Source organism: Ostrea edulis, chromosome 3, assembly GCF_947568905.1.
Source record: "Ostrea edulis chromosome 3, xbOstEdul1.1, whole genome shotgun sequence".
Lineage (NCBI taxonomy): Eukaryota > Metazoa > Mollusca > Bivalvia > Ostreida > Ostreidae > Ostrea > Ostrea edulis.
This window is the reverse complement of record NC_079166.1, coordinates 79265463-79384371: the sequence shown is the minus strand read 5'-3', so window position 1 is coordinate 79384371 and position 118909 is coordinate 79265463. Positions and strand designations below refer to the sequence as shown.

Genomic DNA, 118909 nt, shown 5'->3' with positions numbered 1-118909 from the left:
GGAGACAATGTCTTTCAGTCATTTCACCCAAGGAGGCATGCATATACGGATTGATAGGCTTTGACAACAAACAACCAAAATGGCGGCCGGTGAATTAGAAAGTGTATGAGTGCATGTAGGATATCTGAACGGAGAATAGGAGTACTGCATCCCATCTGATCCTGCAGGTAAGTGTTTATTTGTTTACAATGACAGTCGGGATGGAATGTCAATGAGTTCAACTGTCGAGTAAAGTTGCATCATCATTATAAAAAACAAAACAACTTAGTCTTTATGTTGATGCAGGCAGACAATTGAATCTGGCCTATGTCTTTTCATGAATGTAAATGGAATTCATGTTTGATTGACAAGACAGTCAAGAAATGGAAGAAGTGGGTGTAGGTCAGATGTGTAGGTGTAGGTCAGATTAGCTAGAATCCTGTAATTGTTGCATGGCATGAGACCGGTCAAAATAGTGTATTGAAACAGCTGATCACAATCAGATCACTTGAAGGGTGGGGGATTTCTTCCTTGGGGACGACAGGCGTGATGGGTGGGTTGGCCTTACTCGTGGAGACTGGCCCCTGGATGCGTGACCTTGACCTTTGACCTAGACCCACTTTCAAGGTCAAACCTCAAAAATCCTGTTGTTGGGCATGAAACCGGTCAAAATAGTGTATTATAAACAGCTGATGACAGACAGATCACTTGAAGGGTGGGGGGTTTCTTCCTTGGGGACGACAGGCGTGATGGGTGGGTTGGCCTTACTCGTGGAGACTGGCCCCTGGATGCGTGACCTTGACCTTTGACCTTGACCCACGTTCAAGGTCAAACTTCAAAAACCCATGGGGGAGAAAGTGTGACCTTGACCTTTGACCTTGACCTGATTTTGAAGGTCAGAGAGGTCACGGGGCTTCGTTTAAGTGGTCCCGCGTCTCTATCTACATCCGTGAAGAAGTTGTGGGCTCGAACGACGACGTCGGAGACTTTCGGGGGCGAGAACCGTGCTTCGGGGTTCTCGGTTTCCCTCGGTCAACTTCTCTGTGCGAGAGTGTTTCATCTGGAATTCGGCGGCGAAGGTCTCGCCTCTCCACGACTTGCGGTCTAGTGGGAGTAGCGAGAACGGGGTTTTCGACGTTAAGTCGCCGCCTTTCGCAGAGCGGTCAAAGTTCAGAGTTGTAATTCAGGATTCCGAGACCGGTCCAGAATTCCATGCTGACCCATGTGATATTTCGATGCTATCTGAAGCGGGAAAGAGCGTATAAAAAGTGCCATTTTCTGGCCATTCTGGATGACCTTGACCTTTGACCTTGACCTACTTTTTCAAGGTCAAGGTCACCCAACCCGTCCCAGTAGGTTCCGTCTCTCTACGACGAAGACTTTAGGAGTCGTCAATTTGTAGGGGACAAATCGCAAAACATGAGGGGGCATTAACTCCCTTTAGGGGACACTGAATCCCTTCATTTGAAATTCTTCGCTTCTACTAATTGACCTCTATGCTTCAGCAAAGGTTTCATCCTCCTATCCTTTACGGTTAAAAAGGAGTAGTGATAACAATGATTTCTGCTAACAGGTCCGATAACTCTGTAAGGGGTCAACGTTCCATGACGCAGGGTGAAATGTAGTCGTTTCTCAAGAAGTGCTCTAGGATGGACTCTAAAGTTTTTCGATAAGTCTTAAGACGAAAATTTTTTTTGACGGCAGGAAAATAATAATAATAATAATAATAATAAACAGAACAATAACAATAGGACTTTCCACAGAAAGGTGGAAAGCCCTAATAATAATAATAATAATAATAATAATAAACAGAACAATAACAATAGGACTTTCCACTGAAAGGTGGAAAGCCCTAATAATAAGAAAAGTGAAAAATCAACAATAGAATAATAGAAGGGTCTTCCGCTGAAGACGGAAGACCCTAACTAGATGCGATCTCGTTGCGAGCAACGAGTGGGTCTTCCGCCCAATTTTAGATGTGATGAGATAAGAATTTGACTGACATTTTCGTTCATAAATAATGATACAAATATATTATCTAGACGTACAATTTAGCTTCCGTAATGTTTTACAAATATTGATCATTTAAATGTTATAAATTAAAGACTCTCTGCCCCTCTCGGCCACTAATTAAAGGGGTCAGCCTTTTTTCGAGAAAAAAGTCAATAATGTTATTTGCTGCGATACAAATTCGACTGATCAGGCGAGTCATGTCGCCCGGAGGCCTATTTTTTGATATCATTCTAAATATATCTCGCAAAACTGAACAAATTTTGATCTACATGTCTTATCAAAATTTTCTTGAGAAAAAAATTATTGATTGCGACATTTATCAGACTGTAAAGGCGAGTCATAAGGCCCGTGGGCCTTTTTCTTGATATCGTTTGAAAGATCTTGCAAAACTGAACAACTTTTGTTTTACATGTCTTATCAAAAGTTTTTCGAGAAAAAAGCTATTGATTGTGACACTAATCAAACTCTTCAGGCGAGCCATGAGGCCCTTTCGCCTTTTGCATGATGTTTTTCGAAAGATCTTGCAAAACTGAACAACTTTTGTTCTAGATGTCTTATTAAAAGTTTCTTGACAAAAATGTTATAGATTACAACAATAACCCAACTGTTCAGGTGAGCCATGAGATCCGCAGGCTTATTTCTTAACATCGTTAGTTAACACTTGCGAAACTGAACAACTTTTGTTCTACATGTCTTATCAAAAGTTTCTCCAGAAAAAAGTTATTGATTGTGAAACTAATCAAACTCTCCAGGCGAGCCATGAAGCCCGTTCGGCATTTTCATGATGTTGTTCGAAAAATCTTGCAAAACTGAACAACTTTTGTTCTAGATGTCTTATTAAATGTTTTTTGACAAAAATGTTATAGACTGCAACAATAACCCAACTGTTCAGGTGAGCCACGAGACCCGCAGGCCTATTTCTTCAGATCGTTAGTTAACGCTTGCGAAACTGAACAACTTTTGTTCTACATGTCTTGTCAAAAGTTTCTCGCGAAAAAAGTTATTAATGTTATTAATTGTGATACAAATTTGACTGTTCAGGCGAGCCATGATGCCTGGGGGCCTATTTTTTGATATCCTTAGATAGATCTTGCAAAATTGAACAACTTTTATTCTACATGTTTTATCAAAAGTTTCGTGAGAAAAAAGTTAATCATTGTAACAGAAATTCAATGGTTCAGGCGAGCCATGAGGCCCATGGGCCCATTTCTTGATATGGCACGAAAGATCTCAATAAACTGTACAACTTTTGTTATATATGTCTAAACAAAATATTTACGAGTAAAAAGTTATGATTTAAAACGTGGAAAAAAATTGGTCACTTTTCTAAACTCCATTTTCGACCCCTACCGAGCTTCCATACTAGGCACTTCCTGAAATTTTTAAAACCCAGGTGCACAACTACAACATGTCCTCTAACATCACTGAAAATTTCAGCACTCTAGCTTTTATCGTTTTTGAGTTTTTGTCTGGACAAAATGGTCATCTGAAAATCGATAAAAGGGGGATAACTTCCAACCGGAAGTGATTTTTCAAAAATTGAAACGGCGGTACAAACTTCAAATGGCAACGCATCAATCCTGAAAATTTGAAGGAAATCGATCCAGCCATCTCCGAGAAATCTTCTGCACAAAAATCGGTAAGGAGAAAAAAAAAAGAATAATAATAATAACTAGACACGATCTCGTTGCGAGCAACGAGTAGGTCTTCCGTCCGATTTGTTGATGCACTCGGAGTTAAAAAAAGAAAAAGAAAAAAGACAAATGAGTCCCAATTTAGTTTCCGACTTTAAGACACTTTAGATATAATCAATTTTTCATATCATAAGCTTCTGAAGCAAAGTTGCGGTGAAATTCGTTTGAAATTCGACTCTCCAGGCGAGCCATAAGGCCCTCGGGCCTATTTCTTGATGTCATTTGTTAGCCCTCTATAGACTCAACAACTTTAGTTCTATATGTCTTTACAAAATATTTACCTGTAAAAAGTTATTGAGATCGACCGATATCGACAAAAAATCGACTCTACAGGCGAGCCATTAGGACCATAGGCCTATTTCTGGATATCAATCGATAGATCTCGATAAACTGAACAACTTTTGTTCAATATGTCCTTACAAAATATTTACCAGTTACAAGTTTTTGAAATCGACTGATATCGACAAAAATCGACTCTACAGGCGAGCCATGAGGCCCACAGACCCATTTTTTGATATTGATCGATAGGTTATGACACATTGAACAACTTTTGTTCAATAATGCTTTTCCAAAAATATGTCGTTTTAAAGATATGAGGCGTCAAATATTTACGATTTTGGCCCTTAAAATCTCTAATTACGTAACATATGACCTACTTTTTGATTTGATAAGATCAAGCTCGTTGAGATGAACATTTCCGCTTCTACAACTTATTATAAAATATTAATAGTTTCTGAGATATTCTCAAAAACATTTGGACCCTTCTGAACCCCTAATTTAAAGGGCCAGCCCCTTTTGCTTGATATCGTAAGAAAGGCCTTGTCATTTGAAACATTTTTTGCTCAACAAGTATTTAGAAATTCTTTACCGTTCTCGAGTTATCTCTACAAGAAATATTTAGGGGCCAAACTGTAGCTCCCTAACGGGGCCACATAGGGAAAAAACGAAATGTACATATTGTTTAGATTATCATTCTGAACAACTTTTGTTCAATAATGCTTTTCAAAATATTTGTCGTTTTAAAGATATGAGGCGTCAATTATTTATGATTTTGGCCCTTAAAATCCCTTATTACGTAACATATGACCTACTTTTTGATTTGATAAGAACAAGCTTGTTTAGATGAACATTTCCGCTTCAATGACTTATTACAAAATATTAATAGTTTCTGAGATATTCTCATAAATCTTTGGACCCTTCTGGGCCCCTAATTTAAAAGGTCAGCCCCTTTTGCTTGATATCGTAAGAAAGGTCATGACATTTCAAACATTTGTTGTTCAACAAGTATTTAGAAATTCTTTACCGTTCTCGAGTTATTTCTAGAAGTAATTTTTAGGGGCCAAACTGTAGCTCCCTAACGGGGCCACATAGGGTAAAAACGAAATATGCATATTGTTCAGATCATCATTCTGAACAACTTTTGTTCTTTATTGCTTTTCAAAATATTTGTCGTTTTCGAGATACAAGGGGTAAAAAATTTATGGTTTTGGCCCTTAAAATCCCTTATTACGTAACATATGACCTAAATTTTTATATGAATAGATTTGGATTGTTGACATGAACATTTTTTGTTCTTTGACTTATACCAAAATATTAACGATTTTTGAGATATTTGATCTAGACTTTGAGCCCTTCTAGATCCCTAATTTAAGGGGATAGCCCCTAAATCATGATATTTTCGAAAAGATCTCGTAAATGTGCACAACTTTTGTTCTACATATCTTAACAAAATATTTGCAAGAAAAAAGATATTGGAGATCAAAGGTCAAAAATCGCCGAAATCGGCGAAAAATTTTGGCATCCATTTTTTCAGGTCCAGGCGAGCGTTTAGGCAAATCGCCTCCGGTAAAATCGAATCCCCCACAAATCTTCTAAAATGTTTACTCTATCTTGTGTAGAAATTTCAAGACTCTAGCTTCAAAACTAACGGAGGAGATGTGTGGACAACAAGACCCTTCAAAAAGTCACTAAAAGAGAGATAACTCCTGACCGGAAGTGACGTCAAGCACGAAATTTTGCAAGCAAAGTCTCGTCACCAAAAGATATCTTTCCTGAAAATTTCGTGAAAATCGATCGAGAAATGGCTGAGAAAAACGCGTGTACTACCAAGGAAAATAATAATAATAATAATAATAATAATAATGAAGAAGAAGAACGCGAACAATAATAGTAAGGTCTTCCGCAGGAGACGGAAGACCTTAATAACTAGATGCGATCTCGTTGCGAGCAACGAGTGGGTCTTCCGTCCAATTTTAGATGTGATGAGATAAGAATTTGACTGAGATTTTCATTCATAAATAATGATACAAATATATTGTCTAGACGTACAATTTAGCTTCGGTAATGTTTTACAAATATTGATCATTTAAGTGCTATAAATTAAAGAATCTCTGCCGCTCTCGGCCACTAATTAAAGGGATCAGCCTTTTTTTCGACAAAAAAGTTAATAATGTTATTTACTGCGATACAAATTCGAGACTGATCAGGTGAGTCATGTCGCTCGGAGGCCTATTTTTTTTTTTATCATTCTAGATATATCTCGCAAAACTGAACAAATTTTGTTCTACATGTCCTATTAAAATTTTCTTGAGAAAAAAGTTATTGATTGCGACATTTATCAGACTGTTAAGGCGAGTCATAAGGCCCGTGGGCCTTTTTCTTGATATCGTTTGAAAAATCTTGCAAAACTGAACAACTTTTGTTCTACATGTCTTATCAAAAGTTTTTCGAGAAAAAAGTTATTGATTGTGACACTAATCAAACTGTTCAGGCGAGCCATGAGGCCCGTTCGCCTTTTTCATGATGTTGTTTGAAACATCTTGCAAAACTGAACAACTTTTGCTCTAGATGTCTCATTTAAAGTTTCTTGACTAAAATGTTATAGATTGCAACAATAACCCAACTGTTCAGGTGAGCCATGAGACCCACAGGCCTTATTCTTCACATCGTTAGTTAACGCTTGCGAATCTGAACAACTTTTGTTCTACATGTCTTATAAAAGTTTCTCGAGAAAAAAGTTATTAATGTTATTAACTGTGATACAAATTCGACTGTTCAGGCGAGCCATGACGCCCGTAGGCCTATTTTTTGATATCATTAGATATATCTTGCAAAACTGAACAACTTTTACTCTACGTGTTTCATCAAAGTTTGGTGAGGAAAAAGTTAATCATTGTAACCGAAACTCAATGGTACAGGCGAGCCATGAGGCCCATTGGCCAATTTCTTGATACGGCACGAAAGATCTCAATAAACTGTACAACTTTTGTTATATATATCTAAACAAAATATTTACGAGTATAAAGTTATGCGACATTTATACCTGTTAAGGTGAGTCTTAAGGCCCGTGGGCCTTTTTCTTGATATCGTTTGAAAGATCTTGCAAAACTGAACAACTTTTGTTCTACATGTCTTATCAAAAGATTCTCGAGAAAAAAGTTAGTAACTGTGACACTGATCAAACTGTTCAGGCGAGCCATGAGGCCCGTTCGCCTTTTTCATGATGTTGTTCGAAAGATCTTGCAAAACTGAACAACTTTTGTTCTAGATGTCTTATTAAAAGTTTCTTGACAAAAATGTTATATATTGCAACAATAATCCAACTGTTCAGGCGAGCCATGAGACCAGCAGGCCTATTTCTTAACATCGTTAGTTAACGCTTGCGAAACTGAACAACTTTTGTTCTACATGTCTTATCAAAAGTTTCTCGAGAAAAACGTTATCAATGTTATTAATTGCGATACAAATTCGACTGTTCAGGCGAGCCATGACGCCCGGAAGCCTTTTTAAAGATATCTTTAAATAGATCTTGCAAAACTGAACAACTTTTATTCTACATGTCTTACCAAAAGTTTCGTGAGAAAAAAGTAAATCATTGTTACAGAAATTCAATGGTTCAGGCGAGCCATGAGGCCCATGGGCCTATTTCTTGATATGACACGAAAGATCTCAATAAACTGTACAACTTTTGTTATATATATCTAAACAAAATATTTACGAGTAAAAAGTTCTGATTTAAAACGTGGAAAAAAATTGGACACTTTTTTAAACTCCATTTTCTACCCCTAACGAGCTTCCATACTAGGCGCTTCCGGAAATTTTGAAAACCCAGGTGCACAACTACAACATGTCGTCTAACATCACTGAAAATTTCAGCACTCTAGCTTTTATCGTTTTTGAGTTTTTGTCTGGACAAAATGGTCATCTGAAAATCGATAAAAGGGGGATAACTTCCAACCGGACGTGATTTTTCAAAAATTGAAACGGCGGTACAAACTTCAAATGGCAACGCATCAATCCTGAAAATTTGAAGCAAATCGATCCAGCCATCTCCGAGAAATCTTCTGCACAAAAATCGGTAAGGAGGAAAAAAAAGAATAATAATAATAATAATAAGAAAAGTGAAAAATCAACAATAGAATAATAGAAGGGTCTTCCGCTGAAGACGGAAGACCCTAATAAGAAAAGTGAAAAATCAACAATAGAATAATAGAAGGGTCTTCCGCTGAAGACGGAAGACCCTAATAATAATAATAACTAGACACGATCCCGTTGCGAGCAACGAGTAGGTCTTCCGTCCGATTTGCTGATGCACTCGGAGTTAAAAAAAAAAAAAAGAAGACAAATGAGTCCCAATTTAGTTTCCGACTTTAAGACACTTTAGATATAATCAATTTTTCATATCATAAGCTTCTGAAGCAAAGTTGCGGTGAAATTCGTTTGAAATTCGACTCTCCAGGCGAGCCATAAGGCCCTCGGGCCTATTTCTTGATGTCATTTGTTAGCCCTCTATAGACTCAACAACTTTAGTTCTATATGTCTTTACAAAATATTTACCTGTAAAAAGTTATTGAGATCGACCGATATCGACAAAAAATCGACTCTACAGGCGAGCCATTAGGACCATAGGCCTATTTCTGGATATCAATCGATAGATCTCGATAAACTGAACAACTTTTGTTCAATATGTCCTTACAAAATATTTACCAGTTACAAGTTTTTGAAATCGACTGATATCGACAAAAATCGACTCTACAGGCGAGCCATGAGGCCCACAGACCCATTTTTTGATATTGATCGATAGGTTATGACACATTGAACAACTTTTGTTCAATAATGCTTTTCCAAAAATATGTCGTTTTAAAGATATGAGGCGTCAAATATTTACGATTTTGGCCCTTAAAATCTCTAATTACGTAACATATGACCTACTTTTTGATTTGATAAGATCAAGCTCGTTGAGATGAACATTTCCGCTTCTACAACTTATTATAAAATATCAATAGTTTCTGAGATATTCTCAAAAACATTTGGACCCTTCTGAACCCCTAATTTAAAGGGCCAGCCCCTTTTGCTTGATATCGTAAGAAAGGCCTTGTCATTTGAAACATTTTTTGCTCAACAAGTATTTAGAAATTCTTTATAGTTCTCGAGTTATCTCTACAAGAAATATTTAGGGGCCAAACTGTAGCTCCCTAACGGGGCCACATAGGGAAAAAACGAAATGTACATATTGTTTAGATTATCATTCTGAACAACTTTTGTTCAATAATGCTTTTCAAAATATTTGTCGTTTTCAAGATATGAGGCGTCAATTATTTATGATTTTGGCCCTTAAAATCCCTTATTATGTAACATATGACCTACTTTTTGATTTGATAAGAACAAGCTCGTTTAGATGAACATTTCCGCTTCAATGACTTATTACAAAATATTAACAGTTTCTGAGATATTCTCATAAACCTTTGGACCCTTCTGGGCCCCTAATTTAAAGGGTCAGCCCCTTTTGCTTGATATCGTAAGAAAGGTCATGACATTTCAAACATTTTTTGTTCAACAAGTATTTAGAAATTCTTTACCGTTCTCGAGTTATTTCTAGAAGTAATTTTTAGGGGCCAAACTGTAGCTCCCTAACGGGGCCACATAGGGTAAAAACGAAATATGCATATTGTTCAGATCATCATTCTGAACAACTTTTGTTCTTTATTGCTTTTCAAAATATTTGTCGTTTTCGAGATACAAGGGGTAAAAAATTTATGGTTTTGGCCCTTAAAATCCCTTATTACGTAACATATGACCTAAATTTTTATATGAATAGATTTGGATTGTTGACATGAACATTTTTTGTTCTTTGACTTATACCAAAATATTAACGATTTTTGAGATATTTGATCTAGACTTTGAGCCCTTCTAGATCCCTAATTTAAGGGGATAGCCCCTAAATCATGATATTTTCGAAAAGATCTCGTAAATGTGCACAACTTTTGTTCTACATATCTTAACAAAATATTTGCAAGAAAAAAGATATTGGAGATCAAAGGTCAAAAATCGCCGAAATCGGCGAAAAATTTTGGCATCCATTTTTTCAGGTCCAGGCGAGCGTTTAGGCAAATCGCCTCCGGTAAAATCGAATCCCCCACAAATCTTCTAAAATGTTTACTCTATCTTGTGTAGAAATTTCAAGACTCTAGCTTCAAAACTAACGGAGGAGATGTGTGGACAACAAGACCCTTCAAAAAGTCACTAAAAGAGAGATAACTCCTGACCGGAAGTGACGTCAAGCACGAAATTTTGCAAGCAAAGTCTCGTCACCAAAAGATATCTTTCCTGAAAATTTCGTGAAAATCGATCGAGAAATGGCTGAGAAAAACGCGTGTACTACCAAGGAAAATAATAATAATAATAAATAATAATAATGAAGAAGAAGAACGCGAACAATAATAGTAAGGTCTTCCGCAGGAGACGGAAGACCTTAATAACTAGATGCGATCTCGTTGCGAGCAACGAGTGGGTCTTCCGTCCAATTTTAGATGTGATGAGATAAGAATTTGACTGAGATTTTCATTCATAAATAATGATACAAATATATTGTCTAGACGTACAATTTAGCTTCGGTAATGTTTTACAAATATTGATCATTTAAGTGCTATAAATTAAAGAATCTCTGCCGCTCTCGGCCACTAATTAAAGGGATCAGCCTTTTTTTCGACAAAAAAGTTAATAATGTTATTTACTGCGATACAAATTCGAGACTGATCAGGTGAGTCATGTCGCTCGGAGGCCTATTTTTTTTTTTATCATTCTAGATATATCTCGCAAAACTGAAAAAATTTTGTTCTACATGTCCTATTAAAATTTTCTTGAGAAAAAAGTTATTGATTGCGACATTTATCAGACTGTTAAGGCGAGTCATAAGGCCCGTGGGCCTTTTTCTTGATATCGTTTGAAAAATCTTGCAAAACTGAACAACTTTTGTTCTACATGTCTTATCAAAAGTTTCTCGAGAAAAACGTTATCAATGTTATTAATTGCGATACAAATTCGACTGTTCAGGCGAGCCATGACGCCCGGAAGCCTTTTTAAAGATATCTTTAAATAGATCTTGCAAAACTGAACAACTTTTATTCTACATGTCTTACCAAAAGTTTCGTGAGAAAAAAGTAAATCATTGTTACAGAAATTCAATGGTTCAGGCGAGCCATGAGGCCCATGGGCCTATTTCTTGATATGACACGAAAGATCTCAATAAACTGTACAACTTTTGTTATATATATCTAAACAAAATATTTACGAGTAAAAAGTTCTGATTTAAAACGTGGAAAAAAATTGGACACTTTTTTAAACTCCATTTTCTACCCCTAACGAGCTTCCATACTAGGCGCTTCCGGAAATTTTGAAAACCCAGGTGCACAACTACAACATGTCGTCTAACATCACTGAAAATTTCAGCACTCTAGCTTTTATCGTTTTTGAGTTTTTGTCTGGACAAAATGGTCATCTGAAAATCGATAAAAGGGGGATAACTTCCAACCGGACGTGATTTTTCAAAAATTGAAACGGCGGTACAAACTTCAAATGGCAACGCATCAATCCTGAAAATTTGAAGCAAATCGATCCAGCCATCTCCGAGAAATCTTCTGCACAAAAATCGGTAAGGAGGAAAAAAAAGAATAATAATAATAATAATAAGAAAAGTGAAAAATCAACAATAGAATAATAGAAGGGTCTTCCGCTGAAGACGGAAGACCCTAATAAGAAAAGTGAAAAATCAACAATAGAATAATAGAAGGGTCTTCCGCTGAAGACGGAAGACCCTAATAATAATAATAACTAGACACGATCCCGTTGCGAGCAACGAGTAGGTCTTCCGTCCGATTTGCTGATGCACTCGGAGTTAAAAAAAAAAAAAAGAAGACAAATGAGTCCCAATTTAGTTTCCGACTTTAAGACACTTTAGATATAATCAATTTTTCATATCATAAGCTTCTGAAGCAAAGTTGCGGTGAAATTCGTTTGAAATTCGACTCTCCAGGCGAGCCATAAGGCCCTCGGGCCTATTTCTTGATGTCATTTGTTAGCCCTCTATAGACTCAACAACTTTAGTTCTATATGTCTTTACAAAATATTTACCTGTAAAAAGTTATTGAGATCGACCGATATCGACAAAAAATCGACTCTACAGGCGAGCCATTAGGACCATAGGCCTATTTCTGGATATCAATCGATAGATCTCGATAAACTGAACAACTTTTGTTCAATATGTCCTTACAAAATATTTACCAGTTACAAGTTTTTGAAATCGACTGATATCGACAAAAATCGACTCTACAGGCGAGCCATGAGGCCCACAGACCCATTTTTTGATATTGATCGATAGGTTATGACACATTGAACAACTTTTGTTCAATAATGCTTTTCCAAAAATATGTCGTTTTAAAGATATGAGGCGTCAAATATTTACGATTTTGGCCCTTAAAATCTCTAATTACGTAACATATGACCTACTTTTTGATTTGATAAGATCAAGCTCGTTGAGATGAACATTTCCGCTTCTACAACTTATTATAAAATATCAATAGTTTCTGAGATATTCTCAAAAACATTTGGACCCTTCTGAACCCCTAATTTAAAGGGCCAGCCCCTTTTGCTTGATATCGTAAGAAAGGCCTTGTCATTTGAAACATTTTTTGCTCAACAAGTATTTAGAAATTCTTTATAGTTCTCGAGTTATCTCTACAAGAAATATTTAGGGGCCAAACTGTAGCTCCCTAACGGGGCCACATAGGGAAAAAACGAAATGTACATATTGTTTAGATTATCATTCTGAACAACTTTTGTTCAATAATGCTTTTCAAAATATTTGTCGTTTTCAAGATATGAGGCGTCAATTATTTATGATTTTGGCCCTTAAAATCCCTTATTATGTAACATATGACCTACTTTTTGATTTGATAAGAACAAGCTCGTTTAGATGAACATTTCCGCTTCAATGACTTATTACAAAATATTAACAGTTTCTGAGATATTCTCATAAACCTTTGGACCCTTCTGGGCCCCTAATTTAAAGGGTCAGCCCCTTTTGCTTGATATCGTAAGAAAGGTCATGACATTTCAAACATTTTTGTTCAACAAGTATTTAGAAATTCTTTACCGTTCTCGAGTTATTTCTAGAAGTAATTTTTAGGGGCCAAACTGTAGCTCCCTAACGGGGCCACATAGGGTAAAAACGAAATATGCATATTGTTCAGATCATCATTCTGAACAACTTTTGTTCTTTATTGCTTTTCAAAATATTTGTCGTTTTCGAGATACAAGGGGTAAAAAATTTATGGTTTTGGCCCTTAAAATCCCTTATTACGTAACATATGACCTAAATTTTTATATGAATAGATTTGGATTGTTGACATGAACATTTTTTGTTCTTTGACTTATACCAAAATATTAACGATTTTTGAGATATTTGATCTAGACTTTGAGCCCTTCTAGATCCCTAATTTAAGGGGATAGCCCCTAAATCATGATATTTTCGAAAAGATCTCGTAAATGTGCACAACTTTTGTTCTACATATCTTAACAAAATATTTGCAAGAAAAAAGATATTGGAGATCAAAGGTCAAAAATCGCCGAAATCGGCGAAAAATTTTGGCATCCATTTTTTCAGGTCCAGGCGAGCGTTTAGGCAAATCGCCTCCGGTAAAATCGAATCCCCCACAAATCTTCTAAAATGTTTACTCTATCTTGTGTAGAAATTTCAAGACTCTAGCTTCAAAACTAACGGAGGAGATGTGTGGACAACAAGACCCTTCAAAAAGTCACTAAAAGAGAGATAACTCCTGACCGGAAGTGACGTCAAGCACGAAATTTTGCAAGCAAAGTCTCGTCACCAAAAGATATCTTTCCTGAAAATTTCGTGAAAATCGATCGAGAAATGGCTGAGAAAAACGCGTGTACTACCAAGGAAAATAATAATAATAATAAATAATAATAATGAAGAAGAAGAACGCGAACAATAATAGTAAGGTCTTCCGCAGGAGACGGAAGACCTTAATAACTAGATGCGATCTCGTTGCGAGCAACGAGTGGGTCTTCCGTCCAATTTTAGATGTGATGAGATAAGAATTTGACTGAGATTTTCATTCATAAATAATGATACAAATATATTGTCTAGACGTACAATTTAGCTTCGGTAATGTTTTACAAATATTGATCATTTAAGTGCTATAAATTAAAGAATCTCTGCCGCTCTCGGCCACTAATTAAAGGGATCAGCCTTTTTTTCGACAAAAAAGTTAATAATGTTATTTACTGCGATACAAATTCGAGACTGATCAGGTGAGTCATGTCGCTCGGAGGCCTATTTTTTTTTTTATCATTCTAGATATATCTCGCAAAACTGAAAAAATTTTGTTCTACATGTCCTATTAAAATTTTCTTGAGAAAAAAGTTATTGATTGCGACATTTATCAGACTGTTAAGGCGAGTCATAAGGCCCGTGGGCCTTTTTCTTGATATCGTTTGAAAAATCTTGCAAAACTGAACAACTTTTGTTCTACATGTCTTATCAAAAGTTTTTCGAGAAAAAAGTTATTGATTGTGACACTAATCAAACTGTTCAGGCGAGCCATGAGGCCCGTTCGCCTTTTTCATGATGTTGTTTGAAACATCTTGCAAAACTGAACAACTTTTGCTCTAGATGTCTCATTTAAAGTTTCTTGACTAAAATGTTATAGATTGCAACAATAACCCAACTGTTCAGGTGAGCCATGAGACCCACAGGCCTTATTCTTCACATCGTTAGTTAACGCTTGCGAATCTGAACAACTTTTGTTCTACATGTCTTATAAAAGTTTCTCGAGAAAAAAGTTATTAATGTTATTAACTGTGATACAAATTCGACTGTTCAGGCGAGCCATGACGCCCGTAGGCCTATTTTTTGATATCATTAGATATATCTTGCAAAACTGAACAACTTTTACTCTACGTGTTTCATCAAAGTTTGGTGAGGAAAAAGTTAATCATTGTAACCGAAACTCAATGGTACAGGCGAGCCATGAGGCCCATTGGCCAATTTCTTGATACGGCACGAAAGATCTCAATAAACTGTACAACTTTTGTTATATATATCTAAACAAAATATTTACGAGTATAAAGTTATGCGACATTTATACCTGTTAAGGTGAGTCTTAAGGCCCGTGGGCCTTTTTCTTGATATCGTTTGAAAGATCTTGCAAAACTGAACAACTTTTGTTCTACATGTCTTATCAAAAGATTCTCGAGAAAAAAGTTAGTAACTGTGACACTGATCAAACTGTTCAGGCGAGCCATGAGGCCCGTTCGCCTTTTTCATGATGTTGTTCGAAAGATCTTGCAAAACTGAACAACTTTTGTTCTAGATGTCTTATTAAAAGTTTCTTGACAAAAATGTTATATATTGCAACAATAATCCAACTGTTCAGGCGAGCCATGAGACCAGCAGGCCTATTTCTTAACATCGTTAGTTAACGCTTGCGAAACTGAACAACTTTTGTTCTACATGTCTTATCAAAAGTTTCTCGAGAAAAACGTTATCAATGTTATTAATTGCGATACAAATTCGACTGTTCAGGCGAGCCATGACGCCCGGAAGCCTTTTTAAAGATATCTTTAAATAGATCTTGCAAAACTGAACAACTTTTATTCTACATGTCTTACCAAAAGTTTCGTGAGAAAAAAGTAAATCATTGTTACAGAAATTCAATGGTTCAGGCGAGCCATGAGGCCCATGGGCCTATTTCTTGATATGACACGAAAGATCTCAATAAACTGTACAACTTTTGTTATATATATCTAAACAAAATATTTACGAGTAAAAAGTTCTGATTTAAAACGTGGAAAAAAATTGGACACTTTTTTAAACTCCATTTTCTACCCCTAACGAGCTTCCATACTAGGCGCTTCCGGAAATTTTGAAAACCCAGGTGCACAACTACAACATGTCGTCTAACATCACTGAAAATTTCAGCACTCTAGCTTTTATCGTTTTTGAGTTTTTGTCTGGACAAAATGGTCATCTGAAAATCGATAAAAGGGGGATAACTTCCAACCGGACGTGATTTTTCAAAAATTGAAACGGCGGTACAAACTTCAAATGGCAACGCATCAATCCTGAAAATTTGAAGCAAATCGATCCAGCCATCTCCGAGAAATCTTCTGCACAAAAATCGGTAAGGAGGAAAAAAAAGAATAATAATAATAATAATAAGAAAAGTGAAAAATCAACAATAGAATAATAGAAGGGTCTTCCGCTGAAGACGGAAGACCCTAATAAGAAAAGTGAAAAATCAACAATAGAATAATAGAAGGGTCTTCCGCTGAAGACGGAAGACCCTAATAATAATAATAACTAGACACGATCCCGTTGCGAGCAACGAGTAGGTCTTCCGTCCGATTTGCTGATGCACTCGGAGTTAAAAAAAAAAAAAAGAAGACAAATGAGTCCCAATTTAGTTTCCGACTTTAAGACACTTTAGATATAATCAATTTTTCATATCATAAGCTTCTGAAGCAAAGTTGCGGTGAAATTCGTTTGAAATTCGACTCTCCAGGCGAGCCATAAGGCCCTCGGGCCTATTTCTTGATGTCATTTGTTAGCCCTCTATAGACTCAACAACTTTAGTTCTATATGTCTTTACAAAATATTTACCTGTAAAAAGTTATTGAGATCGACCGATATCGACAAAAAATCGACTCTACAGGCGAGCCATTAGGACCATAGGCCTATTTCTGGATATCAATCGATAGATCTCGATAAACTGAACAACTTTTGTTCAATATGTCCTTACAAAATATTTACCAGTTACAAGTTTTTGAAATCGACTGATATCGACAAAAATCGACTCTACAGGCGAGCCATGAGGCCCACAGACCCATTTTTTGATATTGATCGATAGGTTATGACACATTGAACAACTTTTGTTCAATAATGCTTTTCCAAAAATATGTCGTTTTAAAGATATGAGGCGTCAAATATTTACGATTTTGGCCCTTAAAATCTCTAATTACGTAACATATGACCTACTTTTTGATTTGATAAGATCAAGCTCGTTGAGATGAACATTTCCGCTTCTACAACTTATTATAAAATATCAATAGTTTCTGAGATATTCTCAAAAACATTTGGACCCTTCTGAACCCCTAATTTAAAGGGCCAGCCCCTTTTGCTTGATATCGTAAGAAAGGCCTTGTCATTTGAAACATTTTTTGCTCAACAAGTATTTAGAAATTCTTTATAGTTCTCGAGTTATCTCTACAAGAAATATTTAGGGGCCAAACTGTAGCTCCCTAACGGGGCCACATAGGGAAAAAACGAAATGTACATATTGTTTAGATTATCATTCTGAACAACTTTTGTTCAATAATGCTTTTCAAAATATTTGTCGTTTTCAAGATATGAGGCGTCAATTATTTATGATTTTGGCCCTTAAAATCCCTTATTATGTAACATATGACCTACTTTTTGATTTGATAAGAACAAGCTCGTTTAGATGAACATTTCCGCTTCAATGACTTATTACAAAATATTAACAGTTTCTGAGATATTCTCATAAACCTTTGGACCCTTCTGGGCCCCTAATTTAAAGGGTCAGCCCCTTTTGCTTGATATCGTAAGAAAGGTCATGACATTTCAAACATTTTTTGTTCAACAAGTATTTAGAAATTCTTTACCGTTCTCGAGTTATTTCTAGAAGTAATTTTTAGGGGCCAAACTGTAGCTCCCTAACGGGGCCACATAGGGTAAAAACGAAATATGCATATTGTTCAGATCATCATTCTGAACAACTTTTGTTCTTTATTGCTTTTCAAAATATTTGTCGTTTTCGAGATACAAGGGGTAAAAAATTTATGGTTTTGGCCCTTAAAATCCCTTATTACGTAACATATGACCTAAATTTTTATATGAATAGATTTGGATTGTTGACATGAACATTTTTTGTTCTTTGACTTATACCAAAATATTAACGATTTTTGAGATATTTGATCTAGACTTTGAGCCCTTCTAGATCCCTAATTTAAGGGGATAGCCCCTAAATCATGATATTTTCGAAAAGATCTCGTAAATGTGCACAACTTTTGTTCTACATATCTTAACAAAATATTTGCAAGAAAAAAGATATTGGAGATCAAAGGTCAAAAATCGCCGAAATCGGCGAAAAATTTTGGCATCCATTTTTTCAGGTCCAGGCGAGCGTTTAGGCAAATCGCCTCCGGTAAAATCGAATCCCCCACAAATCTTCTAAAATGTTTACTCTATCTTGTGTAGAAATTTCAAGACTCTAGCTTCAAAACTAACGGAGGAGATGTGTGGACAACAAGACCCTTCAAAAAGTCACTAAAAGAGAGATAACTCCTGACCGGAAGTGACGTCAAGCACGAAATTTTGCAAGCAAAGTCTCGTCACCAAAAGATATCTTTCCTGAAAATTTCGTGAAAATCGATCGAGAAATGGCTGAGAAAAACGCGTGTACTACCAAGGAAAATAATAATAATAATAATAATAATGAAGAAGAAGAACGCGAACAATAATAGTAAGGTCTTCCGCAGGAGACGGAAGACCTTAACTAGAAGGTCTTCCGTTGGAAACGGAAGACCTTAACTAGAGCAAAGCTCGTTGCAAAGCAACGAGAGGTCTTCCGTCGGAGCTGTGTGACATAAAAACCTTGAACTTGACCATATGTCCTTGGGTCAGGTCCTAATGCAGCCTCAAATAACATGAAAATCTGTTGTAAGTATGAAATCTAAATGTTTCTTCATTACAGCATATGGTCAGGACAGGGTTTGTATTTTCAAAAAAGTGAACTTGACAATATGAGCATGGGTCAAGGCCAGGACACTTTTTTTGATCATATGGAAACTTTTCTTTCAGTATTAATTAAAATTTGCCATTAGTTAGATCTATTAAGACTCTAATCAATTTTTAACTTTTAGACCTTTAGAAATGGTGCAAATGACCTTACATCAAGATTATTTATGTTATTGTCATTAATAATCTTTATGTGAAGATTGAGCTTACGGTGTATTTTTAAAAGTTGCGGTCTGGGCACATTTGCACGGATAGGCGGACTTGGTGATATCTTAAACTTTGTTTGCTGGAACTATAATTAGTGTTCGGTAATATTGCTATCTGTTCTTCCGGCTCGAAGAGACAGTCTCATTTGTTAGAAACCTTATTTAAAATGAATATTAGTATCTATTGTAGTCAGGTATGTTATTTTTAGCAAGTTTATTTCAGTTATACGCATGAAGAGTTCTCGCTCACTTGCCAAATGAAAATGGCTACTTGTTTACGGGTATAGCTTTTTACTCTAATATAACACAAGATTCGAACAAAATAACAATTTCATGAGATAAATAAGATGTTAAAGAACAACTTTTCCATCGGAATCCATATCGAATTCTTTGCCGTTTTTGAGCTATAAAGCGAAAACTTTTAGGGGCCGTAGATCCCTAATTTAAGGGGACAGCCCCCTTTTACTGGTGTCAAATAAAAGCTCTTGAAATCTACACAACTTTTATTTTACATGTCTTAACAAAATATTTTTAGTTTAAAAGATACAAAGGAAATTATGTGCAAATTTTCGCTCTTTCAGGCGTCCTGATTTTTGACCCCTCTCTATCGCCATTTTAAATGGCGAAATCAAAAAACAAAATATGATGTGCACAACTACAATGCTTCTACTTTACCAATTCAGTGTTTTCTCTGCTCCAATTATTATAGTCTCGGAGCCTTTATCTGGAAACCAAAGCCCCTAAAATTTCACTAAAAGGGAAATAACTCGCAAGCGGAAGAGAATATCCAAAATGTTTAAAAGTATTTTGAAAGTCTTTAGTAAAATGTATTAAAGCTGAAAATTTCAGCAAAATCGGTTGAGGAATGAGCCAATGAACATTTCCTAGTAAAATAACAGTAATATTTATGTTTGAAAAAAAAAGCAGAGGGGACAGGCCTCCCCTCTGACACCCCCACTCCCAACACTACGTGCCCGCATCCTTCAAGAACACATATTTTCGACATCATCGACAATGCAAAAAAAAAATTAATTAAAAGGCTTCCCAGAGTATAGTGTATGTGTGATTGTATGTGTGTGTGTGTGTGTGTGTGGAGGGGGGGGGGGTCATTAAATAAGGAAAATGTCCGTCATTCAAATCGTAATTATAAAAGCGTAGGGGACAAGCTTCTCCTCTCACACCCCACCCCCTTCCCCCGATACTACGTGCGCACATCCTTCTAGAACACATATTTTCATTTCATTAGTATCAGAAAAGTGTCTGTCATTCAAATCGTAAGTAACACGTTTTTTATTTTGATATACAGTGCTTATGACCTATAGGCCTAAAGAATGTAATTTACAATATAATAGCACCTTTTTTCACTGACCCTATAGTTGTCACACTTTTAAAAAAATATCTAAAGGAAATTATCTTTCCCGCCAGATGACCGAAAATTGAAACTCTAATTATTGTTTTGAACATATTGACACAATCAATAGATCTATCAACTTACGAGTTCCACACTTTAATTGTGAGTGTGTTTTGGAGGTCCTCCCCCCCCCCCTCGAACTTTGATAAGCAACAATTGCTTTTTTTCTCATTGAGTTCATCCCAGTGATTATATGATCTATTGTATATGTTTTACGTCCTATACAGGTCTTTGAAAATGTCGACATCTTTGTTGTTGAACTGCTCTGGCCTTGAATCTCGAAGCCCAGGAAGCAGGTTTTTTGAATTACTATAAATTAAAGTAATACATGTATGCAATTCAGAATCTGTGTTCAAATTTTCATGATTCAACAGGAAAATATGATTAATCAATTCTTTAATAAGTAAATCTTAATAAGGTTTTTTCATATATAAAATGATGTATCAATTTAAAGTCCTATCTCAATTTTTATTTCTAAAAAATCTAAATCCAAACCTTCCATTGACCGGCAAGTGTATTCATTTTCAACACCGAAATGAACGCGCAAAGACATTTTCATCAGCGTACTATCATTATAAGAGTCACGAGTCAAGTCCGTAGAAAGCAATATAGTTAGAGGCAGGCAACCAAACAGAAAATCCTCAATAGGTAAAAACAAAAGAGGTAGACATAAGGCAGATTGAAAGGAGGCACGTAACATCGTTTTTGAAAGTGGGGGGGGGGAGGGGGCAGCCAGAAAAAAAAATTCCACTTACCAAAAAATCTTTGACAAGCAAAAAAAAAAAAAAAAAAAAAAGAAAGAAAACGGACAATTTCCCAAAGTCAAAAATCCTATTTCGGGGTGGGGGTGGGGGTGGGGTGGGGTAGGTTCCAACTTTTCTGTACACCAAAAAATTTGTTCTTTACATAACATTAGCGCATTTCACTACAAAAGTGGGGGGGGGGGAGGGGCAACAGGCCTTCCAATGACCATTTTCATAGTAAATTAACAGTAAAACGTTAGGTTTCCTGCCCCCCCCCCCCCGCCGGGTTTTACGTGCCTGGAAAGGGCATGACCGTAAATTAACGATCTGTATTGTATACTGTCAAGCATATGTTGGCAAAAATATTGGAGGGTGGGAACTGGAACTTCCTGTCCTTCCACCAATCATTTGAAAAATCCGATTTTATTAAAAACATAATTTTCTGTAAATCGTTGTGTTTGCAAATTACATTAAAACGGTAATGTTTTTGTGTGTACATGTATTGCCGCTGATCGCTGGTACACATGCGATGGCTCCGAACTCGGACAATCGAGCCATGGGTTACGTAATTGTAAACAAGAACAAACCCCGGTGTCTATGTAAAATGCTTGCAGTTAATGACTGAATGAAATGAGACTGATTCGATGTGGATTTCTGATGATTTTCTATACATGTTTAGAGTTGGTATAATCATGATAAGAACCCGTGATTTAAAAAATAAAGTTTATAAATTATTTGTTATGTTTACAAAAAGGATCCATTTTTTTCACTTTGTAGAGAATGCAGAAAGCTTGTGTATCAACTGGCTAAAGTAGAGTTAAATCACAGATTGCTTGTCCACATGTGATGAATCTCCAAAATTAAACACAATAAGACGCTTGAGATGTATATATATATTTGGGGCGCTCTTGCCTTTTTCATTTCACTCATAAAAACCGCATCTACTTGCACGCATGATTGTATTTAGATGAAATGAAATGAACCGACAAATAAATCCTTCTGTATGCAGACAATTATAAGTTAATAAAACTTAAAACTACTTCATTTTATTTAGTACGATTTTTTCTGACAATTAGAAACGTCACATACCCTTACCGTAAACTTATTGTGAGGAAAATGACAACCCGATAAATAATCAGGAAAATTGTGTAGGGTTTTTTAAATGTATGTATAACTTGACACAAATATTATGAGGTCCATTGATCACTAATTCGAAATGTTTGCGGTAGCATCTTTACAATTACTTTATAATTGAAATAAAACATAATATAATTGTTAATTAAGTATGATATAATGTAAAAGGATTCAAAATGATTTCAAACATAATTTTCCAGTAATTGATGTGTTTATTTATGCGATGGACGAAAGCCGAGTTAGCTTCGATGTTTTTGTTTTGATTATGCAAGCTTGTCACTCTGGACACCTGCGAGCGAGGCGAGAGTTGGGTTACATAACTGTATAAACAACACTGACCGTGAAGAATGTAAACAGCTTGCAGTTATTGACCATGATTTATTCTACGTTTGAACGTTTTATTTTTATGTATATTACTTATTTTAATTCTAATATGAAACAAATAAAAGATAATTTACCTCTCTCCTTTTGTTGTTGTTGAAGGTTTGTTTATGTTAAAACGAAAGAAAAAGAGAAATGTATCACTAAATAATTAGTATTTGAACCACAGAGCATGTTAAAAACCTTATTTAAAATGAATATTAGTATCTATTGTAGTCAGGTATGTTATTTTTAGCAAGTTTATTTCAGTTATACGCATGAAGAGTTCTCGCTCACTTGCCAAATGAAAATGGCTACTTGTTTACGGGTATAGCTTTTTACTCTAATATAACACAAGATTCGAACAAAATAACAATTTCATGAGATAAATAAGATGTTAAAGAACAACTTTTCCATCGGAAGCCATATCGAATTCTTTGCCGTTTTTGAGCTATAAAGCGAAAACTTTTAGGGGCCGTAGATCCCTAATTTAAGGGGACAGCCCCTTTTTACTGGTGTCAAATAAAAGCTCTTGAAATCTACACAACTTTTATTTTACATGTCTTAACAAAATATTTTTAGTTTAAAAGATACAAAGGAAATTATGTGCAAATTTTCGCTCTTTCAGGCGTCCTGATTTTTGACCCCTCTCTATCGCCATTTTAAATGGCGAAATCAAAAAACAAAATATGATGTGCACAACTACAATGCTTCTTCTTTACCAATTCAGTGTTTTCTCTGCTCCAATTATTATAGTCTCGGAGCCTTTATCTGGAAACCAAAGCCCCTAAAATTTCACTAAAAGGGAAATAACTCGCAAGCGGAAGAGAATATCCAAAATGTTTAAAAGTATTTTGAAAGTCTTTAGTAAAATGTATTAAAGCTGAAAATTTCAGCAAAATCGGTTGAGGAATGAGCGAGATATGAAGCTTCAAAGTTAGCGTCTAGGAAGAAAAAAAAAAGAATAATAAGAATAATCTTAACCAGCACAATAAGTAGGTCTTCCGTTGCTACGGAAGACCTTAATAATAATAAGAAAAGTGAAAAATCAACAATAGAATAATAGAAGGGTCTTCCGCTGAAGACGGAAGACCCTAATAATAATAATAAGAAGAAGAAGAAACAGAGTAAAAACAATATGTTCCCAAACTTTGTTTGGGGAACATAATTATAGAATACAAATGGAAAATATAGAATACAAATGGAAAAATATACAATACAAATGGAAATTATACAATGCAAATGAAAAATTATACAATGCAAATGGAAAATATAGAATACAAATGGAAAATTATACAATACAAATGGAAAAGATCAAATATTGCAACGTTTGACATGCCATAGGCAATGCTGTAAAATTTTCGAACATTTTTTTTAAGCCTATATACCTCATTAGTGATGTTAACAAAAGACGGTTAATATGCTAAATAGAATAAGGAATGTCGCTTATTGTATAGGGGAATAATTTCACGGGTTGTAATTTTCGCCCCCCCCCATTTTTTGCCTATTCGCGGGTTCATAAATTCGTGGATTCGAATCACTATAAGCCCCCTTTTTAAAATCACAATCTGTATCAAAGATTATTAAATATAAAAATATCCCCGTTTTCTTAAATTCGCGGATTTGTCTAAACCGCGAATATAGCGAAAATGTCCACCGCAATTTATTTTCCCCTCTAAAGTATATAATCCAGTGACGGTAATAAAATTATTTGTGGATCTCATTATTGACATCTGTTGTGTTAGAGGAGTAAGACATCCTGTAAATAAGCACTTTTAATTATTGTGGGTACCTCATTTATATACTTATAAATAGATAAAGAAGGTGGGCAAGCTTGGCGAACGATAATCCTATTTTAAACCGGGCACAGACTGCGAATCAGTAATTCATTTACAATACATACACCTACAGTACCGTACTAAAACGGTGCCATAAATATTTCATATAACTTTAGAAAAAGAAGTATATAGAGCGCACATCAAAACAAAATATGCATTCAAAATTATTGTCATATCTTGTTTGATAGGCTGCAGCATCATGTACATCATACATTTAGCGAACACGCACACTACGGAACTTTCTGAATGTGCCGGAACGACCGATTATATTTGACGTTTATACACCACGACCACGTGGTAATAACCAATTGTAGGGCAAAGTTGATATTGATACAAATGATGTTTCACCAGCAGACAGTCCGTAAAGGACTGTGCGCTGTTTTACGATGACGATCCAGGTTACATGTACTATTGACCAATATTGACCAGTAATTAGTACCTGAGTGTAAAATAGATGGAAGAGAAAAGGCAGATTTAGACGCTTATCATTGGATGCACGGCGTGATGTTATACCGATATCCTAAAGATATTCCCTAGATTTATTTGCTTCGCCAACTCCAATAATTTAAACAAATGCATTTTCCTGTAAAATAGTTGTAGTGATTCCTTTCTTTCAAAGATAACATTTAAATGCAGGAATTTGATAGCAAATAAAATATTCCATGCTTGATTACATGTACTTAGTTGATATTGTAATCCGGAAGTGACATACCCTACAAATTACGTAAATAAAAGTCAAGAGTCGGTCCATACCTCGAAAGTCCCGTCTTACACTAATGTCTTGAGTACCCAAGGTCACAATTACACTGATGTCTGGAGTATCCAAGGTCACAATTACACTGATGTCTGGAGTATCCAAGGTCACAATTGCACTAATGTCTGGAGTATCCAAGGTCACACTTGCACTAATGTCTGGAGTATCCAAGGTCACAATTACACTAATGTCTGGAGTACCCAAGGTCACAATTACACTGATGTATGGAGTATCCAAGGTCACAATTACACTAATGTCTGGAGTACCCAAGGTCACAATTACACTGATGTCTGGAGTATCCAAGGTCACAATTGCACTAATGTCTGGAGTACCCAAGGTCACAATTACACGGATTTCTGGAGTACCCAAGGCCACATTTACACTGATGTCTGGAGTACCCAAGGTCACAATTACACTAATGTTCGGAGTACCCAAGGTCACAATTACACGGATGTCTGGAGTACCCGAGGTCAAAATTACACCAACCCCTTGAGTACCCAAGGTCACAATTACATAGCTGCAGAACTGTAGCTCTCTGAAAAAATATTTTGACATAACAGAGAGCTACAGAGCCACCCCTTATAAAAACCTTCGACTTACGGCGCACAGAAAGCTGCGCACGGTTGAGGGCTTATATCGTTGTATTCTTGAGTTGCTGTCTCATAAATTTAATATCAAAAAATTCTTAACATATTTTCCTACTATACCTGTTTCTAAATATACCTTCAAATGTTCATGAAAGCCCCATACGACCTGAAAACTCCCAGCTTCAAATGATTTCGTTTGTTGACGTAGCCATGTTTGGTAGCCGGTCAATTCGAATCCTGGTTAATTTCCATACTTGAACAATAACGTCTAGATGTGAACTAATATCACCACAAATATTTTAGCTAAATATTTTAAATAATATATCATCCCAGTGCCTTTAAATAATAATTATTCAAATAGCTAAACTCACGGTAATGCGTCTTTCATTAGTCTGGTTCGGTCTCCACCCATGCCACACGAGTGTTAAGGACTTTAGTAGCATTTTCATGAATCAAGAGCTTATTTTACCTTTAGAAAAACTTTATTTTTTTATTTCTATAAATTATTCGTATTGATAATAAATGAAGAGCGAATACATAACATATAACGAATTTTATGAATAGATACCAACAACGACAGGGTACGAATTGACCGGCTACCTAACATGGCTAGGTCAACAAACGAAATCGTTTGAAGCTGGGAGTTTTCAGGTCGTATGGGGCTTTAATGAATATTTGAAGGTATGTTTAGACACAAGTATAGTAGGAAAATATGTTAAGAATTTTTTGATATTAAATTTATGAGACAGCAACTCAAGAATACAACGATATAAGCCCTCAACCGTGCGCAGCTTTCTGTGCGCCGTAAGTCGAAGGTTTTTATAAGGGGTGGCTCTGTAGCTCTCTGTTATGTCAAAATATTTTTTCAGAGAGCTACAGTTCTGCAGCTAACAATTACACTGATATCTGGAGTACCTATCACAGTTACACTGATGTCTGGAGTACCCATCAAAATTACACTGATGTCTGGAGTATCCAAGGTCACAATTACACTGATGTCTGGAGTACCCAGGGTAACAATTACACTAATCTCTGGAGTACCCAAGGTCACAATTACACTGATATATGGAATACCCAAGGTCACAATTACACGGATGTCTGGAGTACCCAAGGTCACAATTACACTGATATCTGGAGTACCCATCAAAATTACACTGATGTCTGGAGTATGCACACAATTACACTGATTTCTGGAGTACGCAAGGTCACAATTACACTGATATCTGGAGTACCCAAGGTCACAATTACACGGATGTCTGGAGTACGCAAGATCACAATTACACGGATGTCTGGAGTACCCAAGGTCACAATTACACGGATGTCCGGAGTACCCAAGGTCACAATTACACTGATGTTTGGAGTACCCTAGGTTACAATTACACTGATGCCTGGAGTACTGAAGGTCACAATTACACTGATATCTGGAGTACCCATCAAAATTACACTGATGTTTGAGGTACCCAAAGTCTCAACGTCTGGAGTACGCAAGGTCACAATTACACTGATGTCTTGAGGACCCAAGGTCACAATTACAGTGATTTCGTGAGTACGCAAGGTCACAAATACACCGATGTTTGGAGTACCCAAGGTCACAATTACACGGATGTCTGGAGTACCGAAGGTCACAATCACACTGATGTCTGGAGTACCCATCAAAATTACACTGATGTCTGGAGTACCCAAGGTCACAATTACACTGATGTCTGGAGTATCCATCACAATTACACTCTTGTATGGAGTATCCAAGGATCAATATACGTATAGCATCTAACAGCAAACGTTCCGCGCCTACATTTACAAAACCAACCAAAAATAGTTGTAGGTGAATGTCTTATGCACAAATTGTAATGAATTTTACTTGTGTATCGAGATTGAAGTTTTGCATGAATTAAATCAGATTCCATCTTGGACACGTCAATATGGTACTGTTCAATTCTGAAGATGCTCTGAAGCGTATTTATTTAATTGATTTGATAAACACCAGATGCTATTAAAAGACTGCATGATATGAGTGAATATGCAAATGAAAAATGTTGTCTTTTATCATTAGTGATGAATAAATTCTATAGTAAGTTCCTTACATCAGTTAACCAATTGGGATGTAAGTCAATATCTTCTTACATATGATTATACAATGATTTCAAAATACAATTGTCTATGTGTCTAAAAGTTTAATCCAATATTTCAAGATCCGTTATTTTCTGACAATACTTAAAGGTAATCTCCCCAATACGCCGGTTTCGAGATACACCCGAGTTATTTCCCTTTGGAGAATTCCGTAGATGGTCAGGCGCGAAACATTTTGTTTACACGCGGGAGTGGGACTAATAGTCATCACTGCGTAAGTGAATGTACTCATTAAGTTTCTCATACAATGTTAGATCACCCGAATTCGACTGATACACAAACTAAGTAAGTTATAAGTGTTTACCTAGGGGGTAATTAAATACATAGAATTCTTATCATATCACGTTATTTCGTTGGTCATAAGTACCATATCTAAGACATTAATACTTGCAAATATGACATTGTTTTTATGTTTCCACTTTAGTAAAAACATTTCTTTCGATAGTATTTTGTATTTCCCACATTTACATGTTAAAAGAGAAGCCGCTTTTAACACATTTCATCATCTTCCTCGCCGACTGTAGGTTCACTCTGTCCCACTTAGTCATTCAAATGCACCTCCTACACAGAAGAGTTCGTATCTCGAAACTGGGGTATTCTGATAATACAATAAACTTTGATATACTTTTTTAACATGCAAAATTATCTCACAAAATTCCAAATGTAATTTTTCTATGTCATTGGCGGTACACAGGGCCTCCGTTGTCAAGTGGTGAGAGCATCGCGCTCAAAATTATACGGATTCTCACCTCTGGTCTGCGCGGGTTCGAATCCTGCTCGTGCCGGTAAGTGAGAAAGTTTTCCGGTTTACTTTCGAAAGGTCAGTACCGTTGGTCTCTTCCCAGGTACATTGTATCTGGGTTATCTCTCCCACCAATAAAAACTGGGCGCCACCAGATAAGTGAAAAATTGTTGTGTGTGGAGAAAAACATTAATCAATCAATCAATTGGCAGTACTACCCCCCCCCCCCCCCAGGCTTCACAGCAGTAATTCAAAACGCTACTTGCATAAATACAAATACATCTAATTTAGTTTCGATATTCAGTGTGTTTTCATTACATATTTCACTCACATGAACCATGGTTTTCCTTCCCTGTGATGCTACAATGTTTTGAGTTCTAGTAAAATTTCCATTATAATAAAAAGATTAACTCCCAAATAACTAAAACTATCCACTACATGAATTTGAATGCCATTATAAGACCATCCATCCTGTGTGCTTAATTTAAAATTGTTTCTAAACACTAGAATATTTGTCTTCTCTATGTTAACATGTATGTTCAATTCGTTGCTATATTCATATAATATTTTTATCAAATGACCATATAATCAAATTTTTCTGATATGGTAAATATTATATAAAGTCCAGTTTTAAAAAGCACCTACTAGAAACTACTGTACAATAATTTTTCTAGTATGACCTTAAGTAGACATGATTCTTGTACTAAAAATAGAAAGCTTTTCTTTTCCATTTAAAAAAGAAACAAAAACAAAGAAAAGCAGATGTCCAGCGTGTTTAATTTTTCACGCAGCAAGGAACAAAAACTCCTAAATAGCTGAAAATTGCCCATATTTTAACTAGAATAATTTTAAGGTTTGCGTAAAAAAAAGAGACCATTTCTGTTATTTGTCGAATTGTAGAAACGTGTTTGGTAGTTGTAATGAATAAGATTAGAACGTCAGTTTCATTATATTTTTCTACCAATCCCAAGGAAGAGGAAGTGCATTATCCGAAGACTGTACAATACTTCAACTATTTGATACCGTCTTCCAAGGAAGACGATTAAACTTAACCCTTTAACGCCCAGTGACGCCTTTTGACGCCTTTTATGTGCCGACGGGATTAAATTGGGGGCGTTTTGTTAATAATTGGAAAACAATGAAGCAAATCATATTTTCTAAAAGTAGAGTAAAAACTAAACAATTTTTCTACTCAAAGTTTTTCTGTGCGATGTTGGGAACTAGTCGAAAACATGCACTCAAAATCGCACATCGTTACCGGAAAGTAGGAAAATTAAGCCGAAATGACAAAAATTGTGTTATATTCTGTTAGTAAAATCTTTTCTAAAAAGCAAAATATTTAAAAACGTATCATATTCGGAAAGGTTGAAACATTTGCTTCATTTTTTCTTACGGTCATATTTAGGCACGGGCAAGTGCCATAGACCTATTTCTTCATGAAAGTAATGCATTTTATAAGTTAAACGCTATAAAAATGCACTTTGACGTCATTTGACATTAGCGTGCGTGTGTATTGCGCAAATAGATTATATAACGATACATAACTATATTTACGTGGAAAAACTAAAAAAATTTATAACGGTAAATCTGTGATTGGGTTTTTGTTTTGGTTTTATGAATTAGAACTACTGTTTACAACCTAAATACAATGTACATTTATTTCCCTATGTAAGCACGTCCGCCTTCAGCCTAGGTATACGTGTGTGAACAATGGCTAGTAGTACCTTAACATTCACGGATTTTTCTTACGGATTCTTACGTATTTCACAAATCCATAAAAGTATACGGAATGTTACGATTTAGACATGGATACCGACGAGTGATTTACGAATGCTTGTGATTGACTACGAGTCGGAGATCCGTAAGGACTCGTAAGAAAAATCCGTGAGTGTGAAGGTTGTATAATGCGCACGGGATTTGTGGGGTTTTTTTTCTCTCTATCTTTTTCACATACATGTCCGCATTCAGTCTAAGTATATGTGTGTGAAAAATGGCTAAAGCGCACGAGATTTGTGTTTTTTCTCTCTCTATCTTTTTCACGTAAATGCATTATATAATCTAGAAGAATACAGTTTTGTTTACATTTGGGTGTCTCGCATGCATGAATTAAAAAAAGGTATATATGTATATTTCCATTAGATGAATAGGCAATAATTATGATGTAGGCTATGGAAAGGACTAAAATGTACATTTTTATAAGTTAATCATTACGAACAAGTTGTCAGTGTGTGTTAGATGTAAGTATGTATACTCATTTAAAAGTGTTAGCGTTTAGATTATGATTTTTCCGTTTATTTGCAATAATAATCTGTTAGAATTTAAAGAAAAATAACTTCAGTACAAGTAAGTCAAATGAGTTGTTTTGACTAAATATTTCCATTTCTTGTTACGTTGTCATGACTGTAACATAAACAGCGCATAATTTGATCATGGAGTATAGCGCTGAAAGCGATACAAGCTCAGTTTTGTTGTCCGTTAGGTCACCGTCAGACATTGGTGTAGATGACGACAGTTATGAATAAGTTTCTATAATAAGGACAATGAATCAGAATATATAGAAACACGGTCACCGGTGTACACTGGACAGTCATTTGAGTGACATTACGGACGAGGATTTCTACTTCTAGGCGCATCAACTCCATTGCGTAAATATTGTAAAGTTCCATGAAGATTTGGTCCTTCTCATGAACTTGACTCCTTACATGAGGGGGCGGACAGTGGGTGGCCCTCTCCCCCTCTCTTCCCCTGAATAGTGATGAATTGCATATTTCATTTGGGTACTAAAGCGTATTGCATGTCAGTTTACTACCCATATGCACGGCAACGATTATGATACATATAGATATAACAGGCTAACGCGATATTGCAAATGTATTCTTTATATTCTGTATTTGTTAATTGTTTCTTTTATCTGTTAAAACACAATGGGTACGGCATCGAATACGTATAGCCGTTGATGCAGATTAGATGTGAAAAAGGAAAAACGAAGGAGTTATAAGAAAAGAAGTATAAGAACCTCCCCACTAAACCTCTTTCTCCTCTTCGATTCACCTCCTTCCTCTCATCCTGTCCGCCCCCTCTTATATCATATATACTGTTACTTTCTGCTGATATTACCTCTTATCAGTTTTGGGGAAATAACAAAGGTTATAGATATGTAGGGAACAGAAAGCAGATCGAGTACAGGACAGCCTGACCCCAACTGGACCCCGACAAATGAAATGCGTATCTTTGATAGGAATTAACCAATTACCCGATATCAAAATATACAGAGACATATAATCATTTCTATGATATGTACTGGTCAGATGACAATGCATCGGTAATTTTTTTTAAATATTAGATGACAATGGCAACAATTTTGATAAAATTTCCGTTATTTGAAAAAACACCATAAAACACACACACACACAAACACACACACATACACGTGATTCTACAGCATAAAATATGCATATATGTATATACAAAATATTGCAAACATTTTGAATTATGTCAGAGAAAAAGTACGATTATGTACAGTGCCGACGAAGACTCTCTGATCTACATATAATACTAAATAGTGATGCTTTTAAAAGTACGCTTAAAATATTAGTAATCAATTATCACTACATGTAAAATCATGCAAAAAACTGCACTCTATTGATTGAATATTGTTTAATGTCCCTCTCGAGAATGTTTCACTCATATGGAAACTACTTTGTAAAAAGGGATTCTATTATGTACGGTGCATACTCAGTACACAAAGACCTGCAGGATAACCGCATTACGACATGCAGGTATTTTATACAGGACAGGCACGTACATGTATGTAGCATAATTTTTCAACAGGGGGAGGAGAAGCCGGAAAAAATCCCTACACCATTGTCTAAATTTCTTGACGAGCAAATAAAAATAAATAAATGGTTAAATGAATAGATAAACCAAAAACATACAAAAGTTCTTCTTTAGGACAATCAGCACTTAAATTCTCCAAACTCGGGGTGGGGATGCGGGAGTAACGTGCAATCTTTAAAATATTCCGAAAATAAATTTTAAACTCAGGGGTGTGACATGTATTAGCGCCGACTCATAAATAATCCCAAACTTCGACTTCTTAAAAAGGGGGAGGGGGTTGCACACCTTTCAATACATGTACACAAGTTCAATTCATAACTTCGACTTTACAGTTTTATATTTCAATACTATTATAAAATATGGGAGGGGTCACCAAATATATCTTTTAACATTAAAAGGTGTTGAGAAAAGTTGGGGGATGGCAACACCCCCTCCCCCTATTATACGTGCCTGCAGGCATTTACGAGTATTGCTGACACTATGACGAAGCATTATACCTCCTTATAGGTGCATGGCCGTATTAAACTGTATTTTGTTCAATGTTAAAATGTAGACCGTGTATTTTGTCATCAAAATATGTTAAGACAATTTCAACAAATTATATACGGGTATTAAAGGAGTACTGGTCTTCACAATTTAATGTAAGAAGAAATGGTGGATTTCTAATGAATATTTATGAAGGAATTCTGTTTGTGGTGGCTGTGAGCTAGCGCAAGATAAAACATTATTAGAAACATCATAGGGAAATGAAAATTTCATTGACAGTATGCACGAACTATAACTCCTCCTCTATTGTTCAAATAGATTTTCATTATCCTGTGTTCCGTCTGACTGCCTTGCATCGCTGGCAAACACCTGCAGACCGTCCAGACTCGCATGCCGCCATGTTATTGTTTACTCTATAGATTCTGCGTGCAGGTATCACACCGGTAATTATTTTCACTATATATTACTATAGAGGGGAAAAAATCATTAAAAATCAGTTTACAAAATTGATGCCGAATAACGCAGTCAGACACGTTCTATGTTACCTATCTCGTCTGCCGACACCAGAAAAACAACACCCTACGCGGCATTTTCGAAAACAAAAATTGTCCGCAAAAAAGACCACCCTCAAATTCATGTGTTTTTCACATATGTGTAAACAGCCGGAATGCACCTCAGGAAGTAGCCTCAGCTACCAACAGCAAACAGTTCCTTTGTATACATTTGGTTATTTCTACCAATTACACAAAATTTCCTAATCAGGGGTACAAAAATTAAGAGAAAAGAAGAAGAGGAAATGAGAAAAATTGCGCAAGGAAAAAAATTATTTCTTTAAATATATGGAACTACAATTGCGAAAAATGGAGCGTTCACTATCCAACTCGGAGCATAACTTGTACGTAGTGTATATCGTGTGTTGCTTGATATTGAGAATACGGTAACGATAATATCCAAGATTGCGGCATATGTAGCTTTAACTAAATCAGGTAAATTTGAAAGTTTTCAATTTCAAGTTTTCAATTTCAAGACATCATTGCACATACACGTAAGCCCCGATTTTCATCCATATCAGTTTTCTCTGTTGTGTTTGTAAAGAAATACATCCCAGTTTTGATATAAACAGGAGGGTATGGAATGCGATGTTTTACGCCAGCATACCTCATGAAGCGCGTTAGAAAGCAGGCCTGTTTTAACCGTTGTTGTTCATAACCTCATGTATTTTCAAAAAATAAATTCGTTTATTATATTCACATTCTATTTTCATCTGTTGGAGAATTCCAAACCGTTAAAGTATTCGTAATGAAGATTGATTGGCACAGTATTCACATTTATGCGGAAATCATTTCATTTGCTAGGATGTATTTGAAATGTAAATATTCCTCTTTAAACTTCTGTCTTGTGCAGTGTATGGCGATTGTGTTTTTAACGGCAAGAAATATTTGTTTTAAACTGCATTTAGAATCAACGGATGACTGATTTCTGTTTATTCAACAGACACGGGTAGTAGTAATATACAACAGCTCGATTACGGATTTTAACCCACAGTGTATACACATTTGTAATGTATATAGTATTCACATGTTCAGTGTTGAAATAGGGAAACAATAATAAGAATTAGAAGGAAAAACTACTGTGTTTTATATCGATATAGATCTTAAAATGAAGCAGTGGAAAGTGACTGGAATATGAAAAATATTACATGCATTAACAAAATACAGGCATTCAATGCTCTGTTTCAAATAGTTTCTTTTTTCCTGAAATCATTTATGCATGTTGAGTTGGATTGCATTACTAATATGTATTCTCATTAAATTGGTCATGAATACATTAGACAAGACATGGAATTCGTATAATAAATAAGGTAGAAAAGATGTTTTTACAAATTTTTGGATAATTATTTGCAATTGTCGAATCTCGTGAAGATTGTCTCATTAATCATTACATTTTCAACATATCAAGATTTTAATTCATTCTCCATGCATCGTTTTTCCATTGAATCAATGGTTAATTTTCCCGGAAAGGTTTCAACATTTAAAAAAAGAAATAATAAAAAAAAAATTCAAGCGATTTGTAAGTCGGAAACATATGATTTGATTAATTTTTCGATGATAAATGTTTTCTCCCTTTGGGTGCCTGATTGCCATAGCAAACTCACTATCCTACTTTCGTTTTATTTAACGTTATAATTATTTATATATCAAGTATTTTGCGAAGAGAACGGTATGAACAAATTATTAAGATGCTTTTGAGATAAATAGTCATTTGATATTCGAATTCTACGTATATACTGTATCTGTAACTATTTTAAAGTACTACTCCCCTTGGGGCACCCCTTTTTCAATGACCATGATACATGTATGTGCACAATGGGAGATCATGCAGCTTCCAACAGAAGATAGACAGGTAATGCAGATTGATATTTAAAATGTATCATGGTTAGCATTATAAAAGTATTAAACCAACAACTGGTCAATGTTGATCTACTTATTAACATGCGTTAGTTGTACACAGAGAAAGAAATAAGAAAGTTTACGTGTAGGTTAAATATAGATTTAGGAAGTTTAAATGACGATGGAAATAAATAAGCTTTGGAACATGCTCTCATATCTCAATCGTAAACCCATTCCCGATCGATATCTTTGTCATGTTGTTTGGAATAATCTTCACAATCCCAGTACTCTTATCTGTGGAAGATGACAGTGGGTTAAACAAGTATTGACCTGTGAGAATATAGTCATTGTGATGTAAACATCGGTCCTACTAAACAGAGTACGATAGAGTACTTTAGAGTACGCTAGTAAAATTTCATAATTCAATGCAATTTAACTGCTGTTCGTAGATGTTCTTACTTTAGTTTAACCTAATAAATGTATATCTGGAATATATCGTGTTTATTTTCATTATTTTAGGAATTATTGTAAGTTAAAGTTTACCGTTTGATTCCGATCCCGATCAAATTTAATACTTTTTCAAAACCAATCTCTCACCAGAGGGCGTATTACGCTGCGCTACAACACCTCTGTCAACGTCTGAATGTCAAGATTCTTGGCAAAACTTATTTCTACCTATTGCATGATAAAGTATGATTTTACAAGTTTTAGTGTTAAGCTTAAAAATCTTACAGTATGTTCACAAAAACAACGAATTCCATGATTATTCTAGTATTATTGGACGAATGAATGAATGAATATTTATATATAAAACCTTTTAATTCGCTCAGGTGTCTCATATTTACCAGGTTCTGTGTTTATAAAATTCAGACAAGTGTTTGATTTGCTTAGATATGATCATTACAGTTTGATATGCTAAGTTAGTGTTAGTACGTTTTGATATGATTTTTAGACGTTGACAGAGGTATTAGTGGAGCATAGCGGGAACGATAACTCAGGGTAGAGATTGTTTCAAAACAAACTACTAATAATGGGGATCGGGATGCCGTAAATCCTCAATACATTTAATGTTTTCTGGGGGTTTTCAAGAGTGACTTTTTCCAGTTTTTTTTTTTTTTTTTTTTTTTTTTTTTTGCTAGAAAGATATAGTATAGATACAATATCTGAAATTTATCATGTCCAAATAGCTTTAAAGAGGTTCGTACTTGAGATTTGGAGTAATGTTTTGGGAAGTATATTTTTGATTTCCACATTAAAGGAGTATTAGGAAATTAAAAAGAAAAACTGATATCGGAAACCTTGTTATGAGCTCTACAATGTTATCAACGTTACTTCAATCGTATTCAATTAAACTTGATTTGTCTGTTGATGTCAATACAACATAAGCAACATAAATCAATAATTGAAAATAGATACATAATCATATCTTCTAAAACTACAGTTAAAGAAAAAATAACACCAGTAATGGAAATACTTAAAGGTCAAGTGTAATAAAAATAGATTTGAAAATAATGTTTTTAATTCATTAAAACCCGTTTTGAAAAGTTTATTGATGTGTTCATTTTTTTTTTTAAATCCTGATAAATGCACAAAATACCTATTCCAAAATCGTTGTTTATAGAAACGAATGAAGGAATTATCGCCCTTTCTTATGACGTCATCTGAGACAATTGTAGTTGTTTACGCCTATATATCATCGTTTTAATTTCCGTGAGAAATTGCCAGTTTTAGCAACACCGTGGATATTGACGGTGAAATATCGTAGATACACTTGAGTTTAGGGATTCAACCTTTTATGTTTGTACCTGCACCCGTTTCGAAACCATCCGATAGTACTATGTCTATGTTCGACAAATATCTCACAGGAATCTCAGTTAGAAATTATTTACCGGGACAGTGCATAGAAAATTGGGAATGATATTGGAAAAAAAATGTTCTATCAAAAGATAACCTTTGAATTTTACACAATCTAGGCTAATCAAAATCAAACGTCATAGATACTCGCCGTATACTCTATTGTAGCGATTGTGAGCGTATTTAATTAGATTGACTCTCAGTCTTACGTTTGTAATTTTTTTATGAGATTTACTAGTATGAGATTGTTCCGATTCAGATTATAATGTGTTTAGCTAGATATATATTTAATTGAAACATGCTTTTTTGAAAAAAGAACAACAAATGACAAAAGAAAAAAAACTTATAGTGCACAACGTTATTTGTACCCCCCCCCCCCCTTTAAAAAAACAAAACATCGACATGTAGATACACTATCATAAAATGTAAATTAGGCCTATTAGTACATGTAATTTCTTCACAACACACGTCAAATGCGAAATTGAAATAGTACGGCACAAAGTTAACGAATTGTAGCATTTTGAGGTGTGAAATTTTGCCTTAATGATTCATGATATATTAATTAATGTAGCACTTAGAAGCGCATTAGGAAAAGGAAAAACTTGTACTTGTTTTCATAATGAACTTGAAAAAAAAAAGCTTTGGAAATAGGATAAGGTTTTATCAAAATGGGTTTTTTTTAAATTGAATTCATTTCCATTTTTACTATATTTTATTTTTTCAAAATATATATAGCGAAGAAATGAAATGATGAGTCCCTTATAAATATAGTATGATTACAACAATATTCGAAAGATATTTCATTTAATAAAAGAAATAAAATCAATTAGAACTAGGTAATGGGTGACATTAATTTTTATGTGCAATCGCAAACCCATTGAATACAGTGTCGCATTAAAGCATTCAATGGTGGATGTAGAGAGGGGTGGACTGCATCCCCCTTTTTGGGTTGAACTTTTTATATAATTAAAATGCATCCCTCCACTTGTTTTGTAGGATGCCCAGTTAATCATCACTTTGCACTTTGTTTGAAATCAAACAGGATGGTGTGTCAGGGTTGATGGAAATCTGATCCTCGTTAATTAAAGTGTCGCTCACTGATCATCGTGGCTTGTCACAAATCTCAGTGTCTCTTTTCAGTTTCCTTGTCCAAATTCTTCGAAATTTAGGGTCTTTTGGGAAAAGAAACATACTTAATCCCTGTCCCGATTTCAAATTGCAGTTCAAAGCAGCGCATTGTACCATAAATACAGGAATTTTCTATGTAAACACTATAAAAGCCTATCAATGCAATCGAAACTTGTCTCAGATGACGTCATGCTACGAGCGATAACTCACGTCACAACACATTTATCGATCGCTCAGGTAAAAGTTTGGTAGCGCCGTGTAATTCACGCCAAGTGATTTTTATCAAAATTGCCATGGAAATTAATCCATAAGTGTACGACAGACATTTTTCTGTATAAAACTCAAGTTTTAGGAAAATCACCGTACTTGACCTTTAATGACCTTTTTACACTTGAAATGCGAAACAAAAATATGATATCAAATTTAAGTTTAAAGGACATATTAGGAGTAATGTCAATTTCTAAAATTTCACATAATTTTCAAGGTCTTGTCATAAATTTTGAAATGGAACTAAAAAAAGAAATGGGGATTGGAGACCAGATTTTTAGATTATTGGCGAAAATACTGCATTTTTATACAAATGTTTGAGTAATTTGATTTAAGGAAGTTAGTTCCTAAGCTATTGAGCACAACTGTGCAGGATGCTACAACGAAGTATTTTCTGCCTCAATACTGATCCCATCGGTGCAAACATATTACACATCTATTACTGAACCCTATCCATTTGGGAAAAAAAATGTGTAAATTCAAGTTTTGAAAGGGTTTTGCAGAGACTATATTTTGTGGCGGAAGGATTGATTAATCAAAAAGTTCTAAATCTGCGTAATATTACAGGTTCTGTTTCATCCAATTTATCTTCTATTTTTATACTCCTACACGTGTATGTTATATCTATAATGTATTGCACGATTAGCTGAGACTTTAAACTAGTTCAAAAAGTGTAACTTATTAATATGGTTTTCCAAAACTAAACACCAATCCAAAAAAAAAAAAAAAACCCAAAAAACAAAACAAAACAACAACAACAAAACGGTTAAGTTAATTTACTCGAAATTTTGCACAAAAATTCAATATCTTCGCCAATTAACAATAATTGAAAATTTTGGTTTCTAACCCTCACTATTTTTAGTTCCATTTTAAGTTTTAAGAGGAGGCCTTGACCAGGATGTGAAACTCTCAAATTTGATATCATATATTTTTTTTCTGTATACCACGTGCAAAAATGTATTTTTTTATTTCCATTTTTAGTGTTAAACTGTTTATCTGTAGTGTTAGAAGACATGATTATGTAATGATTGATTTGTGTTCCTTATGTTGTGTTGACATGTGCCAATGATGGAGAGAATCGAATAGAAGCACATGTGGGTAACCGACGATGTTGGGCCAGAGGAGCTGAAATTTTCATGAGAGCTTCCTAACATAGTGCAGATTTTTAAGTTTGTTCAAATCATAAGCCCCGGGGTAGGTTGGGGCCACGATAGGGGATCAAAATATCACATAAAAATATATAGGGAAAATCTTTAAAAATCTTCTCAAGAACCAATGAGCCAGAGGAGCTGATATTTACATGAAAGCTTCCTGACATAGTGCAGATTCAAGTTTGTTCAAATCATGGCCCCGGGGGTAGGTTGGTGCCACAATAGGGGATCAAAATTTTACATGAAAATAGAGAAAATCTTTTAAAATCATCTTCTCAAGAACCAATGAGCAAGAAGAGCTGAGATTTACATGAAAGCTTCCTGACATAGTGCAGATTGAAGTTTGTAAAAAACCATGGCCTCCGGGAGTAGGTTGGGGCCACAATACGGACTAAGGTTTTATATGCAAATATATATGGTAAACCTTCAGATATTGACCAAGGTAACTCAGGTGAGCGATGTGGCCCATGGGCCTCTTGTTTGGATAATAATCTGATAAATTCTTCGGTCACATGATTTCTTGCCAGATATTTTAATTTCAGGTAGATATATTTTTGAAAATTACGTTTTCCTTATCTTACTGAGTACTAGCTTGCCTATTTCCTCCATCATGTAGTTCAGGGTCACAAATGAAGTTGGATGGACGGGCATAAATAGGAACAGAAAAGTACAGTCCTAATGACAAATCATCACATTTGCCTGTTATTCCTACCTTTCAACTTTTCCGAGAATGACGTGATGACTTTAGTATTCTAATCATGGAAGAGAGAACCCCAGGGGACGAGGAAAAGGTATGTTCGTATGAACTATGCACAATAATATTGTGTAGATTCCAGGTACTGTATCTACTACATTAAAGTACTAATAGACATGTAGTCGTAATCCCCCCTCTCTCTCTCTCTCTCTCTCTCTCTCTCTCTCTCTCTCTCTCTCTCTCATTCCTTATAGTCTTTTACATCGCCAAATCACACATCAAATATTAAAATATTATAATTTAAGCTCCTTAAAATATATTTAAACATATTCATGTATTTACTGTATAATGTGTGTAGGGTCCTGTTAGGAAACGACCGAGGATAGATGCTGATAATGACAGTTCTACGGACCTGGAAGACAATGAACTTGGATACTCAGATCAAACAGGGATCACCAACCAGGAGAGGGAGAGCTCAGGTAACTAAATCAATAAACACCTAACAGGTAATTACAGGAATATAAACTGACAGGTAACTACAACAGTATAAAACTGACAGGTAACTACAACAGTATAAAACTGACAGGTAACCACAGCAGTATAAAACTGACAGGTAACTACAGCAGTATAAAACTGACAGGTAACTACAACAGTATAAAACTGACAGATAACTACAGCGGTATAAACTGACAGGTAACTACAGCAGTATGAACTGACAGGTAGCTACAGCTGTATAAAACTGACAGGTAACTACAGCAGTATAAAACTGACAGGTAACTACAGTAGTATAAAAAGTTACTGCCAAGTAACAACAACAGTTTAAAATTGACAGGTAACTACAACATTGTAAAACTGACAGGTAACTACAGCAGTATAAAACTGACAGGTAACTATAGCTGTTTAAAACTGACAGGTAACTATAATAGTAATAAAGTGACAGGTAACTACAGTAGTATAAAACTGATATATAACTACAACGGTATAAAACTGATAGGTAACTAAAGGAGTATAAAACTGACAGGTAACTAAAGCAGTATAAAACTGACAGGTAACTACAGCAGTATAAATGTGATTCACACTATTTGAACGAGTAGACTTTCAGTCCGCGGGTCCGTGCATATTTTTACATGTACTGTATATTATGATTGGTGGTACACATGTATTTTGTCTGCGTATAGGAATTTTTTAATAGTGTGAAATATCACTGTTAACATTAGATTTTATTTCTTGTGATATTTTGGTCGTTTTTCAATTAACCGAGGGTAGAAAACTCAATTTTACAGATATTATGCATTTAAACGTGTAATACGTAAACATTTCACGAACTATTTCCTATTAGCGCTGAACATTTCATTTGTTTGCAAAAACATGATAAAGTTCACACCACTTTGAGCCGAGTGACTGCATAGAGGAGTTGTTAAAATCAACTCCCAACAAAATGATATAAGAACCTGGTCACGGCCCACGGGAAAATATGTATATTTTTTTTAAATGGAAGTTATTTCACTTTATTTATCAATCTAAAAGACAATGGAATAATTGAATGAGACTCTCTATGTAACAAAGGAAAATTAAATTAAGATTTTATTCATTACATGCACCATTTTTATAATTTCTATTGTTACACACTGACGCTTCCTGTTTAGGAATTTGGTCGCAACCCACGGGAAATATGTATTAAGTGTAGTAAATTAAACCTCAAAATTCTATAGCGTGTGGTTTGATTTCCAAACTTATGACAAATGTTCTTGAAAACAACAACATATTTGGGGTTTTCATTAATATTCAATATAATTCAGCATTAATTGTGAAAATTGATGTTTTCGATTTGCTTCAATTTGACGCTAACATAAATCAATTGACGCCACTGGCTACCATTGTCGATCGTTTGATTTCCCGATTGTGGACATGTGTATACATTGATGTATCTTTGAATTTAAAAGATTCATGCAAGTGCTATAGAATACACAGTAACCGCAATTTCAAACGCACCGACGTCTTTCTAGGCTCACAATTAGTCCGCGGAGCCCGTGTTTTGACCTGTACTCTATATTAAACGTTGTTGTGACGTCAGTTCTTTGTCTTGACAGTACTTTATTTTTCATACTGTACTGAACATAGTCCAGTATTATTAAGAGCAGGCCAATATTATGAGAAATACTGGACTGACAGTTAAAACCAGGAACAGAGACCACTCTTAGTTGTGTGAGAAAACATTTATTATTTATCAAATACAATATTCAAGGCGTGAAATATTCCAGTAAATTATACGAAATGAGCGTTTTATGTATAATCCGATTTTACCGTATATGAAATCCTTTAGGTGCCAGTTATAAATTCATGTCACAATCATTCATTTAGACACATGCACATTAAAGTCGCAAATTCTCTGTTACATTCCCGGCAGTGATGTTTATTTCTTTTCCCGATCCAAAGGAAACACTTTCATTGAGTTCCACTTTCTTCGGCTCCGGCGGGGACACTGTGGACGGTTTCTGAATCAAATCACTTACACTCTGTATTGTTCCCCGGAGATCCGCTATAAGTTGCTCTTTAACACCCGCAGCATATAGGCGTGTAGCGGCAGTAGCCCGAAGAGAGTGATTTGTAAAAAAAGCCATAAAATCCTGCCTCTCTATACATTTTGGCCAAAATCTGTTGCAGTTGATGTACCCCGAGTGGGACGTCGTCGTATCATACATTCCCCTTAGGAGCGATTTTTGGTCTTAGATAAAATGCATTGCATTTTCCACTGCTGGGGCTACAAATGATTAAAAAGAAATTGTATACAACAAAAATGAAACAACAAAATAAACAATGTGGAAAAATTGTTAATATATTTAAGAAAATTAGTAGAAATAATGAATAATCTTACCTCAATCAAATGTACTTTTCAATCATCTGACTCCCTTTCTTCCAGGCACCAGGACTAAATGCTAAAAGAGGGCTGCGGCTTCTGTTTTATACCAAGTATAGGCCTACGTGTCAGTACCATATTATTAGGGTTCCCAGAAAGGAACGTGGGAAATCAATCTTTTGTTTTATCTAAAAGATTCTTTCCGAACACCCTTTATGTACCCTCATTCACCCCAAAAAGAAAACCAGTTTTGTTGAGTACAGTCTTCAGACAATAGAAGCGTTCGAATCGCTTCCCATGAAGTACAAAACCCTGTTTTGAGGAGTATCGTATTATGACAATTGAAATGATGATCTAACAGTGAATTAAAGACAAGAGTTGACCTTGTGTGCCATTAAAGTTTATGAATTCCTAATATATTAAATATTAAAAACAAATCAGAAACGAAAGGTGTAAATATATTTGTCTATACCAATGTATATTCGTACTTGGGTTTTTGCGTTTAAATGCATTTGTTTTTTAGATAGAACAATGTTTTAAGTAAGTCTTGTATCCCTTACTGAACATTAGAATTTAGCTTAGATATTCAGAACAGGATTTTTTTCTAGATTTCACTAGTCTTCAGGTGACCGATAAGGTCTGTGGGCCTCTTGTTTCATTGGTCAATTTGAAATGCAAGTAGACGGATCTGTGAATGTTGAGACATGTGTGAGTGTGCATGAGTAGGATTCAACCAAAATTCTTTGTGAAATTAAGTTTAACTTTTTCTTCGTGAACCTTTATAGTTTAACCTTTGATACATTGAGATATACCAAAAACCTGGCATTTTGACATGTATATTTGTAAAATTTGTTGATATTCGGACTTGAATAGAGAGCAAAGTACATTAAGCCCAAATTTTCGCCTCATTAGAGTAAACCTAAAATGAAGTTTCACATGGTTTAATCATTATGATTATGCACTAGGACATTGACCCTGATGATACATGTGAAAATTAGTGACGTAATATGTTCTGTAACATCATTTTCGTCATCTGCGATTGACAAGATTTATCGAAATCGGCGAGATTGGTTGTTTTTATGCCTTTAAAACCATTTTAAAGATAGAGCATGTGCATCAACCATAACAATGTTTTGTCTGCACTTTAATCATGTTGAAAGTCAGTAATGAACAAAATTTCTACGTGGTTGATAAATGCGCAGACTATCAAATTGAACGTAAACAGTTTCCCTCGTTCATCTGTAATACAATTTCCAACGTTGATGGTGTTGATATATACAAGTTTAATGAATAAATGATATCCAAATGTACAGTATATTAAATTTTATAAGACTCTACGTAGTTTGCATTGAAGAAGATAGTGTGTATACAGGGAACTGGAATATTTCCGATTTAATGTAAGAATCAGGAACAATAGAGGCTAGATTTCTAATCATCACATTTTCATTTATTTCTCTCAAATGAACAATTTGCATCTAAATTTTGATTTTTTCCCCGGACCCCACCCTCTTTAAGAGAGGACAATCCTTTATCGCACTCTTCCCCTCGTCGCATCGCGACTCGGCCGTTTACTTTCAGTAGCCGGACTGGTCACAAATCAGATAGATGAAGTACATCAGTCGCGTCCTATCTTGGGTAGGGTGAGGCAGCTGCAAGGAGGTAGGGCTGTCTTGCCATAAGGACCGAGATATATCTGTCTCGGCGCATTGTTAAGGGACTGTCTTGCCCTCAAATTTCAAATGGCAATTTCTTCTTTGATCTTTTGAAACCTAACAAAACTACGGGTACCTGTAAAGTGCGAAACGAAATCGAAACGAAACGAAACGAAATCTACCGAAACGAAACGAAATCTACCGAAACGAAACGAAACCCACCGAAATGAAACGAAACCCACCGAAACGAAACGAAAACTACCGAAACGAAACGAAACAGATTGTATAATCGAACTCTTTTAATCATAATAATTAAAAATGGTACCTTAGGTCCCTGTGAAAGTTACCACATATAAATAAAATTCGCCTCCCCTTTGATGTAGGCTTTCGGCTTGACTGTTACAAAGTTTTAAAAGTTGGAAAGGGGGGGGGGGGTAAGCACAAAGTATATATCCATAGTTGACTAAATGCCATGTACAATTAGTTTTGGATCCATAAATTTCAGAACCGATGGTTACAGTCTCAGAGATCTGGGGAAACACACTATACGAGGGGTGGGGTCGCCGACGTTGGATCCGCCTTTGGGCATAGATACATTGTTTGAAGAAGCTGGTGTCTGAGAAAATTAAAAGCAGGAAGAGCTCTTAACCTCTTATTTTATCTCTAACTGCTGAGGTGCGAGTACTTTCAATAATGGAAAAAACTATATACATTTGGGGTGTTGCTAAGACGGGGAATTGAAAACGGGACGGAAAACGGATTTGTTTTAATGCAATAAATATTAGGAGGAGGTCGGCATTTTGTAAACTGAAAAGGCTTATGAACGAGGGAATTTTAAGCAGAATTCACAAAGAGAACGGGAGGACATATTCAGAATCCACCGTTTGATATACTACATACAAATACACAATATCCACATGTATACATATATTTGTCTTTAGAGCAAAAAATACTGAAACATGTATTTATGTCCAAAAGCGGATCCAACGCCGACGACCCCATCCCTCGTTTAGTGTGTTTCCCCTGACCTCTGACCTGTGAGACTGTAACCTTCCGTTCTGAAATTTATGGATCTTAAACTAATTGCACATGGTATTTATGTACTTTGTGCTTATCCCCCCGCCCCCTTTCCAACTTTTAAAACTTTGTATCAGTCAAGCCAAAAGCCTAGATCAAAGGGGAGGCGAATTTTATTTATATGTGTAAACTTTAACATGGACCTAAGATACCATTTTTAATTATTATAATTAGAAGAGTTCGATTATACAATCTGTTTCGTTTCGTTTCGGTAAGTTTCGTTTCGTTTCGGTGGGTTTCGTTTCGTTTCGGTAGATTTCGTTTCGTGTTTCGGTAGATTTCGTTCCGTTTCATTTCTATTTCGTTTCGCACTTTACAGGTACCCACAAAACTACATGCAAAAATGATCTTACACACAATTTTTTTTTCAATTGTACTTTCTTCAACGACAAAAATTAATTTAAGCAGACAAATTAAAAAACGTTTTCAAAAACAGCGTTAAATTGAAGTCGAAGCAAGAGGGTAACCCAAGTAACATTTTTTTTTAAAATTTAGAACATGTTTTAACTTCAAAATTTTAAAAAGCAATCAACGTTCTTGGCGATAGAAAACAGTAGGAAAATTTTGGAGGGTGATACTGAAATATTTTCAAAAATTCCCGGTTTTAATGGGGACCAAAATGTAAATTACGGCAATTTTGATATAGAAAACCGCTATAGCGTAGATCGTACGCTACGTCATAAATCGTGTGGTGTGTAATCACGTGATACGCGAAAGTGAAAGTGTAGTACAAACCATGGCAGTGTCCGACAAAATCTATTCTATAAAGTTAGAGGAAACTGATGTTCCTGGAGCGAAGTTTCGTTGTTCTGATGTGTCAGAACATTCAGTCGTTGAACTGAAGCGATGGTTAGAATGCAGGGGAATGTTACAAGCGGGTACAAAAGCCGAATTAGTCAAAAGGTAAGAAACACTTAAACACATGCGTACATTTTCATCCCATGTATGTACACGCTGTACACCACGATTTATTGTTCATCATCCGTATATACTATAATTATGATTGGTAAAAATACGTCTTAAAACTATATCTTAATTCATTTACCACGGGAGTATCGTTCTGTCAGCGATTCATTGCATACATTTTCATGTGTAGCGAATAAAAGAGGGTGTGTGGGAGGGTCAAGACGATTTTGCTAGAGGCTTAATTGTCTTAGGTTGTAAATGAATATATTCAATTTTTGTTATTTGAAATTATTGACATATAGTGGTCGATTACAAATGTGTATGTAAATGGTAATCTCCTTTGTCAATTAAATTACAGTAGATCTACTGCAAATAAAAAAATACTTTATATGAAATAAAACATTCAAACAGTGGCCTTCTTAATAGTTCTTGAAACACCTAATATATAAGCATACATATCAGCTCGCCATTCATGCATATGCTTAGAAATTACATTTGTCAATTTTTTAGGTGCCTAGAATGCATAGAGTCCAAGAACACAGACATCATAATTTCTGTGGATGGGGGAATCTGGTACGAGGAGAAATTACGAGAGGTGTTATCCACTGCCCGCAGTAAATCATCAGCTGATATGATACCTCTTTTACCTACAAGTGGTTGGCAAAAATTTCCTTCAGGGAATATTCCTAAAGGATTCTGTTATGGAAGAATATATGAACATATAATACTAACTGCCAAAGTATATGAGAAAAAAAGTAAAACGTCGACGTCTGATAGTGAAAGTGAAGACAATTTGACAGACTTCAATACTTCAAAACCGATGGTGAAAGGACGTCAATATTTTGCCAGCGGCCATGTAAAAGATATTAAGAGCATTGCAAAAGGTGAATGCTTTTTTGTCAAATCAACTGTGATGGCATCATACACTCAACGAAAGCTATATCATGTGACTTTAACTTTAGGATCTCCATCTGGGAAAATATTGGATGCCTCGTGTGATTGTAAAGCTTCAGCAATGGGACGATGTAACCATATAGCTTCGTTATTATTTGCTTTGGAGGATTACACATTACAGTTTGGATATGATCCGGATGCTTGCACTAGCAAGCTATGTACATGGAATGTAGGACGGAAGACTAAAAGGCAACCTCAGCCATGTTATTCCACATCATACAACAACAAGTTAAAAGCGGATAGGTACAGAAATTATAATCCTATGACTACTAAATTGGATGAAACTAAATTTGCAAATGAATTTATTGCTACATTGCCAAATTCTGGATCATTTTGTATGTTTGACCAAATATTAGAAATTGAATATAGTGATTATGTGGTTGACATTAAAAATTTAAATGAAAGAACCAATTATTCTTTGAATTTGATCAAACAAGATGCATCTGAACCTTATGAAGTCCCAAACACTGATAGACAGGCTGAATCTATTATGTGACACAGCAGTCGCAATTGTAGAATAACTGCATCTGTAGCAAAGGAAGTCAGTAGTGTTAAAAGCCCAAGGGCTAAATATAACCTTTTGGAGCGGATTATATGGGGCAAAAAGCTTCCCCAATTGAAAAGTTTAAAGTATGGACAAGAAAATGAAGATAATGCATTTACGCAATATGTTAATCTGAGTAAGGGAAACAATGAAACAACAAGAAAAAGTGGTTTCTGGATAAATCCCGAGTACCCTGAATTAGGATGTAGCCCAGATGGACTAATCTATGATGCTAACAATAATCTTATTGGTGTTTTGGAAATAAAATGTCCATTAGTATTGAAAGACAAAGACCCATTATGTATAGAGAGTCTAAAGCCGTGTCAACGATTTAACTTGTGTTATACAATAGAGAATGGTATCCTGTCTTTGAAAAAAACCCATAAGTACTATGCTCAGGTTCAAATGCAAATGGGACTTTGTAATGTGAAATTTTGTAATTTGGTCTAGTGCAAAAACTTTGATTCAGAGAATCCATTTTGATGGAGAATATTGGCATGATCTCCGAGATAAATTAATTTTATTTCATCATAAATGTATGATGCCGGAATACCTAGAAATGAGGATTCCAAGAAAACTCTTGCCAGTAGAACTTTAAATACATGTATATATTGCAAGTGTTCATCAGTGCAAATATTCATACATGCACCTGCAATTTATAATGATAAAGAATAAAATAAATAATGTTATTATTTTCTATGAGATACACATATGATATATCAAATGTCTTGACTTCTTCATTTACATGTATTTTTGTACATAAAAAAGCAAAAAAAAAATAATTATAGATTCAGATTTTTATTGGTTTTGAACAGTGTCACACTTTCACAATGTGTGAAAAGATATGGACTACATTTGTAAGTTTCAGAGACCACACTCAATCCACAAATCTAGAGGTCTCCAAAAGGCCTTCCATAAGGGTGGGACTCCACTCCTTGTGAAAATTGCCTCAAATAAATAAAACGTGTATATGTAAAATTTTAGTCGCTCTTGCATGAATATTACCAAAATGTACATGTACATTACGTAACATTTAACACAAAGATACAGACAAACTTGTGACCACAATACCCGACTTGGGCCAGGGACATGAAATGTGGTGGGGTTAAACTAGTTTAGTGAGATCTCAACCCCCCCCCCCCCCTCAAACAAGTGGTCAAAAGAAAACAAAGGCAGTAAAAGACGAACTATAATAATCAAGCAGATATTAGCCCAATCATCTGAACCACAATAAATGTACTGAAGAAAACAATCATGCAACAAAAAGAAGATACTTCTCTAATGAATGCAAGGTCAGGCTGGAATTCATTTATAAATTTAGAATTATTTTATCAAGTTTAATGTTCAATGCTCATTTTACAAGTGAACTTTGGTAATTGACTAGAAATCCAATTATATGCACTATTTCTGTGGCAACTGGTTTGAGACTAAGAGGTATTGTTGCTCCTATTATCTAAAAAAATTTTATGCGCTCAATTGCTCGTTCCACATGAATGCGTACTCGTGCAATGCGTTTTGTCAATATTTCTTCTTGAGGGGTTAGTCGATCTCTTCCTGAAAGAAATGGTGGAATGTTAAGGTCTACGTTTCTTGGGTTCAGTATATCCCGAATCAAAAACCCTCGATCCGCTATCACCAAGTCTCCAGGATTAAGCAAGTCAGCCAAACCAGACTTTACAGTTATCTCCTTGTCTGATATACTTCCCTCATATACATCTGATAAAAATGTAACTGCTCCTGTAGGTGCAATACCAACCAAACATTTCAATGTTGGATTATTTTTATACGAGGAATACATATTACCTTGCTCAGCAAAATCCCGTGATGACTGAGTAAATATCTCAAAGCAATCAATTATCACACGGACATTTTTGGAGGACCTAAAGCAAGCAGGCAAATGTTTTTGAATTAAAGCCCTAGATGGAAACATTTTTTTTTACGAAATACCACCAGTAACTTTATATAAATATTGAATCCAAGTGTTAATTGTTGAAGAGACAGTACTGATGCTTACTCCATATATGTATGCAAGATCTTTATTTGGAAACCTATGCCTTAACTTCATAAGAACCAATAATAACTGATTTCTTGTCGATAGTTTGGTTTGTCGTTGTTTTGAGTCGTTTCGTCTTTTCTTTGGTGATTTTGTTCTATTTCCTTTCCAATATTTCAGTTCATATACACCTCCGGCATTTTCCAAGACCTTAAAAAGTGGTTAAATTGTTCAACATTTAAACCTGTGTAAAATTTAAAAAGTTTTCCTTTTGTTGCCAATTGCTCGTAATCAAACTTGTTTTTGGTGTTCTGTTTTTGCGGACTCTTTTGCTTTGAATGCCCTTCATTTTTCCTCAGCCTTCTCTCAATTTTATTGGCAAGAGTATCACTTCAATGAAAAGTAGTTTGTGTCCCACAATCTTGTATTTGTGTTGCACAATAAATTGCGTTCTTTTGGGTCTGCTCCTGTTTGACATGTTCCTGAGAAATGCAAATGTACATGTGTCATTCAAAAGTTATGAGACATATTTAATGAAAATTTTAGTCTTTACAAATCCTTAAGTTTCAGACAAAATATACAAAAATAAGACATAAAATGAGTGTCAAGAATATTATATTCGAGATATTTGTTTAAACTGAAGAAAGTTTATAAATGTGAATATCTACGAATGCCATTCAAAAATGGTACAATTAACATGTAACTCCTTTTGATGTTATGAATGCAGGTATGCTTTACTTAAAATGGACAAAATTTTGCAGGTTTCAGGAAACTGAAAAAAGAACTTACATTCTGATTCATATCAGACCCGGTCCCAGTACATATAGTGTCAGACTGATCATGGTTGACTATAATTGTTCTGTTCTCGTTAATATGGCCACGATGCATATCACAAGTGCTAGTAGAAGTTGAAGGTATTGCCTCATCTTGTAAGGATAGTAATGCTTCTGACACGTCCTTTAACATTCTTTTGGAAACAGGATTGCTCCGTGGAGTGGGTGGTTTCCTTTTCCTAGCGAATTTTCCCCCCTAAAAATAATATTGTAAATTGAAAAAAATACTCGTTTGTTTTGTTCACAAAAACATATTTTGGCTTGAAATTATGGCTCTTGTTGAGACTTCTTAAGAACATTTGTTTCCTGGTACATGTAGATACAAACCATTAAATTTTCATTTTTTTTTTTTTTTTTACATATTTAGGGGTGTTTATATGCCACCGTAAATTTGTTTTAATAACCCATCGTTTTTGGACATAATAAACAAAAAGGCAAAAAATAAAACTTGAAAACTATAAAAGACATGAATACTATTCAACGTGCAGTCTGATTTATGCCCCCCCCCCCCCCCCAATATACATGTACCTATTTCCGCAATTTTTTGGTTTCAATTTATACCTGATTTGGCGTTAGAGTTGCTGGAATGGGATCAGGATGTTCTGGTGTCGGTCCATTTCCACCCACAAAATGTTTACTACATATGTATGTCCATCTTGTAACCTTTTCAACGGTAAAATATTCCCTGCCACACACACGCGCCCATCGCTGACATTTTACAAGATTCCTCTTGGGTTTTGGAAATGGTATCCAAAAAACCCCAGTCATATATTCTCGATCAGCATATCTACTGTCACTGTTGCATATTCCATAACAGCAGTGTCTTGTTGCACCGTGTGTTAGCTTTTTTTTCTTTTGATATCGGCGTGGCCATTAGGAATGTAGTACACGCTGTCCAATGTTTGTACTACATTTGATAACGAGGCTGCGCGTTATTTTTATCCTATCTATAATTAGGTCTTATCAGTGATGCGCGATCTTTGCTATAAAATCATTTCTGAAATATAAAATCGCGGGGAGTTGGCAATGAAAAGAGAAAAACAGAACCAATATCTTCCGACGTACTTCAACAACTTACAGATGCTAAACAGATGGGAAACGGCAAAAAAAAACTTATTTTATTATAAGGTAACAGTTTCCCTAAGGAAAAAAAATAGCAACGTCAGATCTGTAAACATTCCCGTTCATACGATGAAGCCACGTAAACAAAGTTCCACTGCTCTTACCAATTATATGAAATAATGAAAACGGGCGAGTTTGGTAAATCCGAAAAAAAATAATTCACTTATTTCCAATTTTAGTATTAATTAGCAACCCCTACAGGAGCTGCTTAATATTATATACAAATACCTGAACAAAACAGGGATAGATGTGACGAGTTTCTCAGCCAAGCAGTTGAGTTTTAAATATTGAAACGTCCACAGATTCTAGACCACAGGAGGGAATGTCCACAATTAATCATCCAGTTATCGTGACCAGTAATGGAATAAAGCTACAAAGCCCAGCCTTTAGCATGTTTCACAATGCCAACATTACTGGAAACATAACCATTAATGTAATTTCATTGAAGGAATGAAATAGTTGTTATATACTTTGATATGTTATTAACAAATCCATTATCTGATTTAACAAAGAACCGGATGTCGTTCTCTACACTGTGTTACTGTTTTAGTATGAATACTAATATTCATTAACATATACTGTGTTAGAATAAATACTATTATTACATTTAGTGTGATATAATGAATATTATTATTCATTAAGATTTACTGTGATATAATGAATACTATTATTTATTAACATTTACTCTGTTCCAATAAATACTATTATTTATTTACATTTACTGTGTTACAATGAATACTATTATTTTTAGTAACATTTACTTTGCTATAACGAATACTATTATTTATTAACATTTACTTTGTTACAATGAATACTATTATTTATTAACATTTACTTTGTTATAATGAATGCTATTATATATTAACATTTACTGTGTTACAATGAATACTATTATTTATTAACATTTACTTTGTTATAATGAATACCATTATTTATGAACGTTTATTTTGTTATAATGAATACTATTATTTATTAACATTTACTTTGTTATAATGAATAATATTTGAGGCCTCTGCTGGTGGACTGTTAGTCCCTGAGGGTCTCTACAGCCCAGTAGCTAAGTACTTCGTTACTAGCTTGAAAATACTGATGTATATTTAATTGCTGTTATAAAAGTTAGAAATTCATTTCAAAATTAAGGATTATCTCCCTCATGCATAGCTCTTATCCTTGGACGAATTTGGCTCCACTTGTTTGGCACGTTGTTTTTGGCTATATTTAGATCTAAAACGTCATAGTTATTTTGGATTTCAAACATTTCGGTTGAGCATCACTGAAGAGACATTATTTGTCGAAATGCGCATCTGGTGCATCAAAATTGGTACCGTATAAGTTTTACATTATTAACATTTACTGTGTTACAATGAATACTATTATTTATTAACATTACTTTGTTATAATGAAAACTATTATTTATTAACATTTACTTTGTTATAATGAATACTATTATTTACCAACTTTGTATTGTGTTATAATGGATACTATCATTTATTAACATTAACTTTGTTATTATGAATACTATTATTTATGAACATTTACTGGGTTGTTTTTTTTTTTGGATACTATTATTCATTAACATTTACTGTGTTACAATGAATACTATTATTTATTAACATTTACTTTGTTATTATGAATACTATTATTTATCAACTTTTTATTGTGTTATAATGGATACTATTATTTATTAACATTAACTTTATTATTATGAATACTATTATTTATTAACATTTACTGGGTTATATTGGATGCTATTATTTATTACCATTTACTTTGTTACACACACAGATCCGTTTCCTGATTTAACAAAGGACCAGCGTGTCGTTCTCTACACCTTGTTATTGTGTGTTGATGAAACCCGTGATGTCGTTGTGGATGATGACGTCACTATGGGTGACATTGATGTCAGGAGGACACTGACTGAGTTGGAGGAGAAAGGACTGGTGACACGTGACAGTGAACGTTTCCACATTTGGCGAGTTACAAAGATAATGAAATCTTACGGAGAAAATTGTCTGCTGAGTGACATAGACAAAGACTTCTACATGCAGGTCGCTTCAGATTATTCCCTATGTATGTATACATTTGAGTATCTCAGTGAGGATACTGACATAGAACAGCCTATGGACACCCCTATAACGGTGATGAGACTGATTGTGGAGGGAAGGATGTACGATGTTTTTGACAGTATTCTGTTGCCTGGAGGTACTCGTTTACTCATTAGTTATTTCAAAGTAGACAAATTCAAATAAAGCAAATTAGAGGTACGTATTTCCTCATTAGTTAATTCAAAGTGAATAAAGTACATTCTACAAATGATTAAAACATGATATACATGGCGTTGAGTGCTACTCACAAATTAACTTACTGTACGGATTCTGAAAATAACGTTAAATTGTGTTACTTGCGAATCATGGTTTGTACTCGCATGATTAAATATATTTCTTAATGTTTATATACGATTCATATGTCAAACGTTGAATTAATCTAATATATATTGTAAAAAGACCCATAACTTTAAAATCTAAGATGCATCTTCAGGATTTACACCTCACATTATAATAAATATATGATGATTAGGCTAAGTATATTTCAAATCACATTCAAAACTGTTTCATAATTAAATGAAACATGGGAAAAGAACGGAATGGGGGCTAGTTGCGTGGAATCAAATATAAATTGCACCTTAGGCAACATTAAACAAATAGCACACTTTACTTACTAGCATATATACCCCCTCCCCCGCAACACACACACACACACACACACACACACACACACACACACACACACACACACACACAAAAAAAAAAAACAACAGAAAACTAGTGAACAAAACAAATAACATTTTAATTAATTTCTTTGCATTCAAGTATGACAAGGCTATTGTGTAATGATTTAGATACTGAACAATAAGATTTTTCCATTAAAATATCCAGCGATAGTAAACAAGTTTCCAAACTCTCTTCTTAAAGATGGAGTTGGGTAATTTTGAATGGGACGTCTGTCTGTCCTTAACACTCTATATCCTAATTGATAAAAAGGATGAGCGCATCAGTTACATAAAAAGTTAGCTTCAAGCCCTGGGTGTAATGTCCTGATATTTTGTATAATGTCCTAGCTGATAAGACATTTTTACAAAATTGATACATTTCTACAACACCCATATTAATTAAGTTTATGATGTACAATTATTATCTTTAACAATTTTTAAAAATTAATTTTCAATGTCATTTTAGGTTTAAAATAAACAAGGGTGTAATATTTTGAACTGGAAGGTACCTGGTGACATGATAAAGTATTTTAATGGTGATGGAAGGGGGTGGGTGGGTGTATATACTGTTTATAAACACTTGTATACAAGTAAAAGCCGTATATAGATATAATTCATTTTCTTTGGTTATGTTTTCAATTATGGCCTACCTGATCAAACTACTATTGTCTGTCTCGTTCTCAACCAGTAATCTTTACAAAGTGTAGGGGTTGCCCCTCGGTCTGGTTTAGCATTACTTTGTGCGTTGTGGTCTGGATGACAGCACTTTGTTTTCATTCTCCTCCATTGCAACCGAAATTTGCTCGATGATTTTCACAGATTTTTAGCGTCAATGTACATGTACTACTGTCCACGGAAAATATGCCAACTCTTTATAGCAGAAGGATTGCCTCAGGCACGTCCAAATATTTACCGTATTGCCCAGGATTTCGTTCAGAGCATTGTATTAGTCGCAAGTGACATGCTACATCCTTTGTACATCCATAATATGTCTTACGGCGTGAACGTGTTTGAGGGCGAAGCAAAAAATATTGGCATTAATATCTAGATCCATAACAGGACAAAAAATATTCCGAAATATTAGCACCTAACGTGTGAGGACAGAACTCAATTAAAGTATTCTAACGTACTAGACATTTTCGATCCGCCTATTCATTGAACGCGGGAAATGCTATGCAACTGATGTAAACAGTGTATTGTGGCGTCATATTTCGTGTCGGTGTTTAGCAAATATACCCTTCTGCACTTTCCCAAATTTGAAACAAAAAATCGCCACCCTTTTGCCATTGAACGCAACACAAAAATTCCCCTTTTTGTACCCCAATTACAAACGTCTGTTTCTTTTGTGAAGTTCGTTTTTTATCATAACCATGCAGTATTTGACCAGGTAAATCGAACAGATCGTAATTGATCACTTGTGTCTTATCCGATAATTGGAAGCACGTGATAACAGTAAACATCCATAGAAACTGTCCAAGTATGATATCATTTTCAAAAAAAGTTTAAACTACTTCAATCTCGCGGTTCGGTATGATATTGTGACAAGTTTTTCAATTTGAAAAAAAAATGGTGACCGTTTTCTTTTCATCACTATATATATGCATTTACCGTTTTGCTTTTACGGTGAACCGCTTAGAATCGGTACACGACTGAAGTGAAGCTAGATGCGCGGATTGGCACGCATCCTGTGTACCCCAAGAAGTATGAAGGGCCAGGGGTTATTATGAGCAGTTTGAGAAAAGCCATTTGAAACCCATGTCATTTCGAGGCACACCATTCCTTCACTGCTTTTATCACAAGAGATATGTCAGTTTTATTATGAATTTGTGTATTAATTTCCCGGCCATTTTGCACACACAAATACTTGGAAATTCATTGTTAGAACACGAACACGAAGTATTCATCTATGGAAATACCATTCTTAATAATATCTAGAAGATTGCTAAAATTCTTCTGATACGTCAAAAGTTGTTAGGTATATCTATAATTAGCGATATGTAAATCAGATAAACAAGAGAGACAAATCAATTTCGCAGAGATCGTGTGACAAGACTATTTTACCGTATCAAAATAAAATTTTAATCTATACGGGTAAAATATAACTTAATCCATATCAATTAACCATGATTCCGGTGTCAATTGACTCTGTGCAATATTTTAAAACAAGGCACAGAAATTCCTGAAACATCGCGCAGCTTCAATTAAACTTTCAAATGACGTTTTTCAGTGTTGATCTTCCGTACGAAAATTTTAAGTTATGGGGAATTGCATGTACATGTACTCGATCAACAGTTAACAAAAACAGGAGTTAGAATATTTTCATTTATGAGTAACAAATAACTTAAGGTAAGGTTTGCGACATTTTGACATGTAGCGAACAAAGTCATGTTGCATATCAGTATGTTCAGTAGGAATTTATCTTTTGAAAATTGACTTTTTAAAAAAGTAGCCCGTGTTGTTTTTTGACCAGATGGGCTTAATTTTGTGATGTTTTACATTTACGTGATCTTTGTACAAACGGGAATATTAGTGTTATAAAAACTAATCGAGGCAAACTTACGGATAAAAAGCTGGTAGAATTCTTAGAAAGAGTATTATCTATAAGATTATACTAAAAATTTTATTTTAAAACACAAAAAATAGTATTTTTATATCTTTAATAAAATTTAAATTGGTTGCCATGGCAACAAAAAAATGCATATTGACCACTTTACAAGGTCTACGTCAGAGAAATTTCACTTTAAACATAATATTTGGACCATAAACATTTAAGAAACCATATATAAAATTACAACCCACTGGGCTTTGTTTCCCTGGTAACAGATTAAAAAGAATTATTTGATTAATTGTTACTTTGTTTTATAATTGTACAATTTTTTGAAGAGTGCATTGAGCATTTTCATGAACAAACAATTCCAAATCACAAATCTTGACTTAAATTGTAAGGATGTGATGTTTAATACCCCGAACCAAGCGAGGGTTCCCTTCTGCCCCTGTCTGAGGTACTAAATTTCCCTGCCCTTTTGAAGCTGCTCTGGGAATCACTATAAAAAATAATGTGATTTTCATTTTTCGTTGACTTTATAATATTTGTTTACATTGAAATTGGTTTATTACCCATAAAATCAAACCATATAAATTGCATTTAGATAAAACTATGAAATAAACAAAACATTGGTTAAACTCAACGTGGTCATTATTTCAGCTACTCATTTAATATATTAGATATAAAATGCCATCAGTGGATTTTTTAACACCCGAATTAATCTTTATAATTAATATCATTACATGAAATTTTGATTTCCATTTAAACTGCACTGCCACACCAGACTTGCATATCTTATCTGTGATTCCAAAGTTTTGCTTACATATGGCTTTGTCCTTAATTATAAATACATGCAATCAGAGCAAAACATCAATATTCTTTAAATTTAACATATATTTTGATGATATAGCAAAAAAAAAATTCTTGAATATTGTAATTATTTTATAAGGCCTCAAACTTCCATATTTACTGCTATGCATGAATGTCAATTACTAGTAAAAATTAAAACCAGTTGTTTCTAAAAATAGAAACACGTGAGGAAATACGCAAGTTCCGAGTTACCCAAAAGTTATTTCCCTTTGTCGAACTCTTCCGCATTTTATAACGTATGGTGGGTACACAATGTATACATTATATCGTAGACTGGCATTGTACGTAACGACTACGTACGATTAATGTAATAAAAGCGTAACTTTTGTTTATATCAATCACTGGTATGCATATTCTGGTCATATCAAGCATAATCTGTTTTAATAAGATCATCAAATTGGCTATTGAATCATTATTCGTTTCCTCTTCTACATGAGTAACGCTTTTATCAAAGAAAGATGGAAATTTACAATATTTGTTTGATCCATTTTGTTATCCAATACTTATAGACTCACTAAAGTTGCCTTTTCCCTGAGATAGGATGGTCTCAGAAACTCTGGATATCATCTTTTAAGAAATAATACAACGATAGTTATTAGCAAATGTACCCACTGTCATCATATTTTAGGTCATAATTTACGGAAGAGTTCGACAAAGGGAAATAACTCTTGGGGAACTCGGAACTTCCGTATTCCAAAGTACATTTTTCCTATCATGTTACACCCTAAATCAAAAAAAATAAAAAATATATAACGAAATGGAAAATTCCATCTACCCATCTGGACGAATTTAGTGATTTTGCATGTTTTCTCTGAGACATCCTCTCAAGATTCTAAGAACAAATAGTAAATAAAAACGAAGCGATTATGTTACGCGGGAAGATGAAGAGAAATTTTGATATACTGGTTCTTTTCTTTTGATAGAGATGAGAGCCTTCAAATGTCGTGGTTTATTATAACGGAAAAATTGGATTCCGAGGAATGGAATTACATAAAAGCCGCGACACCGAGCAATATGCCATCAAAACTTTTCCAGAAAGTAACTTACAACGCATTCAATTTGCCGCAAGAATTAAGAAAATGCAGAGAGGGCTTAAAATATAAACGTAGACATCAAATTTAAATTGCAAAACTTTACGAACAACCTGAAAATTCTACTAAAAACTCTATCCCTTTTACATATTGTTAATCCGACCAATTGAGGCATTCTACCGCACACCATTGATTGATAGCTTCCATTCTAGGAGCGAAAACAAAGTAGTTAGTACCGCAAATTAGTGCTGAAAAATTACAATTGTTAACAAATTATCCACTATGTTTAAGGTTGTTGGTTTTAGCTCACCTGAGCCAAAGGCTCAAGTGAGCTTGTGTGATTAAAATTTGTCCGTTGTCTGTCGTTGTTGGCGTCGTCATCGTTGGCGACGTCGTAAACTTTTTTCACAGTTTCGACGTCTTAAGAACCGCTGGGCCAATTTCAACCAAATTTGTCACAAAGCAAAGGGCTTGCAAGTTTGTTCAAATGAAGGGTCTTGTCCCTTTCAAAGGGGAGATAATCACAAAAATGCAAAAACAAGGTGGGGTCATTTAAAAATATTCTTCTCAAGAACTACTGAGTCAGAAATGCTGAGATTTACATGAAAGCTTCCTGACATAATGCAGAGTCAGGTTTGTAAAAATCATAGCCCCTGCGGGTGTTATGGGGCCACAATAGGAAATCAAAGTTTTACATACAAATATATGGGGAAAATCTTTCAAAAATTTCTTCTCAAGATGTAACCCTTTTTGTCACTAGAAGTGAAATCCAAGTTAATTTTCCAATTTTCATTACGAGTACAGAGTTTGCCAACAACTCTCTAACTCTATCTGCTTCTCTTGTCTTCTTCTCTTTCTGTATTCTCAAAACACTGCCAGAGAAATAGAACTGTCTATCCTTGTGCTAAAATACAGGTACAGAGATTGTAAAATAGGACCTTTGCTGACAATTTGTTAATGGCGTAGTGATTTCAATCTACGGTATCACTACATGTGAGGTTATAATTACAACAGTTGCTTACAGAGCAATTACAAAGTAAGAGTTTCAAATTTCCGCATCCCCTCACATATAGATAGAGTTGTCAAAACAACAATAAACCAAGCAATGGTATAGTATAATGACCGATAATTGAGAAAAACAAAACAAACACTCCTGTACCTCGTTATCTGTTTACAACAAACCACTTGGCCAGAAAAGCTGAGATTTACATTAAGTCTTCCTGACATAGTGCAGATTCAGGTTTGTGCAGATCATTACTCCCCCCCCCCCTCGGGGGGTGGGGGGATGGAGCCACAATAGGGAATCAAAGTTTTACATACAAATATATAGGAATTTTTGTTAAATCTTTTTCTCAAGAACCACTGAGCCAGAAAAGCTAATATTTACATGAAAACTTTCTGACATAATGCAGATTCACGTGTTAAAATCATGACCCCGGGGCTAAGATGAGACGACAATAGGGGATCAATTTTTACATACAAATATATAGGGAAAATCATTAAAAGTTTACATTCACATGAAAGCTTCCTGACCTAGTCCAGATTCAATTTTGAAAAAAATAATCATGGCCACCGGGAGTGGGTTGGGATCAAAATAGGGATCAAAGTCTTGCATGCGAATATATAGAAAAATTCTTTAAATATGAGTGAAAGTGATTCAGGTGGGGGATGTGGCCAATGGACGTCTTGTTTATTTTAAAATGTGTTATATATATGTTTTTGTAATATATTCAACATGGAAGTTGAAGCCTTCGTCGCGTATAATCTGTATAATGAACGGTGAGATAACGAACGATGATCAGTATAATACACACTTCTGTGAATTCAATCCTTTTACGTACAAGACAACCAAGCACAACTTTGGTGTAAGCCAGGCAAGCTTGTCGGGCAGCCGGCGTTTAATAACTTTACAAAAAATATACTACATACATGGTAACTGACTTGAACTAGTTTTATGCAAGTACTGAATCAAATAACAAAATGTCAACACCCCCCCCCCCATCATTGACGTTAAAAACCGCCCAGGTAAAACCATGGATGAACTATTTTAAAAAAAAAAAATATGGAAAACTGTGTCCGAAAGCAAGTGTTAAGTAACGTCTAAGGGTGAATATAGGACCTTATCCATAATTAAATATAATAAAAAAGTGTGCTATGTGCACTTCGTGAGACTGGCTTAGAATGGCCTTACTCGTGATATCGACACGTTATATAAGCCTTCCTATGGCCACGCCTTGTATTACTACGCATAGGCATTCGAACACGTTCCTATCATACAACGTTTTCCGGCTATTCCGGCTGAACATCTATGACGCTTCGTTGTGGACGTCAACAACTTGAAATGTACGGAAACGTGTTGTTAACACAATTCAGCAATGTTACCGACCAAAAATGTAAATATAAGTAATAAGGTATCATTTTAAAATATTTATCAGGATATAAATACGGGTTGGTACATAATCAAATTTTCAGTTCAACTGATGTTGAAGTTGATGTTCAACGAAGGGCTTTATGGAATTTGATCACGTGACCAACCCGTATTTATATCCCGATAAATATTTTAAAATGATACCTTATTTCTTGAATAACGGTAATGTACAGTACATGTATATTGTATTCCTTGTTGGAGGTATGAGATTGATCGTTATTTTCACCTTTCATGTGTATGTGTAATTCAAACTTGTTTCATGAATTTGTTGGGAAAGGGGGGAACAATAAATCAAGTAAATCTGAGTTATACAAATATCGTTGATTCTACAGTGTACAATGTATATTGATATATATGTATACAATATACACATGTAGACCTAGAGAGTGGGAGATGGGGGTACAAGGACGTAACATTGTTTTTACAATTGGGGGATGCTATGACAAAATATATTTCGACAAGCCTACCATCCTAACGTTTGGTCTAGTACAGAGCTATCGTTCAAAGGTATGTATGTGTGGGTTTCTTTGTTCCAGAAACCCAAGATGTTCGAGAGTTCCATGAGGGCTTCTTTGATAAGGAGATTCAGACTTTTATACAAGAATGGTGTAGGGTGAAGAACCTAGACCCTATAGCATGGGCAGATGGAATTTCACACGGGGAAGCTGTGAGATTTGTATCAGCATATTCAATCCTAGGAAGATTTGAGAAAGGTCAGTTTTAAACGTGTGGCATCAGCTTATTATTCAATTAGTGCAGTTGTGCACAATTAAATAAAATTCCCATACCTTAGATGGGAAACAAATCAATGTTCTGATGAGTTTAATCCGTTTATTATTTCGCTAATATATCAAAAATACTTCATATGTATAATAGGATTCACAGAATTGGTATCTGACCAGAAGAAGTGGAGCATACTAGTTTCCATTTTGATGTCTGATAACTATAGCATCAGAGTAAATACCTTGTGCGAGGAGAAACACAGACAAATCCTAGGGGCGTTTCCTTCTTTAAGGGAATTAAACCATGATATGAGAACAACTGAAGCTATTGACTTGATTAAAGATATGGTGGACAACGACAAGGTGTTAACAATGAATGGAGATGGTAGTAGTGGGACTGTGGGGTTTGTATCGGATAATGTCCGCCATCAGGTGATGGGTTACTTTGTTTTGAATTGTCTGAAGACTGACGAGGACTATAAGAACTACCTCAATCTGTCGTCTGTGAACTCGTTATTGGAATACGTCCGTACTTGGTGGCATGATCCAGATGATGGGGAGAGATGCTTGTATATACCGAAAAGGATGGAGGAGTTGCTTATCACACAACTGGGGATAGACGTAATACGACACGTCATGGTGGAGGGGAGAGAGGACAGAAACGGTGATGATGAACGATTCATTAGAGTAAGAGAGATGGTGTCTAAAAGACGTAAGTTTACTCGGGTTTTTGCTATATTTTAGTACTAATTATTTCCAATCATTGATGGTAAATTTGATACTTTGTTATCTTTAATCATTGTTAATCATATTATCTTACTTACGTATCACTGATCCAACATTGATATACATTGATGAAAGTATATCCGATTCATGTATTGTCAACGCGAAAGGATTAAAAGAAACTTTCCAAATCATTTCGGAAAGATGCAAGGCTTTGAAAGTTGCAAATGATACCTACGATGATTCTCGGTGTTGACCTTCCATATGTCTGAGTACATTTTAAAGTCTAAATATTTACATTAACTGTGTATTCTGCTCAATTTACATTGCTCAGTGCTAGGCATGGTTTGCAATGATGCTGTATGGATATACAAGTAATAACTACTAGCATATCAAAACAAAATTTTCAAAACTTTGCTACAATTGTTAAGTATTGTTAAGTATTGGAGGGAATGAAATATTAGAACACTTTTCTAAGAAAGGATGAATGCATCCTATTCTAATATATAAGATGGGGATTTCCTTATGAAATAGTTTTAATGTAATGGAAGAATGAAAACATTTCATAACAATTGATATCGTTGTTCGATCCTCTATTGTAAGAATGACTCATTATGATACTGTTAACGTAGGTCGCGGGTTTACCGACCTTTTCTTCTCACTCGAAAATCTCACCTGAAAATTTGACCTATGTACCTTGACAATGTATATACTACTTTGTGAAAATTGTTTGTCATTCAACAGCACATATTTTAGTAATTATGTCTTCAACATACCATTGTTTTAACAGTAGCCACACTGTTTTCCGTTGCATTATATGCAAAATAATAGTGATTAACTTTATTCATTGCATAATACTACTTAGAATTTGGTGCTGTTCATCTTGATAATATTGATATCAAAGCGAAACAAAAACATTTTGAGAAATATTTATAAAAAATATTGGGTAATCGAGTTCGTTTTCTAAACAAAAAGATGTCAAAGATTGATAAAAACCACCAATGCAGCAGTTTTTAACAAATAACGTTGCAAATATTCGTGACGTCATTCAACAACGTTATCCATTAACTTTTCATGCATCACATCAAAAGTAATCCAAAACAACGTAACCGACTCCTGGTTTTGAAGGGGAAATCAAATATGTATGGGCAAAATAATCAATTCTTTACTGAATATATATCGCAAAATTTCTTAATACAGTATATATAAACGTATACATTTATTGTGCTATATATCTTAATCATGTCGCGCGGCTAATAATTGGATTTATTTTCTTCTTTTGCGATCGCATGATCGCGGTAACATTGAATAAACTAATATAATAGTATAATTTTATTTTTGAGTACCATTAAGGTTATTTTTTTTTTATTTCATATAGTTTAATCATGTCTTAAGATTCTAACCAGAAATACAACCAAAATTGTTTCTATTTTACAATATATCTATGTTTATTTTACACATACACACACACCCACAAACACATAGAAATGCTCTTTTTCCCAAGCCAAATAACCCCTCGAAAACATCAACGCGGTTTAAAACTATACTTATTTTTAACTTTATGCAGATTTACTTAAAACGTCTGCTACTTTATTTAATTTTCGAACAACTTCACTTTCTTGATCTATTTAGATTTAGAGTCTTGAGCCCGGTGCAGGGTTTGAAATAACCGTGCGCCCGACCGCCCGAAACGATACATTTTGCCACGGGCGAATAAACTTTCAGGTATAGACGTCCTACGGGACGTGATGAAATATCCGCAAATAAAATTTAGGTGAATCAAATTCATTATTGTACCTATAATAAAGTGAACAGACCTCGTCAATTTAGTACATTTTACTGTATATTCTACCGCAATTCAATAAAATATAATCTACTAGTAAAGAATTAGGTCCATCGTACTTCATTAGAAGATTGATTCACTAGTAATACATGTAAAAGTAAATTTTAAAAATGCATTTTTTTCTCAGTGCTAGTAGGTCTTTCTTTGGCAGGGCTAACAACTTTTACAAGTAGACAGCCCTGCACGTCTACCTAATTTTACAGCGAATTTCAAACACTCAAGGAAGTTCAACTTTGCTAGAATACATGTAGGGCCTATATTTTACCTGCTGTTCTTTTATTGATTCTCTCTCTCTCTCTCTCTCTCTCTCCTCTCTCTCTCTCTCTCCACCAAATGCACGTCAAATTTCAGGGGGGGGGGGGGGGGGGGGGGGGGGCTTTGAAGAATAATTAACTCCTGCTCAATTCCCCCAGGGGGTTCTGAAAATGTTGACATTTCCAGTAGTACTCATTGAAATTTTTCTTTATATGATATTCCTGCCCAACGCTTTCAATTATTCAATGTTGTCCGATCTTCACGAAATTTGTATTATGGGGTAGGAATAAAATTATGAACTTGCCATTTTCAAATGTCCGTCATAAACGCGTCAAATCTCTGAATTAAATTGGGAAATCCTCGTCCGATTTTTTTTTCTGGGTGGATCTAAAACGTTTATAAAGACATTCTCAACATCGCCTCCCCAAGTTGCCCGCTCCTAAAGCGCTATACAGTAACAGCACAAGAAACATTGATGCAGGCACCAAATGTATGGGCCGGACATTTTCGGGAACTGTAGCAACTACATATTTCCAAACAATTCCTTTGCGAGAAAATCACACCTCATAGGCTGGTAAAATTTAGAAAAAATTTCATAAAATCCGGCGATGAAAGAATTAAGTGGGGGAAAAAATCGTTAAAGGGGTATGGACACGATGTGAGCTGAAAATTTTCAAATTCTATTTTTCCATTTTTGTTGTTTACAATGTTTAACTCAAATATTTCTAATGCTTAACCAAAATTTGAATATCAGTTCTTGAGTTACAAGCGAGATACAGTACTCACATTTTTTTCGTTACGTACACAAAGCTCGTGCAATGTTTCTGTTTACATATATATTAATTGATAGAAAATAACATGTTTAAAACAAAATGAGATATGTCAAACACTAGAAACTATTTAATTCTGTTAAGAATTAACTTGAAAATTGGGGAAAAATCTAATCTAAACGAAATGTTTGCTAGTATATCTAACCTACATGTAAAGAAATCATGGTACGAGCCTTGTTTACATAAGAATGAATTGTGAGCTCTCTATCTCCCATATACTTCGACCGCTGACATTGCAAATTTTGCTGACCATCAGAAATACCTTAGCTAAGCATTCTAAACATTATAAATGGAAAAATGAAATTTGAAATTTTTCACCTTAAATCGTGTCCATGTTGCACATTATTCTGTGACTAAAAATATAGAAAAAAAAGTTGCGTCAGTGAGAGAAATATAGGATAGGATAAGGGAGACTGTGTGAAACTGCAACAATTTCAAATTAATTACTTTGAAGGCAAGACGTACACGGTGGCTTAATGTAAATTAAAGATAAACTTTCAGATGCTGGGAGATGGTTATTTGATGACAACTAAATTGATGGTCATCGCCAATGTTTGATACATTCTGCAATCTAATTTACATTATGCCGTCACATGACATGTTATGTTGAGATTGGGCACAGGATGCATTTTTGAAAGTCGGGTCTCTTCAGTGATTCTTAAAATCATGCTTTAGCCACAAAACAATATGGTAAATTATTAAATATATTTTGTTAAAAAAGAAGCTTTCTCAATGTTTTAGGGGCCCTGATTTGCTAATATGGTTTTCCCGAGTGGGGTTGACCCCCCCTGAACCCCCCCCCCCCCACCAGGACTGTGCCCTGGACGCCCCCAGACCCCTCGCCTGTATGGGATTAAATTGCACTTCAAAACAGGGCTAGCTACCAGGGGCGGATCCAGGAATTGCAGTTACTGGGGGCTCCACTTCATGAGGCTGTGGGTCAAGGGCAAAGCCCTCGGAAGCTCCTGGATTTAACAGATTTTATAGGGCTTGAAATATGTCTCCTATTTAAGTAATTTGTACTATTTTCCATCATTTTTAATAACGGGAATTTAGTAAAATGACGCAAATTTTAAAGGTTTTTGGAAAAATTAAGTTCTCCCAATTAAGTAATCCAAGAAATCAAAAGATTGTTTCATTTATTTCTCCGGGAGTGGAAGAAATTATTGCTTCTTTTATCGTTTAGTTCATTTTTCTAAACCTGATAAAAAGATTTACCTTAAATTTGAAACTTTGAGGGTGGCGCACGACAGCTGCGCCCCCTTAAATCCGCCACTGGATACAAGCCTGATTAGTATCTCAATAAGGTACGTACTGGTATAACAATTTAACTCGCAATACCAAAGTCAACAGCAGGCTGTGTTCAGGATCGTAGTGGCTAGTCTAGGGGTTAGGTATGGTGGTTGGTTTCTGCCATTTTACACTTCATCTTCTGTTTGTTATTTCGAGGCAAAGAGACCACAAAACGATGTTTAGCAACTTTTGTCCCCAAGCAACTTTTCGCCCCCTCCCCCTAAGAAAAGACGACAAAATGATATTATTAGTTACTTTTCACCTCATAATAACGAGAAGACAACACATTGTAAAATTGTACAAATCAGCCACTATACGTAGCCCCTAGGCTAGCCGCTACGATCTTGACTATCCATGCTATATACAATTTACACTTGTCCGATCAATCAATACTAAGATCTATACGTTTGTACGATCAATCGATATACTTCGCATCGACTAAATATAATTTCTTTTCCGTAACGTTGCACGTTAAAATTTCTGATCTTGCCAGTTTTCGTAATGGCACGTGGTAAAAATTCTTATATTTGAATAAAATGTATAATGAAAAGAATACATTTTTCACAATGCAGCGCGAGTTATTTTCTCCTGAATACAGGGGACGTACAATACGATGCGGTCCTCAATTCATGAAAACTAATATGTGACTGTAAAATAATTCAATTCACTGAGTTTATTTATATGTTCATTGTGTGATTTTTTCGTAGGCAATGTTGGAAATGTAACAAATTCTGTAAATATTAGTCATCGACTTATTTAGATCAGGGTCAAGATATCTTTAACATATCATCAACTCTTCATTATTAATTTTCAATATTTTGGACGACCAAAACATAATTAGATATACAGAATTTACATGTGCAAAAATGCATGTACATTACATTAGTTAATCTAGAGGAGGGGTACTGGTGTTGCAACACACACAGACACCTTTGATTATAATTTTAAGGAAAGAGTATGAGAAAAAGAGAGTATATTACTTATATTTTTCCGGAAACACTATTACTGCATCGCATTGATTGTAGGATAGAAATCTAAATTTGAATAGTATGGGGAAGGGGGTAAACTCCTGTAAGTTTATGTCATCCGACATCGATTTACACACTGTTTTTCATTATTTTCAACATTCATCAAATTTAGTTTGAAAGTGGTGGGTTGTTAATAAAATTTATGTGAATTAGCTTTTTTTTTTTTGGTCAGACATTGGATTTTTTATCATACCCCTTTGTAAATTATGTTGTCATATTTTAATATCTCTTTAAAGAGTGTTTTTATTTGGTAGTTAACCTATAAAACACAATGTAGACAATAGAAAATACACAAAATACATATCATCATATTAAAAACTTAATCGTCAGGTTCACTCCCACCCCCCACCCCCTGAAAATTTTCTAGATTCGCGCTTGGACAATGTTAATTACATATACATATATATTGAATAAGTATCTAATGTAATCTTTCCGTTAAAATCTGCTTTAAGGTTTTGTTTCTTCATGTGTGATTCAATATTTTTAATTTTTTTTTTATCTCCGTTCGCCCCGCATGTGGAAGGCCAGGGTTCGAATCCCGGCTGCGACAGACCTAAGTCGTTAAAACAGGTAGTGACAGTTCCATCGCCAAACGCTCGGCATCAGGTGATGACCTTAAAAACGGATGACCCGAGTTACAAGAGGCGTGGCACGCTAAAGAACCCTCACTGCTAATTGGCCATTTAAGCGCCGAGCATAGGCCTAAATTTGAAGCCCTTCTTTGGTCTTGGTGATGTCTCCATATGTGTGAAAAATTCTCGAGGGAGACGTTTTAAGCAAGATACAACAGCTCCACGTGTATATATTGAGTTACGTTGCATTAGGGAATGGAGGTGGGGAATAACCCCACATGTTTACGATATGTAGGCTGGCTCATGATTTTTTTTAAATAGTAGTAGCAGTGGCGTAGCTTCCATTGAGGCAACCGAGGCAGCTGTCTCGGTAAAAAAAACCAACCACCTTTTACGTTGTTAAAATGTCGATAGCCTCGGTAATAGTCGAACCCAAGTTACGCCTATGAGTAGTTAATTATTGTGGAAATGTAATCAAATTAACCGAGGAATTGAAAAAAAGGATTTACCCCTCTTACCCCAAAACGTTTGGATTGAAATAGAACTTTGACTTCATTTTTGAATTTGGCGAGATAAGAATTTTCAGAAGTGTAACAAACTCCTCTGGCTACCCCCCCCCCCCTCCCCCCCCCCCCCCCCCCCGTCTTTTCAGGTGTCTCTTGTTTATTATAGGTTACTTCTAAAATTCTCGGGATTCGTATTGTATTACAAATTGGGACAGAAATGAACATTAAAAACAGCTGTAACCCCACCCCCTTTCCTCAAACCCTACAATTTGACAAAATTCTTGGCAAATTTTATCATACCCAATGTAATGCTCCAGTTTGACATACTGTAACCGTGTTCAATTCTCATGCAGTCCGTGTAGGGCAGCTTAATGGCGTGGCTTCTAAAGCACACACCGCTTGTCAAACACTGTTGATTTTCTGTCTTCTAACTATATATTGCCTGAATGTATTGTGCAAAGGTCATGCCATTTAAAAGTTATAGTCGAAAGTTTTACGTGTTATACCATGAATTATTTTTTTTCCTGGTAAAACAATATAATATATAAATCTTTGTTTAAAAATATATTAACATACATCATTCTTTACTAGAACATTTCCGTGGTAACAGACACCAGTCCCGCAGAAACACAGGCGACTTCTCCAAACTTATATCATATAAAGGGCCGGCTCGTGCCGGTGTAAAGGCAAATTTTGACCCCCATAGAATAATGACCGGGGATCATTTTTCGACATCGAAAAGTGATCCCCTAACCGTAGAAAAATTGGATAATTTTGTAGAAAGAAGACCCAGGGATCATTATTTTGCGTGTCATACCTGAAAAATAATTACCTTCTTAGAAAAGTGACCCCCTCCCTTTCTTAGCAGATTGATTGATTTTAAAGGAGCTTATACGGGTTTCAGGTCATTATTTACCCAGAGTTATCGTTTCTGCTGCTCCTCTTATCAAATTTATTCCATATGTAAATTTTTTTCACGGTTAATAAAATAAAAGTAAGAACTAGTTCATTAAATTTGAGGAAAACCAACTGTAGGTTCCATGACCAATTACAACTGAAAAAAACCGCATATTTCGGGGACGGATCCAGGGAATTTTCAAAAACGGGTTCTACCATAAATTTTAGTTCTCAAAAGGGGAGTTCCATTCTGAAAATGTGTTCTATTTACATGTATAGATCTTGTGTAATCAAACACACACATAAAAAGAGTTGCGTCTAAATACAATACTTCTTGTGTCACAGAAAGGCGTGAAATCTTCTTAAAACTGACGAATTGACATACATTTTTTGCAACTGAAGTCAATAGCTTATTTCATTTACACATCATTATCGTTTTTCAAGAATTTTGAAAAATGAGTAAGTGTTGATAGAGGTATTAGTGAGTATGCGAACGTTAACTTTGGGTAGACTATAACATTTCACTGGATAATTTATGCCTATCAGGGGTGTAGGACAAGGGGACGGGGGCACGTGCCCCCTCACTTTTGGAAGATGGGGGGGGGGGGGGCATGTGGGTTTGTGCTCCCTCACTTTTTTAACAGAAAATTAACATAAATTGATCAGATGAGAATATACCACGGTTAAAAAATACTCAATTCTAATATGCAGGTTCTAGGCACTCAAAGCATTATTTCTTGCATGTACATAACCTATTCTCTCCGTACTAAATTTTTTTTGGACCGAGTTACGTTTTAAACCATCATAAAATTGTTAGTTACAAGAAAAATGTTCTCACGGTGAAAATAGTTACATCTCATTTATATTAGAAGGGGATCCCCCACCCCCCCCCCCCCCATTCCAATGTTCATAAGTACAGTATGTCGTACACAGTACGGGGGAGTAGGGGAAGATACAGCCGGGGCACATGTCCCCACACTTTTCAAAAGGGTAAGGAGTATGGTTGTGCCCCCCCCCCCGCTTAAGTAAGGCTTTTTTACAATCTGACTAGAATAGGATCCCCGGTCCGCTCCTTTGTTTTCATATTGTCTCTACAATATAAATACAAAGGAGCAGACGGAGGATCTCATTTTTATCAGATTGGGATTGTTAGTTAGTACCCATAAATAAAAAGGTGAGGCATTACAGTCGGAAGCCCTCCAGAGGCCACGAATCTTCAATTCTTCAAAATTTTCCTCGGGAGACACGAAAACACATGAAACTTGATTAATGAAGTCATTAGGAAATGGCATACAAGCAAAGCATCTAAAGTGTAAAAAAAGTGAGAAGGGAAGTGTAAAGTCGTCACCCCCCTCCCCACGAAATAGGATTTGGGAGTGTCAGAAGGATACCCTACGTGTTTTTTTAATTTTTTTTTATTTCATTTTTTTTTTTTTTTTTTGCTTGTCAAGTCAAAATGTGTTTAAAGTGGATTTCTTTGGTACCCCCATTATTTTTAGCCCAGCTACGCCACTGCCTATTGTGTTAAATTGTTAAATTATCAAAACACCCTAATTAAAACGCCACACTGTCATATCACAGTAAATGCAGTGTACCTGCTATCACCGTGTAGAAACGCACTAGAGTAAAGTGTATCACCTTCTACTCTCTCTCTCTCTCTCTCTCTCTCTCTCTCTCTCTCTCTGTAATTCTCTCTCTCTCTGTCTGTCTGTATGTCTGTCTCTCTCTCTCTCTCTCTCTCTCTCTCTCTCTCTCTCTCTCTCTCTCTCTGTCATTGTGTATGTGTGCGAAGAATGTAGAGGAAGCAAATTTACAAAAAGATGTGATTAATTAAGATTAATTCCAGGTTTAGCACCCTATAAAAATGACTGATGGTGGGGGGAGGCGCAATCCCTCCCCCTCGAAATTCCTTGAATATCCGTATGAGTACACAATTCCCGTCACTGATCAGACTTAGAGGATTTCCAAGACATAGTAACCTCACGGCATGTCCATCCAGGTCTGCAGAGGTTGGGCTTATCGACAGAAAAATTACGAGTCACTCTTTTGTTAAAACAAGTAAATTCTTATTTTTGAAACAAAATTACAATTCCTAATATGTTTTAATCTGGTTACGTTTCATATGAATGATAGATTTACTTATAATGTGCCAATGTTGGACTACCTCCCTTAGGCATTACCAGAGAAATAAACCTTAATATAATTTACTAGGGGTCATTATTCTACGGGGGTCATTTTTCTAAACGTGAAATGGACTGATTTTTTGAAAGACATTTTTTTTCTATGGGCACAAGGGGTCATTATTCTACGTCTAATAATGACCGGGGGTCATTTTTCGACGTCGAAAAATGACCCCCGGTCATTAATCTACGGGAGTCAAAATTTGCCTTTACACCGACCCATAATAAAACATATTACTAGCCGAAATTTTGCACCGGAAACGAAAGGAAGACTTAACAAAATTAAACGATGTATGTTCTACTTTGATGATAATTGTTCGTCATATGTATGTGTTATCTGTAAAGTATTACGTTCTTTATATTCAATCAATAAGCCATGTATACTTTTTTTAGTCAACTGTTACGTCACAATACGAAATTTCCGAGTTGCCCAATAGTTCTTTCCCTTTGTGGAACTCTTATGCACAGTGAGACGCAAAACATACTATCGTCCACACGCGGTGCGTACAAATGCTTATCGGTGCGTACAAATGCATATATATCCTAATGGCCGATTATCAGACATTATGCAACCACCCTAACTGCAGGGACACACAATATTAGTAACTTTATTAGTATCTGATAAAATAGCTCAAACAAAAATAAATGATCACTATTTTTCTTTGATTAAAATATCACTCGTGCAGAGGAGGAAATAACAAAAAAAATAATTTCATATTTAATTTGATGGCCTAATTCAAACAAATATTGTTCTTGATATGGTCAGTTTAATGTATATTAACGGCTGATATAAACAAAATTTACACTTTCATTACTTTTATCCTTATTTACATAGCTATTCTATAGTATATGTATACATCTTGTACCCACTCAAACGTTCAACAGAACACCGAACGTACCTCCAGTACAGAAGAGCTAATATCTCGGAAGTTGCGTATTGAATGTACACATAAAAAGACGTTGAGACGTAGGATTTGCGTATCAAAAAATGATGATGTAAGCAAGCCCACGACCTACGTTAAGCTAATGAAATGTCCGCGTTTTGCAACAATATACATATTATGCTTAAACGATATGTTGGGCTAAATTAGAAAGTCGTTTTGGTAAGGAAAAGAACATCTTTTTCATTAAATGACAATTAAGAAGAATAATAGTTTGTCACAAAATATCACTCAGAACATTCTGTTGAAAGAAACATCAAAATCCAATAAGTGAAACGATAGCATCAGCAATAATAATAATCAATAATCTTATAAATGTTCTCAAATCATTCGAAAAAAACTTCTCATTCATCTGATAAAATCTTAGACATTTGTCTCATCATATCATCCCTATCAAACCTAATTGAATTTCTTTATAATCTCAAGAATATTCCCAAGTAATTAAAACAATTCTAAATCATTTGATAAATTCTCACACGTATGCCTCATCGCATTCCAATGCTCTCAAATGATTCCAAAGACATTCGCATGCGCCCGATGAAATCTCAGGAATATATCTCACCATCTTAATCAAATTTAAGTGTAATACGATTCCGTTGTGACCGTTGGGGCGAGCGCAGCATATCTGAATACATTTTCAAAAAATTTATATTGAAAACAAGGAAAACTGATCTGGTTCACTGTCAATACGTAGGATTACTGTCTTGCTCTTCTCGCCAATGTAGGAACCAGTTTAGCGGGAAATGCAACGAGCGTGTTGTGACGTAGCCTGGTAGTTGTGACGTGACTGTTTACATTTCTTTAGACAATATTTTAAAAAGAAAGGGGGAAGAATATGATTGTCATCCTTTCCTTTCAAATAAGAAAGGTTTGTATTACTTCAAAGATTTTTTAAATTATTATTTTGCGAATCGAACCATCCGCCATTTTGTACGAGGGACTTCTGGGATTGGCGTCAAAAAAATTCTTGTTAGAGGTTGATATTTAGCTCGGATTATTTCCCGCGTTCTAGTCATTAGAGCTCGCAGTACGAGCCAACGCTCCGCGCTGGGTCGCTGCGCTCGCTATAATCTCAATAAACATGTATCTCACATTCTAGAGAAATATTGAATGAAATTATCTTAATCGCACTTAGATCTCAACATAATTTATCTTGTATTTCTAAAAACTGTTTTACTTTTCATCTACTAGTATCGCTTCTAAAACATGTACAAGTACGCTTCCTTTTCTCTAACAATTTCTTAATTCGGCCTAATTTTTGGGAGTTGAACTATGTTCAATCTCCCTGGGTCATCACGCACTTTTCTGCGCAGTAATTTGTATTGATTTGTATAGTGGTCGTCAGCGGGGGTTCTGTGTCAGCTGATTTACTCCTAGGTAAATCAACATAAACTTTTATAAACATCCGCCATTAAATAATCCATGTAACTTTTCTGAATTAATCTAATTTTGATAATTGACATGTAAATAAATGCAATGATATTGTATTCAAATTAATTTGAATACAAGATTTCGATCAAATTGATACTGATAGACATAGAAAAATAAAAGATAAGGTTGAAAATTGTCGTTTGTAGCGCAGCGTCACCTATAAACATTGATAGGGAAACGAACGACAACTGCACACAAGCCTTATTGACACCGTGGCGCGAAATATCGAATATGGTGCGAAACCTCAGAAAATTTACAAGAAATAAATCTACAACATTGTGTATGTATATATATTTGGTTTTTTGTTTTAATGTGATATAAAAAATGCTTGATGTTACATGTAGATTGAATTAAAACACGTCATTCCCAGTCAACAACTTTCGATTGGGATCGGAATACGAAATACAATTTCTTATATCCGGTGGCAAAGTGAAACTGCTTCATGCTTCAAGTTATTGAATTACGTAGTAATTGCACGTTACACATTAGAGAACTGTTCCTTTTAATAAAGAAAGTCACAAAATAGATACAAAATGAGTGTACCTTATTCATTACTGTTACCGAGCTTTCGTCGACTGTAATCTCGAAATGGCGTGTTTCGCTGCGCTTGATGACGGTAAGGTCCACATTTTCTACGTGAGTAGTGTGATATTTGTTTATGAATTTTTTGCGCATACATGGTATGTCTCGGCTAGGAATAATGGAAACTTTCTCACCTATGTATGTAAAGACATATTAATCTCTATTTTTAAAAATGTAGAACACTTTTATCAAATGACAATGTTTGAAAACGCTTAGAGCCCCGATGTCAGAATTTCCTTTTCCAAGACATCAATATGTCAAATTCATTATCCTTTTTTAATAGTATGTAACATATTTTGTACCAGTTATCCATTTTGAATCCCCTATTACAATGGGATTTTGCTGCACTCTGTAATGTTTGAGTGGATGTCATGAGTGTCAAACAGAAATTTTAAGAGCATGGGATAAGGTGCTGCCATGTATTACTTCACTATCAAAGTTTAACCCAGTTGCCACAATGTTGAATTTATGCTGCAAAAAGGATTAGAAATTGCTCTGGTCAAAACACATTGTTTATTTGTCTACAGATGAAAGAGACATGAGGATTCTCCCTCACAAACTGAAGAAAAAAAATAGTTATGGATCTTGTACATGTATAGTTTATTAATCACTACAGATTTCCAGCATCACAAGTCTGATTCCACTATTATGCTTTCCATACTGTCAGGTTCATTCACCCCCTGTTTGAGCCACAGTATAATATCCCAAATACCTTGGCAATAAATAACATTATTTGACTAGTGTTTCATTTTTAGCGGAGTTGCGATGAAGTCGAACTCGGCTTATGATCTGATGAAGTGCCTTTGGGCGGGCAGGCGGGCACGCATCAACATTTCATTTCCGCACCATAGCTCTTGAGCAAATTATAGGATCTCATTCAAAATTAGATGGATTGTCACCCTCAGTAAGATGAGGAAGCCTATCGATTCTGGGGTCACTAGGTCAAAGGTCAAGGTCACTGGCTATAAATAGACTGAAATTTGGAGAAAATTTTGTTTTCCGCACCATAGCTCTTGAACGAATTATAGGAACTCAATCAAACTTAGATCGATTAAGTAAGACAAGAAGCCTATTGATTCCGGGGTCACAAGGTCAAAGTCACAGTGGCTATAAATAGACTGAAATTTGGAGAAAATTTTGTTTTCTGCACTATAATTTTTTATCAAATTATAGGATCTCAATTAAACTTAGATGGATTATCGCCCTTGATGAGACAAAGAAGCCTATTGATTTTGGTCAAGGGTTAAAGGTCAAGGTCACAAAGGATTTAAGTCGGCTGAAATTTATGTACGCAAAATTTTGCTCCCTGCTTGATAATTCTTGAAAACTTTTCTGCCGGTTCCCTCTATGCCCATTCCTTGCGCAACTCGGCTTGTGCATTTCCGATGCCCGACAATTTTTAATTTTTTGGCATTTCATTTATTTTGAGTTATTATGCAATTATTTACCATTCCATTGATCCTCTACAGGACTGTAGTATACTCAGGTGATAGTTTAGCATATTGGACTACCTTTTCAAGTAATGAATCCTTAGAATTAGCTATAACTAGGATTAAACTTGAATGTATATATACAGGGGGAAAACTTCTTCATAACTGCAAGGCATTGATAACCATATTGATTTGAACGTTTGGAACATAATATGTGGTCACATTTTTCATGAGAATATAAAGGGGTGAAATTCTAGAAAACAACAACACGACTTCAGTTACTCGAGGAGCGTTGTGACCCATGGGCCTTCCATTATCCATGTTTGCTGTTGTAACGCTTTGAAAAACAACAACAGTTGATTTGTATCTAAAATCATGATAATATTCAGTCATTTATCCCCCTACCCTTCCAGTACTATCTTTTCTAACTGAATTTCCACAATGTTCAATTCCCACGAGTACTTTAAGTACTTTGATTATTGTATTATAAACGTACCCGATCCAGTGAACCATGGTACCCTAGGCGAGGACTAAGAGAAGATATTTGCATCTAATGTACACTATGAATATTTGTATATGCTATATATCATATTATGCATCAATGGTTTCTTCTTTATATGACCTACACATAAGGTATCTTGGCCTCTAGTAGTGTAGTGTAGTAGATGTGTGTAATACAGAGGGCTCCTGGTACTCTTTACTATGAATATGTCCAATCCAGGGAAAGATTAGAATGAAATTCCCATAGAGACCCTTGTCGAAATAGTCAATATGTTACTTGATGATAAAGAATTACACAATTCTAACAGGACCCCAATTTACGTGATTTTGAATGCTAAATACAAACAATTCCAGAAGAACATTGTGATTATCATTGATTCTTTATATAAACGTATTTCTTCTCAATTTACTGAAACAAGGAAAACATCATTGGTTAGAAATATCAATATAATTCTTTTACCAAAAACGCACTTTCAACGAACGTCCAATACACAACAACTTCATCACTGTTTTCATTTTTTTCGTATCAGCATGAATACTTGTATTATACTGTTAAATATCTATTACATAGTCATTTCGATTACAGTCAACAGTTGATAATGTTAATCTATTTATAAAAATGCGATCAGTAATAAAACGTTTCATACAAATCACAGGTAAGCTACTCGATGATTGGAAAAACCAACCAAAACAAAAGAGGAAATAATTGAATACATATCATTTGAATTGTTGAGATTGGAAAACAAGTGCATGTGCACTTATATCATCCCTCTTTCATTATTATAAGTTAACAAATGAAAATCACGTTTTCTTAAGAAAGAAAAGAGAGGAAAGCCAACAACTGAAGAACAGAAAAAAATTATCACTGAAATAGTTGCAATTAAGATTTTATTTTTTCAATGTTGTTTTTGGAGTGGGGATGGGGATGTGGTGGAAAACTCTCATAAAATGCAGAGGCCTATTAAATCGTTTCCAAAGGTGACAGCCAAATAAAAAGTAATATAATTTGGAAGGTGAAATAGTGATTCGTGTCTTCGTACTTTTCCTCATTTTTATTTTTTTTTCTGTTAATGAATCAACATACTGTCATACTCGTTTGGGGAAAGGGTGTCAGAAAACGAGAAAGCCGGGCAAAGAGAATGATACCCACAAGCGCTTGTTTAAATAACAAGTTATTATGATTTTAAATATACGCACCGTATGCATATTAAATTATAACTTATTGCGTATATCAAAGGACGGACTATTAAGATAACTTTCCATTATCTCAGTAATTCCTGCTGTCCTTATTTATAATACAATAAACCTCTTAATTTTACAAAATTTTGACCACCTTCAAATATCAACTATACGTACAGTACTTTGTACGTTCCGTTCCATTTTCCGTTCTGCGTTTTAGTAACACCCGATGATTTTTCCGCTTACTTCCAAACCACACGATCTATTTCCAACCCAAAGAGTCTTTATAACAACTGTAGTAGTGGATTCAAAACGTCTCACAAAAATGTGCTTGCTATTGCAGTACAAGAACACTTAAGGAAATATCTGATATTGTGCCGGTATTTTGACAGAAGCGCAGGTGGGTGCTGAGGAGCCCCTGAATACATATACATATTATCAATCTCTACCCACTGCCCTTTCAAAAGATGAAATTCTTCAAAACCATGTCAGAGTTTTAAACATAGTTAATATCCCAGTCATGGGTGAAATAAATATGAGTTACCGAAACTATACTGAATTTCTAAACTACATAAAAACACTTACAAATAAAGATACATTGCTGGATCCAGTAAGTGCTCTACGAAGCCCGTATCTTTGCTCCTCACAAAAATATTAACAGCTGTGAAATAGAAACTTCAAACTTACTGTGCGACTACATATACCACAAGTGGTGTATATCAAATGTGGATTCTGAGAAATTTTAAAGAACTTTTTGTAAACTTGAAATTGCTAATCTTTCCTCAAATCAATAACATGAAAAACGCATGACTTTTCAACACTTTACGCGATCATTCCTTATATATATGTATAAGTTTTATATATATATATATATATATATATATATATATATATATATATATATATGAAGTCTCTTTTTTTCTAAGTATAAAATATTTTTAAAAAACACTCTAAAGACTTTGTAGAAGTATCTCAACCGTGTTACCGGTCTTCTTCAGTCGCGTTTATTTCCTATAGCTACGTAACGCACGAATACATACACGGAAGTACTATGACGTCACAGTATGTATTATAAAATTGAAAAGTGACGTCAAAGTTGATATTGCGAGAAAAACATTTGAGATAAGTAAGAGTCTATTAATAAATTGAACAATACTTTCCCGACCTCGTGGACACATCCTATAATATGACTATGCGTACAATTAAATATTTGGTAAGTAATGTAACGGAATTTTAGAAATGTTTGTTCACAAAGCAGTCAACTTCTGGTCTAAGTGAATATAAACAAGAAATATTAAAGTAAGTAGTTAATCGTAAATACAGCAATATTATTTATAATAAGTTACTATAACACGTTATATATATAGCAATATTACATTATCACTTACACATGGTGTTTATATCTCTCAACTGATTCGATATGTATAAGCTTTTTCTGCGTATGGTCAGTTTTTAAATCGAGGCAAGCTACTGACAAACAAGCTGATGGCACGGGGGTTTCAACAATCCCGTTTAAAGTCAGCATTTTGTAAATTCTATGGTCGTTATAACGATCTAGTTTGCCAATACAACCTATCATTGGGGCAAATGCTGTCTGACGTGTTTCATACCAGTTGTTAGACAGTTCTTGGCACACTGATTTTGACTAAGGATTACTCCGTTTACCTGATCAAGATATAGGGCTCACGACGTGTATTGTAGTTTGACAGGGGATGCTTACTCCCCCTAGGCACCCGATTCCACCCCTTGTGTGTTCAGGGGTCCGTGTGTTTGCCCAAATAACTATTTTGCATTGCTTAAAGGAGTTTTGAGATTTACCACTGTTCGTTATCTTCAGTTTTCATACTGATTTTGACTGTGGATTCCTTAGTTAACTGATCATGATATAGCGCTCACGTCAGTTGCGATCGGTCAATTGGTGATGCACACTCCTCCACAACTGTTCTCACCTCTGGTGTGTCCAGAGGTCCGTGTTTATCGTACGCTTATGTTGTATTCTTGATAATAAGTATGAAATTGATCACCGTTCTTTGACTTTACTTCATTTAACATTTCACGTTGAAGAAAGGTGTTTTTAGAACTTTTAGATTACATTTAAACAATTTTTAATCCTCTTACAGTCTTGATATTTCAAAAAAATGTTAATACGAATGACTTTATAGAAGAAATCTCCGTAGATTAACAATGAACAGAACCAACGATTCGCTCTTTATCTAAAGGCTTATATATATATATATATATATATATATATATATATATATATATATATATATATATCAGTATAAAAGGGCCTTCAGAGTGCACGATTTCTCATCGGTAGGGATGTCTTTCAGTCACAGTTATTATATAAAACCCTAATTAGAGCAAGTCTAACGATAATGCCAACTGCATTTGAAAAATATCACTTTAAGTGGGCAACTGGTCACACCGGAAACTTGTTTACACAGGCTTTATCCGGATAAGATTGGGGCATGGGGAGTCTGCCCCAAGAGTAAACGATCACCTTCAATGAGTACGTATGCCCTATGTATGCCCTAGAGCCAGACTCTTGGAGGAGATTTTAATCGCTATAAAGTTTCATTCATTTATTTTACATTTCTAATTGTTTAAGTACAATAAGGTGAGATATATATCAAAATTTGATTCGTTACATATGATAATTGAAAATATTTCCCTTTGAAAAAAATCATGTGGTTGTTAACATGGTTGATAGGGGATGATTGCTCATCATAGACATCTAATGTCATCTCTGGTATGCCCAGCTATTGTTTGCTCTACTCTTAATTTTGTATTCTTTACTATCATTTAACACTTTTTATTTTTATTTTTATCAGTTGTATTGATGTACTCTTGATCTGTTAGACTGCATTATGTTTTCTCAATTATTCCAACCATTGCTGTTAGTAATATAAAACATTCTCTTCTTGAATTATAAATTTAACATTACGTATTCCTTTTCAGTGAATATCCCACGTAGTGTATTTGGAGAACGTCAGGATACAAAAGTCCGTTTGTGCAGTTTTCTAAAGACAGCAATACAGGAACAAGAGGTCTCAAATCGATGGATTTATAACAGTCTTCTTGGATCGTTTATGATCGGAGAGAATTCACCTATATCCAAAGGTAATAAGAATTACAGAAAATTATTATTTCAAGTTACCTTTGATGAATATATATTCATGGAAGATTGGAAGTATACTGTGTCTGTTCTGTCTGTTTCTCTGTTAGCCTGTTTGAAACTTTAACCTTGGTTATAACTTTAAAATGGAATAGGGCCCTCATATTTCATCATGGAAGCATCTGATTCGAATTATGATTTCTCCATCGGAAGAGTTATACTGGTTTTCAATTCCTTTATGAAAGGTGAAGATAACGAACAGTGATAACTCCTATAATCAATACAAAATACATAGTTGGGCAAACACGGACCCCTGGATACACCAGAGGTGGGATCAGGTACCTAGGAGGAGTAAGCATCCCATGTCAACCGGTCACACCCGCCGTGAGCCTTATCTCCTGATCAGGTAAACGGTGTTATCCGTAGTCAAAATCAGTGTGCCAAGAACGGCTTAACCCTCGGTATGAAACATGTCAAACAGCATTTGACGCAATGATAGGTTATATTGACGAACTAGATCATTATAACGACCATAGAATTTGCGAAATGCTGACTTCAATCAAGACTGTTGAAACCCCTGTACCATCAACTTGTTTATCAGTAGCTTGCCTTGATTTGAAAAAAACAACAACTGACTATACGCTAAACAAGCTCTTGCGTGTCGAATCAGCTGAGTGATATAAACACCATATGCAGGTGATAATGGAATATTGCTACATAAATATAGGACGTTGACGATGTAGAAACTAAAATGATCTTATGTGTCATAAAGTTGATTTGTTAGTTTGCCGTTAGTATCTACTTTCAATAAATAATCTAACTCATATAAGCAATACAATGTACTTTTTCTCCATTTCTGAAAGATTGGCACATTGCCAAGTTTTGAGAATTGCCTACCCTTTGATGTATTGAATGTTTGATCCCACCTCTGGTGTGTCCAGGGGTCCTTGTTTGCCCAACTATCTATTTTGTATTGCTTATAGGAGTTATGAGATTGATTACTGTTCGTTATCTGCACCTTGCATTATGGCTTATGTCATTTTGGAAGGTATTGTTAGTTGTAACTATTGAATTCATTTCATGATGTACAACTTTGCTTTTTTTAATAACACTGTTCGTTATCTTGCATAAATGTACACAACATTTTTAATATTTTTTATTAAAAAAGGCATTATCTAAACCCTAGTATCTCATTTGCTTTTTGAAAGCCAGGCTCAATAAAATGCTTTAATGATGTTTAGTAGTCTATTTCGACATAAGGGTAAAAAATTAATTCCTAGCCTGCTCTTGAAAGATTTTACCCTTCAAATATGTACCTTTTCTTCATTTCTTAGAAATTGGCAAAATGCCATATTTTAAGAGTTATCTGCCCTTTGATATGTTGCATGTATGATTATGACTTATATCAATGTTGGAAGGCTATTGTCTGCTGTTGTTATGTAATTCATTTCATGATGTTTAAATTTAATTTTGGTTTAAAAATATAGATATACACATAACCCTTTTCTAGATTTTTTTAAAACATGCATTATTTAATTCCCGATATTTCATTTGATTTTTAAATGCCAAGCTCTTTACTATGTTTTAATGATGTTTAGTAGTCCATTTTGATAGTAGTAAGAAAATTAAATATTTCCTAGCTTGGTCTTGGAAGATTTGACCTTTCCAATTTGTACTTGTTCTTCATATCTGAAAAAATGGCAATGTGCCAATTCTTAGGAGTTGTCTGTCCTTTGATGTGTTTTATCTTTGGTTATTATTTTTGCAGTTTGTGGAAGAGGAGTGTCTATTGTAACTTTGAAATACTTTTGAAAAAAAGTAAATTTAATTCTTTACTGAAATAAATTACATTTGATTTTAAATCCCTCTTCTGGATTTTTACATATAATATTGATGTAAATATGCAAAATACAGATTGCGCTGTATATGGCGGCCATGTTGAAAATAGCAATTTTGGGGGAGTATTTTTCAGTTACTATTTTGGATGTCTACCTACCCACCAATTTTCATCAAGTTGTGGTAACCTACTATTTAAACAGTATTGCATGTTTCTTTTTTTTGCTGGACAGGCTTTTAAAATAAAATTTCTTTACCAATTAGTATAATCTGATATATGATACTCATTTTAAAAATTCTACCAGTTTTTTACCCCATAAATTTGCCTCGTGTAAATTTTATGCCACTAGTATTCCTCTTTGTACAAAGAGTCTGAAAATGTAAAACACCACAACATTAGGCTCATTGGGTCAAGCAAGCGACATGGGCATTTCTTTCTTTTTTTAAAGACAATTTCTAAAAGATGCACGGTGAAGATAACGAACAGTGATCAATCTCATAAATTCCTACTGAACATACTGGTATGCAACACGATTTTGTTCGCTACATGACAACATGTCGCAAGCCTTACCTTAAATCGAAAATTAATAGAAATACAATCCAATGTCAGCAAGATAATTCACACAATTCAAAACTCCTACATCCAGACAGGATTTGTAATCGTCATATTACCGATCATAATACAGTACAAGTCCAAGTGAAACTCCACGCTTATGGTAGTAAAGGTATAACAGCCAAGTTTCATATCTAGTAAATAGATGGTGGACTTTTTGTAATCTTGGTATCGTTTTGAAAGATGCATCAAATAAAGATAATCCAATAGAGGAATTTCCATAATGTTGTAAACTGCTTGATTTATTTCACCTAGAATTTGACATTGACATATATGGAAAGAGCACATCTTATTGAAATATTTTTTAAAGAAATTATAATTTCCCACATATCTCTTGGTAAAACTTTGCATAAGCTTTTTCTTGATGAAATAAAATTAATCATTTGCTGTACACATTTTCAGAAAACTAGATGAATCACTGTTAGTTATCTTCACATTTCATTTTTCATATTTTTGTAAAAGGCAAATTACACTTCAAAAAGTTTCAATTGCGATAAGGTCCGCTTCTTACTAATTATATGAATTTCATTTCCCCCAACTCCATCATCATTTAACAATAAAAATTGATGTAGACTAAAATCCTTCAACAAGGGACCCGTCCGCCAGGATCAAGATATAGGGCCCACTGCGGGTGTGATCGGTCGATAGAGGATGCTTACTCCCCCTAAACGCCCGAGCCAACGTCTGATATATACAGGGCGCCGTGTTTGCCCAACTATTAATTTTGTATTCCTTATAGGCATTATGAGATTGATCACTGTTCGTTATGTTCCAACTTTACACATGTGGAACATTAAGACCATTTCACTAGTTTTATACATTTACATTGGTTCGCACCTGACATTTGAAGCAATGTCAAATTCTTTGGAAGTGTTTTTTTTTTTATTTCTAAGTTGAAAGAGAATTAGAAATTCAAAAGAAAACATTGGGTCGCAGTGATTGTTATTGAGCTACAGTGTTCTAAAGATGACGTGTTTGCACTTAAAATCTATTCAATTAAACTTGATCTGTATGTTGGTTTCAATACAATATCAGCAACACAAATCAATCACTACATAAAATAGATACATACTCATGTTTTCTAACAATACAGATGGAAAAAGTTTAATACAAGTAATGGGAAAAAAATAACGATCTTTTTGCACTTGATATACGAAAATAATCATGATACCTTTGAGAGTTAAAAATAATATTAGGAGTAATATCAATTTCTAAAATTTCAAATAATTTTCAAGATCTTGTTTTAAAATTTCAAATGGAAATAGAAAAGGTGAGGATTGGAGACGAATTTTTTTTAATTATTGGCGAAAATATTGAATTTAGATTAAATTAATTTAAACATTTTTTAAAAATTGTGTTCTATTTGGAGAAAATATCAAACAATAAATTTCAACATTTAATCTTTTTTCTAGTCTCAGCTACTCGTATCATGAATTATAAAACTGAAATCCACGTATAGCAGTATAAAAATAGCAAATATATCAGATGAAACAGAAACTGTAATATCACGCAGATTTAGAACGTTTTGATTAATCAATCCTTCCGCCACAATATATAGTCCCTGCAAACTCTTTCAAAATTTCAATTGGCACAATTTTTTTCCGAACTGGATAGGGTTTAGTAATGATGTGTAAAATGTTTGCACATTTGGGGTCAGTATTGAACCAGTAAATACTTTATTGTAGCATCCTGCACAGTTGTGTTCAAAAGCTCAGAAGCTAACTTCCTTAATGAATTGTAGATATTTCATCGCCTATTGTTGATGCTTACGAAGTACGTACGTGGGGATTTCCTTGATGATTTGCATGGAGCTTTAGGGGATGAATTCAAAAATGTTAAGTTAGATCATAGCCACTTTTAAAGATCAATGATAAGTAAATGCCGGAGGCTAAAGTACAAGTTCTTGCACTCAAAGCAATGAGGAATTAATTAGTTGTGTAGGTCATGTCAATCCATCCCCGACTTTTTTTTAAGAAGAGTTGTAGAAAAAAAAATTAAGAATAGCTTTAACGCAAGAATTATAAAGTTATGTTTGGTCCTTTTACAAAGTTTGTTTCGCTGAATTAATGTAATGACATATTTTGAAAAACATGATCAATTTTAAAAGCGTATAATGTGTTCGAATAGTACATCACAATTGAGGTAAGGTGTCAACTTACCTGTATCTATATGTACATGTATGTAGACATAAATAATTGTGCTTTTATTGTTACAGAGACACAGCTTACGTTTATGTAAAATTTATACGGTACAAATCTTGATGCACCAGATGCGCATTTCGACAAATAATTTATCTTCAGTGATGCTCAACCGAATTTTTTGAAATCCGAAATAATAAACATGTAAGAGCTATTTTAGGGAAAAACAAAGTGCCCCAAAAAAACTGGAGTCAAATTTGTCTAAGGATAAGAGCTATGTATGAGGGAAATAATCCTTAATTTTGAAATGAATTTCTAAATTTTATTACAGCACTTAAATATACATCCGTATTTTCAAGCTAGTAACGAAGTACTTAGCTCCTGGGCTGTAGAGACCTTCCGGGACTAACAGTCCTCCAGCAGAGGCCTCAACCCAGGGCTCGCAATGTAAAACTTATACGGTACCCATTTTGATGCACCAGATGCGCATTTCGACCAATAATGTCTCGTCAGTGATGTTCAACCGAAATTTTGAAAATCCGAAATAATAAACTTGTAAGAGGTATTTTAGAGAAAAAGAAAGTGCCAAAAACCTGGAGTCAAATTCGTCTAAGGATAAGAACTCTGCATGCATAACTTTGACACTTTAGGGTACCACTCTTACTTCTTTTTTAGCTCACCTGAGCTGAACGTTCAAGTGAGCTTTTCTGATTGCCTGTTGGCCGTCGTCTGTTCGTCTATCTATCTGCCTGTCTGTCTGTCTCTAAACTTTTTACATTTTCGACTTCTTCTCCAGAACCACTTGGCCAATTTCAAACAAACTTGGCCAATAGTATCTTTGGGTGAAGGGCTTACAAGTTTGTTCAAATGAAGGGTCCTTTCAAAGGCGAGATAATCACAAAAATGCAAAAATAGCGTGAGGTCATTAAAAAATCTTTTTCTCACAAACCACTGGGCCAGAAGAGCTGAAACTTACATGAAAGCTTCCTGATATAGTTCAAATTCAAGTTTATTAAAATCATGGTCTCCGGGGATTGGATGGGTACAGTAGGGCAAATTTTACATACGAACATATAGGACAAGTCTTTAAAAATCTTCCCAAAAACCACTTAGCCAGAAAAACTGAAATTTATATGAAAGCTTCCTCATATAGTGCAGGTTCAATTTTGTTCTATTCATGGCCTCCATAGGTCGGATGGGGCCACAATAGGGGATCAATATTATACATAGAAATATATCGGAAACATTTTTTAAAATCTTCTAAAGAACCACTGAGATTTACATGAAAGCGTTCTGACATAGTGCAAATTCAAGTTTGTTCAAATTATGACCCCGGGGGTAAAATGGGGCCACAAGGGGGGATCAAATATTTTGCATACAAATAAATGGGGAAAATCCTTAAAAGAAATTCTTCTCAAGAACAACTGAGCTAGAAAAGCTGATATTTACATGACAGCTTGCTAACATAGTTCAAATTTAAGTTTGTTCAAATCATGGCCTCCGGGGGTATGATGGGGCCACAATAGGGCATCGGACTTTTACATACAAATATATAGGGGAAATCTTTAAAAAAATTCTTCTTAAGAACCACTGAGCCAAAAATTCTTATATTTACCTGAAAGCTTCCTAACATAGTGCAGATTTAAGTTTGTTCAAATCATGGCCTCCGGGGGTGTGATGGGGCAACAATAGGAGATCAGACTTTTACATACAAATATATAAGGAAAATCTTTAAAAATCTTCTTCTTAAGAACCACTTAGCCAGGAAAGCTTATGTTTACAAGAAAGCTTTCTGACCTAATGCAGATTTAAGTTTATTCAAATCATGGTCCCAGGATGTAGGATGGGGCCACAAGGGGGTCAATGTTTTGCATAGAAATATATAGGGAATACCTTTAAAAATATTCTTCTCGAGAACCACTGAGCCAGAAAAGCTGATATTTAGATGAAAACTTTCTTACATAGTGTAGATTCAGGTTTGTTCAAATCATGGTCCCCGGGGGTAGGATGGGGTCACAAGGGAGATCAATATTTTGCATACAAATATATAGGGAAAATCTTTTAAAATTTACCCAAGAACCACTCTACCAGAAAAGCTGATATTTACATGAAATCTTTCTGACATAGTGCAGATTTAATTTTATTCAAATCACGGCCCGGGGGGTATGATGGGGCCACAAGGGGGATAAAAATATTCTTTTTTAAGAACCAATGGGGCAGAAGAGCTGAGATTTACATGAAAGCTTTCTGACACGGTGTTGATTCCAGTTTGTTCAAATCATGTCCCCTGGGGTTAGGTTGGGGTCACAATAGAGGATGGAAGTTTTAAATACAAATATATAGGAAAAATCTATAGAAATCTTCTTCTTAAGAACCACTGGGCCAAAGAAGTTGACATTTACAAGAAAGCTTTCTGCCATAGTGTAGATTGAAGTTTGTAAAAAAAAATCACGGCCTCCAGGGGTAGTTTGGGTCACAATAGGGACTAAGGTTTTACATGAAAATATATATATGGAGTCTTCAGATATGAACCAAGGTCATTCAGGTGAGCGATGTGGCCCATGGTCCATGGTCCTCTTGTTTGAAAATTATTCTCATTCCCAGAAACACCTGCTGCAAATCTACATAAATCAACTCCAATATGTACTTTCGGTACTTTAATTAAATATTTTTTTGAGTTTTAAAAAAAGAAAATTCGACATGCCTCTTTCGTATAGATTTCTTTTGAATTACATCGAATACAATTGTTTGATTTCATATCAGTAGACACATTTTGAATGAACATTAATTACAAAGTAATATTTTTCAAAATGTCATTTACAGTTACCTATCATTGCGTATTTCAAATTGAGTGTCCAGATTTTCTTATAAATCGGGTCCTTTCCAAATAAATACATATTAATCATAGTGTAATTTAAAGTAAGTATAGAAACTAAGGAAAACAAAGACACCGTAGCATTATCACACATAAAAGCTAACTTATGCACATGGGCGCTTCTCCGTCGTCTGTGTTTTTTGAAGTATCTCTGATGACATCAACGTGTTATTTTCGTATAAATAAATCTCACATTTTGTGTGCCCAGGGTCCGTGTCTGTCCTACTCTTAATGTTGTAGTGTTTATAGGAATTAGGAAATGCGTTTGTCCTATACCTGCTCTTAATTGTGTATTCTTTATAGGAGGTATGAGATGATCACTGTTCGTTATCTGGAACGTTTCAGTACAGGTAGAGATTTAAATAATTTAGAGTTTAAAGATTAATATTCATGACCTAGCATATTTTCCCTAGTTCTGGAGGGTTACAATTTTAACTTTCACATTTGTCCTTATGTGGGTTTTTGGCTCGAAATATAATAGATCTTCCTTGAGCACACAAGAATGAACAGTTTGAATCAACAATGTTTTGTATTTGTTTTAATATGTTTTGCATTTTTTTTATCAAATACAAAATATGCATTTCTGTTATTCAAATATTTGTTCACGTTTGTTTAATATTTTCCAAGAATACACATTCGATGTTATTTATAACAATAGAATCGTCAATCATGTATGACAATTATGCCTAAAAATTATTAGCACATGTATGGTATATATTGCAGGCGAGTATTAATATCACACCCCTCGGATGATGGATTCATTAATCATATACAACCATCTATTTCAGATGTGCTATCCTGTATAACGTCTATGAAGAAATGGAGTATTCTCGTTGTTATTTTGATGTCAGTTGACTACAAACTGGACGCACACAAACACTGGAAAGAGGATTTGATCAACATCATAAAAGCATTCCCAGTATTGCAAAGCGAGGATGTTGAGGAAGATGATGTTCTTATAGAGGATTTAATGAAGGACAAAGTACTGGGAGTAGACGAGATAAACAACGTGATATTTGTATCCGATGATGTCCGCCATCTTGTAATGAGCTTCTTTGTCAAATTTTGTCTTCAAACTGATGATGATTATAAAAACTACCTCAATCTGTCGTCTGTGGACTCGTTAATGGAGTATTCCCGTAACTGGCTGTATATACCAAAAGAAGGAGAACGACACATGTATATACCGGAGGAGATGGAAGAGTTGTTTATCAGGAGACTGGGGATAGACGCTATACTACACGTCATGGTAGAGAAGGAAAACTACTTGAAGTTGAAAAAAAGGAGAGATACTGTTTCTGCAGTTTGTAAGTGTATGCTGATTTAAAAATATTTTCATAATGAACTTATTATGTCTTATCTTGTGAATCATGTTACCTTTTTATTTTCCCCAGAGAAGGCCATGAGAAAAAGCAAATGAAAGGTGAAGATAATGATGAATATCATTGCTTTGGCAGATTTGTTATACTAGTATATGAAGTAATATCACCATTATACATTATCCACATAACAATCGTAACCTATAAATGTCTATAACGTTTAGCGCCACCAGATAACTGAAAAATTGTTGAGTGTGGCGGAAAACAACAACAATCAATCAATCAATCTATAATGTTTGGTACGTTTCATGTGTCTATATAATTTTACGATTACAGTGACTTTAATACTTTCTTTAATTTGGAAATGTGTGTGACTTGAGAAAACCACTCTCTATATAGGTATATGTAATATATCGTATGAAATTGATCACTGTTCGTTATCTACATGTCATGGTAATCTAAATATTCGCTATATCAATATTTAAAAAATACAAAATATGCTAAATAATCTTTGAAAGAAGTTTCTGGCAAGAAATCAATGATATCCAAATGATGCAGAAGAAGTACATGTAGATATATATTCTATTCTCATATTACTGAGTTACTCGTATAAGGGTGGATTTAATCTCGGTCACTCAGTGTTCGATAAGAGGAAGATTGACATGTTTTCCAACGATGAAAAGCTTGAAAACCACATGGTGATAGATTTCTTAGTTTTGATTACTAATAATGTTATTACGATTGATATATATATACTTTGATATGTGAAGATAACGAACAGTGATCAATCTTACAACCTCAACAATGAACACAAAACTCAGTAAATCTGTTTTTGGAAATTTCATGCAAAATAAACACGTTTTGTTCTTTACTGGTGTTACTTGTGACATCATATTTAGATAGCTGAATACTAATTAAGCTTAATTGCATTGTGAAAAATAACATCGTAGTGTTAGGTAATGAATGTATACAAACTGTATGCTTATTTGGTATATAAAACGTCTTTCGCATAATCAAACATTTTTCAAATCTACGAATTTAGTATTCAATTTAATATTCGTTGTACGAAGTGTTTCCCTGACCACTTAGTAACCAGCGCACTTCATGTGAGAGAGTCCGGTATTATTCCATGTCCAGTTAGAAGGGCGACTTCTAGACATATTAGAGAGTCAGGTATCATTCCGTGTCCAATTAGAACGGTGGTTACTAAATTATACTGTACTCTTTATATGTGTACGTAATTGAGAAGTAATGCTACAAGTAGTGTTCCTATTCTACAATCATCAAATAATATTTTTTCTACATACTTAAGTGTGTATTCATGTGGTATTCCTACCCTATTTTTCAGTGAAAGTACCTCGGGAAATCCTTGAATGGGACTATGCTGCGCGAAGCAGATACGCAGAATGTGCCAGGAAAGGAACTCAAACAACACACAGAGCTCGTGCAATGATAGTTGGATGCGCAGGGGCTGGGAAATCTACCCTGCTTAAACGTCTACAGAAACGAAGTCTGGATGAACTGAAAAAGGTTCAGTCTACTGTAGGATTAGAAGTACACGAAGACATATTTGAGATTACTCCAGAATCTGATTGCCTAAAAGGTATACATAGGACGTCTAGATATCTATATTTTTGCATTATTAATTTTGTCATCATCAACTATGAGGCAGTATATGTACATTAGTTCATATTTAGCTGACATATTTCTATATTCATATGAAGCAGAACTTATTCAAAAACGTCTACATGAGGAGAAAAAATATATTGCTGTAGCCTTCAATTCGACATTTAGAGATATCGACGACGCTTTGTCAATTAACATTGATACCTTTCATTCATATGTCGATTCGATATATCCCTGTGAGCTCGAAATGAAAGACACCAGAGTCGTTCACTTCTCCTTCATACTTAGATATTTTATTAGATATTAACGGCAAACTGACTTCTCAACTATATGAGAAACGGGATGATTTCAGCTTCTCCATCGTCAACTTCCAAAATTTATGTAGCAACATTCCATTATCACATACATGTGATGTTTATATCTTTTAGCTCATTCGATACGCAAGAGCTTGTTCTGTGTATCGTCCGTTTCGATTAAAGTCAGCATTTCGCAAATTCTATGGTCATTATAACGATCTGGTTTGTCAATGCAACCTATCATTTGGTGAAATTGCTGTCTGACATCTTTCATGCCGATCGTTAGGCCGTTCTTGGCACACTGATTTTGACTACGGATATCTCCGTTTACCTGATCAGGATATAGGGCATGCGGCGGGTGTGACCGGTCGGCAGTGGATGCTTACTCCTCCTAGGCACCCGATCCAACATCTGGTGTGTCCAGGTGTCCGTGTTTGCTCAACTATATACCTTGTATTGCTTACATGAGTTATGAGATTGATCACTGTTCGTTATTTTCACCTTTCATTCCTTCATAATTCTATCGTATCTGTATGTCTCGTCATGTTTTTTTATTAGATCTACCAGTTGACACAGATAAAGTGGGGAAACAACTCTTGAGCGTTGTGGACTTTGGTGGACAGTGTGCCTATTACGCATGTCATCAGGTCTACCTCAGTAGAAGAGCTTTTTATCTTCTCGTCATTGACATGTCTAAAGCATTTGATGAGAAAGTTGACCCAAAACTCTGTGAACAGGCAGGGACAATGTTTACTGACTGGTCTTATGGGGGTAAGTGGTGTGAAAGAATACAATATGATTTATCCAGAGTGTGGCGGTCAGAGGTACAGGGGGTACGGGTTTGAATCCCAGCCTTGTCTTTTACATTGTTTCTCTTCCTGTTATTTTTGGTTCCGTAAACTGGCAGGTGAAAATGCCTGCCAGGGCCAAAGATCATGGGTTGATGTTTTCAAATTGGAAAGGCATTTAGTGTAGTGCGGAATATGGCGGGGAGAGAGATTCGATCAATGGATGCCAGATAGCTCAACTGGTAGGGCACATGCCTCGAGGTTCAGGAAGACCCGGGTTCGATTCCCGGTCTAGTATACTGCATTATACCATTCCTGTTACGAGAAGATTTCAAATTGTAAGAAACAAATGTGTGGTAAATAAAGATATGTGATAATCATCATTTCTATACCATGATACAGTTAAATGTATTTCATCCCTATCATATAATATTCCTAAACGGAATATTGTGCATACAGCAGTGATACTAAACCCGCAATGTAAAATATTCTAGATACAGTGAGCTATAACTTCACCTGACATTAGACATGATGGATAAAAATGGATATCATGAAGTATTGTCAGTAAAAACAACCATAGACAAATGTCCAATATCATCATTTAAAAAACTGTATTATGGTGTGCATTTTCATGTACGTATATCCCTATGTTTTTCTCCTTGTCGCTCTTGATTGTTTCACATCCATGTCAAATATTTCATACCGAGCCCTAGAATTAAGCTAATGTATCCTGGGAGAAAAGGTGTGTCCTGATCGTATCATTGTGACCTCCCTCTAAAATGTTATGGCTTTTTGTTATCCAGAACATACAACTTGGTCGCTGAATATTTCTCGTTGGAGTTATTCCTCAAGTTTAACATTCTAGGTTTAAACACAGTCAAATCGTGTCCAGATCCCGTATTGAACACTGTGAGTCGTTGGACTATCACACTTGGTCCAGGTGATGGAGAACCTCTAGTACGTTGCAATGATTTCATCCCAATATCGAAGTTACAAATGAGAGAATCACAGACTGTGGCTGTGAGGATGTATTAAGGTCATGCATTTCCTGATAGGCATATCATGTACTCTTTATTGTATTTATTCATCCTGTCATCCAACCTACATGCGATACACATCGCCCATCTGTCTGGTATTTTTCTGAATACTCGTAGTTAGATATACATGTGAATAACAATGTACTTATAAAAGGATATCAGTATTAACGCTAGCGTAGAGGACTATTGTATCGACAGTCGAAAAAAAATGTCTTCGATGGCTGAGGAATGTATGTCTTTTTATTGGTGCAGATGTGAATTGTGAAAAGTGACGGTGTGTCCTAGAGAATGATATAACATAGATCTCCAAATGTATTTAAACTCAACGTAGCAAAAATAAAACATACACTTTATGCAATTGAATATGTTAAAAGTTGACATTTCAAAATTTCCATCTAGTTCACGTTTTCTTTGTAACCTACCATGTTAACAAGGTAATCGCATTAATGATGAATGTATAGTGAATACCAGTAGTATAGTAGAAATGATAAGCTAGAGTTGTCATATTGTTTCTGAATAACAGTAAGATTTTAACAGTGGCATTGTCCTTATACTATGTTATCAATAGATATACTGAGGACTTACATGTACAAGTATATTGTATATGGAGACGTCACCATTGCCAGTGATGGGCTTCAAAATTTAGGTCTATGCTCAGCGCTTATGTCCTATCATCAGGGAGGTATCTTTATCGTACCACACTTGCTGTAACACGGGACCTCGGTTTTTGTGATCTCAATCAAAGGACCGCCCAATATAGTAGCCTCATACGACAAGCAAGGGGTACCGAGTATCTACTTTAACCCGGATTCTCACGGGACTACCGAAAATTTAATTTCTCTTGCGTATCAAATCATTTGAGAAACATAAATACTATACACATATGGTATTTTAATATTGCTATCTAAGTATGGGGAAAACGATGATTCTAAAATATATTGCTACCATATAGGTAGTAACACAAGCCTAAATATAAATACTGAAAGTTGGTTATAGAAAACGTTTAAATATGTAATCCATTCTTAATGCGTAAAAGAAGTCTTTGGAGCCAGGCATGATTACTCAGATATATAAATGAGACATAATAATGATCATTAGCCACGATATATGTCGCTTGCTCATAGAGATACAATGCATCTTGGGGATAAAAGGTTTTCTTTGTAAATGGTTTAATGAATAAACATATGAAATTCAAATGAATCTGGATCTAAGTGAAGAATGATCTTTTACGCAAACGGTTATCTTAGTTCTTTCATTTTAAATTTTTAACGCAAAGTAATGTTATTTTACGTCATAATCACTCCATGGAAGCATGCAACTGACATTTTGCAAGACTTTGTTGTGAATCCTCACACTCTTTACCATCGTTTAAAATTACTAGTAGTTATCATGACATTTCAAGCTTTCCTAACACTGTCGAGCGCGTTTCCCCCCCGTATTTAGGACCGAGTAAGCCCTGCATGTGTGCGTTTTGAAACACGGAATAGCAGTCTGTTGGTTTGTTCTAAAATATACTGCATAAGAGGATTCTAATTTGGACATCAACTCACCTACGACCTTCCATCCCCATCGAATTCAAAGTGTGATTGAACTGCTAATGATCTTTTCAGTGTATAATAACAATCCGAGCGGTAAATGGTGAAATAAAAACTTTTGGTTGGGCACCTGTTACAGTTATATTTTTTCTTGTTGAAAATCCTTAAGCCTTGCGTCAAACATACGACTATGATACAATGGCAATCGAACTGTAATTTGGTGAAATTTGTAGGTTTTAATGAGCCTGTAAGGTGTTTTATTCAAATTGGCATATCACATATCTGGGCATTAAGAGAAGATGTGATATCATTTTGATATATCAAATACAGAAGTATTTTACTTCCAAAACAAATTATGTAGTTAGAAAGATACATGTACACTAACTCTCTTAAATCATGCATTGATTCTCTCAATTCAGTGTGATGTGCTAGAGAATGATGCATCACGCCATCAATGAGTTTTTTTCTTTAAATCATTAAGCCAACAGAAATATAAATTGTTTGCTTGAGAGCATCTGAACTTGTGGCAAAGAAAGAGAGAACCAGAACTGACTGCATATAAAATAACAAATTATGGTTTTACAGAATACCTGTTGTTTTGGTTGAAGTCAGTGCATACCTACTGTGACAATGACGCCCCAGTGATCATCGTTGGAACACATTTAGACGAAGCCAAAGCCCAGGTATCGTGCATATTCATTTAAGGATGTTCTCTCCTGGTTTGAATTTTTTCAGAAGTATCAAACTTTTAAAAAAAAGCTATTTTAACTAATACATCTTTATCCGAAAGACATTTCAAACATAAAAAAGAGTATGTTAGTGTGGACTTTAAAGAATTACAGTCCCTCAAATTTGCTCCTTTGCTGAAACTTAATTTTTCATGAAAATCACCAATTTTCACAAGAAACACACTATAAAACAAATATTAAAGACAGAATAATCTTGGTTGTCTTTTATTTTATGAAAATTAAGCATAATTGATTGTTTCAATAACTTTTACATAAAATATATCACCAATTCTACAAAAATCAATTATTAATTAAAATAATTATATAAAATATCACACAAATTTGAAGACCTATTTCATCAAAAAATTCAACCTAGGGAGAATATATGTATCAAACTTTTTCTGAAATTACTAATGTTGATTTGAATCATATTTTTGCTCAATTTAAATTTTAAAAAATGTGTGGGGTAGTGTGCATTGAAACAAAGATTTGAACCATGTTGTGTCTCCACCCCCTTCTGACACTGACATACATTCTAAACAATAACAATATACGATTTGTTATAAAATGTGTATTTTTCAATGTATATTTACAAATTCTATATATTTATTTCATTATATGATAAATAATCAGAAAACATAAATAATATATGCAAACATACAATACTAATTCATTTATAACTACAGAATGTGTAAAACATATGCCCCCGCATCAGCATTTTCTAATTTCCATGCACTGTGACCTTGATCTTTGACCTTCTGACTTCAAAATTGATAGGCATCTTCCCGTCTTGGTATCCATATGTCCAAATTTGGTTTGAATAGAATGCAAAGTATTTGAGTTTTTATCCAGAAACTACTTTTAACAGTCAACTTCCATGTGGCCATGAGGAAGAAATCTGCACTTCCTGGTATGGTTCTTCATGTGATGATAGCACAACTCATCCCTCTCACTGTGGTTACCAAATGGATGTAGCTAAAAAGCAAACATTGGAACTCAATTTATATCAATACTGTAAATTCTTAACAATAGAACAGAATATACTATTAGGTTTACCACCAGACTGCTAATACACCAACTTCAACTAACTCCAATTTTTGTTTAGCCAGGGATTCTGTTTTAATGCCTTGCCCAACAAATTGTTACTCTAAAAGAATTCCTTAAGGAAAATGTTATATTTGAATTTGTTCGTGCATAAATGACTGTTTATGAAATATATGCTAAAATTCTAATCAGGATTTGTTTTTAAATGTGCATTTTTAATACTCTATAAATAAATTTTAACATTATTAAAAGGTTTTGACAATTACACTTTGAAGGAATAATCAAAATAAAATTTTGATAAAATAATATAGTTTTAATTTTCCAGAACTGATTAGAAACTAATTATCGATCTAGTAGCCCCCCCCCCCCCCCCCCCCCAACCCCCAACCCCCCATATTTATACATGTATATATAGTCAACAAATTATCTTTTGTTTTAACTAATTTGTACACGAATGGCGCGTCATAATTCTCTAGATGGGAGAAACCCCCCTTTTCCCTTTGAACACTTTTTAATGAATTAAATTCGCTGTATACTTTGGCGATTGTTTAAAACATTGACGTAGATTACACTTTTTTAATCAAAATGATGCTTCAATAATGATACATTGAACGTTAGGAGCGAGATTCGCTCATGACCGACTAACTAGGCGGGATCGGGAAAATCGGAGATCAATTTAGGTACAGATCTACACAGTTTGCAGATTTGTTTTCATAAAAAAATTCTTGTATATTGAAAAAACTTACAAAATCATTCAATACTATATCAGCAGCCTCTGATTCAGGTACTACAACGCTAGCACCCTTCCATTTTCCCTTCTCGTCTGACACTGTGTACAGTACTGTAGTGTGTCACCATGTGCGTGGTTGTGCATGCTTGTCTGTAATTTTCTTTGTCTGCCACTCACTCGTGAAAATATCAGATGCAGACTGATCTATAACTGCCGTTTTACTTCTAACGAATCGCCCATGTATGTTTCTGGACTGCTTTAGGATAAATCAAATGTGACATCGTACAGTGTGCGTCTTCGAGCTCGAGTTTGTTTACAATCGTAACGTCATCATGAATGTCGTAAAATGAGAAAATAAGTTAAAAAAATTGTCATTTTTAAATTAATTTTTGTTAGTTTATTAACATTACTTACAAATAAAAACTTATATTAATGTTCTTCTTTATGCATACGAAATAAAACACTCGTGTCCCATAGTTACGACTTTGGAAAGTATGGAGACTCACTCACGGTAAAAGTACCACGAGAGTACGCCCTTAAGATAATTTGAGACTATAATGCGATGGACCTATCTCAATTACTACGTTGACATTCATACAAAGTACATTACATTGCATTCAGAGAAGTCATAGAACAAAGTCAGAAAACGATTTAAATAAGCGTTAAGGTAAATAGAACAAATTTAGACTAAAATATATACATTTATGCACCGTCACAAAGTGGTCGATACATATAGTTCTATCCTTGTCCGTCCTTCCACGACACCTAGTCTCCCGGACTTTCTTCCTAAACGCCATGAGCTTTTTCATTGATTTTTGGTATGTAGGTGTACAATGATGTTATATATATGGTGTACATATGGAGATTCAGTTGATAATCTGAGATTGAATTCTTACTAAATTTATCTTAAGACATTTCTTACTCCTGATATAGTTTCATAAAGATGTCTAGCTGTTATATAGTCAATTAATCAATGTTTCACTTTTGAATGATAAACAGTTTATTGCTGGATTGATTTGTTGGATCATTTAAAGCTTGCAAACAACAGAAAATTGAAGATTGCTTTATTTGTCTTCGTTGGTTAAGCCCTTGGGTGAAGGTAAAAAATGGTTCAGAAGTACTTGTCACAAAAATGCTATCATTAATTTCTGTTTTATCTTTCAAGAGGGTACTAATATTTTTCTCTTTGAACTCATTCAAAACTCCCTGAAAGGTGAGGAAAACGAACAGTGATCAATCTCATAATTCCTATAAGCAATACAAAATAGAGAGACTGTCACACCTGCAGTGAGCCCTATATCTTAATCAGGCAAACGGAGTAATTTGTAGTGAAAATCAATGTGCCAAGAACGGCGTAACGATCGGCCGTCAGACAGCATTTGGCCCAATGAAGGTAGTATTGGCAATTGAAATCGTTATAACGACTAAAGGATTTGCAAAATACTGACTAAAAATGAGACTGCTGCAACTCTTATAACATCACCTTGTTTGTAAGAAGACTACCTCAATTTGAAAATTAATCCTGCGCAAAAACAAAAAAGACGATAACAAACAGTGACCAATCTCATAACTCCCATAAGGAATACAAAGTAAAGGAAAAAAGGGAACAAACACGGACCTCTGGACATACCTGAGCCATTGCGTACCGAATCAATTGAGAGATATAAAGAACCATTGCGTACCGAATTGTTTAACGTCCCTCTCAAGAATATTTCACTCATATGGAGACGTCACCACTGCCAGTAAAGGTCCGCAAAATTTAGGCCTATGCTCGGTGCTTATGGCATTTGAGCAGGGAGGGATCTTTATCGTGCCACACCAGCTGTGACACTGGACTTCAGTTTTGGCGTTCTCATCCGAAAGACCGCCCCAATTTAGTCGCCTCTTACGACACGCAATAGGTACTGAGGACCTATTCTAATTCGGATCCCCACGGGAATCGAATGCGCTGAGAGATATAAACACCATATGCAGGTTCACAGGTAATTGTATCGCTTGGGTTCGAATTTACTATTAAGGAGTAAAGATATAGAACTCTTGGAGCTATCTTGGACTTCGGTTCATTAATTGGGGTAAGAAATTCAACTTAGAAACGATATTTCACGCTGCAGATTCTATGAAATAGCTTGTTACAACGAGCAAACATTCAATTTAGTCGTATAGTGACAGGGCCCAGATAAAAGTCGACCAAAAATAGTAGGCATTTTTCAGTCGTTGACGATGGAGGACCTGAAATCATTCTGTGTGCCATCAAGTTAAGTTAGTTTACCGTGGATATTTACTTTTAAATAAATGGGACGGTCCTTCGGATGAGACCGCAACAACCGAACAAATACGACACGATAAGGGTCCCTCCCTGCTCAATTGCCATAAGCACCGAGCATAGGCCTTCATTTTACAGCCCTTCACCGGCAATGGTGACGTCTCCTTATGAGTGAAATATTTTTGAAAGAGACGTTAAACAGTATTCAATCAATCAATCATCAATAAAATATGCAAGTACGAAGGAGACGCGTAGGATTCTTTGAGGTCTTATTTTGAGTTTACAAGGATAAATCGACATTTGAATGATTATTGTTAATCGATAAAACATTTCCTTCCATTATCAATATTATTCATCAGAAATAAAACACTGGACCTCAATGTTTTGAATGTATTTAATTTAAAATTATGTTTTGTGGTAAACAAACTACAAGGTGTATCTCGCATCATCTTGGTTTTCATTTTTATCAGCTACATCGCTTGCGATTTTCCACGATAAGTTCAATTCAATGTGATACTTAGACCCCTACCTCTTGCAGCAACTCTGTCAAGGTCATATTTCTTGCACCACCATGGTGAACTGGAAATAGCCTCCATTTATAGGTTGTAATCAACCGTCAAATGTCTTTCACTGCTTGTTTGCAGGATAAATATTTGCAGGACATTTTAGTATATATATTTAAAACGTCGTGTTTTTGTGATATAAAATTATAGCTGTTTGATTTCCGGTCAAAGTTGCTGAACTTGATGCACATGAATTCCTCTCAAATTCTAGATCCTAAATATGATTGAAAACAGCATCTATATCTTACCAGATTTACCTTCCTTAGATTTAATTTAAACGACTGAATCTTCTATCATGAATTGAATTGAGAACTTGTGTAAAAGTGTATTTATGGGCAATAATGTTGCAGAATAGACGAATGGTTCCATGGAATAGGCCATGTCTTTCACCCAGTTGTGGTCAGGCGCTCTCATTGTGATATTTTAACAAATGAAATCTTAAGTGCTTTCTGTCATCAGGGGATCAATTAAAAATTTATGTACGCGAGTTATAGTGTATAAAAATCGATGGTGCTGAATAGTTCAGAGAAAACATCCCCACCTCTTCCATTTACATTATACGATGCAGTTTGTTTTGTTTTCGTTTGTCAGGTGGTATCGAACAGTGATCAATCACATAACTCCTATAAGGAATACAACATCAAGAGTTGGACTCTCCACAGAATACAAATATACACCAATTAAACCCGGTTGCCCTTTCATATACGTCTTGAACATATTCCAAATGTTTTATGGTAATTATTTCTTTATTTTCCTATTAAGCATATACGCGTGATTATCCGGGTTAGAATAGGTCCTCAGCACCTCTTGCAAGTCGTAAGAGGCGACTAAATGGAGTGGTCCTTCGGATAAGACCGCAAAGGGCAAGGTCCCGTGTCACAGCAGGTGTGGCATGAAGAAGATCCCGTACATAAGCTCCGAAGATAGGCTTAAATTTTGCAGCCCTTCACTTCCAATGGTAACGGCGCAAGATGAGTGAAAAATTCTAGAGCAGGACCGTAAACAATATATTTGGACCAGTAAATATGTTAAACTTGAAAATAATAATCCTTTGAATATATATATATGTGTGTGTGTGAAACTTATACGGTACCAATTTTGGTGTACCAGATGCAAATTTCCACAAATAATGTCTCTCCAGTGATGCTCAACCGAAAATGTTTGAAATCCGAAATAACAATAAACTTGTTAGAGCTATTGTAGGGAAAAACAGAAAGAAAATGAATTTCATTATAATTTAGAATTGACAACAATGAATTAGTCTTCATCTACAGATTAACAGATTATATATGTTTATAGTGTTTATATATCTCAACTGATTCGATATGCAAGAGCTTGTTCTGCGTATAGTCAGTTTTTAAATCGAGGTAAGCTACTGACAAACAAGTGATGGTACAGGGATTTCAACAGTCTCGATTGAAGTCAGCATTTCGCAAATTCTATGGTCGTTATAACGATCTACTTCATCCGTACAACCTCGCATTGGGTTAAATGCTGTCTGACGTGTTTCATACCGATTGTTAAGCCGTTCTTGGCACACTGATTTTGACTGCGGATAACTCCGTTTACCTGATCAGGATATAGGGCTCATGGCGGGTGTGACCGGTTAACAGGGGATGCTTACTCCTCCTAGGCACTTGATCCCACCTCTGGTGTGTCCAGGGGTCCGTGTTTGCCCAACTATCTATTTTGTATTGCTTACATGAATTATGAGATTGATCACTGTTCGTTATCTTTGCCTTGCATACAATAATTCAACTGCAATTCTACGAATTGTTTTTACATTATAGATACTTATTAGTTTATGCTTTATACATGTATTGTGTTTCTTTCAAATCAACACCTGATAACGATATGATGGATGGGATAACTACATTTACCTGATCAGGATATAGGGCTCACGGCGGTTGTGACCGGTCGACAGGGGATGCTTACTCCTCCTAGGCACCTGATCCCATCTCTGGTTTGTCCAGGGGTCCGTGTTTGCCCAACTATCTATTTTGTATTATGTATAGGAGTTATGAGATTGATCATTATTCATTATCTTCTCCTTTTATGAGTTACGTAATTTGAGATATGCGGCTAATGGGAGCCATGTAAAGTCCCACTTACTCTAATTAACGACAAGTGTCAACATTGTCAGCGATCCGTACTTCCTGTCATATTGTTTTCCTACCTCATTTGGCGAACCCATATTGCACACACCTCATTAAATTGATGCCAAGGGAGATACTTTGATAGGAAAGCTTATTGCAGAAAATTCACTATAAAGAGTCGCAAATATGAATTCATATATCACATAAAATTTGATACTGTATTCCTTGCAACTATTGCAAGAGGTACTGAAAGAAATCATTTCAGAATCAGAATTTGAAGATGAATTTCATTAATATTTAGAATTGACAACAATGAATTAGTCTTCATTTACAGATTATGTACGTAAAATTGGACTCCGATTTAATTAACAACGTGTCAAAAGCGATTTTTTGACAAAAAAAAACTGGCAAATTGGCATCAACTAAAACGTGCGCGAGAGAGAATCTTCAACGCCATCATCTCAAAGACAGTACATTGATACATGCAATGACAGATGGAGTGTCGTTCCCGCATATTCCTGAATTGATAAGCACGTCGGGATTTCTTGACAGAGGAGACGACACAATTTTCAAAAGACAGTATAATTACACTTTTACGTCTGCCGCCAGCGCGGAAAAAATGAATGCTAAGAGGGGAGGAAAAACGTGACGGAATTTTACTGGAATTTACTCCCAAAAATACACAGATTTGATACTAACATCTTTGATTTACGTCTTTTAATTGGCGATAAAACTTCATCTCTTTGAATTTTATCGGATATCAGGCCAGACGATGGGCTAAATATGAGAAAGATAATTTGATACATTATCAGAATGGGTTAAAAGCATAAGGTGAATATTAAAATACCGCATTAAACATATGAAAGCAAAAGTACGTACCATCTATCCTTCTGTGTTTAGTAAACCAGAAGTGATAAAATAATTAAATAGGTTACCTGAGGAATATGTTTTGATTCCAGCTGACAAAGCTTGTAACAGCATTGTCTTTGTTTATAAGGCTCATTATTACAACATTATTTTAAAGGAACTTGACATTAATCCCCCGTTTGGCAATCGTAATTATACTCTTACTGCCCTTTCAAAAGATGAAAACCATGCTTCAATTTAGACACATTTAACATCTCAGTCAATGGATCGAATTGATATGAGTTACCGTACCTATACTGGATTCCTAACTACATAAAAACCTTTACAAAGATGCCTTGCTGAATCCAGTAAGTGTTGTACCAAGCCCATATATTTTCTCCTCACGAAAATATTAACAGCTGTGAAGGAGAAACTTCAAACTTATTGTGCGACTACATATGTCAGAAGTGCTGTTGATCAAATGTGGATTCTACAAAATTCTAAAGAACTGTTAGTAAACTTGAAATCGGAAAACGTTTCCCAAATCAATAACATGAAAACCTTCGGCATTTCAACACATTATACAACCATTCCACACGATAAATTAAATACTAGACTTTTTGACATCATAGACAGTTGCTTCTTCAACAAAAATGGAAAAAAGGAAATATTCATATTTACATGTAATGATCAGTCATCCAAACAATTACTTTGTTTAACACCACTCTGATTCCACGCACTTGAAGTTGAAATAAAAAATATGCTAGAGTTCCTCATTCACAATATCGTCGTGGTCTTTGGTGATCAGGCCTTCCAACAGTCTGTTGGAATTCCCATTGGTATGAATTATTATCCTTTGTTAGCTGACCTGTTTCTATATTTATATGATGCGGAATTTATTCAAAAACATCTACGTGAGAAGAAAAAATATCTTGCTGTAGCCTCCAATTCGATATTTAGATATATCGACTACGTTTTGTCTATTAACAATAATTTTCATTCATATGTCGATTCGATATATCCTTGTCACCTCGAAGTAAAAAAAAACATCACCGAGTCGTCCACTTTTGCTTCATACTTAGATATTTATTGGAAGTAGACATTAACGGCAAACTGACAACTCAACTGTATGATAAACGGGATGATTTCAGCTTCTCCACCGTTTACTTCCCATATTCATGTAGCAATATTCCATTATCACCTACATATGGCATTTTCATCTCTCAAGTGATTTGACACGCAAGAGCTTGTTGTGCGTATAGTCAGGTTTTGAATCGAGGCAAGCTAATGACAAACAAGTTGATGGTTCAGGGGTTTAAACAGTCTTGATTGAAGTCAGCATTTCACAAATCCTATGGTCGTTATAACGATTTGGTTCGTCAAGTCAACTATAATTGGGTCAAATGATGTCTGACGTGTTTCATACCAATTGTTACACCGTTCTTGGCACACTGATTTTGACTACAGATAACTCCATTTACCTGATCAGGATATAGGGCTCACGGCGGGTGTGACCGGTCAACACAGGATGCTTATTCCCCTTAGGCACCTTATCCCACCTTTGATATGTCCAGGGGTCCGCGGTTGCTCAACTGTCTATTTTGTATTGCTTATATTTGACTCCACGTTTTTGGCACGTTGTTTTTGGCTATAATAGCTCTAAAACTTGATTGCTATTTCGGATTTAAAACATTTCGGTTGAGCATCACTGAAGAAACATTATTTATCGAAATGCGCATCTGGTGCATCAAAATTGGCACCGTATAAGTTTTACATTAGAGTAGTTAAATCAATCGGATTCCCTCATTTGTGAATTCCTATAATCTTTTCATATATTGTTTCTAGAACTCTGATATCCTCTACAACAACATCCTGGATTATCTAAAGTTCGACAAACATCTGAAGTCACACCTGAATAGGAAACGATGTTTCGTTCTAGGCTTTAAATCCGATGGTTCTTCATTCCACGACACGCTTTCTGAACTAGAGAAATGCATGGTTTCAATTGCAAAAGAAGAGAGATGGAAAGAATCCATTCCTACAGACTGGGCACTATCTGAAGTCGTACTTGGAGAACTGAGAAGACGGAAAGTGAGAATAAAGTCTGTAAAGGAATTATCAGAGAAATGTTTTGGGGAAAACAAAGAGAAATACACACAAATCCGCGATATTCTGAAATTTTATCACGATATAGGCGTTATACTACACTTTGACGAAAGTTCGCTTGCCGAAACTGTTATCATTGACATCCAGTGGTTTGTTGATTCCTTCAAGAACATAATAACCGATCCAAACCATATCAGGGATTTTGTCGACAACGATAGCGATTGGTATTCCTTTTACATAAGTGGTCATATACTGGACAGACTTTTAACCGATATTTGGAATAGTCGGCACTTTGAAATGAACCGCTGGGAAAGGAATCAAAACAAAGCAAACTTGTTGCAATATATGCAACGACTTGGTCTTATTGCAGTTGGGACATATGCACATTACATCCCCTGTATGAACAAGCGGAGCTTTGGTATGCAAGAAGAGAACTTTTTCCACACCATCCAAAGTAAAACATCAGTACTGGTCTTTCGATTTCAATTTTTGCCATATTTTTTTTATTTCCGGCTTATTGTTGCTTGTTTGACGAAAACCAATGGCGAATGGATCGTTTTAGAAGACAACGGACTCTGCTTATATAAAAACGTGGCTTGTTTTGTATATAAGCAACATGCAATAGCTCTCGCTGTGAATAGATGTTCAATTCAGCTTCAGGTTTTTCAACCTAGCAAAGATGTAATTGTGAAAGATGTTACTCTAGAAATCCGTGACAATATTGAACGATTGCTGAACGGTCTGACCAGTAACTTTCACAAGAAAGTGATGTACACTGTAGGATACCAATGTTCAAAACAGGAAGTGTTTCGTGAACATGATGACTGTTTTGTCGAAGAGAGAGACATTCATGGGAAAGGAAAAATCACTTGCCCAAAGCATGGAATGATCAATCATCATATTCTGAGTGAATCTACTCTTTTGGTTTATTGGAAGCAGGTATTTTCCTCGATGAGAGTTTGACAATTCATCAGTTATTTGACATGTAAATTATTTCCATAGAAAGTGTTGATAATTCGTGATCATCGTTTTAGTTTATAATGATAGTTTTCCTTTTAATAGGATGTCCTAGCCGAGATAACAGGTGAGTAGGTTTTTTACTTCCATTCCTGTTTTATTTGAAATAGGGATTAAATACACATTGTGTGAACAAGTAACAGTTTCAACTGAAATTTACAATGAATCGATAGCTTTAGAATGTGTCTAATTATTTGGACGTGAGTTTCAGATTTGGATGATCTCATGGACAGAGATGAGTGCACCAGTCTGTCTGAGCCTGAGTTAAGGAAATTCAATTTCAAGACTTTTGACGAACTCACAAAGATTGGACGAGACGCACTCCAACTTTATTTTGACAGAATATTTCCACCAATGGACTTGGCCACTGTACTCACCAATAACAAACAAAGACTACAGCAAGGACATCAGAGACTGGATACAGACCAATGTACCCTACTATTTCCAGGTATCAAAACCATCATCCTTTTCCACTTAGTCCTACTTCGTTTTCACAAGGGGCATATTGGTTTGCTCCTGTCAGTCAGTATATCAGGTGTTGCCTGCTCAAAGAAAGGTAAAGAAAACGAAAAATTCATTCGATAAAGCTGTTTTATACCCCGTGAATCGGTCTCAAAGCAGGTAGCCATTGTTTGTTTGCATGATCTGTTGCACATCTTTATAAGTGGTCATCTCAAAAGATTACCGACGGTACAAATTAACTATTCAGAACGAATGATGGGGTGACCAGTGGGGGAAATAACATATTGAGGGGGGGGATGATTCTGTATCAAATAATTTCATTCTAAAGAGGGGGGGGGGGGTGGTACGTTTATAAGATCTATGCAAGCTATCCACACTTCAGGTGCTTGTAATAAAGAGTTGGACACACACAGACGCGTTTACACACCAGGCGTTGGATCAGGTGCCTAGGAGGGGTAAGCATCACCTGTCGACCGGTCACACGCACCATGAGCCCTATATCTTGAACAGATAAACGGAGTTATCCGTAGTCAAACTCAGTGTGCCAACAACGGTCTAACAATCGGTATGAAGCATGTCAGACAGCATTTAACCCAATGATAGATTCCATTCTCAAACTAGTTTGTTTTAACGACCATAGACACTGCGAAACGCTTACTTTAAACAAGACTGTTGAAACCCTGCACCATCAACTTGTTTGTGAGTTGCTTGACTACGGGTAACTCCGCTTACTTGATCAAGATATATGGCTCATGGCGGGTGTAAACGATCGACAGGGGATGCTTACTCCTCCTAGGCACGTGATCTCATCTGGTAGGTCTAGGGGTCCGGATTTGCCCATTTATCTATTTTGTATTGCTCATAGGAGTTGTGAGATTGATCACAGTTCGTTATCTTCACCTTTTATAGCTGTTAATATTTTCGGGAGGGGCAAGGATATGACTTGGTAGAGTACTTACTGGATCCAGCAATGTATCTTTCTTTGTAAGGGTTATTTATCTAGTTTAGGAATCCAGCATTGGTACGTTACTCATATTTATTCGACGCATTGACTGTGATATTAAATGTGTCTTAAATTGAAACATGGTTTTGAAGAATTTCATGTTTTGAAAGGGTAGTTGCAAGTACGAAGAGTAAACAAAGTGGAGTTAATTAATGGCAAGTTCGTTTAAAATACAGCAGTAATAACGAGTCGTACAAAGCCAATGTTGTTACAAGCTTTGCCAGCTGGAAGCAAAACATATTCATGATGTAAGCTATCTAATTCTTTGGTCACTTCTGGTTTATTAAACACAGAACGATAGATGTTACGTACCTTTGTCTTGATATGTCTAATGCGGGATTTTAATATTTATATTATATTTTTAATTCATTCTAACTATGTATCAAGTTCTTTTTTTATATTTAGCACATCGTCTGATCTTACGAACTATCTGCTTCACATGAATTTAACTCTTTATACTATTTTTCCTAAAGATTAGATGAATCCGGGTGTGACCGGTCGACAGGGGATTCTTACTCTCCCATGACACCTAATCTCACCTCTGGTGTTTCCAGGGGACCATGTTTGCCCAACTATCTATTTTGTATTGCTTGTGGGAGTTCTGAGATTGATCACTGTTCGTTATATTTGCCTTTCATTGAGGTTGAGGTCAAAGGTTTAACAATTAAGGTTAATCTACTCTGAACATTGGGATATGTTACCCGATTAATATAATGTTATTCCTTTGCTTAGCAGTCATGTAACTTAGTAAACTTGTTCCCATAAAACGTTGATAAGTTTTACTGGTTTTGAGGTCAGGAATAAGACTAGATGTATCAGATATTTCACTTCAATATCTAGAGACACATTGGCTTTACAAACATCAAGCTCGGTGTACACATGTACTTCTACCCCCTACAGAGTAAACCATTCTCGTTGCTTAAATGTCTTACTAGTATTGTGCCTCATTTTACAATGCTATAAATCAATTAATCCTGGATATACTAACTACTGCTTATTTTAAAGTTCAATGTTTGGTAATGATTAAACTTAGTATTGTGGTTGTGCAACTCATAATGATCCACGACTATTCCGAAAGAAAACTAAATATAAAATTAACTCCTTTTAATATTTCCAGGTGGGTGGCTACATCTTGTAAAAAAAAAATTGTTGGTTTTATGCTTTGTTATCAAAATAAACCTGAACGCTAGACATAGGTCTAAATCTGTAGTACTTCAACTAACCCCTAAAGAGTAAACCATCACTGTTGCTTAAATGTCTTACTAGTATTATGACTCATTTTCATTTTGAATATTACAATGCCATAAATCAAATCATTCTGGATACAACAAATACTGCTTATTTTAAAGCTCAATGTTTGATAGTGATTAAACTTACCATTGTGGTTGTGCAACTCATAACGATCCACGATCATGTCGAATAAATGCTAAATATAAAATTTATCTCCTTTTCATCTTAGCTGAGGGATGGATACATTTAAAAAAAAATCTTGGTTTTATACTTTGTTCTTAAAATGAACCTGAACGCTAAAGTCTACATTTGTAGTATTTCAACTACCCCCGGTTGCTTTCTCATTATGAGTAAACGTATGGGACGTAATGCAAACCATAAACCAACCAGCAACGACAATCATAAATACTATACTTGTGTCAAGAATATTATGTTCTGATTTACGATGTGAATTGGGTCGTTCGTTCTGCAACCAGGAAGCCTGGATTCAATCTAACACCACGTCAAACCTAAGACGTTTACATGGGTAGGCCTGATAGCTGTTCGACAAGCGACACGGTTCTTTCGTATGTGACGTATATGCTATAATAAAACTTTACTACTGGTGCCCAGAGTATCGTGCAGTCTCCAAAATTTTTGGCACTACACCTAACGATGATGATGTTTTTGCATTAGTGAAAAATTCTAGAATGGGATGTAAAAGAGTATACAAAATAAATATTCCAAACATGAACGATACCTCCATCCAACAAATAATATTGACCACCCTTCTTCCAAGACTAGTGACTTTATATATGTAATGGGTGTTCTTTTCTTTTGATCGAAATGCAATATTCTTTCTTGGAAAACGTAGATTATCTGTATAGTTTGTTGAATCGTTTACTTTCACTCATGAAATTCATTATCGAATTTTTCGTCGTTTAAATTTACATGAAACCAATGTACATGGTATCCTTGCAATTGATTACTCCTGTATATCTAATATCAAGATAAAATAAGTTTAAAAAGTTATGCATTTGGGATATTCCCTGTGTTAAGTCAAAGCAAAGACGTCTTACATAGTGAATCTACCTTCCGTAAGATTGTCAATAGAAGTAAAAGACGTGGGTCACAAGTCACGTTAGGCAATATCACAATGAAATCCTCCATGGCATATCATAGTTGTAAGTGTCATACCCAGGATAGAATCAGTATTTCTTCACTTAAAGCTTATGATTTGCCTACATGAGTGATCAAATATCAAATGACACATCACGATACATTAATACATTCAGAAAATAGCTAAACTATTGTATAGTGAAATGAACTATGTTTACAAATCTGTTAATATGCGCATTCAAGTTTTTGAAATAATTACCTATCGAATTAGTACACACATACCTATACTGGGGTTTCCCAAAATATACCAGTATCAATATGAGGGTTTATGTACCCTTACCGTTTCACTTCGGTATTTACGTACATGTATGTAATCAAGCAAGTGTGATGGTTTCGTATAAAAGCAGCCTGGTCCATTCAGAATATTTTTATTGCGGAGCCGTGAAGGATTATTTCCAATTTCTAATTAGATTTTTCTTACATGTCAGATGAATTGGGATGGCTATAAGACAACAAGTCACTTTTTCTTATACGACGTAAGCAGCTATATAATTTCGTCCTCTGATCAAATATCAATTTAAAGTATCAATATCTGTATTTTGAAACCTAAAGATATATCATTAGCAGCATGATAGGTTAACGTCAACTGACACTTTCAGTGATACGCCACATTGACATAGATGCCGTCAACATAAGCAACATTCTTCGTCATAAAAGGGTTCAAGTCTACACCCTGTATCTCCTACAGCTATACTTCTACTATTGCATCCAAACTTTTTAATTATAAACAAACTTTGCAGTGCCAAGATATATACCATCTTATACGTAATCCACCAACATGTTCTTGTTCTTCATCTTCTTTCAACTATAGTCCAGCTGGACATGTCATTACTGGTGATGTTGATATAGTTGAAAATGAGGACCTCAAATCACTTATTCTAAAAGGTTCTAAATACAGAGAACCTCGGCCTTTTCATTGGCGACAGAACTTCATCTCTATTATCAGTTATGTCGAAGATTATGCCAGACGATGGGCTAAATATGGAAAAAAAAAAGAACTAGATACATTGTCAGAATGGGTTAAAAGCATAAGATGGATATTAAAATCCCGCATTAGACACATGAAAACAAACGCACGTACCATCTATCCTTCTGTGTTTAGTAAACCAGAAGTGGCGTCGGTAGCCTAGTGGTTAGGCCGTCATACTCTCGACCGAAAGGTCGTGGGTTCGAGTCCTGGCCGCGGTAGGGCTGACGTTGTGTCCTTGGGAAAGGCACTTTACATTAATTTCCTCACTCCACCCAAGTGTAAAAGGGGTACCTGGCTATAGACAGTGAAAGATATTGTTAGAATGTTAGTGCTCTAGCGCTTGTAATGGCAGCTTGCACTGTATGCTTCCTAGGAGGCTGAGAAAGTTCTTGATTGATATAAGGTCTGCCGGGGTAATAATGTACATTGATTATTGTAAAGCGCTTTGAGCAGCATACGCTGGAAAAGGCGCTATATAAAAGCAATTATTATTATTATTATAAAAGAATTAGATATGTTACATGAGGAATATGTTTTGGTTCCAGCTGACAAAGCTAGTAACAACCTTGTCTTTGTTTGTAAGGCTCATTATTGCAACTGTATTTTAAACGAACTTGACATTAATTCCATTTTTGGTAATCATACTTATACTCCAACTGCCCTTTCAAAAGATGAAATTCTTCAATTTTAGACACATTTAATATCCCAGTTAATGGGTCGAATGAATATGAGTTACCGCACCTATACTGGATTCCTAAACTACATAAAAATCTTTACAAACAAAGATACATTGCTGGACCCAGTAAGTGCTCTACGAAGCCCCTATCTTTGCTCCTCACGAAAATATTAACAGCTGTGAAGGAGAAACTTCAAGCTTACTGTGCGACTACATATGTCAGAAGTGGTGTTAATCAAATGTGGATTCTAAACAAGTCTAAAGAACTTTTAGTAAACTTGAAATCGCAGAATTTTTGTCCAAATCAATAACATTAAAACATATGACTTTTCAACACTATACACGACCATTCCTCACAATAAATTAAAGACTAGACTTTTTGACATCATAGACAGTTGCTTCTTCAACAAAAACGGAAAACAGAAATATTCATATCTAGTGATCAATCATTCCAAAACCTACTTTCTTAAACACCACTCTGATTCCACGCACAGATACTCTGAAGTTGAAGTAAAAATTATGCTAGAGATCTCATTGACAATATCTTCGTGGTCTTTGGTGATCAGCTTTTCCAACAGTCTGTTGGAATTCCCATGGCCACGAATTGTGATCCTTTGTTAGTTGACCTGTTTGTATATTCATATGAAGCAGAATTTATTCAAAAACTTCTACGAAAGAAGAAAAAATCTCTCGCTGTGGCCTTCAATTCGACAATTAGATATATCGATGACGTTTTGTCTATTAACAATAATAGCTTTCATTCATTTGTCGATTTGATATATCCATGTGAGCTCGAAATAAAGGACACCCCAAAGTCGTCCACTTCTGCTTCATACTTAGATATTTTATTGAAAGTAGACATTAACGGCAAACTGACAACTCAAATGTATGATAAACGGGATGATTTCAGCTTCTCAATCGTCCATTTCCCACATTTATGTAGCACTATTCCATTATCACCTGCATATGGTGTTTATATATCTCAACTGATTCGATATGCAAGAGCTTGTTCTGCGTATAGTCAGTTTTTGAATCGAGGTAAGCTACTGACAAGCAAGTTGATGGTACAGGGGTTTCAACAGTCTCGATTGAAGTCAGCATTTCGCAAATGCTATGGTCGTTATAACGATCTAGTTCGTCAGTACAACCTCGCATTGAGTCAAATGCTGTCTGACGTGTTTCATACCGATTGTTAAGCCGTTCCTGGCACACTGATTTTGACTGCGGATAACTCTGTTTACCTGATCAGGATATAGGGCTCACGGCGGGTGTGACCGGTCAATAGTGGATGCTTACTCCTGCTAGGCACCTGATCCCACCTCTGGTGTGTCCAGGGGTCCGTGTTTGCCCAACTATCTATTTTGTATTGCTTATAGGAGTTATGAGATTGATCACTGTTCGTTATCTTCACCTAACGTACTACAATTAGATGGAAAGGGTCAAAACATCGTACGTGTGTCGAAGTGATATAGCTTTGTTTTTAAAACTGAAATAGGGAATTGTTAAGATTCTCTTATTCAAAAATGAAATAATGAAAATCGTATTAATGCTTGTATGTTTTAATTCTGATAATCACGTTTATAGATTCCGCCTTGATAGATTATGCCTTGTAGCGATTCACGGAACATCCACCTTGTATTGTTTTGAATTTGATTATACATGTTCTTCGCTGATAAATTTTGTGTCTCATGAAATTTTCCAAAGCTTACATCCTTCATTTTAGCCGATAAATCGATTCCCTCCTCAACTGCTTTTGATGTGACCGTCATGTACAAACTGTTGAGGAATTACGGACCAAATCTTCCACCACCGACCAAAGGCTGGGGGAAGAAACCCGACATTGGAGAAAAACGTCCTACGGATGACGTGGAGAGAATCCGGTTCTACAGGAATGAGGTAGAACATAAAACACGGACAACTAGCGTCATGGAGAAGGATGACTTTAAACTGAAATGGGAGGACCTTTCTCAGGTGACAGTTGTTTGGATTTTAATGTAGAATAATATATATGCATATAAGGGTGTACATATTTCCTTAATGGTGATATTTGCGAATTTAAGGCTCACAAAAAGTGTCTATGTTTGCTTGGTGGCGAAGAGTTACGACAAAAGTGCAATATGCGAATAATCAAGAAAGATTTATGCATATACCTACTCTGTATTCCCTATTCTCGCGAATATTCAATATGGCAAAATGATCCGTAAACATCAAATCTTGTCAACAGATAATTTGCATGTAGTCTGTTAAACTTGTGTGATCCGATGTTGTTCATTTTTTTTGTACAGAATTACCTTCAAGCAGATGAATTAGTTTTAAAAGTTATTATCTTTCCCATAATCACATGCGTGAAAACATTTACATGTTAAAGAAAACAGTGAACAGACAATTTAAAAAATAAATGAGTGGGAATGTATAGATTTATTACTTTGTTAGACATATATAAATAACCCAAGCGCATTAGGGAAATATCAACAGACTGTATACATGTATAACTCGGACACATTAGGGAAATATCAACAGACTGTATACTCGTATAACTCGGACACATTAGGTAAATATCAACAGACTGTATACATGTATAACTCAGGCACAATTGTCAAACCTTGGGTTTGGAAGAGCGTCACACAACAACTTACTAAGAGATGTTTTATATTTTCATTTCTGTAAAACTCTTGTAGTTACAGACTACATAGATGAGACCACCGATGATCTCATCTCGAGCTGGACACTGACTGTCACCTGCTGTGTCTTCTGAATATCTATGAGATATAAACTAGTGACAGCTGTTTGTAAACATTGATTGTGTTTATATCTCTCAAATGCTTCGATAAGCAGGAGGGTTTTTATCTGCGTATGATCAGATTTTAAATCGAGGCAGGCTACTGATAAGCAAGATGATGTTAAAGTGGTTTCAACAGTCTCCTTTAAAGTCAACATTGCGCAAAATCTATAGTCATTAAAATAATTCAGTTTGCCCATATATATGAATTATTTTAATGACCATAGATTTTGCGCAATGTTGACTTTAAGGGAGACTGAAAAAAAGAAAAGGAGATGAATTTTTATATAAGAAGCTGACGATGGGCAAGCTACAATCATCTCCTTCGTCATAAAGCTGAGTTGTTAGTTTACTGTTATTGCTTTTAATTTAGCAATATTTTTAAAAGGTGGATACATTTTGTCGGAATGCAGGTCATACAACTGTAATCATGGCTTTTTACATGCATTTTAACAATTACAGCAATAAAATAAGAGCTAGTAATTTTACTTTCCGAGTTATGCCTCTTTTGAAATTAGGGATAGTAAATTACTCGCCAAGATTTAGGAATCTACAATATACATTTATCAAGATCACCAGTACTTGTCGATACAAATTGTACATTAAAGGTTTAATCGATGCAGTTTTGATTGTTAAAAGACGAACTGCAATAAGTTAGATTTACTTTTAATTCTTTTTATCAAAATTTTCCCCTTTCCGCAAAAATAATCCTACTAAAAATTACGATTTCCCCCCATTAAAATATTCACATTTATAGTACATGTTACATTAAAAAAATATGTAGTTGAGTTTGAACTTTGAAGACTACGGATATAATTTGATTGTAATTAATGTGATATTTGTAACTTTCAAGAAGAACTCACAGGTTATAATTATGCTTCCAATCTTACCAATAGGGTACTCATATTTACAGTGAATATCTGAAGAAAACGCTTATGATTTCAGTCTTAGGCATATCAAATCTGTTTTGAAAAGTTGTCGTTTGACATCTTACCTACCATTAAAACCTTTCGAATTAGTTAGATAATACTTATTGGTTATACATATATCTAATTAATGATTTAAATAATCTAATTTACAATTTCGACTTATCATAAGGTAGAATGCTGTTTGATTTGTTTCATGTCAATTGGTAGGCGTTCTTTACACACTGATTTGACTAGAGATTACTCCATTTACGTGATCAAGATATAGGGTTCACTGCGGGTGTGGCCTGTTGACAGGGGATGCTTACTGCTTCTTAGCACATGATCCCACCTCTGATATAGCCAGGGGTCCGTGGTTGTCCAACTCTTATCCTTGTATTCTCTATACGTTTAAAAATTCACGTTTTTCATTATCTTATGATAACTTCTTATTTCTGCAGGCAATATTAAGACTGAGTAGTGGTTCCTTGAAGAAAGACATTATGGCATTGAGACAACAACGATAAACACACTGAGATGATCATGAGACACGTAATAGAATAGCCAGTTCAGAATCAAGAGTTTGAGTTCGTGAAAGTGTTGCCGTGGTAACTGCGTATGGCCATACACATACCGTGTTTCATTCCATGAGACGTGCCTCATATTTTGTCAGGAAATACATGCTTGTTATTTTACCATAATGCGAACATCAAGTCATGCATGTTTCGTGTAAATAGTAGAAAAATTATGAATGGAAAGACACTACTGTACATGTTATAACAACTATGTTTGAAGAAATGAACTATATGATTTAGATGTGTGATTAACTCGTATCGTGATTACACATCTACAATACACACGTAATATGTATTGTCTGGGCAGCTCTGTACACAGCAATGAAGTGCCAGTTTTTAGGTATCATTTCCTCTTTTGTCAAAACGTTAATTAACATTAATCACTCATTCATAATGAAGACAATGATGAGAATTATTGGATATAGAAATATTGGAAAACGAGGTTTGATTATAGCTAAGTTGTGTACATATATGTATTGTGTGGTTCAGGGAAATACAGATCACGTGTATCATACATCATTATCTAATCGTAATAAATATATAATCAAAAATAGTTTGTTGAAATTCCAATGATTGATCTTGCTAATTACATCCCCACTACAAAATTGATAAAAATTTACATTTCCAGCAGCTGTTAACGGGTTTTCCACCAAACTTAGGGGCCTTAAACCCTTAATAAAACATTAAATTCGATCTAATAAGTTGCATTATCTACTTTGGAAATAGTGCAATATTTTGTATTAAAATGTAATAATGTATTTCTATCAATTACTTGGTGGGTAAATGCAAAAATTACAGGTCGGGAAGTCATCATGTTGCATTGTTTGTATTTAAACTCACTTTTAATTCACAGACACACATATTCTAAACCGCGGCAAAAAAAAAATCAAATAAAAAAAAAACAACGTTACAGTAATGGAAATGTGATTAAAATAATTTTCAGTGGGTAGTGAGAAAAGAACAAACAGTAAGTTATAACCAGTTGGACATTTACCTGTATGTATCTATAAACCGGTGAAGGACTTAATCGAGTTTGGTTAGAGTTTTCTTTATATACTAGGAGATAAGCTTTTGTTTTGAGTATGTAGAGTGATTACAGTGCATCCTTTGTGTGGTGCATATTGTACTAATCGAGATATTGGCACGATCCTTTTCTGATGATATCACTTTACTAAGAACGATAACTCTATCAGTGACAAACTACAATATCACCTTACATTCATATTCGATAACAAATTTCTATGTTCGTTATAACGATCTAGTTTGTGAATACAACCTATCATTGGGTCAAATGTTGTCTGACGTTTTTCATTCCGATTATTAGGCCGGTCTTGGCACTCGGATTATAACTATGGAAAACACCGTGTACCTGATCAGGATGTTGGACTCACGGCTGGTGTGACCGGTCGACAGGGGATGCTTACATCTCAAAGGCACCTGATCCCACCTTTGGTATATCCAGGGATACGTGTTTGCCCGACTCTATATTTTGTAATGCTTATATATGTAGGAGTTATGAAATTGATCACTGTTCGTTATCTTCAACTTTCATGAAAATGTAAAAAGAAA

The 118909-nt window shown here is 35.1% G+C and overlaps 1 protein-coding gene across 2 annotated transcripts; it reads left to right on the top strand.

Annotated features, from left to right (window-relative positions):
* Window positions 1-35351: 35351 nt before the first annotated feature.
* On the top strand, window positions 35352-117891 carry LOC130052910 (uncharacterized). 2 transcript variants are annotated; one of them, XM_056159114.1, is made up of 16 exons: window positions 35352-35432; window positions 40436-40610; window positions 40872-40992; window positions 54237-54653; window positions 62632-62808; window positions 62972-63529; window positions 81970-82131; window positions 90377-90895; window positions 92256-92510; window positions 93388-93600; window positions 96775-96872; window positions 106305-107504; window positions 107628-107649; window positions 107794-108138; window positions 114805-115052; window positions 117227-117891. In XM_056159114.1, exons 2-16 carry the CDS (start codon window positions 40578-40580, stop codon window positions 117290-117292), a joined length of 4434 nt encoding a protein of 1477 aa, XP_056015089.1. In that variant the 5' UTR covers window positions 35352-35432; window positions 40436-40577; the 3' UTR covers window positions 117293-117891. The 2 variants fall into 2 exon arrangements, with proteins under 2 accessions (XP_056015089.1, XP_056015090.1); XM_056159115.1 differs by having other exon boundaries at window positions 35365-35432; window positions 107794-108030.
* Window positions 117892-118909: the final 1018 nt, after the last annotated feature.

Coding starts and splice junctions, on each gene's coding strand:
- LOC130052910 (XM_056159114.1), top strand. CDS start 40,578: ATGGAAGAGAGAACCCCAGGGGACGAGGAAAAG. Junction 40,993..54,236: donor CCAGGAGAGGGAGAGCTCAG/GTAACTAAATCA, acceptor TTACACACACAG/ATCCGTTTCCTGATTTAACA. Junction 82,132..90,376: donor GAATTCACCTATATCCAAAG/GTAATAAGAATT, acceptor CATCTATTTCAG/ATGTGCTATCCTGTATAACG.